Here is a 110501-nt window from a genome sequence, read left to right as displayed (position 1 = left end):
AAAAAAAAAAAAAAAAAAGAAAAGAAATCTCAGTATTCAGCACAGAGCAGGTAGGTATACTGGTATGAATCTTCTATAGATCAATCAATCAATTATCCATCTATCGGCAAAATTAGCTGATAGCTTGTTATACCGATGACTTCATACTCAACCTAGGTTCTTCACAGCTCCTAATCTAGTTTAATGCTCACAAAAATCTATCATTACCACCAAATAACAGATGAGGAAACTGAGGTCTAGCCCAAAGTCACGCAGCTGGTGAGTGTGGGCAACAAGCAAAGGTGAGTTTGTCCCCAGTGCTCAGTGACATTTGGGTGTGTGCCTGACACCCAGCACACACGCTGGCACCAGCCTGACCGCTGGCTGCAGTCAGGACTGTTTTCTTCTCCCTTTTATAAGGGAACTGAGACTCAGAGTTGCCAAAAATGAATAGCTGGTGAATGGTGGTCAGGATGCAGACCCAGGCTGGGTTGACTTCAGAATTCTCTCCACTTTCCTCAGGGAGGGAGAATAGGCAGCTGGCAACTGGCTTACATAATAACTCTGTCTGTGACCCGGATAAGTGGATGAGATGACCTGGTGGCTGACAAGTTACTCAACTTCTCTGTGTTTCTGTTTCCTATAAATTGGGGATAGTAACAGAACCCACGTTCACAAGGCTTAGGAGAGGATTCCAACAGGCAGACTCTGAAGCCTCAGCTCAGGGCCCTGTCCATCCCAGGCATTGTGTAGTAGCCATGCTCTTAGTGTCCAGCAAATGCTAGATGCTTCCAGAAATATTTGTGCAATAAATGACTAAGTTAAGGTGGACTGGAATAGAATTACAAATGTTTGAGACAACTTCAAAAAAGGGACGATTAAAACATTAGCTCAGCTGGAGTGAGTAGCTGGTATACCAGTTTGGCACAGAAATTCAAGACCAGAAAGGTACAAGTGACCTCACTTTTCTCTTACCAGGACCTGAGGAAGCTGCCAGTGGAACACAGAGGTAGAGCTGGGACTTGAACTCTGGTCTGTGGGATTCTGGGCCCTTGGTCTGACCCCTGGGCTGAGTACAGCCTAGAGAAAGGTAGAGTCAATGCCTCTTTGGCACCCTGGCACCCCCTGAGCACAGAGGGGGGTGGGGGGGTGGTCATGCATGTCCCTGAGCACAGCTAGCGCCTGTCCCTTGCTCCATGGGTGAGAGACCCTGGCCTGGGAAAGGGGAGGTCAGCTGGGGCCTGGAGCCTGCACTTCACAGGGAAGTGCTTGCTGTGTCAGGTGAAAGGAACCCTGTGGTTCTGCATAGCCGTCCAGTGGGTGGCCCTCAGGGACCCTTGATCCAACCTCACCTTTTACAGATGGGCAAACTGAGGCAGGCCCAGGGGCCTGGCTGGCCCAGGGCTGCACATTCTTGAGCATGCTGTCACGAACACCCTGTCAGGGAGTCAGGAGACATCGCCTTCCATCCTGAACAACCGCGTGGCCTTAGGCAAGTTCTTTAATAGCTCTAGGCCTCAGTTTCCCCACCTGAAAAGCGTGGCTACAAGTCCCGTCCTGTTGATAAGATGATGGATGACTGGAGGGGAGGTTTCCTATATTCTGATAGATGCCTAAGTGAGCTAGCCGGTGGTCTACGTGATTCTTGGTAGCTGAGATTCTTGGGGGCCCAGGGTTTTCCTTGGGCACTCCTATGCTCAGCATTGCTGTAAAATGGGTGATGGAGAGTGGCCTTGTTCACAGGGGCCCCAGCCTTTGCAGATCTGCTTTCACGACCAGGCAGCTGGCTCCAGGTCAGAAGCAGGGCACTGTTGGACCAGACACCCTGTAAGACCCAAGAAACGATGCCTCGGCATGCATTAGGTATTTGTCCTAATGTTCTCCCTCCCGTTGCCCCCCCGCCCCCTGACAGGCCCCGGTGTATGATGTTCCCCTCCCTGTGTTCTCATTGTTCAACTTGTACTTATGAGTGAGAACATGCGGTGTTTGGTTTTCTGTTCCTGCATTATTTAAATACATCAGTATAAATACAACAGCTCCAGTAAAGACTGAGAAAGCTGATCATTAAACCAGGCCTTAGAATAAAAATCAGGCCAGGTACAGTGGCTTACATCTGTAATCCCAGCACTTTGGGAGGCCGAGGTGAGTGGATCACCTGAAGTCAGGAGTTCAAGACCAGCCCGACCAATATGGTGAAACCCCTTCTCTACTAAAATTACAAATTTAGGGCCTGCCGGCATGCGCCTGTAGTCTCATCTACTCGGGAAGCTGAGGCGGAAAAATTGCTTGAACCCGGGAAGCAGAGGTTGCAGCGAGCTGAGATCGCGCCACTGTACTCCAGCCTGGGCAACAGAGCAAGACTCTGTCTCAAAAAGAAAAAAAAAAAAAAGAGAATAAAAATCAAATTCAGCAGCCACATTCAGCTCCCTTATGTTGTCATGTTGCCTCTTACAGGTTTCATTGGGAGTCACCCATTTAAAGAGGAGGCAGAAGGAAAGAGTTGTGCATTGGTGTATCCATTGGGTTTTGGGTAGCTTCTCATCCCTCTCCCGGCCTCAGTTTCCTCATCTGTGAAATGGGAAAGCAATCCTGTCGCTCTAAATGCTCCCTGGCGACAGCTACATAGACGGTTCCATGGACCTTTTCCTCCCCTCTCCTCACCCTCTGTAACAAAGCTTTCTCGACTTTGTAACAAAATACTGCAAGTGCTCATGCTGTTGGCCTGGGGGCCTGTAGTTGGCCCAGGGGACAGAGCAGCTTCCCAGCCCCCACTACCCTCCAGCCCTGTGTACATAGACAGTCATTCTCCTCTTCCTATCCCCAGGTGCCCTGACCACCCGCTCTCCAAGAGCTGCCTGCCAAGTCAAGTCCTTCTTTTGCTGGGCACACAGAGGTCATGCTATCTTTCTGAGGGCCTGCAGAGGACTTTTCATAGGGAATGAGCCTCTAGAGGGGTGAAATAAAGCACCTGGCTCACTCCAGGAGACAGGAGATCCCGGGACGCTGGATGTGTGGCTGCCTCTGTTGGGGAAAGGATGGGTACCCTCTGACACCTAGATGCTCAGCTGAGAAGCCTTGCCAAAGTCAGGGGCTCCCAGCTAAAGTGTGTGTAAAAATCCCCTGGTGGGTGGGGGTGGAGGTGGGGGTGGGATACCAGGGGCTTATTCAAAAGCAGGTTTCCTGGCTCCTAACATAGGAAAATGCCTTTGAGCAGACCTGGGTTCTATATTTTCCATGAGTCCCCTAAGGCTATGCTGACACAGGGGTTCCCTGACACTGTTTTTTGAGAAACACAGGTGCGGTGACTTATTCTCCAGGCCCAAGATGGGTTGTATAAATGCCTAGCATTTCAAAAGGAATGGAGGTGATGGAGGGTCCAGGAGCTTCCCTGTCCTCTGCCTCAGTGTGCTAAGGAGAGCTCCAGACACAGCGGCTGTCACCAAGCCTTCCCTGTCCCACCCTGCCCCCAACAGGTGCCAGGCAGGGTCCCAGGAGGGAGTACTCAGCCCACAGTGGACAGAGGACAGCTGAGCTTGGGATCAAATACTGACCTCCAGTCTCTGGGGCTGTGTGTGTCCAGGGGTCCAGGAGGAGTATCACATGGCTCCTTCAAGCTCTTGGTTCCAAGCTCCGGTGACCAGCCGAGGGGCTGCCACTTTGCTAAGTTCCCCGTTTGAAAACAGGAAACAGGCTGTGAGCAGGCTGTGACCTGCTCCTGATCGCCCCATCCCATTGGCTGGTGAAACATGGTATATTGAACTCAATTGGCAGCCTGTCAGCTGTACCTACTTCTCCTTCCGGGCAGCGCAGGGAAGGACAAGGTGTTGCGGGGCCAGCCTTGTGGGGTCTAGGTGAGCCTCACTCTCCCTGCAGCCTTGCAGCAGTCTGGCTGTCCTTCGAGCCCCCGTCGATCTCTGACATTCAGGCATTAGCTCCCAGAACCCTTTAACATTAATTATTCCACTCTATGAGCTAGGCAGGATGGGGGCGGGCGTGCCCCATGAACAGATGGGAAAACCGAGGCTTGGATCACAGAGCTGGTGGGACACAGAGCCAGTGACGGACATAGAAAAGCACTGGGGTGGAGTTACAGTTCCATCTGGTGCCTCTTCTCTGAGCAAAGCTGTATCCATCACCACCAACAAAAAGTATCAGGGAAGCGAAACTCCTCAGCACTGATGTGATTCACGGCCACCCATCTTTGTGGCTTTGAGGGCAAGAGACTGAAGTCAGACAGAAAATAGAACCTTACTGGCTGGCCTAGAAGTTTACTGAGTTTCTTCAGAGCCATGACTCCCTTCTTCCCCATTAGAGGTAGTCAGGGTCCTGATTCAGATGGGGATTACTTCTTTGTTTTTCCTTAGAAATTTACCACCTATGAGATCCCTGAACAATTGAGTTTCATTTTCCTTGTTTGTGAATCTTATATAAATTGAGCCATGTATACTGTGTGTATTCTCCAGTGCCTTGCTTCTTTCATGCAACATTTACGTGTGTAAGATTCACTGATGCATTTCTGTGTAGCTAGTTTTTTCATTTCCATTGTTGTGTTGCTACATTATTATTATTACTATTTATTTTCCTTAAATTCTGGGACACATGTGCAGCCTTGTTATATAGGTATATATGTGCCATAGTGTTTGCTGCACCTGTTAGCCCATCATCTAGGTTTTAAGCCCTGCATGCATTAGGTATTTGTCCTAATGCTGACCCTCCTCTTGCCCCCCGCCCCCGACAGGCCCTGGTGTATGATGTTCCCTTCCCTGTGTCCATGTGTTCTCATTGTTCAACTTGTACTTATGAGTGAGAACATGCGGTGTTTGGTTTTCTGTTGCTGCATTATTTAAATACATCACTATTTATCTTTTTTTTTGTTTGTTTGTCTTTTGATGCACACTTGGCTTGTTCCTAGGACGGCCATCATGATCAGTGCCACTGATGATATTCTTACAGATTTGTCCAATTCCATGTACTTATCCGAGGTGAAATTGCTGGGTCTTAGAGTATGGCTAGCTTCAGCTGTGCCAGATTATGCCAAATGCTTTCCGGAGTGGCTGTGCCATTTCATATTCCTACCGGGAGCATATGAGAGTTCCAGGTACTCCATCTTCTCACCTTCACTTGATATGGTCATTATTATTATGATTTTAGAGACGGGGTCTTGCTCTGTCACCCAGGCTGGAGTGCAGTGGTGCCATGGTAGCTCACTACAACCTGGAACTCCTGGGCTCAAATGATCCTCCCACCTCAGCCTCCTGAGTAGCTAAGACTACAGGTATGTCGCCATGGTTGGCTAATAAAAATTTTCTTTTTGTAGAGATTGACCATGATGGCCACTATATTGCCCAGGCTGGTCTTGAACCCCTGGCCTCAAACGATTCTCCTGTCTTGGGCTCCCAAAGTGCTGAGATTACCAGTGTGAGCCACCATGCCTGGCCTGGTCAGTGTTTTTTAGTGCGTCACTGCATTAATGTGCAGTGGTCTCTCATCATGGTTTTAAGTTGCATTTCCCTAAGGACTAACGATGTTTAGCATCTTTTCAGGGGCTTATTCGCCATCCTTATGCCTTCTCCAGTGAAGTGTCCTTTCAAAGCCATTGCTCATTATGGATTGGATTATTTTAATGGTTTGTAGGTGTTCTTTACATATTCCTTTGGGTTTTTGTGCTTCTCAATGTCCTTTTCCACCCTACAGTTTGCATTTTGTACTCTCTTAATGGAGTTTTGTGATGAATAAAAGTCGCCAACTTTAAAGAACCCTATCAGTCCTTTGATACGGTTGAACTTCGACTCTCCTAATTGCAACATGAAATTTAATAAAGTCCTCCTGGTACCAAAGCATTCTGCCCTGAGCCAGTGTCATCCTCGGCGGGCATGGAGGTTTCTCCTGTATTCACTGCTGCAACCTCATAGGCTTGTGAGGCTTAAGAGGAGTTCAGTTGAGCCAAGCACTTAGAACAATGCTGTGCTGTGCTGTGCAAGTGCTGGCAGTTATTTTTCTAAGAACTTTATTGCTTGTCTTTTTCATTGGGAGCTCTATAAGGTTCCTGTTTACCTATTGACCTTGCTTACTGACATGGCCCTGCAAGCCCACCTCTCTGCAGTGCCGTCACTGTCATTAAGGATCTCCACATCTGCAAAGGTCTGTCTCTGGGCAGAGCTCATGAGGAGCGCCATGAATGGTGTGCCTCTGGCCTGCTAGCTGGCGTGCTCCGTGAGAGCAGGGGCCGTAGTTCAGTCATCTCCATCTCCTCCTGTCCAGCAGAGGACCTGGTGGTGTGACTCCCTGCGTAGAGTGAGGCTGGAATGCCCTGTGCCCTCTCCTCCCTGGGTTGTGTCCCGTAACATTTCAGTTTTCTCGCCTATTCTCTGCCCAGGCCTGGAATCTGCAAGGCACCAGGGTGGACTCCAAGCCCTTCTCGGCAGCCCTGTGGGCCTCTCACTCTGCAGAAGATAACCACAGGGGGAACATGTGTGGTTGCTGCCGCTTCCTCTTTTGGGGAAAGGAGAAGTTTCTTGGAAACCCCCTGACAGAGAGGGCTCTGGCCTGCATAGGTAGGATCCAGCTGAACCAGAAGATGCCACACATGGTCACCTGTTGGATGTTGCTTTTTCTCTGCAGCCAGAATTCTCTGTGGTGGAGGCAGAGGGCATTCTCACACTGCAGAATGGCCGGCTTAAACAACAAACATCTCTTTCTCATGGTTTTGGAAACTGGGAAGGCCAAGATCAAGGTGTTAGCAGATTCAGTGTCAGTGGAGGGCTTGATTCCTGGTTTGCAGATGGCCATCTTCTTGTTGTGTCCTCACATGGTGCTCAGGGGTCTCTACCCTCATGGCCTCATGACCTCCTAAAGATCCCACCTCGTGATCACATTGTGTGTTAGGATTTCAATATATGAACTATACGAACTTGGAGGGCACACATTCAGTTCATCACAGGCAGGCAAGGTCCCATTGTCATGTGGGGGACACAGGAATGGGTATCCTCCATTGCAGTGCTGAAGCCAGATGGCAAGGAGAGTCACCAAGAGGCACCAGGAGTGAGAAAGGGGAAATGCTGGTAGTATCTCAGAGTCTGGTGCCTCTCCTGGAATTTGAAATCTGAGCAGGTCTCCCTCTCGCTTGGACCCACCCTTTAGTGGCCTCCCACCGCATTCAGAGTGAATCCGAGCTCTCTACTGAGGCTTCCATGACCTGCCGCTTGTCTCCCTTTTTGTCACTCGGTCCGCTCCCAGTGTCACTTGCCACACGCCAGCCGACCCAGACTGCGTTCTGTTGCTCAGATGAGCCCTTGTCTTTGCAGTTCCTTCAGCTGAAAATACCTTCCGCTTGGCTTTTCCATCTCTGGCTTTCTCATCGTTAGGCAGCAGCTCCATGGTCACTCCTCCTGCGGTCTTCTCCTGACCCCTCTCTCGGGATCTGTCCTTGTTTTGCTTATTTGTATACTTGTACATTTCCTGCCTCAAATGCCACGATGGCAGGGACTTTGTCTGTGTCATCATCTGTGCCCCCAGCACCTAGCACAGTGCCTGCTGCAGAGCGGGTGCTCAGTAAGTAATTGTGTGAATGAATGAATGACGGGACCATTCATCTCTGTTGAATGCAGAGAAGTGGACACCTGGGCTGTGGCTGCAGCTCAGCCCTGACTCACTGTGGGATTCTGGGCAGGCCACCACCCCTGTCTGATTTTCGGCTTTCCTAATTGCAACATGAAGTTAAATGACATCCTTTTAGCACCAAAGCATTCTACACTGAGCAAACCGTTGAGTACTAGAAGCTACCCCCACTACCGGTCTGGATGCCTGACATGCTTGGAACTGCAGCACTGATATACCTTCTTTGAGAAATTCAGCAAGAATGTATCAGTCCCAGGTGTGCCTCCCAGCGCTGGAATAGCAAACCATAACAGGCCAGGTGTTTTTCACAGGTGACACAAAATTTGGTCGTGTCAATCTTGTTTTTCTGCAGCTAGATGTGCCCATATAACCTTTTATTAAGTTTCAAAGGTTCTTAATATTGTAGGGTTTAAAAACTGGGGCTGCAGACAGAATGCACTATGGGGCACTGCTGTGGTTGTATTGAGACATAACAGGGTGGGGCTGGGCACAGGCCCACTTATTTCTACACTGCAGGCTCCGGGAGCTTCAATCACTATTACTGGACTTTCTGGTCTTCACAAACCTCAGGACTGTCAGAACTGCTGATTGTGTAAAGATTCATGGTTAAGATTTGGAGAAAATCCAACTTTTCTTATCAGGAGACCACACACAGCCTGTTCTTGCGACATCTGTTTGGGCAAAGGTGTTGAGGAGCAGTTTGGATGGGGTTAAGGGCCATCAGGGCCATTGAATATCATTTTAAGGTTTGTGCCTTGCACAGATGACCTAGAAAATGGCAGCAGTGGGCCGGGCATAGTGGCAGATCACAAGGTCAGGAAACTGAGACCATCCTGGCCAACATGGTAAAACCCCAGGTCTACCAAAAATATGAAAAATTAGCCGAGCATGGTGGCGCATGCCTGTAGTCCCACCTACTCAGGAGGCTGAGATAAAAGAATTGCTTGAACCTGGGAGGGAGAAGTTACAGTGAGCCAACCTGGGCGACAGGCAGCAGTGATGCTAAAATCCAGCCCTGGCTCTGCTGTTCCAAGCTGGACCTGTGTCCGTGTAGATAAAGCTGGCACTTGTGTCCACATATTGGAAAAGAAGAATCATATGGTCTGCTGAGTTAATTAATAATGAAGGAGTGAGAAACTGATTTTCAAAGACAATGCACTCAGCCAATGGAACATTTTATTTTGCTGAAGTGGGGTTTGTAAGCTTGGGGCTAGAATGGCAAGATTTGAGAATAGAGGTGTGATCCTAGAAGCAATATGGCAGAGGGAAGGAGAGAGAGGAGGCACAGCAAGGGGTCTCAGGAGGAGGCTTGGGCAGGGGAACTGGGTTGTGTTTTTCGGGTGTCTGATCTTCCCGTCCAATGTACTGATGAGCCTGGGCCTGAGGTGGGGAAGTGACAAAATTCTAGGTCTAGTCTTAAGGTAGGAATGGGGCAATCAGAGGCTGCCCAAGAAATGCAGGCACATTGAGTTCCCAGGTTGGTGGCTGCTCCATGGAGAGCTGTGTGCTCTGATGTGTCCTTCTCTCAAGCATTGTCCCTCTGTCAATAAGTCACCCACAGACTGGGCGCAGTGGCTCACACCTGTAATCCCAGCACTGTAGAAGGCTGAGGCAGGCAGATCACCTGAGGTCAGGGGTTTGAGACCAGCCTGGCCAACATGGTGAAACCCCATCTCTACTAAAAATAGAAAAAATAGCTGGGCGTGATGGCGCATGACTATAGTCCCAGCTACTTGGGAGGCTGAGACAGGAGAATTGCTTGAGCCCAGCAGGCAGAGATTGCAATGAGCCAAGATCTCGCTGCTGCACTCCAGCCTGGGTGACAGAGTGAGACTCTGTCTCAAAAAAAAAGTCACTCTGCAAACAGACTTGGGCCGAGCACTGGGCCAGAGGCTGAGGTCCAGCAACCAGAGGCTGAGGTCCAGCAACAGAAAATGGTTCCCTGAACCCTCAGAGACTCGTGGTCTGGTGAAACACAGGACAGACACATGGAACTGGGGCTGACAATGGAGGACCACCTTGGCTGATGGCCAACAGGAGGACACGCAGGCTGCTCTTTGCAGCTGAGAGGACTGGGAGACCCGTGGGGACTGCGGGGTCCGGAGAGCTTCCTTGTGGAAGGTTGGCATGGAAGGTCCCAAGAAAAGCGGATAGAGAAGGACATGGACTTCACTCACAGTCCCACCATTCCTTAGGTGGATCACCTTAGGAAATGTATAAACCTCTTGAAACCTCTGTTTCTTCATCTCAAAGATGGGGACGAGGAATAGAATCTACTCCATAGAGGTGTTGTGAGAATACAGGGCATGGCATATGGCAAGTGTTCAATGACATATTCACACTGTAGAGTGTTTACTGTTTACCAAGTCCTAGTGTATGTATCCTCATGACAAGATCTAAGCGGATTGTCATCCCCACTTAACTATGAGGGAGACCGTGATCAAGAGAAGTGAAATGACTGGCCAAGAGGATTCAGCTGCTAAGGGGCAGGGCTGGGATTCAAATCCAGTTTCACTGGGGCCAGAGTCCTTGCTGTTGCCACCTGTTGCCTCTGCCTGGGGCGCAGAGTGAGCAGAAGCTGAGGGTGGGAGTACTGAGGGCTAGTGGACGCTGGTGGAGCTGGGGATGCAGAGACTAGGGAAGGCAAAGGCCTTCCTGTCTTCATCCATTTGGGCCAGCTTGTGGAAGGGTTTGGATTATGGTGAGTGGCTGGGCTGCCTGGAGCAGAAGACCACCAGCGTGGAGACTGTAGCCCAGCATGAGGCAGGGTAACCACCACTGTCAGCAACAGCTGGTCCTGGGCTGAGCTCCCATCATCCCTCGCTCCTGGGGGCAGTGCTCCAGCACAGGCAGCTTCCCCACCTGGGAGAATTCTAAACGACAAAACCCAAGGGTTTCTCTCTTCCGAGGCCCCGGGGATCCTGGAGGCTTTTTCCCTCTGCCCCTTCTGAGCACTTACTGGCTGGTGCCCAGGTCAGAGCACTCAAGGACAGAAATGTCCCCAGGGCACCCCAATTACCGTCTTGGCAGAGGGCCTTACATGCAGGAGTTTTTAATTGATGTCCCTTAACTCATTAGAAAGTTTTAAAAAATCACTGGACAAGTAAATTATGCTTATTAGGAAATACAGGTTAGCACAGAAGAGTTTTAAAAGTCCACTTATAACCTTATCCTAACTTGTCTTTTAGATGTTTCAATGCATACATATTCATACGTAGCTACTACAGAGTTTCTGTATAAAGTGTGAGGTAGGAGTCCAAATTCATTTCTTTTGCATGTGGGTATCTAGTTTTCCCAGCACCATTTGTTTAAAAGATCATTTTCCCCCCTTGAATAATCTTGGCATCCTTGTTAAAAAAAATCTACTTTTTAAATTTAGCCTTATATTCTTTCTACACAAAGCACTTGGCAGCCCATCTGTTTTGCATTGAGTATAATTCACATACCATAAAATTCACCCTTTTAAGGTGTACAATTCACTGTTTTTCAGTCCATTCACAAGGTTGTGTAACCATCACCATGATCTAATTCCAGAATATTTTCATCATGCCAATAAAACAAACAAACCAAAAACAAATCTTACACCCACTAGTGGTCACTCCTCATTCCTCCTTCCTCAGCTCCTCGCAGCCACAAATCTACTTTCTTTCCTTATGAGTTTGCCTATTGTGGACATTGCATATAAATGAACTTGCATAATAAATGTCATTTTGCGGCTGGCTTCTTTCACTTAGCATAATGTTTTCAAGGTTCATCTATGTTGCAGCATTTATCAGTACTTTGTTTATTTCACAGCTGAATAATATTCCGTTGTACAGATACATCACATTTTCTGTATTTATTCATCAGCTGTGGGGCGCTTAGGTTGCTTCCACTCTTTCCACTTATGAATAATGCTGCTACGAATATTTGTGTACAAGTTGTTGTGTGCATATATGCTTCAATTCTGTTGACTATACCTAAGAGTAGAATTGCTGGATCATATGGTAACTCTATGTTTAACTTTATGAAGAACCAACAAACTATCCTCCACAGTGGCTTCACCATTTTACACTCTGATCATCAATGTAAGAGACTTCCAATTTCTCCACATTCTTTCCAATGTTTATTTTCTGTCCTTTGGACTCTCGGCACCTTTGTGAGTGTAAAGTGGTATCTCATGGTGGATTTGATTCACATTTCCCTAACAATTAATGAAGTTGAGTATCTTTTCATGTGCTTGCTGGCTACTTATATATGTTCTCTGAACGTTTTCAAATCCTTTGCTCATTTAAACAGTTGTGTTAGTCTTTTTATTATTGAGTTTCAGGAGTCCTTTATATATTCTGGATATGAGTTGAAACTATTTTTTCCCATTCTGTTGGTTGCCTTTTCACTTTCTTGATAGTGTCTTTCAAAGCACAAAAGCTTGGAATTTCAATGAAGTCCAATTTATCTGTTTTTTTCTTTGGTCGTTTGTGTTTTAGGTGTCAAATCTGAGGAGTCATTGCTTCATCCAAGGTCACAAAGATTTTCACCTTTGTTTTCTTCCAAGAATTTTATATTTTAAATCTTGCATTTGGGACTTTGATCTATTTTGGATTAATTTTTGTAAAAGGCATGAGGTAGGAGTCCAAATTCAGTTCTGTTGCATGTGGATATCTAGCTTTCCCTGTACCATTTGTTAAAAAGGCCATTTTTTCCCTTTGAATTATCTTGGCATCCTTGTTTTAAAAAATCTACTTTTAAAATTTAGCCTTATATTCTAGGCATCTTTCTGTCTAATAAACACACTTATAGGATCTTTAAAAAATAAATATATATTGAAATATGACAAGCATAAGGGAAAATGCAAATATCATGTGTTTAACTTGGTCAGTTTCACAATGTATTTGCATCAATGCAACCACTATTCAGAGCAAAAATAGTGAAAAAAAATAGCACCGCAGAAGTCACCTTCACCCCTTCCCTAGTCACTACCTCCAACTTTCTCCCCAGTGATAGCCCCTCTCTTGGCTCCTACCATTGTAATGCAGTTTTGCCTGCTTTTGAACTGTATAGCAATGACACCATTCAGTATGTATGCTTTTCTATTCAGCTTCTTTCACCCAACATCATGTCTGTGAGGCTGTAGTTCTCATGGACTGGAGTGGTTCATTGATTTTCCTTGGTTATTAGAATCACAGCATTATTTTTAGCATATTCATTTAATAAAGATTTATTGCATGTCAGATCCTGTTCTAGGCCTTGGGAGAAGGCAAGGAATAAGGCAAAAAGTCCCTGTTCCCTTGGAGCTCACGTTCTCCTGGGTGAGAGACTGACAACAAAGACAATAAATAAATAGAATACTTAGCGTGTAGTGTGCGGATAAGTGACATGGGGAAAAATACAAAATAAATCAGGAAAAGGGATTGGGGGTGTTGCAATTTTACACAGAATAGTTAGGGAAGCCCTTGCTGAGAAAGTCACATGGAAGCAAAGACCCAAAGGGGAGGAGGGAGGGAGCCGTGTAGATTTCTAAAGAGCATTCCAGGCACGGCAAAGGCAAAGGCCTGAGTATAGCTGCAGGCTTGGCATATTTGAGGAACAGCCAGGAGGCCAGTGTGGCTGGAGCAGAGTGAGTAACTGGAGAGTGTAAGGAGGAGGGCAGAGAGGGTGCCAGGGGCCAAACAGTCATCGTAAGGATCTTGGTTTTTACTTTGGGATGGGAATCATCAACACAGAAGTTTCAGCAGAGGAGTGATTTAATTTGACTAAAGAAAAAAAAAAAGCAGACTTTCTGGCTGCTGGATTGAAGAAAGGCTGTAGTTGGAGGCATACAGAATGGCCAAGGAGCTTCTGGCATCACCTAGGGGAGAGATGGTGGAGATTTGGACCCAGGTGGTAATGGTGCATGTGGAAAAAAATGGGATGCATTTTGGAAATATTTGAAGGCCAAGCTGAAAAATTTGCTCCCAGATTGGATAGTGGAATTGAGAGAAGATGGGTCAGGTTGAGTTTTCTAGGTTCAGATGTTCTGTCAGTTTTCTTAATTAATTTTCCGTTACTGGGCATTAGGGAGGTTCCCAGCTTCTTACCGTTATAGGTAAGATGGTGGAGCATATCCTTGTAGATGGATCTACTCCCTGTCCAGAATGATTTTTCCAGGGTAGATTCAGTCCTTCTAATGCAGCATTTTCCAACCTTGGCTGACTGTGTACCACCTGTACGGTTATTTACCTGAAAGCAGTATGGGGTAGTGGTTAGAGCATCAATTTGGTGTCAGAGGACTGGGGCAAATCCCATTTCTGGGGCAAATCCCCATCTCTGGGGCAAATCTCCATCTCTGGTACCAGAGAAAAGGGGCCATTTCAAAGTTGGGGAGGTCCCTGGCAGGAGTGAGGAGTCCTGAGGAGCCCTGGCTTCACATCTCAGAGGGGGCCAGCTCCCCTGCTGGCCACCACCAACGCTCTTCATCCCCAACCCTTGCCCTTGGGCCTGGCCAGGGACATCTCAGAGCTCGGCTGCAGGTCCTGCTGAGCCCCTGCACTGCATTGGGCCACCTGCAGGTTGTGCCGTGGGGAAGCCCAAGGCCTGGTCAGCTACCACAGCCTCCAGCGGCACCCGGTCCCCGTTTTGCCTTTGTCACCACCTGCTGGCCAGGACAGCTTGGGCTCCAGTTGGGTGGAGAGTGCCTTCCTCACTGGGGGCTCTGTGTTGCGCATGGGCTTCTTCCTGGAAATCAGCACCGCGAGTGGCGCCCCGGGCCTCAACTTCCCGGGCCTCGACTTCCCGGGCCTCCACTGCCCGCAGCAGCCCGTCTCGGTGGCATTGGTGGCTTGGGTCGCTCCACAGAGACCAGGCCCCTGACTGCAGTGCAGCGCTCTTCCGGGCACAGCTTCCAGGAGTAATAGGAGTCGTTTTACTATTCATGGTGGGCCCCTTGGACCACATGGTATCAGCCTGAGCCTGAAGAAGGTAGACTGGAAACTGCATGAAATCAATACAATAAAACTCATTTTTAAAAATCTCCACAGAAACTCTGCTAAGGCTAGAGGAACTTGAGCCCAGGAGTTTGAGTCCAGCCTAGGCAGTATAGTGGGACGCATGTCTTTTAAAAACACAACAAAACACAAACTTCAGACACACCAAAGCTTAGGGGAACTTCTTGGGTGGGCAGTACTCTGTGTGTGGTGCCACACAACCCTACATTTATGCTGAGAGGGCAACACGTCCCTGAGAACAGTGGAAGCTTTAGATCTGCAATCCTCCTGGACTACACCCTAGGCAGCTCTTCCTTTGGCTGGTTCTAATTAGTAGTGTGTTCTTGTAATGAAATATAGTCCTAAGTTTAATAGCTTTCAGTGAGTTCCAGGAACTTTTCTAGTGAATTACTGAATGTGAACACAGTTTTTGGAAACCCCCAAACTTGCAGCTGGTGTCAGAAATGAGGATGGTCTTGTGTGGACTCTTCGTTTGAACTTTGTCATTGGTCCTAACTCCTTACGATAGCATGAGAAGTCTTGGGCAAACTTGGCTGTGTGAAAGACTGTGCCCTTAACCTTACAGTTGGGCTAACTCTGGATAAAGGGTAAAAGTGTTTAAGCAGGGTGACAATTAGGCAATTTACATAACCTGTTCTGGAGGAATCATTTGGCTACACTGGGGAAAATATAATGCAGAAGGGTAAGACTGGCAAGACATGACAATGACAGTGGGAATGGAGACAGACATATTTAAGAGACATTTATAAGGTGCAATTAACAAGACTTGCCTGAATATGAAAGGTGAAAGGAGAAGTCGGATGGATCTGCCAGAAGGAATGTCAGGTTTTGGGTTAGTTTGTTTGAAGGGAGGTATGGAAGGTGGGAGGCCTGAATTCAGTTTTAGACAATTAAATCTGAGGAACCTTTGAGACACCTTGGTGAAGCAGTTCTAGCAGACAAAGCAAACGTAAAAAAGAGTTGGGAGGCTTGAGCATAACCACAGTAACTGAAGTCACGTGAGAGATTGACATTGACTAGGCACGAATAAGTCAGCCAGACAAGAGAAGAAGGTCCAGGCCAGAACACTAATATTAAAGGGGTAGGCAGAATATTAAAGCTCACAGGGAAGACTGGTAGCCTGAGAGGCAGGAGAAAAACCTGGAAAGTATGAGTAACACTGAATGATAGTTTTCCTCTTTTTTGCTTATGTGAATTTTCTCCTCTTCTTTATTTAATAAACTCTGTTCATCCCTCCCTCCCTTCATTTTTCCCTCCCTTTTTCCCTCGCTCCTTCTCTCCCTCCCTCCAGAGGGAATTCTGAAGAATTCTGTGTCCCCAAAAATAAGCACAATCCTCAAAGAGCAAAGAGACCAGACTTGGGTGGAGTCCGTTATCCATCCACATGGTTCACAGATGACGTATCTCCACGTTCAGCCCGTCAACAGAGCGTGAGGCAGATAGTGCCATCCACACAGGAGTCACCCTCAGGCCGACTGAAGTGTGATTTCCGATTCCATCTTTTGGATTACACTGTTGGTGGGAATGTAAATTAGTACAATCATTTCCCATTTGTATAAGGAGAAGAGCATGGAGGTGTTTCAAGAAATTATAAATAGATCTATCATATGATCCAGCAATCTCACTACTGGGTATATATCAAAAGGAAATAAAATAAGCATATCAAAAAGGTAACTGCACTCTCATGTTTATTAAGCAGTGTTCAAGGTAATCAAAACCATTATTTCTTCTAAGTTTTCTTAATTTACCTTTTTTATCATATACTACACCCTAAACATTTAAAGGATTAATGTCTTGTTTTCAATTTCTAAAATGTATGAGTCACTGATTCTTTGAATATTGCCTTCTTATTTAGATGGTCTGGTAAAACAATTAAATGCTTTTTATTTCTTCTCAATCTAGTCTTCATATATAAACATACTTTTCCTATTAATTTTGCCTTCTATAAATTAAAAGCCTACATTAATTGTGATCAGCATTTCATTTTACTAGTTCTCTTTCTGACTCAGTCTATTTTAATATGTAGTATGTATGTTGTACATTAAATTGTTTTACAACATTTTCAATTCTTTACTTTTCATTTGCCTCTTTTACAAAGATAGCTTGACAAGCTCATACTTTCTTTCCGCATTATTTTGGTTTCTTGTTTTTCTATTCTATTGACTTAAACATTTAAATATAACTTCAATATCTGAGATTGATGTGCCATATAATTTCTTCTGATGCTTCACCTCGGTAGTTCATCTCCTTGTGTGCAACATAATTTATAATTTAATGCTCACATATGGGAGACACCACACTCCGACACCTGCAGGCAGTTTCTCTTTGTTTATCTCATTTGCCTTGTCAAAAGAGAACTCACATGGATCTGACATCCCGTGATCAGATGCATCTTTGGCTGATTATTTCTCTGGATCAAACACTGGCCTCTTTGGTTGATTATTTCTCTGGATCATTACCTTTATATACTTCCAGTTCTGGCAAGTTTTAAAATTTCCTTTCAAATATATTAGGCATTCTGTGAATTCTTGTAACTTCTTAGTGATTTTACTTGTCTGCATTAAGTGTTTAAAATATATTATTTTTCTGAAAAGCAGAAAGATCAATAGTTGCATATATGAGTAAAATATTTTACATAGATTTTCTATGGTATATGTCACCACCTTATGAGGAATTCCAAGTTTTTTCATTTGAAACACCTCTCCCATCAATAGCCCATATTGTAATAATTTGTAGAATGTGATTACTTTTGCACCATTGTTAAATTAATTATATATTATGTACAATATGTCCTTTGTAGGGACATGGGTGAACTTGGAAACCATCATTCTCAGTAAACTGACACAAGAACAGAAAATCAAACACTGCCTGTTCTCACTCATAGGCGGGTGTTGAACAATGAAAACACATCGATACAGGGAGGGGAACATCACACACTGGGGTGTGTTGAGGGGGAGTAGGGGAGGGACTGCGGGGGGTAGGGAGTTGGGGAGGGAAAACATGGGGAGTAATGCCAGATGTAGGTGAGGGGGATGGAGGCAGCAAACCACATTGCCATGTATGTACCTATGTAACAATCCTGCATGTTCTTCACATGTACTCCAGAACCTAAAGTGCAATAATATATATTATATTATATATTATAATATATATAATATATTTTATTAATATATAATAATTTACTAATATATTATATATTATATATTACAATATATATTCATATATTATATATAATACATATATAATATATTATACATATATTTTATATATATATATACATATGAAATCTGTACCCTGGCTGTTACTCTTTCTCCATCCCTCCTTCCTCTAGCCCTGGCAATGGCTAATATACTTTCTGTGTTTATGTATTTACCTCTTCTGGACATGTCATAGAAATGGTATCATATAATATATAGTCTTTTGTGTCTTGTTTGCTCTGAGCATCATATTTTCAAAGCTCATTCATGTTGCAGCATGCAGCAGTGCTTCATTGCTTTTTATATTTGAATATTGCATTGTATGCATGGACCACTTTGTTTATTCATTCATCTTTTGATGAACATTTGGATTACTTTCCCTTTTCGGTTATTGTGAATACAGCTGTTATGGTAATTATCATACAGTAATTCCATTTAGCTTTTTGAGGAACTAGGCCTTCCAATTCCAAAATCACAATAATTTTGCAATAATTTAGTCTGATTCGTTGTTTTTGTTTATATATGACCATGACTTAGAAAAATGTTCACCAATTAAAAGAAGTATAGACAACAATTTCTGATACACGTTTCCCAGCTTCTATAATAGCTCAAATCTCAGTTTGAGTGGTGGTCCATTGACACTTCTCTGACTTCCTTCAGAAAAGTAATACATAAAGTCTTACTTCCAAAGCTAGGTAAAAAGTAACCAACTGAATTAAATCTGCCTTTCAGTGAAGTTTGGTTAGGTAACAAAGGCAATGACACTGAAGAAGTTAACTGAAATTTGGATAGATAGCACAGGAAATCTGAGTGGAACACCACTGTAGAACCCTATACACATAACGAGGCAGTAAAGTTTTCAGCAAAAATGCAACTACGCTTATTACCTAATAAGAATTCTCTCTCCCATGTGCATTTCACATACTAATGACTGTTTTGTGGTGGTGGGGTGGGTTTTCCCAGAGTTTTCTAATATCCTTTCTAGGGACATTTCCTGCCCCACACTGCAGGTTTTCAAGGATGCAAAGCTAGCTCACTCACTCTTCTCAAAGTGAGGTGCCAGGCCACCGAGCATGGGGTCGTTCAGCAGCTCTCAGGGCATGGGATCTGGCTTCTTCAAGTACCAGGAACAGTTGCCCTTGGGTCAACAACATCTGAGGCTGGCTTGCATGGTTTGCTCCACAAGCCTCCTCACTCCATTGTTTCCATTTTCATGGGGGTCCAAGGCTGGGATCTGGTGGCTGATACCTAGAAACAGTTCTTCAATATTAATAGCATTTTTTATCCTTGCCTCAACCAATGGTGGCACCTATGGATTCAGCATATTCCTCAGCAACCTTCAGGGGAAACTCCCTAATATCTGAGAGACGGCACTTGTTTCAGCAAGAACCATTAGGATGTTTTATGGATCGTATTCTTTCAGTTCTTCATTCCACTTCTTCAAGGTATGAAATGAATCCTGTTATCAGCTGCTGCCAATCCTCCATAGCACATGAACCAACGAATGAAACCGTTCCTGGCCGGCAGTGTCCCACACGAGGAAGTTGTGAAGGTCATTTCCACTGGGCGCCGCTTTGGTCATAAAAGATGCCTCAGGCCGGGCGCAGTGGTTCATGCTGTAATCCCAGCACTTTGGGAGGCAGAGGCGGGCCGATCACAAGGTCAAGAGATTGAGACCATCCTGGCCAACACGGCGAAACCCGGTCTCTACTAAAAAATACAAAAATCAGCTGGGAGTGGTGGCTCACAGCTGCAGTTCCAGCTACTCCGGAGGCTGAGGCAGGAGAATCACTTGAACCAGGGAGCTGCAGGTTGCAGTGAGCCAAGATTGCGCCATTGCACTCCAGCCTAGCAACAGAATGAGACTCTGTCTAAAAAAAAAAAAGCCTCAGTGGTAGGGCTGATGTTTTGGTAAAAGTGATCCTGAGTAAATCTACACACAATGCTTGATTTCCCAACGCCGGTGTCCCGGAGAACGCACACTTTATGCTCCCCTATAGCCGTCATGTGGTCAGGCCGGCAGGGGCTCAGCAATGTCCTTCAGGCCCCATCGGCATCTCCTGCCTGGGCCCCTCGCTGGTGCCACCCAACTTTTCATCTTAAAAGCCCTTTTCTACTGCAGTTATTTTCCCCAACTGCTGCATATTTATACCAGGGAAGAACTCTGATAGGGGCTGGTTGAAGCATAGGTGCATTCCTGGGCCAATCCCTCTGCCTCAGGTAATGAGGTGCAATGATTGGTTAGGTCTGCCTCAGTTGCTCATCCACCAAACGGAGAGGGGCTGGGCAATCACAAACAATGGCTATGATAATCCGCTACAGCCCGGATTGCCAGATCGTGGGAACTTTCCTCTTTCATAGTTCCACAGGGAGGACAGTTGGTTGGTATCAGGAGACTAAAAGGGGAGTAGGGTTTTCTGTGTTTCTCCTTGTTAATTTAGGACTAGGATTTCTTTGGGGGTTGAAAGTCAGCTTAGTTTCTAGGTAGAGATAGCTGATTCAGTGTATGCATCACCTGGCATGTCAGTGAAGCTTTGAGAGTAAAAAAAAAGTAAGAAGATTAAAAGAATATGTTAAAAAAAAAACTAGAAAAAATCAAGAGAAAGGAAATAAAAACATGTGAAATGAGGAAGTTGAAAAGCACATGGACATGTGGGAACTGACTTGGTTTTCCCTACCACTGGCCTAGGATTCAGTTTTCTCTGTCTGCTGGGAAATGCCTACTTTACACTGAAGAACCTCTAAATGGCACAGGAATTGGCACTTTCAGGCACTTCTGGAAGCAGTGGTAAAGGTAAGATTTGAAAAAGCAGAAAATCAGTTGGGTGTGGTGGCTCAGACCTGTGTAATTCCAACACTTTGGGAGGCCAAGGTGGGTGGATCACCTGAGGTCAGGAGTTCGAGACCAGTCTGGCCAAGATGATGAAACTCTGTCTCTACTAAAAATACAAAAAATTAGCCGGGTATGTGGCAGACGCCTATAATCCCAGCTATTCAGGAGGCTGAGGCAGAAGAATCCATTGAATCTGGGAGTCGGAGGTTGCGGTGAGCTGAGATAGCACCATTGCACTCAAGCCTGGGCAACAAAGAGGGAAAATCCATCAAAAAAAAAAAAAAAAAAAAAAGTCTCTGGCTTGGCAGACACCATGGATAGTGGGCCACAGGAGTGGCTTCTAGTTTTCTTCTGTCTCTCGCTTTTCTTTCTTTTTTCATTTTCTTTCTCTCTCTCTCTCTCTCTTTTTTTTTTTTTTTAGACAGGGTCTCCTTCCATCGCCCAGGCTGGAGTGCAGTGGTGTGACCCTCCGCCTCCCGGGTTGCCTCCTGAGTAGCAGGGACTGCAGGTGCCCTCCACCACATCTGGCTAATTTTTGTAGAGACGGGGTTTTCGCTGTGTTAGCCAGGCTGGTCTCGAACTCCTGAGCTCAGGTGATCCACCCGCCTCGGTCTCCCACGGTGCTGGGAGTACAGGCGTGAGCCACCGTGCCCGGCCGCTACTTTTCTTCTCATGCTCAGCTTCCAAGATGCCGACTGCCAGGGCTGTACTCGATGAGCAGAGGGTTATAGAAACCTTTTTTAGTCTCCCTTCGTGGTCGGTTTCCCCAAAGATACTGTACAAATACTGGATGTTCTTTAAAGGAACGCCCCATGATTGCCCTCCTGTAAAGCTCACAGTTGCTAAGCATCAGGGGATTGCGCCTCCAATCAGCGTGTTAGTGTCTTGCCCTTTTAAATAGAGCAGATGGCGCAGGATCCCCAGACGGCTGAGGAAAGCCTCTAATATGACTGAGATGAATGCAACCCCTGTCTCCTCCGACCGTCTTTCCTCCAGCAGCACCGACCCGGGGTCAGTCTCCGCTGAGGCGACCAGGCCTGGCTGCGGCGACAGTGGCTGAGTAGGGGTGGAACGGGCAGCTGGGCCCTATGCAGATGGCGGGACGCTGGGGCCAGCCGGCCCCGCTCTGAGCACAAGCCAGGGGCGCGGGCGCGGGAAGCCTTGCTGCGAGGGCCCGCTGGCCCTGCAGCGGGTGGCGAGCTGCCCACTCTGAGGTCCTCGGGTCTGAGCTCAGCAGCCCTGGCTCGCGCCCGAGCTGCAGCCGCGATTTGCACGGAGCTCCGCCAGCCAGAGAGTGTCTTCATGGGTGTTTCTCTGGGCGAGGCTTTCGGCATCCCAAGGTTCTCTAGCTGCTCTAGCCTCAGCCCTGTGTTCCCTCATGGGAACGCAGTCTTCACACATGACTGGCGCTAGAGTAGCTGGAACTTCAGGATGCCTTCCTGTCTCAGGGAATGTCCTGAAAACTCTGCCAACTCCCACTGACGTGGGATGGGAACGCAGACCTGGTGACAAGCTGTCATTGATGTTTCTGACACGTGGACCTTGCGCACGCACGCTGAGAACCGTTGGCCACCTGTCCGTTTTGCGCACGCGCAGTGACGGAGCTGTCAGAGGTGCGCATGCGCGGTCGGGCTTACCGGCTTTGCTTGGCGCGCTTTGGCTGCTTGGCTTCGCTTGTCACTGGCTCTGACTTTGGAAAGAGCGGAGTTTCCTGGTTGGAGGTGGTGGCTGACCAGAGTGGTTTGGTCTTATTGGGCCCCTGAGGCTGTGATAGGTGGAATGGTGCTGAGGTGGCTCTAATAACCTCCGCCATGAAAAGGATCTCTGGCTCCCGGGACCGGAAGGACCAGGGGCCTAGTGGCTTCTTCACCCGCTGGTGGAGGAGTGGCAGGGGTGATGTCGCCGAGTGCGATGACAGCCCCTTCGCCCAGCGTGGGTACGACATCCGAGGGAAACATCTCGGCAAGCTTCACAGAGCGGCTAGCCGGGGTGACGCCTTCAGGGTGCAGCTCATCCTTACGCGCGGGAACGTTGACTTGGATGAGAGAGACAAGAAGAAGAGGTGACAGGAGCTAGACTGGGGGCAGGGGCTGGGTTGAGGCGGGGTGTGGGAGAAGCGCCTCCTTCCCAGGGGAAGCGAGCCTTCCTGTCCCCAGGGCCCTTGCTTTTCTGCCTCAGCAGGCTCCAAGGCATCTGGCATAGGGAAACCTTGGAGAGGGAAATTAAGTCTATATAGCACTTTATCTTGAATGGACACATTTCAAAACATATATTACATATATTTATTTATTTTACTTTAGGTGTATGCTACATCCAGTGTTTCTCCCCATGTTATCCCTCCCCACCTCCCCCCTCCGTCCCTCCCCTAACCCCCCTAATTGCCCCCAGTGTGTGATGCTCTTCTCCCTGAGTCTATGTGTTCTCATTGTTCAACACCCACCTATGAGTGAGAACATGTGGTGTTTGGTTTTCTGTTCCTGTGTCAGTTTGCTGAGAATGATGGCTTCCAGATTCATCCAAGTGCCTACAAAGGACACAAACTCATCGTTTTTTTATGGCTGTGTAGTATTCCGCGGTGTATATGTACCACATTGTCTTTGTCCAGTCTATCATTGACCGGCATTTGGGTTGGTTCCAGGTCTTTACTATTGTACACAGGGCTGCAATGAACATACATGTGCATGTGTCTTTATAGTAGAACGATTTATAGTTCTTTGGGTATATACCCAGTAATGGGATTGCTGGGTCAAATGGAATTTCTATTTCTAGATCCTTGAGAAATTGCCACACTGTCTTCCACATGGTCGAACTAATTTACACTCCCACCAACTGTGTAGGAGTGTTCCTATTTCTCCACATCCCTTCCAGCATCTGCTGTCTCCAGATTTTTTAATGATCGCCATTCTAACTGGCATGCGATGGTATCTCAATGTGGTTTTGATTTGCATTTCTCTAATGACCAGTGATGATGAGCATTTTTTCATGTTTCTTGGCCTCGTATATGTCTTCTTTTGAAAAATGTCTGTTCATATCTTTTGCCTACTTTTGAATGGGTTTGTGTTTTTCTTGTAAATCTGTTTTAGTTCTTTGGAGATTCTGGATATAAGTCCTTTGTCAGATGGGTAGATTGCAAAAACTTTTTCCCATTCTTTTGTTTGCTGATTCACTCTAATGATTGCTTCGTTTGCTGTGCTTCTAGAAGCTGTGAAGTTTAATTGGATCCCATTTGTCTATTTTGGCTTTTGTTGCCAATGCTTTTGGTGTTTTAGCCATGAAGTCCTTGCCGATGCCTATGTCCTGAAAGGTTTTGCCTAGGTTTTCTTCTAGGGCTTTTATGATGTTAGGTCTTATGTTTAAGTCTTTAATCCATCCGGAGTTAATTTTAGTGTAAGGAGTCAGGAAGGGGTGCAGTTTCTGCTTTCTGCACATGACTAGCCAGTTTTCCCAACACCATTTGTTAAAGGTGGAGTCCTTTCCCCATTGCTTGTTTTTGTCATGTTTGTCAAAGATCACATGGTTGTAGATTTGTTGTGTTGCCTCCCAGGCCTCTGTTCTGTTGCATTGGTCTATGTCTGTTTTGGTCCCAGTACCATGCTGTTTTGATTAGTGTAGCCTTGTACTATAGTGTGAAGTCAGGTAGCATGATGCCTCCAGCTTTGTTCTTTTTGCTTAGAATTGACTTGGCTATGTGGGCTCTCTTTTGGTTCCATATGAAGATTAAAGTGTTTTTTCCAGTTCTGTGAAGAGGGTCATAGGTAGCTTGCTGGGGATAGCGTTAATCTATAGATTACTTTGGGCAGTATGGCCATTTTCACGATACTAATTCTTCCTAACCATGAGCATGGAATGTTTTTCCATCTGTTTCTGCCCTCTGTTTATTTCGTTGAGCAGTGGTTTGTAGTTCTCCTTGAAGAGGTCCTTTACATCCATTGTTAGTTGTATTCCTAGGTATTTTATTCCCTTTGTAGCAATTGTGAATGGGAGTTCGCTCTTGATTTGGCTCTCTGTTTATCTGATACTGGTATATAGGAATGCCTGTGATTTCTGCACACTGATTTTGTATCCTGAGACTTTACTGGAGTTGCTTATCAGTTTGAGAAGATTTTGGGCTAAGACGATGGGGTTGTATAGATATACAATCATGTCGTCTGCAAATAGAGACAGTTTGACTTCCTCCTTTCCTATTTGAATACGCTTTATTTGTTTTTCTTTCCTGATTGCTCTGGCTAGAACTTCCAGTTCTATATTGAATAGGAGTGGTGAGAGAGGGCATCCTTGTCTAGTGCCAGATTTCAAAGGGAATTCTTCCAGCTTTTGCCCATTCAGTATGATATTGGCTGTAGGTTTATCATAAATGGCTTTTTATCATTTTATGATACATTCCCTTGATACCTAGTTTATTGAGAGTTTTTAGTGCTGTTGAATTTTGTCAAAGGCCTTCTCTGCATCTATTGAGATAATCATGCGGTTTTTGTCTTTTGTTCCATTTATGTGATGGATTACGTTTATGGATTTGCGTATGTTGAACCAGCCTTGCATCCCCGGGATGGAGCCTACTCGATTGTGATGGATAAGCTTTTTGATGTGCTGTTGCAATTGGTTTGTCAGTATTTTATCGGCGATTTTTGCATTGATTTTCATCATGGATATTTTCCTGAAGTTTTCTTTTTTAGTTGAGTGTCTGCCTGGTTTTGGTATCAGTGTTGGTCTCATAAAATGAATTAGGGAGGATTCCCTCCTTTTATATTGTTTGATACAGTTTTAGAAGGGATTTACAGTTTTACAGCTCCTCTTTGTACATCTGGTAGAATTCGGCTGTGAACCCATGTGGACCTGGACATCTTTGGTTGGCAGGCTATTGATTGCTGCCTCTACTTCAGTCCTTGTTATTGGTCTGTTCAGGGTTTCAACTTCCTCCTGGTTTAGTCTTGGTAGAGTACAAGTGTCCAGGAATTTAACCATTTCTTCCTGGCGTACTGGTTTATGTGCATAGAGTTGTTTGTAGTAATCTCTGGTGGTAGTTTGTATTTCTGTGGGATCAGTGGTGACGTCCCCTTTACCTTTTTTTATTGCATCTATTTGAGTCTTCTCTCTTTTCTTTTTTATTAATCTGGCTAGTGGTCTGTCTATTTTGTTGATCTTTTCAAAAAAAAATCTCCTGGCTTTATTGATTTTTTTGAAGGGTTTTTTTTGTGTCTCTATTTCCTTCAGTTCGGCTCTGATCTTAGTTATTTCTTGTCTTCTGCTAGCTTTGGAGTTTTTTGATCTTCCTCCTCTAGGTCTTTCAATTTCGATGATAGGGTGTCAATTTTAGATCTTTCCTTGTTTCTCATGTGGGCATTTATTGCTATAAATTTTCCTCTTGACATTGCTTTAAAGGTGTCCCAGAGATTCTGGTAAGTTGTGTCTTCGTTCTGATTGGTTTTCAATGACATATTTATTTCTGCCTTCATTTAATTTTTTATCCAGTTGACACTCAGAAGCAAGTTGTTCAGTTTCCACGTGTTGGTGTGGGTTTCAATACGTTTCTTAATCCCGAGTTCTCATCTGATTGCGCCGTGGTCTGATAGACTGTTTGTTATGATTTCCATTCTTCTCCATTTGCTGAGGAGTGATTTGCTTCCAATGATGTGCTCAATTTTAGAGGAAGTGCAATGTGCTGAGAAAAATGTATATTCTGTGGATTCGGAGTGGAGCGTTCTGTATATGTCTATTAGGTCTGCTTGGTCCAGCTCTGCATTCAAAGTGTTGGATGATGTTGTTAATTTTGTGTCTCATTGATCTGTCTTATATTGACAATGGAGTGTCAAAGTTTCCAACTATTATTGTGTGGGAGTCTAAATCTTGTTTTAGGTCGTTCAGGAGTTGCTTTATGTATCGGGTTGCTCCTGTGTTGGGTGCTAATGTATTTAGGATAGTTAGCTTTTCTTGATGGTTTGATCCTTTTACCATTAAGTAGTGCCCTTCTTTGTCTCTTTTGACCTTTGTTGGTTTGACGTCCATTTTATCAGAGATGAAGATTGCAACTCCTGTTTTTTTTTTGCTCTCCATTTGCTTGGCAAATCTTTTTCCATCCCTTTATTTTTAGTCTATGTGTGTCTTCGTATGTGAGATGGGTTTCCTGAATACAGCACACCAATGGGTCTTCAATTGTTGTCCAGTTTGCCTGTCCTTGTTTTTTGATTAGGGCGTTTAGGCGGTTTACATTCAATGTTACTATTGTTATATGTCAATTTGATCCTGCCATTTTGTTACTGGCTTGTTTTCTTTTCCGTTAGTTGACTCATTTTCTTCATTGCATTTTTGCTCTTTGCCAACTGGTTTGCTTTTGCAGTGGCTGGTACTTGCTCCTTTCCATGCTTATTGTTTCTTTCAGGAGCTCTTGTAGGTCAGGTCTGGTAGTGTCAAAATCTCTCAGTAATTGCTTGTCCATAAAGGATTTTATTTCTCCATCATTTATGAAGCTTAGTTTGGCTAGATGAGAAATTCTGGGTTGAAAGTTCTTTTCTTTAAGGATGTTGAATATTGGCCCCCACTCTCTTCTGGCTGTGAGTCTGATTGGCTTCCCTTTGTGGGTAACCCGACTTTTCTCTCTGGCTGCCCTTAGCATTTTTTCCTTCATTTCAACCCTGGTGAATCTGACGATTATGTGCCTTGGAGTTGCTCTTCTTGAGAAATATCTTTGTGGAGTTCTCTGTATTTCTTGAATTTGAATGTTGGACTGCCTTGCTAGGCTTGTGAAGTTCTCCTGGATAATATCCTGGAGGGTGTTTTCCAGCTTGGACTCATTCTCCCCATCATATTCAGTTACACCGATCAAGTGTAGATTAGGTCTTTTCACATAATCCCATATTTCTTGGAAGCTTTGTTCATTTCTTTTCACTCTTTTTTTCTGTTGTCTTGCCTTCTCTTTTTATTTCATTGAATTGATCTTCAATCTCTGATATCCTTTCTTCTGCTTGATTGATTCGGCTATTAAAACTTGTGTTTGCTTCACATACTTCTCGTGCTGTGTTTTTCAACTCCATCAAGTTGTTTATGTTCTTCTGTAAGCTGGTTATTCTAGTTAGCATTTCGTCTAACCTTTTTTCAAGGTTTTTGATTTCTTTGCATTGAGTTAGAACGTGTTCCTTTAGCTCAGAAAAGTTTATTATCCACCTTCTGAAGCCTGTTTCTGTCAATTCACCTCGCTCTTTCTCAGTTATGTTGTGTTCCTGTGTTGAGGAGTTATGATCCCTTGAAGGAGAAGAGGTGTTCTGGTCTTTAATGATTTCATCTTTTTTGCACTGGTTTTCCCCCCATCTTTGTGGATTTACCTGGCTGTTGTTGTCAGGGAGCTGCTTGATGAGGTTGCTTATCTGCCTGTGGAGGCGCTACTGGGTTTCTGGGGACTTCTTCAGGTTACTAGGGAAGCTTCCTGTGTCTTTTTGTTTATACTGGGAGATTAGGCCCGCCTCTTCTGCTGACCTGTATGCGCTGCTGGTTGGTCAAGAATGCTGTCCTGTTGCTACACAGGCTTCCTGTGTTTTTTGTTAAAACCTGTAGCCCAGTCCCACCCCTCTAATAGTGGGTTGTGTCCTTCCTCCACTGGGCTAGATAGATCATTCAGGGTTCAGCTCAGACTGTGGCACTGGTTGTGCAACTGGCTAGAGTCAGAGCTTCAGCCCTCTGGAGTTTGTGGGGGAGGGTAGGGACCTGCCCAGCTGCACCCTGCCTTCTCCTCCTTTTCAGCTTCTTCTCTCTCCAGTCATGGGGTAGGGGCCCACTGCGCTGCTCTGTCTGTCCTCCCACTTACAGCTTCCTGTGTCTCCAGGTGGAGGTAGAGGGTGATAGCTCAGTTCACAGGCTCTCCTGGCTGGCTTTTGGGCTTATGCATCAGTTTAGGTCTGGGCACCGATCCAGGACACCGTCCTGGATTATTATTGAACTCCGTGCTTGTAATTCCCGGTGCTTGACCGGCAAAGATCCCCTGTTCTGTGTATTGCTGAGGCTTTGGGGGAAGTGCTGTATCTGGACCAGAGTGCCAGAGGCGGAGCCTCTGACTTGCCGGTCAGATGCACTTTCTGGGTGAAGCAGCACCCCTCCCTGCCTCACTCTGCCTTGCCTGGGCTTTGCTCACTGTAGAACCAGACCCATTGAAATGCCCCTGGTACCTCGGTTGGAGCTAGGAGATCTCAGGATTTCTGCATCTCTCTCACTGGGTGTTGTGCATCAGAGTTGTGTCTATTCGGCCATCTTGGAGAGTCCTATATATATATTTTTTGAGATGGAATTTTGCTCTTGTTACCCACGCTGGAGTGCAGTGGTGCAATCTTGGTTCACTGCCGCCTCTGCCTCCAGGGTTCAAGTGATTTTCCTGCCTCAGCCTCCTGAGTAGCTGGGATTACAGGCGCGTGCTACCATGCCTGGCTAATTTTTGTATTTTTACTAGAGATGGGGTTTCACCATGTTGGCCAGGCTTGTCAGGAATTCCTGACATCAGATGATCCACTCGCCTCAGCCTTTCAGAGTGCTAGGATTACAGGCGTAAGCCACCGTGCCTGGCCAACATAATGTTATATACGCTATGAACAGGTGCATAAGGAGAGCAATAATTCCCATGATATTTCAACTTCTGGGCTAAAAATTCTTCAGATTATATCTAATATTTATTTTTATATCAATGTACACCTATGTAAATACGTTCTTCCCTGAGGAATCTTAGAAGGAAACTTTGAAGTGGAAAATGGTTCCTGTTCTTGAGTAGGAAGATTCATTTTTCTCAAGATGTGAGCTCTTTGTCTATCAACTTTACATAAACCAAATAAAAATATCAAAGTTTTAACATTTTAAAATTAAACTTGTCTTTTACTATTGTGATGACATTAAAAATTCTTTTTGTAGTGAGGTGAGAATGACTTGCCTTTCTGTATACAAAATGTGCTATTAGTTTCCACAAATTGTTTTTTAATAGCTGAAAAGACAGATAAATGAATGAAACAGAATAGAAGATCTACAATTGCCCAAATAGTGTGCATAATCCCAGCTCACACCTGTAATTCCAGCATTTTGGGAGGCCAAGGCAGGTGGATCACTTGAGGTTGGGAGTCTGAGACCCTGACCAACACAGAGAAACCTGATTTCTACTAATAATACAAAAATTAGCTGGGCATGGTGGTGCATGCCTATAAACCCAGCTACTCAGGAGGCTGAGACAAAATCGCTTGAACCTGGAGATGGAGGTTGCGGTTAGCCGAGATTGTACCATTGCACTCCAGCCTGGACAAGAGTGAAACTCTGTCTCAAAAAGAAAAAAAGAATTGCCCAAATACATGTAAGCATTTAGAGCTTGATAATGGTGACATTTCAGATTAGTAGGAAGAGGTGAATTATTTGTAAATTATGTGGCTGCTGTTTGGATAAAACTTAACTAGAGTTTTATGTCACAAAAATAAATTCCTGATGAAATATAGATCAAACATTTTAAATATACAAAATAGGGAAAGTACCAAAAGAAGACACACATGCATATTTCTACAAATACATTTTTATGTTGACAAAACCTTCCTAAGAACTTCACAAGCAAGCATTCTAAAGGTTGATTTAGCAAAATAAAACTTAAAACACTCTATATAAGAAAGACAACTTACTTGCAAAATATTTACAACATATACATATAATACTCACATCAGATGAAATATGTATCTTCATGTTACAGATAATTCAAATCAACAAGAAAATAATTCTAAATTTGGGCAAAGTACTTTTTTTGCAGATCTGTAAGTGACCTATATACATAAGAAAAAAATACTTAATGTTTCTTATAGGAGAAGGAATTCATGTTAAAAGAGAAATAAAATACTGTTTCCTATCCACAAAGTTTGTGAGGATGAAGACAGTGGTACTTGTATAACTGCTTCAAGTTTAAGTTGCTAATGATTTTTCAAAAAGAGAATTTGGTGGTAAGCACCACATTTAAAAAACATATATGCCCTTTACTCATCAATTCCATTATGCTGAAATATCTGTAAATAAAGATACATCCAATTTGTTTTTCTCATTACTGCTTAAAACCTCAATGTATTAAGAAGAACACATATGGTGGATTTTAGAACTAAATTTCAGTGCATCCGTAGGATGGAATAGTAACCGTTGAAGGTGTGACTAGATACAGACTTATTTTGACTTACGAAGATGTACTTTACTATACCAAGTGAGAAAAAATTGTTTTGATTGTACATACACACATACTATACCCCTGTTTTAGCTGAAAATATGTACCAAATGTGATTACATTTATTTCTGGGCATTTGTACTATAAGTAACTTTTTTTTCTTATCTGTGATTTCTGCAATGAGCATGTATAAAAGTTATAGTAAAAGCTTGTTATTAATGAAATAATCTTTGGGAAAGTAGAATATATGAGATTTGCTCAGATAAAAATAATTTCTCACTTTCTTTTTGTAGTTTGGTCTCTTCAGGGAACTTTTAGCCTCTTCTGGAGAAGGGGAATCATTTTGTCTGTGCTTAAAAGTTTTATTATGAATACATTTTCATTATATAAATATGTTTTAATTATATATAGATTTACTACATATAGGCAAAAAATAGATGAAAATTTTAGTTCAGTTATGTTTTTATGAAAATAAAAATAGCAAATATAAGTGATTATTACTATTGTAAAAGTATTGCTTTATTTTCTGGGAGTTTTCTTTTAAAATGTTGAACTCCCCAACTGTATTTTTCCATTTTTTGTTTTTATAAAAAAGTTTTTTTTGAGGCAGGCTCTTACCCAGGCTGGAGTGCAGTGGCACAATTATGGCTCACTGCAGCCTCGACCTCCTGTGCTCAAGTGATCCTCTCCTCAGCCTCCTGAGGAGCTGGGGCTGCCGGTGTGCACCACTATGCCTGGTTAATTTTTGTACTTTTTGTAGAGACAGGGTTTCACCATGTTGTCCAGGCATAGTCTCAAACTCCTGCACCCAAGCAATCCTCCCACCTTGGCCTCCCAAAGAGCTGGAATTACAGACATGAGGCACCATGCACAGCCTCTATTCTTTCAGTTGATTTATTCATCAAACATAAGCTGAATACCTGTTATGTAGCACACATATATTACTATCTTTCAGGACCCTTTTGTCCTTAAAACTTCATATTTACCTGCCCAGTTTGAGCAAGCTGAGAGATTTAATATTGGAGTATTAGAACTTAGTCTCAATTGAAGCTTTTCCTCCCTCCTTTCAAACAAAAGCACTTGTGAAGATAGAAAATAGAAAAATAAAACTTTTCTTTTTGAGATGGAGTCTCTGTCCCCCAAACTGGAGTGCAATGGTGTGATCTTGGCTTGCTGCAACCTTTGCCTCCTGGTTTCAAGTGATTCTCTTGCCTCAGCTTCCAGAGTAGCTGGGATTACAGGTGTGTGCCACCATACCTGGCTAAATTTCGTATTTTTAGTGGAGATGGGATTTTGCCATGTTGGCCAGGCTGGTCTCAAACTCCTGACCTCGGGTAATCCACCCACCTCGGCCTCCCAAAGTGCTGGGATTATAGGCATGAGCCACCATGACTGGCTGCAAAATATAATTTTTAACTGCCCTTTTGAAAATTTATAACAGTTTTAATCGTGAATATTAATCATTGGAAGTGCCTAATTTACATTCATTCTATAAATCTAAATAGAAAATAAGCTATACTCTTTCATTTGAATTCTGAGTTTCTTTTGGCTTAAAGTGTTTTTTTGAAAATCAAAGTAAGAATGAGTTTGTTTTAAACATTTGTTGTCATCTTCATTTTCAGTCCTCTTGTTCTATAGTACTTTTGAGAACTAAAATTTATTTAAATGCAATTTATCTGACTAGAACTCCCCTAGATGTGGTCGTATACATCAATTCTACTTACCGCAAGGCATGGTGGATTGTGTGATACCCTATCATTTTGTATCTCAATAAGAGAATTATTTAAATGTGGCCAATTTTAGTTGTAATAAGTCAAGAATTATAAGTGGGATTCTAATGTTAGAGATGTGAAAATATGAGCAAATGAGCAACTTAGAATTATCAAAAGACAATGTTACCTCTCATGTTTAAACATACCTCAAAGTAGATATAATTGTATCATTTTACTTAACTAAAACCTTGTCTTTGTTAAGTATTAGCATTAGTAATAATTATAATATCTAACAAATATTAAGGTGTTATTTGCGCTAGGAACTGTTCTCAATACTTTGCATAGAGTCTCATGGAAGCATCAAAATAGTGTCCTGTGAGACAGTCAATATTTTTAACCCCCATTTTATTAATTAGGAAATTGAGGCAAGAAAGAGTAAGTAATAGGTAGGTAATGACAGAGTTTAAAGTAGGACTCCCATCCAATTTGAACTGAATCCAAAGGCGAAAGTATTTCTATTGAAATAGGCTGCTCTTTATGTAGTGAGTAATAATAGGGGGTAAAAAGTATGATTGCCTCACAAAAAATTAAATATTTGTTTGGAAGGTAGAGAAATCACATGCTACTCAATGTTTATAATTACATAGATGATTTTATGTGTTCAGATGATTTTATGTTTTCAGATAGTTTCCTAAAAATGTTGTCTCCCTTTCACAGGACTGCTCTGCATTTGGCCTGTGCCAATGGCCATGCAACAGTGGTAGCTTTTCTGGTGAACAGCGGATGTCAACTTAATGTCTTTGATGACAAAAACAGGACACCTCTGGTAAAGGTACGTAGTAGCCAATGATTTCAGCATGAGATGGATTTGGTACAAATACATAGAATAAAATACAATTCATCTTGTTTAAGCATAACTCATTGGTGAAAGTTGTGGAATGCTTATTTTGAGCTCCTAGAATTTACAATCTATTATTTGGTCTAATACTGACAGGCAGTACAATGCCAGAAAGAGGAATGTGCGACTACTTTGCTAAAACACAGCGCTGACCCAGATCTTCCAGATGTCTATGGCAATACTGCCCTACATTATGCTGTCTACAATGAGGATATCCCGATGACAAAAAAACTGCTTTTGCATCATGCCAATATTGGATTAGCAAACAAGGTATAGATTAACCAACTTTATTTTCAAAATATTTGAAATGCATTGGTTGCATTGACTGATGTATGACTCAGTTTTTCATGTTTGGAATCTCCGACATAACCTAAATAAAAATATTTGGAAATAATTATAAAACTTTAAATATTGATACTTTTAAAGATGCATTAGAGGGTACATCTTTTTTATGTATGGTAAACAATTTTGAAAACACCAAATTTGTAAAAGGTAATCCTTTTTAATTTTTTTCTCCCAGGTTTTTTTTTTTTCTAATTAGTATATAATAATCCTGGAAAGTAGAATTTGCACTGGAATTAGGCTTTATCTTAAAGTGCCAAGAAAACTAAAACATTTTAAATAAACAGAAATCTTGATGCTCGTGACAAGCTCCTACATAGAGTAATATATGTGAAAATGATTTGACTCTCAGTGGTGGGGCTTAAGAGGGAAAAATGGAAAGGGAAAGGAAAGCAATCAGAAATATGCAGGCCAATTTGGAAATTAGGTAATTGAGGGAAAAGACCAAGAAGATTTTTTGCTGTTTTTTGCTTTTGTTTGCTTCTTTGTTTCCGGTTTATGTGTCTAGACAAGATTCTTTTCAGCTTTGAGGATTATAGTTTTCAGTGTGGGAGACAGTTAATGAGTTGTACACTTGTCTAGAGATAAATTTTAGGAGGACTGTGAGGAAACCAGATTGGCTGTAAATATTGGTGATGAAGTGGGAAACCCTCAAGCAAGTAATTAACCGACTTATCCTATTCTGGCAGAAACAGCCACTTAGATAAATGTCTAAACGCTGTTCTCAAATCCAGACTGTCTTGAGGATATGGTGGGAGATTAGGAGTTTATATATAGCAAAGTAAAGTTGGATTTTGAGTTTACTAGTCCCTATTCTTCTTCTACCCAAACAAATTACGTAGAGTTTTCAGTAAATAACTGTCTCTTACCCTTTCCTCTTTTTGGCCAAATCCTCAAAGAAAAAGGTAATTTGTCATGTGGTGAGACATGACGGAAGTAATTGTCGATTGGACTAGTTCTCAGCTAGAATTGTGCATAACCGTAATCTAGGGAAATTTTTTAAAAATCTACAAAGCTAACCTCTCCTCTGATGATTTTGATATAGTAAATCTAATAAAGTCTAGACATGTATGTTTAAAAATATTTCCTTGGAGCCAGGCACGGTGAGATATGGCTGCAGTCCCAGCCACTCAGGGGGCTGAGGTAGGGGTATTGCTTGAGCCCAGGAGTTTAAATCCAACCTGGTCAACATAGTAAGACCCCGTCTCTGACTAAATAACAGCAAGTTCCTCAGAATTCTGATACATGCCTGGTTAAGAATCACTAAATAGATAAGTGTAATATATAAATTACCATCTCCCAAAACTCTTCTAGAGTTAAGAAATCTCTAGAAAAGTAGGCGTTTGATAGGTACTACTTTAGATTTTTCCTTTTCAATAATATTAGCCCATTTTTCTTTACCTTTGTGGTTGGGAAGCTAAAAGAAATATTACTGGCAATAGATAGCACATTTTCCTTCCTGCCATTAATTATTCACTGCCATTCAGAGAGTCTTTATAAATTTGCTCTGGGTAGTCTTTCTTTTTTTAAATTTTTTTGAGACAGGATCTTGCTCTGTCACCTAGGCTGGACTACAGTGGCACAATCACAGCTCAGTGCAGCCTCAACCTCCAGGAGCTCAAGTGATCCTCCTACCTTAGCCTCCTGAGTAACTGAGGCTACAAACATATACCATCATGCCAAGCCAATTTTTAATTTTTTTATAAATACAGGGTTTCACTATGTTACCCAGGCTGGCCTCAAACTCTGTGCTCAAAGAGTCCCGCATCAGCTTCCAAAAGCGCTGGGATTAAAGATATGAGCTACTGCACTCAGCCTGGGAAGTATTTCACTAAGTGGAGGCTGACCCCTTCAGGACTTCACATCTCTTTGTTAACATTCATGTGATTAGGTCAATAAATCTTTATTACCAGTGGAGTTTCCTCAATTAGAATTGTAGCAAATTCTAAACCTCTTTTTCATTGAAGCTGTATTATGGGCTATATCATTGTGTCTGTTCATAGAGTTTAGGCATAATCAGGATGACAGTTTTAAACCCTGAAAACCATGAAGTTACTAAGAGTACAGGCAGAATTTTTTTTAACAATTCAGTTTCATCATTCCTATGAACTAAATATTTGGTTGACAATCTCAGAAAACTACTTACTAATAGATTTTAAATGAATAAATGTTATAAAAATTATTGAAATGGGTACTGTGAATCTTAGAAGCAAATTTTATTACATGCTGGGGATGGCTTTTTGGTGAAACATCCAAAACCAAAGAAAGAAAATAGTTTACATGCAAATACCTGCTTTATGCACAACCATGTGGTAACATATCCACGGCAAGTTAAAAAATGTAAGGGCTACGGTCTAAATGTGGCCCATAGGTATGTTTCACTTGCCTTCATAAATTGTGTCAACATGTAAAATTTAGGAGACTAATACATAAATCTGGATTTTAGGCTTCTCTTAAGCATCAAATCTGGTGTCCCTTGAGCTCATATCACTGTTTGGTCTGTTGAGCAGAGGTTGCCCCTTTCTGTGAGGCCTGTGTTCTCTAGTTTGCCGTGGTGCCCATCTAGGCACCTCACTTAGGCCTCCCCCTTTGCCCTTGTAAGCATTTGACAACTCTCATCTTATAGTATATTTTGATAAAGATGTCAAGGCTTTCAAGACAGTTTCTATTTGTTTATAATATATAATCTATATTTTATATAAATCCCTTAGCATTGGGCTTGAATTCTAAAATTTAGAAGTTTTTAAAAAACTGATAAATTCTATATTCTTTTTATTTATGGTACATATTCTTTATATTTAATGTAAGATAACTCTTATTGTTTATATTTGCCATAAATAAGCACCTTCTCATTAGCATGCCAGTAAGTCCTTCTAGCTGGATATGTTATGCATATTGCAGACAACATTATATCTTTCTCCTCAGCATCATTCCTTAGAAATGCAAGTGATTTAGTGACTTCCATCATGATAGGGATAGATAGATCAGTAGGAGAACTTTTAATGATAAGTCATTGTATTTTTATTTCTGATTCCTATTTTTTCCTAAAATAAAATGTAAAAAAAAGTGCCGGGATTACAGGCATAAGCCACCGCCCCAGCCAAAACTGAATTTTAAAAGTAGATTTGAGGCTGGGCATAGTGACTCACGCTATAATCCCAGGACTTTGGGAGGCCGAGGTGAGTGATCACCTGAAGTCAGGAGTTCTAGACCAGCCTGACCGGCATGGTGAAATCCCGTCTCTACTAAAAATACAAAATTAGCCAGGCGTGGTGGCACATGCCAGTAGTGCCAGCTACTTGGGAGGGTGAGACAGGAGAATTACTTGAACCCCGGGAGGCGGAGATTACAGTGGGCCAAGATCCTATCATTGCATTCCAGCCTGGGTGGCAGAGCGAGACTCCATCTCCAAAAAATAAAAATAATAAAAAATAATAAAAAAAATAAAGGCCGGATGTAGTGGCTCACGCCTGTAATCTCAGCACTTTGGGATGCCAAGGTAGGCAGATTACCTGAAGTCAGGAGTTTGAAACCAAACTAGCCAACATGTTGAAACCCCGTCTTTACTAAAAATATAAAAATTAGCTGGGTGTGGTGGCAGGCACCTGTAATCCCAGCTACTTGGGAGGCTGAGGCAGGAGAATTGCTTGAACCTTGGAGGCAGAGGTTGCAGTGAACTGAGATCATGCCATTGCATTCCAGCCTGGGCGACAGAGCCAGACTCCATCTCAGAAAAAAAAAAATTAAAATAAGTAGATAACGCATTAGGGTCCTAGGATTAGAATGATAATTGAGAATAACATTTTATACAGATGTTTCTAACGGCTAAAATAAAAATCTATTACCTTTAAAAAGGAGAAAACTCATGGAGCATTTACTAATAAGCAGTGGAAGTTCATTTGAAGCTGATTTAATTCACAGACCATTTTCTTAGTTACTCATTTGCAGCAGGAATGCCTGACATTGGCATCTGGGATTCTGACACCATTGACAGAAGAGAAGCAAGTGAGTTTGTATATAACCTGGAGGAAACCTCCACCTTACTGGAAAGCTCTCACAGCTGTAGCCCTGAAATGCTGATTTCTCAAATGCCAATGTTTGCCACAAAACAGTGTTGTCAAAAAGGGATTAGGCAAAGTGTAAGAGATTTCTTGACTACCGGACATATAATGCACAGTTCTGTACCATTTCTCAAACATCCATGATCATGGAATCCTTCTGTTGGAGTACAGTCTTTAACATCTGGCAAAGTAAACATTCTTTGGAATGCAGTGTAAGAAACACTGCTCTAGAGGCAGTAATTTAGATCATTAGTGAAAACGCTTGAAGCATTTACTAATATTTCTTAAGATTTGGGAACATAGATATAGAAGGTAAAGCCCCTGCTCTCAAGAAGCTCTTGGTTTACATGAAAAATAGTAAAATCATTGCAATATACTGTGCTAAGTGCTGTGACAGAAGCAAAGATGATTGGCACTGGTATTGAAGTGAGTTTTGGAGATGACCAGATTTCAGTGATGAGGGGGATGAGGTTTTTCCACAGGAAGGAACAGCAAATGGGAAAGCACAGAAGAATAAAAAAGAAGGGACTACTTATTATTTAATTTCTATATTATATGTTTAAGTCTGTAGGATCTTGCATAAATATAAGGCTTCCAGTTCAGATGAGAGGTATATAATTTCGTGAGTTATCGGTTCTTCTTGCTGTTTTACAGGATGAAGTCACACCATTTTTACTAGCTATACATGAAGCAAAACAGGAAATGATAGAATTTTTAGTAAAGCAAGAAGAAAATTTAACTGCAGTTAAGTCTGAAAGGTACAGTAATTAGTTTTTTTTAAAAAGCTGGCTGATATTCTATAGTGATAACAGTCTCTAGTTAGAAATATTAGATTAATAAGATTAACATAATTATTGTGATACAGTAAAAAATATCAACACAAATCATTGGTTAAGTAGAAAAACTAGGCTGGGCAACATAGAGAACAGTATATAGTAGGATTCATCTTTTCTTATTATATTGACTGGTGTTTGTTATTTGTAATGTGATGTTTTTGGTCATATGATCTGACCAAAGGGTTTTGATATTGGTTTTATTCGTTTTATGAAATGTGGATTTTAACTTTTAGTATACTTTAAGACTTAATAAATATTGAACTTCTTAACCCTTTCATAGTAGTTTTTTTAACCTCTGTTTCTTATATGCTCTTCCTTTAAACATGCTGTATTAGACATAAATAGGCATTGAAAATCATTATTTTTTCTAGATGACTTTTTAAGTTGCTTCCTTTGAAAAACAGTAATGTTAAGTTGTTCCTACATGGCTGTTAATTGCTGTTACCAGTTACTTTGGGTTCATTGGTTTTCTTCTATTTCATTTCTAGTATATATTGATGTTATCATTATTATTATTATTTTATTGTAGGCAGAGTCTCGCTCTGTCACCCCAGGCTGGAGTGCAGTGGCACAATTTGGCCCACTACACCCTCTGCCTCCCGAGTTCAAATGATTCTCCTGCTTCAGCCTCCCAAACAGCTGGGACTACAGGCATGCACCACCATGCCCAGCTAATTTTTTGTATTTTTAGTAGAGACGGGGTTTCATCATGTTAAACAGGATGGTCTCGATCTCCTGACCTCGTGATCTGCCCTCCTTGGCCTCCCAAAGCGCTGGGATTACAGGCTTGAGCCACTGTTCCTAGCTCTGATGATTTTATTTGTAATTGCTATGGGAAGAGGGAGAAAATATAGCTTTAAATGAATAGCCTTTTCTTCTAAGGAAGACAAGCCATAGGTGGGTAATAAAGAGAAAAGAGCTAGGCTTTAGTTTCACACAAGACTGGGTTTAAGTCCTAGCTTTCTCTCTTGTTAGGTGTGTGAGCTGGGAACATTACTTATCACTAAATATGTTTTTCTATATGAAAAGGAGGATAATAATATATCCTTCAAGGGTGATTGTGTGGAAGAAAGATTATATATATATGTATGTATTTGTAGCATTTAATTCAGTGCCTAGCACATGTGTTTAGGCATCATCAACTGAAACTACTATGATTACTATTATTACCATTATTATCGTTTCCTGCCTGCAGACAGCTCTTACTTATCTGACCCCTAGCTGGTTTTGAATTACAACATATCTGTCTTTAAATCTTTGCTTACATTAGATAAGTGACCTCAGCATAGTTTCTTGCTCATCAAAGAACTTTAAGTTAGCAACTTCTATGACATAATACCCTACTGGGACAAGAGGCTTCCTTTTTGTCCCCCCTCCTTTTTTTAGCATTGGTGGTAATTTATGAAGATGAACACTTAGGCACCCAAGATGCTTATGTTTGTTAGTACATGTAAATGTTTAATTCTACATGAAAGGCAAGATATTAAATTGGCAAAGAATATCAAATTAGCTTTTTAAATACTTTTCTTAAAGTTCCTAAGAAAGAAGTTATCTCTCTGGTATTTTCGAACAGCCCTCGTTCTTGCTATACATTGCACATCAGCAAGTATAGTCAGCCTTCTTCAGCAAAATGCTGATGTGTTTTCTCAAGATCTGTCTGGATGGACTGCAGAAAATTATGTCATTTCTAGTCCTTTTACTAGGCAAGTTTTTACATTAGAAGGCTAGCTTACACTAAACTGCAGCTTAAAATAATTATAGCTATTGTATCCTATATATCAGGTGAGATTTTATAGTTTAATTCAGGTCATCTTGTGGTGACAGTCCACTTTATCAGCCAGAAATCAGGCAAAACGCTACTAGACTGGTTAGAAGTATCAATGGGTGCAGAATTCTTTATCTCAGGACTTTTGAGATCTTTGTCTTAGAGATCCAGTCATTGCCCCATTTACTCCAAGTATAGCCACATGCACAGGATAAAAATAGTGCCACATCTCTGGTTTTTCTAATTAGTTATTTGGGTCTTAAAATGTTCAGTTTAGCAGAAAATCTTGTACTGTGTTCTGAGGGCTGTCTTTCATACCTTCCTCCTTGAATTTTTCAAGAACCTAAGGCGTTTCCTAAGTACAATAAGAAAAAAAAAAAAAGATAATTCTTTACCAGTGAGAAGGAAGGGAAGAAAACAACATTGTAACCATTCTATTGTTTCCATTGATTCTTTTCCTGCATTATTGCCATGGAAAGTGGTTCTACAGTCTGTTAATGCTTGACTTTTCCATCAGGATTCACTTACTGCTTCAGAGTACTCAGGTTTCATGGTGATTCATACATAGACTTTATAGTTACAACTTTTTTTTAGTTAACAAATATGTATGCTCAGCCGTTATTCCCAAAGCATCCTGCTCTGACAGCTGGGCATTCTAGCTTTAGCCACACACGTGGTGAGAAAATTGACCAAACTTCTTCCACATTCAAAACCTTATGTGGAGCCCCCATCTTAGCCTAGACATAGCCCAGGACTTCATGGCAAGTTATCCTTGGAGGCCTTGTTAGTCTTTTCTCTATCAAATATTAGTTGAGATTGTTCTAAACTGTCAAAGAGGATCAAATTATGTTGCAGAAAGAGATCAGTGTTTTCTTACTCCATTGTACCCTGAGGCTCCTTTATATCCCGTTTAGCACATTTTCTTAGGAGTGGAAGGTTCTATATTATCCTTCCCCACAGCTTGGGTGCCAATTTGTGGGGTTTTTTTCTTTTCTTTTCTTTTTCTTTCTTTTTTTTTTTTTTTTTNTTGTTCCCAAAGCATCCTGCTCTGACAGCTGGGCATTCTAGCTTTAGCCACACACATGGTGAGAAAATTGACCAAACTTCCTCCACATTCAAAACCTTATGTGGAGCCCCCATCTTAGCCTAGACATAGCCCAGGACTTCATGGTAAGTTATCCTTTGAGGCCTTGTTTGTCTTTTCTCTATCAAACATTAGTTGAGATTGTTCTAACCTGTTAAAGAGGATCAAATTATGTTGCAGAAAGAGATCAGTGTTTTCTTACTCCATTGCCACCAGATCTGTACCCTGAGGCTCCTTTATATCCTATTCAGCACATTTTCTTAGGTAGTGGAAGGTTCGATATCCTTCCCCACGGCATGGGTGCCAATTTGTGGGGTTTTTCTCTTTGCTTTTCTTTTTCCAATTTGTAGTTTTATCCTCAAGTAATCTGTTTTCCACAATAGTGAAAATCTCCCAAGTTCTTTGCATTTCTACCTTCAGTTTTAAAAATATTTTCATATTCTACCTCACAGGAAGCCATTCAACAGAATTCTCTGAATCTCAAGTAGGTTTATTGGGTTTATCAGAGCTAAGTCTCATCCATGACTGATGAGTATTCACATATAATGTAGGGTTTTATGCTTACTTCAGCAGCTCACATACTAATACTGGAATAATACAGAAGAATTAACATGGCTCCTGCATAAGGATGACACACAAATTCATGAGGTGGTTCATATTTTGTGCAGCTCCCGGAAGGTCCTTTGACAATTTTCTGATTAGCTCCAAGGAAACAGGATGAGTCAAAGCAAAATGGTTGGCACACTTAATAGTGAAATTGTGATCTTCACTACCAAAATATTCACATAGAGTGATCTATGGAATGAGAATGGAGCTGAGTAAAGCATGGGGATGTTGTGTGCAAATATATTATTAGTATGTATCTCAGAAATGAGAAGATGTCACCCTGCATCTCCTTCATGGAACTTAAAAAAATAGTTTTATCTTTTGTGTCAAATGGAGGTAAACATGGAGATTAAGCATCATTCTACAAAGATCTACTGGCTCGGAGTTTGAGCCTGTAAAGTAGAATCATAGTTCAAGGCAGGTCTTGATATCCATTAGTTTTCTGCCCTTGCTGTTGAGCTCAGTAACAGTGGACAATTATGTTATCTAATTAATGAGATAATATGTTTGTAAATAAATGTAGTTACAAACTATGAAATATATGAGATGCCCTAAATTAAAAGCCACAAAGAGTAGAACACCTAATAGACAAAGTTAGGATTTAATAACATTTCCCCAAAAACACAATGTTTCAATATTAGAACATATAAAAAACACATTGGACTTTATTTGCAGTTCCAAGACAGTTTCACCAATAAAGTTCAAGAACAAATTATTTCATTGCTTCACTATTTTTCTGAGCATTCAAAACATGTTATCTCATTAAATTTTTATAACAACCTAGTGAAACAAGACAATAAAAGTCTCACTTTTTAGAAGAAGACATTGAACCTAACAAAAGCAACTTACCCAAGAACTAATAGCTTTTGACTATAGAGCTAGGACTTTTTCTGAGTTAGGATGCTTTCCCTTATGTCAGGCTAATGCAAGTTAATGTACTGAACTATATTCATGGGTACTTCATCTTACTTTTTTTCTTCTTTAATTAGAAACTTAAAAAGAAGTTTGTAGAGCTTACAAATGAGAAGTATATGGGATAATTAAAGTTCTAAAATTAACACCAATATTATTTGAAATACTCTAAGAATTTAATATATTTGGTAATTGTTTTTATATCAGTTTTAAAATAGTAATTTTACTTATTGCATTTTTAGACATAGCATTCACCAACTAATGTCTGAATACAAAGAAAATAATACAGCTGGAAATCCTCAAAATAGCAATCCAGGTAAGACTTCCAGGTAAATTACTCTTGGTGGTCTTACCATAGATTAACAAATAAGAGTAAGGAAGTTTTAATTACCAAAGAGCAGCTTAAAAACTTACTATGTAAATTGCATATTATACATATATGTATGTGTGTTTTAAGTTTCTTCTTAGTAGGTTAGATTTCAGAATTATTAAGAAAGTTATGTGTAGATAATTCATAATCTCAAACAGTATTATCTGAAAGGAATCATTTATTTAATTGTAGTCCCTAAAATCTACAATTAGATATTTTTTGTATAATTTTTGTATAAATAAGAAAAAAGATTTTTAAGTTAGTATGTGGTATGTTTTATTTATAGTCTCATTATAACAAATGGAATGTGTTAATGAAATTGGAGCGTCTATTTAATTTTTAAAATAAATGGTTTTTGTTTAGTAAATAAATATCAATTACAGTTGACCTTTGAACAACATAGGATTTAGGGGTACTGATCCCCTGTGCAGCTGAAAATATGTGTATAACTTTTGACTTCCCCCCAAATTAGCTACTAATAGGTGACTATTGACCAAAAACAGTCAGTTAAGACATTTGGTATGTTACATGTGTTACCATATTATATTCTTATAAGAAAATGAGGTAGAGAAAAATGGTTATTAACAAAATCATAGGGAATAAAAATATATTTACTATTTATTAAGTGGAAGTGGAAGTAGGTCATCATCATCCTCTCCAAGTTGAGTAGGCTGAGAAGAAGGAGGAAGAAGATTGGTCCTGCTGTCTCAGGTGGTAGAGGTAGAAGAAAATCTGCATATAATTACACCGCTGCAGGTCAAGTTCCTGTTATTCAAAGGTCGACTGTATTACATAGTGATTTATGTCACACCAAAAAAGTAACTTTTTAAAACTGGTAACTCAACAATACCTTTTTGGTAACATAAACAAATGTCACTAAGAACCGAAAAACTTATCCAGTGGGCACTAATACTAATAGAAGATTGTTTTTTAAAGATACCAAGTGTAGAAGTCAGAAAAAGAATTTCTTGTTGAAAAGCACAGGTCATGTTACATATCATTATACCAACAAGGTCTCACTTATTGACTTCGTTCTTCCTAACTTGAAATTGAATGAGATACATTTACTTCATTAAAACAAGATCCACTAGTTAATTGTCATGATAGCAGTAATTTTGTTAGAACAAAATTCTCTGTTACTAGTAGGCCAAAGGTTATTGTAATGAATACCCAATGGCCAAACTCTAGGCTCAACAAATTATAATAAAAGTGCTTCACAATAACAAAAATGCTACTATGCTACCTAGATGTGACACCTAATACATTGTACAGTCTGAACTGTATGAGGACACTTTTAATTTAGTACATATTAATCAAATAACTTTTATAAGTTAGATTTTGCAAGCCACAGGTGACAAACACATAGTCTTGGTCTTTTTGTTTTTTTTTTTTTGAGATGAAGTCTTACTCTGTCACCCAGGCTGGAGTGCAGTGGCACAATCTCGGCTCACCCCAACCTCCACCTCCCGGGTCCAGGTGATTCTCCTGCCTTAGCCTCCCAAGTAGCTGGGACCACAGGCATGTGCCGCCACCCCGGCTAATTTTTTTGTATTTTTAGTAGAGGCGGGGTTGCACAGTGTTAGCCAGGATGGTCTCGATCTCCTGACCTCATGATCTGCCCACCTTGGCCTCCCAAAGTTCTGGAATTACAGGTGTGAGCCACTGCGCCTGGCCAGTCTTGGTCTTTAAGGTGCTCATAATAGACTACAGCAGTCCTTATTTCATATCTGTGATTTTTTCAAGATTATTATCATTATTATTGTGTTTTTGAGATGGAGTCTCACTTTGTTACCTAGGCTGGAGAGCAGTGGTGTGATCTTGGCTCACTGCCACCTCCGCCTTCCGGATTCAAGCAATTCTCCCTGCGTCGGTCTCCCAAGTAGTTGGGATTACAGATGCTTGCTACCATGACCGGCCAATTTTTGTATTTCTAGTAGAGACAGGGTTTCACCATGTTGGCCAGGCTTGTCTTGAGCTCCTGAGCTCAGGTAATCCACCTGCCTCAGCCTCTTACGGTGCTGAGATTACAGGCATGAGCCCCTGTACCTGGCTGACAATTTTCAAAGAAAATGTTTTTATTCATTTATATACTTTGTCCATTTAACAAACTATCAAGTGTCTTTTAGAGAGTAAGCTTCTTTTTTTCCATGTTACAAAATAAAAACATTTAAAAATACAGTTGGACTATGTGTGGTGGCTCAGGCCTGTAATCCCAGCACTTTGGGAGCCCGAAGAAGGTGAATCACCTGAGGTCAGGGGTTCGAGACCAGCCTTGCCAACATGGCAAAACCCTGTCTCTACTAAAAATATAAAAATTAGTCAGGTATGGTGGTATATGCCTCTAATGCCAGCTACTTGGGAAGCTGAGGCAGGAGAATTGCATGAATACTGGAGATGGAGATTGCAGTGAGCTGAGATTACACCACTGCATTCCAGCCTGGGCAACAGAGAGAGACTCCATCTCAAAAAAAAATACAGTCAGGGCTGGGCATGGTATCTCATACCTATAATCCCAGCACTTTGGGAGGCTGAAGCAAAAGGATTGCTTGAGCCTAAGAGTTTGAGACCAGCCTGGGCAACATAGTGAGACCTCAACTCTACTAAAAATAAAAATAAATGAAAAAGTTAGCTGGGCATGGTAGCATGCAACTGTAGTCCCAGTGACTTGGAGGCTGCACTCCAGCCTGGGCAATGGAGTAAGACCATCTCAACAAACAAACAAAAAACAGTCAGGAGCTTGTTACGATCATTTTCATTTATGTTATTTGCTACTTCATTCAGTGCCTTCTACTGTGTGCTAGATGCCGTCTGGAAGCATCTAATGATCATTTATTATGTTAAATATGTGCCAGACACTTTAAGCATGTGGTGAGGAATGAAAGCTATTAAAAAGTGGGGTAGGATTTCAGGTAAGCATGCAGAAGGGGTAGACCTTTTCTTGATAAAGAGGCAGAAGGATGATGTGGGCAGAAGGAACATTTAACAAGTTTGTGTTTTTGGCAGAAGGAACATCAAACAAGATGGCATGTTTGGGAGAAGGAGCAGCAGGTGCAAAAGGTAAAAGGCTTGAGTGAACTTTGCAGGGTTTATGAGCGGCCCTGTTTTGCTGTTGCAGAAACTGAAATGAGAGTGGTTGGGAATGAGGGAAAAACTTAGGTAAGGCAAGCTCCTGATGGGCTTTTTAATACTATAAAACCGAGTAGATCTTACCTGCAGGCTATGGGAAATTTACCCGGTGGAGTGCTTTGGGCTGCAAATACCAAAGGACCTGACTAACAGTGACTAAAACAGTAGGAAGCAGAGTTGCTTTGGTGGCCGGTTCAGTGATAACACTGGGTCCCATTTGGTCTTCCTATTTCAGCTGTGCTGTTGGCAGTGTTTTGTTCATGTCTCCTTTCATGGCTGGCTAATTAGCAGTAGCTCCTAACATCATGTTCTCACAATACAATTTCTGAAGGCTGGAAGGGCTGCTTTTCTTTCCATGTTTCTTTGAAATAGAGAGAAAAGTCAGAAGCTTGCAGTGGGCTTTCTTTCACATTTTATTGGCTTGGTTACACCACATACTTATTCCTAAACCAGGCACTGGGAAAACATATGCAATTACTGTGATTAGATTAGAATAGTCATTTCTCTTGTTGAGGATGGGGAGCGATATTAGGATGATAAATACTCAAATAGACTTGTGGTTCTCCAGCTAGAAAAAAATAAATGATCATTAGGTAGGGAGACAGCAAATGTTTTCTGTAGGAATTCATTATAGAATTGTGAGAACAAAAGTCACAAGATTAGATTTGGGTATTAGGACATTCTGATTATGGTATTCATAAGCTTTTTACGTAAAGGACCAGGTGGGAAATATTTTAGGCCACGTGGTCTCTGCCATATCTACTCAACCCTGCCATTGTAGTGTAAAAGCAGTTACAAAACTTTATTTACAAAACCATTAGGCAGGCTGGGCTTGGCCTGTGGCCTGTAGTGGATGACTTCTCATATGGAGGCTAGATGGAAGGTACCACATAAAGAGACTGGAAGACAAAGGAAGCTTTTGCAGTAGCCAAAGCTATAACTTCCTTGTCGCCAACCCTTAGACTAGCATCAATCCATTATGAGGTTTTCACCCATCCACGGTGAAATAAGTGATGTCAGAAAGCTACTTAGTAATTTTAAAATGTTTGTTTTTCTCTTGATTTTTGCATTTTTCATTTGTTTTGCTTGTTTTTTAATTTAAGAAATAATATTAATAGTTGGTAGCCTATAAAAGCTAGTAGTTAAGAACCAGTGGAAAAATATGAAGCAGAGGCAGAAAAGAGATAGAGATAATATGAGTTAGTGATTATTGAATGTATAAATTTAGGGCACAGAGAGAAATCTGTGAGATTTCAGATGATTCATGGGTTTCCAGGTTGTGAACTAGCATTTAACCTGGACATGAGGAAGGAGTAGGAGATTTGCTGGTGAATGGAGAAGAACAACAGATCAGCAGGAAGGACTAACCTCTTTCTGTGCATGTTGAGTTGAATGAAATATTCATGTAGGGTATTTTCAGTAGGTAATTGAATTTTAGGCATTTCTAGCTGGAGGTAGAAGTGAGGTTGGAGATGCAGACTTGGAATAATGTAGGCAAAATCATACATCTAAATGAGCTTCTCCATGGCGGAAAAGACATGGAATAAACAGAAGGCAGTGACAAGAACTTGGGAATATCAACATTTCCCAGAGGAAAAGAAGTTAGTAAAGAAGCCTGAGCAGTGGCTAGAGAAAAGTAGGAGAGTTTATCAGAGGAAGGGATGCTGTAAAAATTTCAAAAATATGAGAATTTCAAGGAGGGAGAATATAAATTCTTACAAGTAAGAGTACTAAAAAGTAAGTTAAATTAATATTTTCAAAGCTCTTTGATGGTACCCTCTTCAAAAGAACACTTTTGGGGTTGTAAGGTCTACTATTTAGGTACATGGTACTTCTGGTGTTCAAGTATGAGAGGAAGAATACACCTATCAAAATCCTACCTAGTATTTTTATAACTGCGGCAGCTACCTACACAGAGTCAGGCCTAGACTGGTGAGTTCCTGTGCCAACATTTTCCAAGAATTGTCAGAACCTAAGGGTCCACATGAGGAAAAGTGTAGTCTCTCTTACTGGTTTTTGTGGAAATGCTTGTTTTGTACTCAAACCCTTGATAAGCAGTTCTGGATGTATTCCCAAACAAAAATCTGACAGCAAAAACTGGGATACTCATTTCCTTTCTCTGACATGGAATCAAAATGCAGCCATGGCTGGGTGCAGTGGCTCACGCCTGTAATCCCCAGCACTTAGGGAGGCCGAAGCAGGTGGATCACAAGGTCAAGAGATCGAGACCTTCCTGGCTAACATGGTGAAACCCCATTTCTACTAAAAGTTATCTTGGTGTGGTTTCACATGACTGTAGTCTCAGCTCCTCAGGAGGCTGAGGCAGGAGACTCACTTGAACCGGGTAGGTGGTGGTTGCAGTGAGCCCAGATTGCACCACTGTACTCCAGCCTGGGCAACAGAGTGAGAATCCATCTCAAAAAAAAAAAAAAAAAAAAAAAAAAATCCATGTTTTGACAAAATTTTAAGTTTTGATCAGAAATAGTTTACAGATCAGCAGTTTGGAGAAACTGATATCTTTAAAATATTTCTTGCAGACCACTAATATCACAGAAAAATATGACATGATATGCTGTACATAGTAGTTCTTCTTCTGTGAAGAAGGTCATTGGTAGCTTGATGGGGATAGTGTTGAATCCATAAATTACTTTGGGCAGTATGGCCATTTTCACTATATTGATTCTTCCTAACCATGAGCATGGAATGTTTCTCCATCTGTTTTTGTCCTCTCTTATTTCGTTGTAGTTCTCCTTGAAGAGGTCCTTCACATCCTTTGTTAGTTGTATCCCTAGGTATTTTATTCTCTTTGTAGCAATTGTGAATGGCAGTTTGTTCTTGATTTGGCTTTCTTTAAGTCAAATTGATGTATAGGAATGCTTGTGATTTTTGCACATTGATTTTGTAACCTGAGATTTTGCTGAAGTTGCTTATCAGTTTCAGGAGATTTTGGGCTGAGATGATAGGGTCTTATAAATATACAATCATGACGTCTGCAAATAGAGACAATTTGACTTCTTCCTTTCCTAATTGAATACCCTTTATTTCTTTTTCTTGCCTGATTGCTCTGGCTAGAACTTCTAATACTATGTTGAATAGGAATCCTTATCTAGTCACAGATTTCAAAGGGAATGCTTCCAGTTTTTGTCCATTCAGTATGATATTGGCTGTTGGTTTGTCATAAATAGCTTTTATTATTTTGAAATGCATTCCGTCAATACCTAGTTTATTGAGAGTTATTAGCATAAAGAGCTGTTGAATTTTGTCAAAGGCCATCTCTGCATCTATTAAAATAATCATGTGGTTTTTGTCTTTGGTTCTGTTTATGTGGTGAATTACGTCTATAGACTTGCATATGTTGAGCCAGCCTTGCATCCCCAGGATGAAGCCTGCTTGATTGTGATGGATAAGCTTTTTGATGCACTGTTGCAATCAGTTTGCCAGTGTTTTATTGAAGATTTTTGCATCTATGTTCATCATGAATATTGGCTTGAAGTTCTCTTTTCTTGTTGAGTCTCTGCCGGGTTTTGGTATCAGGATGATGTTGGTCTCATGAAATGATATGGGGAGGATTCCCTCTTTTTGGATTGTTTGGAATAGTTTCAGAAGGAGTGGTACCAGCTCCTCTTTGTATGTCTGGTAGAAATTGGCTGTGAACCTGTCTGGACCTGGGCTTTTTTTGGTTGGTAAGCTATTAATTTCTGCCTCAACTTAAGCCCTTCTTATTGGTCTATTTAGGGTTTTGACTTCTTCCTGATTTAGGCTTGGGAGGAGGCAAGTGTCCAAGAATTTATCCATTTCTTTTGTATTTAATGGTTTATGTGCATAGAGTTGTTTGTAGTAATCTCTAATGGTAGTTTGTATTTCTATGGAATCAGTGGTGATATCCCCCTATTGTTTTATATTGCATCTATTTGCTTCTTCTCTTTTTTCTTTTTTATTAGTCTAGCTAGTGGTCTATTTTGTTGATCTTTTCAAAAAACCAGCTCCTGGATTTATTGATTTTTTTGAAGGGTTTTTTGTATCTCTCTATGTCTTTCAGTTTTGCTCTAATCTTAGTTATTTCTTGTCTTCTATTAGCTTTTGAATTTTTTTGATCTTGCTCCTCTAGCTCTTTCAATTTTGACTATTGGCTGTCAATTTTAGACCTTTCCTCACTTCTCATGCAGGTATTTAGTGCTATAAATTTTCCTCTAGTCTCTGCCTTAAATGTGTTCCAGAGATTCTGGTACATTGTGTCTTTGTTCTCTTTTGTTTCAAAAAACATCTTTATTTCTGTCTTCATTTCATTGTTTATCCAGTCATCATTCATGAGCAGGTTGTTCAGCTTCCATGTAGTTGTGCAGTTTTGAGTGCGTTTCTTAATCCTGAGTTCTAATTTGATTGCACTGTGGTCTGAGAGACTGTTATGATTTCCATTCTTTTGCATTTGCTGAGGAGTGATTTACTTCTAATTATGTGGTCAATTTTAGAGTAAGTGCGATGTGGTGCTGAGAAGAATGTGTATGTTCTGTGGATTTGGGGTGGAGAGTTCTGTAGATGTCTATTAGGTCTGCTTGGTCCAGATCTGCATTCAAGTCCTGGATATCCTTGTTAACTTTCTGTCTCATTGATCTGTCTAACATTGACAGTGGAGTGTTAAAGTCTCCCACCATTATTGTGTGGTAGTCTAAGTCTCTTTGTAGGACGTTAAGAACTTGCTTTATGTATCTGGGTACTCCTGTATTGGGTGCATATATATTTAAGACAGCTCTTCTTGTTACATTGATCCTTTTACCATTATGTAATATCCTTCTTTGTCTCTTTTGATCTTTGTTGGTTTAAAGTCTACTTTGTCAGAGACTAGGATTACAACCCCTGCTTATTTTCGCTTTCCATTTGCTTGGTAAATCTTCTTCCATCCCTTTATTTTGAGTTTATGTAAGTCTTTGCACACTAAATGGGTCACCTGAATACAGCACACTGATGGGTCGTGACTTTTTATCCAGTTTGCCAGCCTGTGTCTTTTGATTGGGGTATTTAGCCCATTTACATTCAAGGTTAGTATTGTTATGTGTGAATTTGATCCTGTCAATTTGATACTAGCTGGTAGTTTTGCCTGTTAGTTGATACAGTTTCTTCATTGTGTCAATGGTCTTGACCATTTGCTACATTTTTGCAGTGGCTGGTACTGGTTAATCCTTTCCATGTTTACTGCTTCCTTCAGGAGTTCTTGTAAGGCAGGTCTGGTGGTGATGAAATCTCTCAGCAATTGCTTGTCTGTAAAGAATTTTATTTCTCCTTCACTTATGAAGCTTAGTTTGACTGGATATGAAATTCTGGGTTGAAAGTTCTTTTCTTTAAGGTTGTTGAATATAGGCCCCCACTCTCTTCTGGCTTGTAGTGTTTCTGCTGAGAGACCCACTGTGAGTTTGATCAGCTTCCCTTTGTGGTTAACCCGACCTTTCTCTCTGGCTACCCTTAGCATTTTTTCCTTCATTTCAACCCTGGTGAATCTGATGATTATGTGCTTTAGGGTTGCTCTTCTTGAGGAATATGTTTGTGGTGTTCTCTGTATTCCCTGGATTTGAGTGTTGGCCTGTCTTACTAGGTTGGGGAAGTTCTCCTGGAGAGTATCCTGAAGAGTGTCTTCCAGCTTGGATTCATTCTCCTCATCACATTCAAGTGTGCAGATCAAATGCAGATTATGACTTTTCACATAATCCCATATTTCTTGGAGTCTTTGTTCATTTCAGAGTGGCAAACTCTTAAAGAAGTGATCTCTCAGTGGTTCTTTCCCTGGGAGGTAAAATGGTAGGTAAATTTGAACCTTATTTGTGTCATACATAGGGCAGAGAAATTCACTAGAACTAAGTAAATTTAACTTGCCTCTTCCTTAAAAGAGGATTAGTGACAGTGATTACGTTTTAATATTTCTCTTGGCTGGGCGCGGTGGCTCAAGCCTGTAATCCCAGCACTTTGGGAGGCCGAGGCAGGTGGATCACGAGGTCAAGAGATCGAGACCATCCTGGTCAACATGGTGAAACCCTGTCTCTACTAAAAATACAAAAAATTAGCTGGGCATGGTGGTGCGTGCCTGTAATCCCAGCTACTCGGGAGGCTGAGGCAGGAGAATTGCCTGAACCCAGGAGGCGGAGGTTGCGGTGAGCCGAGATCGCGCCATTGCACTCCGGCCTGGGTAACAAGAGTGAAACTCCGTCCCAAAAAAAAAAAAAAAAAAAAAAAAAAAAAAAAAAAAAAAAAAAGTAAATAAAAATAAAAATATTTCTCTTGAACTCTTCTCCATTGGCTGGAATGTGATTTGCTGAATCTTTGACTTGCAGAAAGTGATCTGCAAGAATCTTTGTTTCTGGTCGATTTTCTGTTTTGCTGTAAAACATAGTATGGTGCCCATAGACCTAGCTTCCTTGTGATAAAGCATTTTATTCTAAACTAAATAATTTTAACTGAAGAGTTGGAGAAGTTATGTTGTATGATAACAAAATAAGTACAGTTGTCTCCCTTTATCCATGGGGAATATGTTCCAGGACCTGTGGTGAATACCTGAGTGTTTGCATACTATCCATCCCTATATATGCAATGTTTTTTCTATACATACATATGTGTGATAAAGTTTAATGTGAGATTTAGGCACAGTCTGAGCTTAACAACAATAACTAATAATAAAATAGGACAGTGATAACAATATACTGTCATAGGATAATACCAACTATCTCGGCCTGTGGCATGGTGGTAAAAGGATTTACCAAGGCAGCTATAGATCGAGAAAGGCAGATTCATTACAGAAGGCATGAAAATATGTTGCAAGAAGGCAATGGGCAGCCTGAAAGAAAAACACCTACTTCCAGGAAACAAAAACTTGCTGGAAATTTTATAGGATTGCCCTTAGGCTGACTGATAATGCCAAAATAGCAGGGAGCTAACTTGAATTCTAATGTCTGCTGTGGGGTTTGAGACATTGAAGTGTTTGATGGTAAGCAGGAAGTTTGTGACTTATATACATTATCTGTGCTGGAATGTTGTATGTCCTGGGCCATAAAGAAAAGGAGACCTATAACTTATTTGGTTCCTCTTTTTAAAAATAATTTCTGAATCATGAAGAAAGGAAGACATAGCTAATTTGCCTTATCTCTGCTTTCTTCTGGCCCTGCCAGCCTGACTCTTTTTTTTTTTTTTCTAATTAGAACTTCACGTATGCTATAATAAAAGTTTATGTGTGTGTGTGTGTGTGTGTGTGTATTCTTTCAAAATATCTTCTTGTACTCCACTTACGCTTCTTCTTATGAAGATGATACAAAGCCTCTGCAATGAGATGAAGTGAGGTGAATGATATAGGCATTGTGATGTAGTCTTAGGCTACTATTAACCTTCAGAAGGAGGATCATCTGCTTCTGGTAATCCTGGATTACTGAGCCTTGATGATGTTGTTGGTTGGATGTCAGGAGGAGATGAAGTCAGTGACTAATGTGCACATAGCATATACGGCATAGATACACTAGACAAAGGGATGATTCATGTCCCGGGTGGGATGGAGTGGGATGGCTGGAGAATCTATCATGCTACTCAAAACAACACACAATATAAAACTTATGAATTGCTTATTGCTGGAATTTTCCATTTAACATCTGGACCATGGGTGATGTATTAGTTTGTTCTCACACTGCTAATAAAGACATACCCAAGAATGGGTAACTTATAAAGGAAAAAGGTTTAATTGACTAACTGTTCCACTGTGGAAGGCTCAGGAAACTTGCAATCATGGTGAAAGGGGAAGCAAACACTTCCTTTTTCACATGGTAAGAGCAAGAAGAAGTACAGAGCAAAGGGTAGAAAAAGCCCGTTATGAAACCATCAGCTCTTGTGAGAACTCACTCACTCTCATGAGAACAGCATGATAATTGAATCATCCCCACCATGATTCAATTACTTCTCTCAGAGTCCCTCCCATGACACATGCAGATTATGGGAACTACAATTCAAGATAAGATTTGGGTGGGGACATAGCCAAACTATCAGGTGACCATGGGTGACTAAAACCACAGAAAGCAAAACCACAGATGTGATACTATGAAATATATATTTGATCTTTGAACCCTTTTCTTGGCAAACAACTCCTGAAATCCTTAGAATCTCCAAAGTGGTGTCTCTTTGTATGTGAATGATTCATTATGGCTGGCAGCCCCTAATGAGCTTCAGGATGCGGGCTTGTCACCAGAAAGACCAAGTCATGATGAGAGGGTTAGAACTTTCAGCCTCACCCTCCAACCCTTTAATCTCATGGGAAAAGGTGGGGGGACAAAGTTTAAGTCGATCACCAATGATGAATGATTTAATCAGTCATGGCTATGTAGTAAAATTTTTATAAAAACCCAAAAGGACTGCATTCCGAGAGCTTCCAGATAGCTGAGTATGTGGAGGTTCCTGGAGGATGGTGTACCCTTGGAGGGTCTGAAACTTTGCACTTCTCCTATGCCTCGCCCTATGTAATTATTTATCTGTATCCTTTTTTCCATTCTTAAAATAACCAAGAAATGTAAGTAAGTGGTTCCCTGAGTTCTGTGAACTACTCTAGCAAATTAATCAAACCTAAAGTGGGAATTGTGAGAACCTTGAAGATGGTTGGTCAGGAGTTCTGAAGGCCCAGGCTTGTGTCTGGTGTGGGGATGGGGGAGCCTTGGGGACTGAGCCTTCTACTGTGGGATCTGACACTATTTCCAGCTAGACAACATGGGAATGGAATTAGAGGTCACCCAGCTGATGTCTACTGCAGAAATGATTGCTTGCTTGTTGGTAGTGACCCTCAACATTTGGTCTTCTGTGTTGGTGGTGGTTGTGGTGTGAGCGCAGAGGAAAAATATGTTGAGTGTGTTTTTGCACACCTATCATGGATAAGGGAGCCTTACTGTATATTCTATTCTAAGTGCTACTAATTCATTAGTTCAGAAAGTATGCTGTTGAAGTTTGACTCTGTTTGCTAGCAATGCTAGTCAATCTGATAGGGTTTGGTTAGGATTATGATTATTGTACACAGCAATTCACTTGTAGGTTTCACATTTTGCCAAATCCCATTCTCTTTTGCATTTGACTGATACAAAGGAGGAGAAGTAAGAATTCTTAATGTAGTAATTGCCTACCAATAGTATAATTAATATTAATTCTCAAAGTATGGTCCTAAAGGAATACTTTGTGGAAAAAAAAAAGATCTAAAGCATGCATGAAAGTATACATGATTTCTTTTAATGAAGGCAGAGTCTCACTATGCTTCCCAGGCTGGTTGCAAACTCCTGAGCTCCTCAAGTGATTCTCTGGCCTCAGCCTCCTGAGTAGTTGGGATTACACACATACATAACTGGGCCCTCTTATCAAGACTTCAAATATTCTGTGTTTTTCCATTGTTGACTTAAAATGTATTCTTTTTTCTTTAATAGTGGATGAGATTCCTGAAAATCCTGTAAAAAGGTAGGACTTAAAGTTTTTAAAAGTATATGTTACCTAAGGCAATATAGAGAAAAGAAACTAACATCTGTTGAGTGTTGTATTCTGGGGTAGACACTATTTTACGTGCTTATCTCATCTTATCTCATATAGTTATCACAGCAATTTTGAAAGGTTCTCTGTTATTATAACCTACTTTTTCCTAGTTAGCCAACTGTGGTCAGAGAGGTTGATTAATTGTCCCATGTCCCCATAGTTAACAAGTAGCTGATTATGATTTGACAGGCAGCCTGCCTCACTCCCAAATCCCTTCTCTTGCCCCTCTGCATAGATTGGCAGAGACCTATATAGCACTAGAATCAAGGGATAGGTCCAGACCAGATCAATTCAGAAAGTCAAATTTAGTTAACTCTGATTTATAGTTTTTCTTAGAAGCCTTGTTAGTCTAAGAGTTTTTTCTAGTATATTTCAGTGGCAATTTCAGTGGTAATCAGTATCTTGTTTTTACCATCAAATATTTTAGGGCAGATCTCACTTAGCTATAGCCACAAGAGCATAGGTTTAACATAAACAAGACCAGCCACTTTCTAAAGAGGAAATATTTTTTTCTAAGTGAAGGATATTTGTGTTACATTTACTTATCATATTAGTTATATTTAGCATATAAATAGAGGCTATTTATAATTGATTTCTCTACTTATTGACTCCCTAGTTTAGTTTTCCCTTTAGGACACTATCCTGCCTAATTCCATGTGCTTTCTTAAGAGTATTTTTTCTTTTTCCATGACTTTTCCATAATTTTTTTCTTTAGTTGTTAACTTTCTTCTCTGTCTTCTGTAGTGTTGATTTTGTTCTATTATTTTTTCCATTTCTAGCGCTATTTCCCATTTTTATATAGATATAATCAAAAGCACACACAATTTCAGGATTTTAAGGAATCTTAGTGACTAATCACAATACTCTCTAGTACTTCAACCTGTGTTTAACATTCTGGTTATATGGTTGTTCAGATGGAGATCTGAAACTAAAAGAGATTAAGGTGACTTGTTTGTATACAGGAAGTGGCAGAAATGAGATTTGAACTCATTTCAAAGCCTGTTACTCTTCCTTCTTTACCGTCAGTTGGTGAGTGTTTTAATAATAGAAAGGGAAAGTGGGTCTAGTGAACACAGTGGATGAGCCTAGGAAGGGAATTAGCTGGGAGCCCAATGGAAGAGAAGAATTAAGTTAATAGGGGAAGGTCAAGTTTGAGGAGAAATAACACTGGGCTAGATAGGAATAAGGGTTTTAGAAAAGAGAACTGAATATTGGGGTTTATGCCAAGTTTCATAAAGATAAATTATAGTAATGAAGAAGACAGGATGTTGGGAGTTATCTAGACATGCATATTTACGTAGGTGGTTCAAAGGAGTCCTGAATAGGTTGCTGCTGTTTTGTTTGTTTAGAGTGACTGACCAACTTCAAAGTTTCTATTGAAAGATGTTAAAATAATTTGAGCTATTGGGAAGAGCCTCTATAGCAGATTGAATTGTAGTATTATCTACTTCCACCCCACCTTATAGAGGGGTGGCTCAGAGTCCCTCCAGTACCAGAGGACTGAAGGTTCCTGAACTATATAGATCTGTGCACCAGAACACGTATTCTCTAACCTCTGCCTCTTTTCCCAATTCACTGATTGTCCTTCCCATTTCCATGTAGGGTAGGGCTGGGGTAGGATTATCTGACAAATCAGTCATGTACCTTCAGTTTGGTAGTTGGTAACATGCCTATGCTGGGGGAAGATGACTGAAATTCCATTTAGCTTTCTTTCTAGCAGCAGTAAAATTGAGAGCTCTGACTCTTGGTCATTTGAGTCCACTCTTTTAGTAATGTGTGCTTTTATTGGCTGAAGATATACAGGTAGGAGACTGCCATAGAGCCTTGCAGAAGAGGGATCTGGAAGTGGGAGCCCATAGAAAGAAAGATATTTAGCTAGTACTTAGGGAAATAGAGATACAACTACGAAGACTCTGTTTTTCCAGAAGTTTCTCTCCTTTGGTATCTGACTGTCTATGGAGGTTTTTAAGAGCTTAGTACTTTATGTGGCCCTGAATATGACAGAGCCTATCTAGGGAAAATAATTAGATTTTATAATTAAGTTTTAATATTTCTGGGAAGAGTATTTTTAATAACAATATATACATTTGTCCTTTGAAATCCATACATTTAACTTTCAAGTATTTTAGAAGTTTGAGGGAAGATTCTGCACTGTTTTAGAAAAAAGGGAAGCAATGGGGGCCTGCTTAAGTGGTTTCCAAGCAGAAGAATCAGGACTGCCATTTTTAAGTGACACAGATTAGTCTTTGAACCAGAGATAGATCATGGAGAAGGGACAGTGGACCTTTTTACCTTATTTTAGGTTATCGGGTTTCTTCCAGTTCAGGTAACAAAGGTTATGTCAGCCATTACTTGGATTTTAAGTTCTGCCTCCAGGACATAGAATTTGTGAAGCCCAGTTCTTCTCAGGTTCTACCAATATATTGGCTGTCATGATTTGTTATGGAACTGTGGGTGAGTCTTCATGGATCGTTCCATAACTTGGGAGAGGAGGAAGTAGAAATAGGTAATTAAGATCTTTTCCATAACAGAGGCCAAATTATAATTATATTGAGACATTATTTAAATACAGATAGTTGACTTTTCACTAGATTTGCTTTTTTGTTTGTTTGTTTTGTTTTGGGAGGGCACCCAGGTATGAACCTGCAAATTGCTTAAAGAAATGAACACACTCATTTTTGTTGTATATTTTTATTCTAAAGGCTTTGCAACAAACCATCTATTGATCACTCACAATCTACGTCAGCTAATGAAGACTCTGATTTTGATACTGAGGTAAAGAGGTCTCTTGCAAAATTAATTTTCTCATTCTGGATCTAATTTTCTATAACATTTACTCTTAAAATTTAGTAGTAATCTACCTACAATCATTTTATGTTGGTTATGGAAAGTTCATCAGAGAAACATGGTTTTACAGAAACATGACTAAACATTTTTGAACATTTTTTACTTTGATAAATAACTAAGACTTGGTAAATATGTAGAGGGAGTGGGAGTGAAAAAAGAATGGGCTGGAAAATACATAGTGACAGGAAAATTGTATTAAGCAAAGCTTTCTCATAACAGAGCAAATTTTAAATTTGGTCAACATTGATTTGAATAAGCATTCTTATCGTGCATAACGTTTAAGTTATACTAAGATGGATTTTTAATATTTATGCTGGAATAAACCTTTAATGGATCTGATTACTTATTATAGTAATCATGGAATCTCCTTGATGCCTTTTTGTTCAAAAACTGTACAACAGATAGCATATACTTTTCTTTCTTAAACACATTATTTTAGTATTATATAAATAGTTTTTAGGGGTGAGTTTTTTCCTATTTCTATATTTGGTTATGTAACTAGGCTAAAATAATATTAGCAATCGTGAAAATTTAGCTGGGTATGGTGGTGCATGCCTGCAGTCCAAGCTACTCAGGAGGCCGAGGTGGCAGAATTGCTTGAGCCCAGGAGTCTGACCCCAGCCTGGGCAACTTAGCAGGAACCTGCCTCTGATTTTAAAAAGATCGTAAAAATGTAGAAATTTAAATTTTCTTTCTCAAAATCTGTATTCCAATGAGATTCCACTGTCATTTCTATGTCATTTCATTAAGAATATATTTAAAACTCTTCCCAATTGAAGAATAGTTGTTTGTCCAAATAACAAGTTCTAGAAGCAGAGACTCTTAATAACTATATAGTGTGATTTAATTTCAGAATTATTTATGTTGTAGTTCTTAAAAATATCCAAATAAAATCCTTACATCACATACTAAGATTTCAAATTTCAGAAGTTTTTGTATTTATTAAATAATCATTTTAAAACTCCTTTATTACTATGAGCTACTGGAGGTTAGGGAACTTTTTTTTTGTATCCTGGAGTACCACAAATGAACAGACAAATGCATTTCTATATAATGGGATGTTAGCAGTAATATAATATGCCTAACATATCTAATAATTAAATCCATTCATTTATAAGATATGGCCTAAATGTGTATTCCCTTTTATATTTAGGATGTATAAACTCAGATGTGTTATGCTGAGAAAATGTGTCATAAATAAGAAGAAAATAAATTAGAAATGTATCAATAATAGGAAAGAGGGTTAAAGTGTTAATATATTTTCTAGTGTCTTCCAGCTGTAAGCATAAATTAAGATTTTAGATTTAAAGTATTTAAACTTTTTAAAAGCCCAACCCATATTCTACTAAATATATCTTTTCAATCCATATATTACTGTTTAGAATTCTGATTAGTATTTTCTTTCCAAGTGGAATGTTGATGGAATATTTCTTTTTCCATTTTTCTTTCTCTGAAGTAATAATGTTCTAGCTTTTAGGAAGTGGTAGACGACTATGTTTAACAAGCTGAATGTCTTGTTTTACAGTATGAAATTCAATTCTGTGTCACAGAAATGTTTACCAAAAACTATTATAAATGCTAAGCAGTATTATTCAAAATACACCATGAACCAAAGTTTCTGTTATACATCTGTGTTTCTCCATGTACCTTACTGCGTGTGATGTTTTTCTTTCTCTTCCTTGGCTTTGGCTTTTTTTCTTGGCTTTCTTTCAAGATTATACTTGATTGACTGGTCAAGTTACATCTTTTTGTTTGTTTGTTTCTTTCTCCCTCCTCCCTAGTCTTTTAAAAATGATTTATCTCAACCTATGTTTTTCCTCATAGAACACATTCTCTACAGCGTCTCTTCTTTCAATCCATGTGTGCATGTATGTCTTCACTGAAGCATACTTAGTGTAGCTTTCTACTTAGTAACTATGTGAGGCTTTTATTCACCTATCATTGACCTACAAGATTTATTCTTTTTTTCTCTGTTTCTTGGAAAGAGGTGAATTTATACATCATTTGTCCTTAGCTTTATGAGAAACAGAATAGAAACACAGTAAAGAATTAGAAAGCAACCAACTACTGCAGCTTAAGAAATGTGAAGCTGAAGAGGGGGATGAAGGAAATTTATTTATTTATTTTAAAATTATTATTATACTTTACATTCTGGGGTATATGTGCAGAACATGCAGATTTGTTACATAGGTATACATGTGCCATGGTGGTTTGTTGCATCCATCACCCCGTCATCTACATTAGGTATTTCTCCCAATGCTATCCCTCCCCTAGGCCCCACCACCTCTCTCCTGTCCCTTCCCTAGCCCCCCACTCCCCAACAGACCCCAGTGTGTGATGTTTCCCTTCCCGTGTCCATGTGTTCTCACTGTTCAATACCCACTTATGAGTGAGAACATGCAGTGTTAGGTTTTCTGTTCTTGTGTCAGTTTGCTGAGAATGATGGTTTCTAGCTTCATCCATGTCCCTGCAAAGGACATGAACTCATCCTTTTTATGGTATTCCATGGGTATATATGCCACATTTTCTTTATCCAGTCTATCATTGATGGACATTTGGGTTGGTTCCAAGTATTTTCTATTGTGAACAGTGCTGCAATAAACATACGTGTCCATGTGTCTTTATAACAGAATGATTTATAAGCCTTTGGGTATATACCCAGTAATGGGATTGCTGGGTCAAATGGTAGTTCTAGTTCTAGATCTTTGAGGAATTGCTACACCGTCTTCTACCATGGGTGAATGTGAACTGATTTACACTCCCACTAACAGTGTAAAAGCATCCTATTTCTCCACATCCTCTCCAGCATCTGTTGTCTCCTGATTTTTTAATGATCACCATTCTAACTGGCATGAGAAGGGGAAGAATTTATTAAAGAGAGGCAAGATAAATGTAAAGATTGAGTAAAGTCGAGTCAGATTATTGTAAAAACACATCATAAACTAGAATTTATTGAGAGCAGGAACTCTTTACATTATAAAATATAATAGAAATTATTTTAAATGTAAATTAAGAAAAGAAAGTTAGATAAAAAAATTGCTGAGATTCAGTTATATATATATATATCAGCTATAATATATTATAGCTGATTTTTATGAAGAACTGAAAGAAAATTTAAGGGTGCTATACTTAACATTAATCTACTGTACATTTAAAAGAAAAAATTACTAAGGTGATTTGATTATATGAATGTATCAAATGATCACATTTACTTAAAAAAATATGTACATCTATTATGTATCAGTTTTTAAAAAAGAAATTTTTATCCTCACATCTTTGAATTTAGTAAAGTTATGTCTTATATTTTATCTAGTAGGACCTGTGTTTATAAAAATGCACAGTGAAATCTGTTTTAGGCCTTATCAGATTTATTATGAATTTTTTTTCTTTTTAAAGTCAAGCCTGTGAGTGCATATTATGAATTCTTAATTTTTGACTCTTGCTTCTTGTTTAACTTTTCTAACTTAGTGTTTGGCATATCCATGACTTAACTAATTTATCTTATTCTTTCATATAATCTTGATAGCTCTTTTAGATGTTTCTAAGAATAAAGAAAGAAAAGAAATAAATATATTACATTTAATCTTTTCATTAGTTAACATTTCTGGTTATATAAAAGGGGTTCTTAATTTTATCCATTCAATGAGAAAATAAATTTCAAGGTACAATTCTCTTAAAGAAATAAATTCAGGGAAGAAGATGGAGGAATAGAAAGCTCTACTGTTCCCTCCCCCACCCCCGCCACAAAGATACCAAGTCAACAACTATCTACGTAGAAAAAAAATACCTTCATTCATAAGAACCAAAAGTAAGGTGAACACTCACAGTACCTACTTTTAACTTCATATCACTGAAAGAGGCACTGAAGAGATTTTTTAAAGTCCTGAATGGCTGGCATCACCCCTCCCCCATTCCCAGCAGTCTGACATAGTGTGGAGAGTCTCTCTGGGTGCTGGGGGAGGGAGAACACAGCAAACGTGAGGCAGTGAACTCAGTGCTGTTCTGTTAGAGAAAAAAGGAAAATTAGACCAAATTCAGCTGATGTCCAATTGTGGAGGGAGCATTTAAACCAGCCCTAGGAGGAGGAAAATCACCAGGCCCAGAGGTCTGAACTTGAGTGCCTGAAACCTTGCAACTGATGGCTACAGTACTCTGTGTATCCAAGTACACTCAAAAGGCAGTCTAGGTCATAAGGACTGCAACTCATAGGTGAGTCCTAGTGCCGAATTAGGCCAAGAGATAACAAACTAAATGGGGAGGATATGCCACATTGAGACATCAGCTGGGGTAGCCAAAGGAGTGTTGGCATCAACCCTCCCCTAACCTCAGGCTGCACAGCTCACAGTTCCAAAAGGCCCCTTTCTTCTGCTTGAGGAAAGAATGGGGAGGACTTTTACATCTAAGATACCAGCTGAGCCACAGCAGCAAGATAGGGCACTGGTCAGAGTTGTGAGGCCCCCCATTCCAGGCCCTGGCACTCTGATGACATTTCTGGACATACCCTGGGCCAAAAGGGAACCTGCTGCCTTGAAGGAAAGAACTCAGTCCTGGACTGGCAGCACTCCTCACCTGCTAACTGAAGGGCTCTTAGGCCTTTAATAACCAACAGTGACATCCAGGTCAAAGGCCTTGGGTGAGCCTCTGTGACTTGCTGACCTCAGGTAAAATAGCACATAACCAGCTACGGTGGCAATGGGGCAAAATCTTAGCAGAAGGAAAAATAAAGGGGACTTTGTCTTGCACCTTAGGTATCAGCATGGCTATGGGGTTGGGGGGCAGGGGTAAAGCACCAAGTAGGCTCTTGAAGGTCCCTGATTCTAAGATTTGACTCTTGGATGGCATTTTTGGACATGCTTGGTCCAGAGGGGAGCCCACGCCCCTGAAGGCTGAGTCGCAGGCCAGGCAGCATTTATGACAAGCTGATTTGAGAGACTTTGGGCCTTAGGAGAACATAGACAGTAATCTGGTGGTACTTCTCATGGCCTGAGGTGGTGGTGGTTATGGGGTAAGGCTCCTCTCCCTTTGGAAAGGAAAAGGAAAATTGGGAAGGATGTCATCATGTAGTTTGAACGCCAGCTCACCTGTAGTACAGCAGAACACCAGGTAGACTTCTAAAGGTTTGACTCTGGTTGCTGACTCCTGGACAGCACTTCTGGACCCACCTGGGGTTTGAGAGACTTCACTGCCTTTAAATCGAGGACACAGGCCTGGGTGGCTTTGTCACCTGTTGATTGTAGGACTCCAGAGCCTTGAGTGAACATAGGCAGTAGCCATGGAGTGGTTACAGCAGGCCTTGGGTGAGACCAAGTACTGTGCTGGCTTCAGGTCTGACCCAGTGCAGTTATAGTGGCGGTGGCCACAGGGGTGCCTGTGTCACTGCACCCCCAGCTTTAGGTGGCTTAGAACAAAGAGAGAGAGTCTATATATTTGGGAAAAAGTAAGGGAAGAGAACAAGAGTCTATGCCTGGTAGTCCAGAGAATTCTTGAAGACCATCAAGGTGATACCTTTATGAGTATGCAAGAATCACAGCCTTACTGGGCTTGGGGTGCTCCCTAAAGCAGATAAAGCTTAGATTACAAGACCCAATTCCTTTCAAATATGTGGAAATCTTTCCCAAGAAGGATGGCTACAAATAGGCCCAGACAGTGAAGACTACAATAAACACCTAAGCCTTCAATGCCTGGACACTGAAGAGCATATACTAGAATCAGCTTCATTCAGGAAAATATGACCTCACCAAATGAACTAAATAAGGCACCAAGGACCATTCCAGAAGAAACAGAGATATGTGACCTTTCAGACAGGTAATTCAAAATAACTGTATTGAGGAAAATTCAAGATAACAGAGAGAAGGATTTCTGAATTCGATCATATAAATTCAGCAAAGAGACTGAAATAATTTAAAAGAATCAGACAAAAATTCTGGAGCTGAAAAAATACAATTGGATTTTTTATTTGTTTAAAATCAAAGATTTTATATTTGTTTAAACTCTTATTTGGACATATGTATATATTTGAGTAAAGAGGCATATAGGCAAGACAATGATGGCCTCTGGACAACTAAGACAAACCAACAGAAAGAGATGGTGCTGCAACACCAGATTTGCTCAGGACTTGGTGAATCCTAGTACGTGCAGTGAACAGTAAGATGTAAGCCAAACAAAAGGAATGAGAGATTGAGCCAGCAGAAACTCACTCTGGATTTCTCAGCCTTGAGACATGGGCTTCAAGATAGCGTGACTAGTAAGGAAGCACCTGTTCCTGCAGCACCTGCTGCTCTCTTGGCCACTCAGTGGTCACCACTCATGAGCCTCACACAGCAGCTGGCAGAGATGTGGCAATTTGACAGATCTGCCTGTAGCCCTAATAAACCACTAATGTTCATCTTTATTACAGGCAGTCTTATAAAAACTAAATTTCATCTTTTTCAACAAATAAAGGCTAGACATGGTGACTGATGCCTGTCGTCCCAGAACTTTTGGAGGCCAAGGGAGGTGGATCAACTGAGGTCAAAAGTTCGAGACCAACCTGGTCAACATGATGAAACCCTGTCTCTACTAAAAATGCAAAAATTAGCCAGGCATGGTGACACACACCTGTAGTCCCAGCTACTCGGGAGGCTGAGGTATAAGAATCGCTTGAACCTGGGAGGTGGAGGTTGCAGTGAGCCAAGGTTGCACCACTGCAATCCAGCTTGGGCAACAGAGTGAGACTCCATCTCAAAAAAAAAAAAAAAAGTTTTTTTCAAAGAGGTAGTAACAGAGAACTTCTTAAACCTAGAGAAAGATATTAGTATCCAAATATAAGAAGGTTATAGAACATCAAGCAGATTTAACCCAAAGAAGACTATCTCAAGGCATTTAAAAATCAAACTGCCAAAGGCCAAGGATAAAGGATTCTAAAAGCAGAAAGAGAAAAGAAACAACAGACAATGGAGCCGAAATGCATCTGGAATCTGATTTTTCAGTGGAAACCTCCTTACAAGCCATGAGAGAGTGACATGACATATTTAAAGTGCTGAAGTAAAGATCTCTTACCCTAAAATAGTATATCTGGCAACAATATTTTACTAACATGAAGGAGAAATAGAGAGGTTCCAGGCAAACAAAAAGCTAAGGGATTTTATCAACACCAGACCTGTCATACAAGAACTTCTAAAGGGAATTCTTTAGTTTGAAACAAAAGGATGTTAATGAGCAATAAGAAATCATCTAAAGGTATAAAACTCACTGTTAATAGTAAGTACACAGAAAAATATAGACTATTACAATACTATAATTGTGGTATATAAACTACTCATATCTTAAGTAGAAAGATAAAAAGTTGAACCAAAGGAAAATAATAACTATGACAGTTTTTTAAGACATAGTACTATAAGAAAGAAATAGAAACAAGAAAAAGTTAAAAGATGGGCAGTTGAAGTTAAAGTATAGAGTTTTTATTAGGTTTCTTTTTGCTTGTTTATGAAAATAGTGTTAAGTTGTTATCACCTTAAATCATGGGTTCTAAGATAGTATTTGTAAGCCTCGAAGCTCAAACCAAAAGAACAGTGGGTTCACAAAAAATAAAAAGCTGGAAACTAAATCATATAACCAGAGAAAATTACCTTCACTAGAGGAAGACAGGAAGGAGAGTAACAAGGAAGAGAAGACCACAAAATAAACAGAAAATAAATAACAAAATGGCAGGAGTTAAGTCCTTACTTATCAATAATAACACTGACTATAAATGGAGTAAACTTTCCAATCAAGATATAAACTGGCTGAATGAGTGAAAAAACAAGACCCATCGATCTGTTGCCTTTAATAAACACACTTAATTTACCTTTAAAGTCCACATAGACTGAAAATAAAGGTATGGAAGAAGATATTCCATGCCAATGGAAATCAAAAAAGAGCAGGAATCACTATGCTTACATCAGAAAAAATAGATTTCAATACAGAAACTGTAAGAAGAGACAAAGAGGCTCACTATATAATGATAAAAGGGTTAATTCAGCAAGAGGATATGACAAATATAAGTATATATACACTCAACATTGGAGAACCCCACTATATGAAAAAATATTATTAGAGCTAAAGGGATAGGCCTCAATATAATAATAGCTGGATACTTCAACAACCCACATTCAGCATCAGACAGATCTTCCAGACAGAAAAATCAATAATCATTCTTGAGGATAGATTATGTTAGGTCACAAAACAAGCCTAAAACATTAAAAAATTTAAATAATCTCAGACATCTTCTCTGACCACGTAGAATAAAACTAAACAAGAGGAGTTTGGGAAACTGTACAAGCACATGGAAATTCAGCAATATGCTCCTGAATGACTAGTGGGTCAATGAAGAAATTAAGAAGGAAATTAAAAAATTTCTTGAAATGAATGATAATGAAAACCCAGCATGCAAGAAACCTGTAGGATACAGCAAAAACAGTGCTCAGAGGGAACTGCTACAAGTGCCTACATCCAAAATGAGAAAAAACTTCAAATAAAAAACCTAATAATGCATCTTAAGAATTAGAAAACCAAGAGCAAATCAAACCCAAAGCTCATAGAAGAAAATAAATAATAAGGATCAGAGCAGAAATAAATGAAATTAAAATAAAAAACACAAAAGATCAATGAAACAAAAGTTGATTTTTTAAAAAAGTTAAAAAGATTGACAAACCCTTAGCCACACTGTGAAAAAAAGAAGACCCAAATAAATAAAACCAGAAATGAAAAGGAAGACATGAAAACTGATACTACAGAAATTCAAAAGATTGTTAGTGGCTACTGTGAGCAACTATATGCCAATAAATTAGAAAATCTAGAAGTGATAGACAAATTCCTAGATATGTACAACCTACCAAGACTGAATCAGAAAGAAATATAAAACCTTAACAGACCAATAACAGGTAATAAGATTGAAGCTGTAATAAAAAGTCTTTCAGTAAAGATAAGCCTGGGACTAGATGGCTTCACTGCTCAATTCTACCAGACATTTAAGGAAGAAATAATACCAATCCTGCTCAAACTATTCTGAAAAACAGAAGAAGACAGAAAATTTCCAAATTCATTCTATGGGAAAAGTATTACCCTAATACAAAAATCAAAAACACATCAAAAAACAAAACTACAGGCTAATATCTCTGATGAATATTTATGCAAAAATCCTCAATGGAATATTTGCAAACTTAATTCAATAATACATTGGAAAGATTATCACAACCAAGTGGGATTCATCCCTGGGATGCAAGGCAAGGATGGTTCAACATATGCAAATGAATCAATGTGATATATCAACAGAATGAAGGATAAAAATCATATGATAATTTTAATTGATGCCCAAAAAAAGCATTTGATAAAATTCAACATCCCTTCATGATAAAAATCCTCAACTGGATATGGAAGAAGCATACCTCAACCATAAAAGCCATATATGACAGACCCACAGCTAGTATCATACTGAATGGGGAACCCAAATTTGCATTTCCTTTAAGATGTGGGACACAACAAGGATGCCCTCTGTCACCACTGTTATTCCACATAGTACTGGAAGTTCTAGCCAGAGGAATCAGGCAAGACAAAGATATAAGGGACATTGAAATTGGAAAGGAGAAAGTCAAATTATCCTTGTTTGTAGATGATATGATCTTATATTTGACAAAACCTAAAGACTCCACAAGTCAACTATTGGAACTGATAAATTAATTCAGTAAAGTGGCAGGATACAAGGTTAACATACAAACATTGGTAGCATTTCTAGATGCCAACAGTGAACAATGTGAAAAAGAAATTTACAACAGCCACGTGTAAAGTTAAATACCTAGGAACTAACTTAACCCAAGAAGTGAAAGATCTCTACAATGAAATGTATAAAACATTGGTAAAGAAATGGAATAGAATACCAAAAAATGGAAAAATATTCTATGTTCATGAATTGGAAGAATCAACATTGTTAAAAGTTTCATACTACCCCAAAGAATCTACAGATTCAATGCAATCTCATAAAAATATAAATTACATTCTTTATAGAAATAGAAAAAATTATCCAAAAATTTATATGAAAACACAAAAGACCCAGAGTAGCCAAAGCTCTCCTATAAAAATAAGAAGTCTGGAGAAATCACATTACCTGACTTTAAATTATAATACAGAGCTATAGTAACCAAAGCAGCATGTTACTGGCATAAAAGCAGATACATTGACAAATGCAACAGAATGGAAAACCCAGAAATAAAGCCACATACCTACAGTGAACATATTTTTGAAAAAGGTGCCAAGAACATACACTGGAGGAAAAGACAGTCTCTTCAATACATGATGCTGGGAAAATTGAATATCTATATACAGAAGAATGAAACTAGACTCCTATGTCTTTTTTATTTTTTATTTTTTGAAACAGAGTCTGGATCTGTCACCCACGCTGAGTGCAGTGGTGTGATATTGGCTCACTGCAACCTCTGCCTTCCAGATTCAGATGATTTTCCTACCTCAGCCTCCCAAGTAGCTGGGATTACAGGCACCTACCACTATGCCTGGCTAATTTTTGTATTTTTAGTAGAGTAGGGGTTTCGCCATGTTGGCCAGGCTGGTCTCAGACTCCTGACCTCAGATAATCCACCTGCCTCAGGCTCCCAAAGTGTTGGAACTATGGGCATGAGCCTGCCGCACCTGGCCTAGATTCCTTTCACTCATCATATACCAAAGCCAAATAAAAATGGGTTAAAGACTTAAATTTAAGACCTCAAACTATGAAACTAGTACAAGAAAACATTGGGAAAATCTCTAGGACAATAGTTTAAGTAAAAATTTCTTGAACAATACCCCACAAGCACAGGCAACAAAAGCAAAAATGGACAAATGTGATCACATGAAATTAAACAACTTCTGCACAGCAAAGGATGCAGTCCAACAAAATGAAGAGACGATCCACAGGATGGGAGGAAATATTTGCAAACTACCCATCTGACAAGGGATTAATAACCAGAATACATAAGAAGTTGAAACAACTCTATGGAAAAAAAATCTAATAATCCAATAAAAAAATGGTCAAAAGATTTGAACAGATATTTCTCAAAAGAAGATATACAAATGGAAAATAGGCATATTAAAAGGTACTCAACATCATTGATCACAGAGAAATGCAAATCAAAACTACAATGAGATATTATCTTGCCTCAGCTCAAATGGCTTATATCCTAAAGATAGGCAACAAGAAGTGCTGGTGAGGATGTGAAGAAAAGGGAATCCTTGTACACTATGGATAGGAATGTAAATTAGTACAACCACTGTGGTTAGAACAGTTCAGACATGCCTCAAAAAACTAAAAATTGAGCTACAATCTGATCCAGTAATCCCACTGCTGTGTACATATCCAAAAGAAAGGGAATCAGTATATCAAAGAGATATCTGCACTTCTATATTTGTTGCAGCACCATTTATAATAGCTAAGATTTGAAGCAAACTAAGGTTCCATCAACAGATGAATGGATAAAGAAAATGTGGTACCGATAGATATACAATGGAGTACTATTTAGCCATAAAAAAGAATGAAATCTGGCCAGGCGCAGTGGCTCATGCCTGTAATACCAACACTTTGGGAGGCCCAGGTGGGAAGATCATGAGGTCAAGAGATGAAGACCAACCTGGCTAACATGGTGAAACCCTGTCTCCACTAAAAATACAAAAATTAGCCAGGAGTGTTGGTGTGCTACTTGGGAGGCTGAGGCTGGAGAATTGCTTGAACCTTGGAGGTGGAGGTTGCAGTGAGCCGAGATTGTGCCACGGCACTCCAGTCTGGCTACAGAGTGAGACTCTGTCTCAAAACAGAAAAAAAAAGAGATCCAATCATTTACAAAACAAACATTGCATGTTTTCATTTATTTCTGGGTTCTAAAAATCAAAACAATTGAACCTGTGGGCTTAGAGAGTAGAAGGATGTTTATCAGAGGCTGGGAAGGGTAATAGGGCTTGGCAGAAGTTGGGGATGGTTAATGGATACAAAAAATAGAAAGAATGAATAAGACCTACTATTGTTAGCACAATACAGTGAGTATAGTCAATAATAATTGTATATTTTTAAATAACTTAAAGAATTTAATTGGATTGCCTGCAACTCACAGAATAAATGCCTTGAAGAATGTAATTGGATTGCCTGCAACTCACAGCATAAATGCTTGAAAGGATGGTTACTCCATTCTCCATGATGTGCTTATTTCACATTGTATACTTGTATCAAAACATCTCATGTACCTTATAAATATGTACACTTATTACGCACCCACAAAAATAAACAAATAAAAATATTAAAATAAATGAAATAAATTTGGAAATTATTTCTGGAGGTATTCTCATTTCTAATAACATCAGTACATAATAGACATACATGCATACATCAAAATGCAACCCAAATTTATGATTTTCTAAAATAAACTACCTGTTATCATAGGATTACAAGAAAGTTAAGATTTCTAAGAAAGTATCAACAATTAGAAGATGATTTTCTAATTTTAAAAACATCTCTGGCAACAAAGACACGTTATGTTATTGTCAGGAAGCTTTATTAACTTTAATATTCATAGTTGTTAACCTTTACCCATAAATTATTGCATCTCTAAAACTTAGGAATTCTGCTGACTTGATTTTTGTGTGTGGAGAATGGGGTCTTACTATATTGCCCAGGGAGATCTCAAACACCTGGTCTCAAGCTATCCTTTCACCTCTGCCTCCATAAGTGTTAGGATTACAGGAGTGAGCCATGATGCCTGGCCTGACTTGATTTTTAGTCCTTTTTTTCTCTCCTCATGTGAATATGGGGTCCTACTTGAGCAGCATCTCGAGTTGCTGTTTTAGAATGACATCTTTTCATTCAATTTAAAATGCATATTACCATAATATTTCAGAAATAAATTGTTGTGTATATTAGTAAAAGTATATTTTATATCCTTGAAACAAATGTTGAAATCTGTAATTAAAATTTTGAATCTCAAGATTTTTTTCTCTTCTTGCTTTCATTTTAGAAATTTCAGAGAAGAGCATAGGTTTCCATTATTTAATTCTGTGAGTTTAGTATAATTTAAAAATATTCCTTCTCTTCACATTATATGCTTTTCCTGAGTAAGGTCATCCACTCTTACTTTCTGGGTGCCTCAAATTTGTTGTGTCCAACACTGAAGGCATTGTCCTTGACCCTTTCCTGACTTTTTGTAATCTACTCTAATATCTGGTTTCACCTTCCTAGGAAATAACACCTAGTAAGTAGCACTGAAACATTGAAGCAGGAAAAATTCTACATTTCAGGTCTTTCTCAAATCATCAATTCAGTCACTTGCAAATTCTTTATTTTCTACCTGCATAGCATTTTTTATATCTCATTACTGTAATTCACTCTCTGACTCATAATTTTGAAATGCTCTTGTCTAATGTCCTCCCATGCCATGTTCATCTTTATTTTTTTGTTGCTGCCAAGGTGACTTTTATAAAATGTATTTATAATGATATATAACTCATCTGCGTTTGAATGGTTCCCCATTACATGATGGGAAAAGGTCACACTCTAGTGTGGGCCATATCTTTTTGTGGTTTGGCCTGATTCTCCCATTTTATCTCTCCATTCCATTCCTTCCGTGTTCCACTTTTACCACATTATTTTGGTATCCCTCATTACCCTGTCATTTCATGCGTCATGTTTTTGTGCATGCTTCTCTGTCTAGAAATCTTTCCTACCCTCACTGTGTACTTGGTCTATGTTTCAAAATATGGGTCTATCTTTGCAGTATTTCTTGAGCTTCCCATGTAGCACTGACTGTTCTGTTCCTTGTGCTTGTACTGTACTTTATTCCTTTAGTTGTAGAACTCGTGGATTATAGTTTTCTGTTTTTATTACCTTTCATATATCTCTACCTCACTGAAATATAAGGTAGGATCTGATTTTGATTTATATTTTTAGCTTATCCCCAAATATTGATAATGATTTGATAGACACAGTAAATTTTTGTTGTCTGACTGACAGAGTGGGTGAGTGAGTAAATGCAATGTTTTCTGAAGTTGCTGTTTTTTTTTATTTTTAATAGGAGAACGCAACAAAGCCAGCAAATGGAAAAAGACAAAATGGTATGGGTATTATTGAGGGTGCCCCACAAAAGCACACAAATAATGAAAATTTAATTTCGATTAAAAAAATTAGAGGTGGTAAGTTAGTGAATATCTCTGAAAAGAATGTATATTAAATACTTTGAATAGAAAACCACCAAACTGTAGATCCAAACATAATATTCACTTCTTTTCAATCATTTCTTGTCTTTATACTACCAACTTTTTCTTAAAGCTACTTCAATTCTTCAATTCCCTGAAATTCTTTTTTCTTTCTTTCTTTTTTTTTTTTTTTTTTTTTTTTTTTTTTTTTTTTTTTTTTTTTTTTTTTTTTTCACTGAAATATTTATGGGTGAAGACAAACTTGTATATGTATATAAAATTCATATACAATTTAGTGATAAATTTTCTCATGTATGTATCTGTGTATAACATTTTATAGATATGCCATCCATAGTAAAATCAGGACAAAAGGAAGAGATACAATCACATTTGGACACCAAGGTATTATCTATGGCTATTGCTGTAGTTACTATTTTAGAAAATAAGTTTTCAGTGATGTTACAACATAAAAGAGAATGCTTTCACTTCACTTTTGCACCTCTGCAATATACTCATAAAGAATTATTTTTTGGACAGGCATGGTGGCTCATGCCTGTAATCCCAGCACTTTGGGAGGCTGAGGCAGGCAGACCACCTGAGGTCAGGTGTTCGAGACCAGCCTGGTCAACATGGCAAAACCCAGTCTCTAATGAAAAAAATACAAAAATTAGCTGGGTGTGGTGGTGGTCACCTGTAATCCCAGCTACTCAGGAGGCTGAGGCAGGAGAATCACTTGAACCCAGGAGATGGAGGTTTCAGTGAGCTGAGATGGCACCACTGCACTGCAACCTGGGTGACAAAGCAAGACTCTGTCTCAAAAAAAATTATTTTCTTACAGATACATAATCAGCCCATGATTAGTACAGTAATTATGTACAAAGTATATCACTGCTGCATAGTACAATTCTGTTAATTTGGAGAATTTGTCTAAAAAGTTGGTATCATATAGCACAAAAAATATAAGGCTTAGAAGTCATAAGGAATCAGTTTGAACTCTAAAGTTAAGTTTATCTAGAAACTAAAAAAACTGTTCCATGTCAATATATGGCTAAATGCATGATTCTGTGGTCTACCTGGATGTGTAAAAGTGCTAATGAGATTCAGAGAGAAAGAGTTTGGACTGTAGTTTTGTACAATTTGAAACCTGAAAAGATAATGCCTGGGACTTGAAAGTACTACCATATTTGGATTGTCTAGTATAGATCTGCAAAAAATTTCAAAAGAAGCAAAAGCATGGGGAGTTGTAAATAAGTGAAGCTATAAACACAATAGTTTGGGTTAGTGGTGTTTTATTAAGTAGAAATCATATTCAAAAAAAGAAAAAATTGAGTAACTTTATGATAAATGAAGACTATTCTAAGGTGACACTAGAAAGAGATGAAAGGGCCTGGCTTGCTAGAAGCAGTTGCTGTATCATGATACCAGTACCAAGTTGGTCAAAAGACATGTTGTTATCCTGGTGCTTTTACTTACTAGCTATGAATTTCTGGTAAAAATTATTTAACCTATTTGAAGGTCAAGTGATGACCTTCATAAAAAGGATATTAGTATGTGCCTCTTAGGCATGTGTAATGAACAAATGCACTAAAAATTTGGAAAGCATTTTGTAAACTTGAAAGTGGGTACACTAATGCATAATAAAGTGATCACAGGGAAATTGGTGGCTTAATAAGTATTGAGGATGCTTCATGTAAACCTGGAGGACAATAAAATGACAGTAGCATCAAGAAAAGATTGGGAAAGTCAGAATGGACATGCGAATTTCTAGTTTGGGGAACATGTAGTTTCAGCAGACTATTATTAGAGAAATCTTCTAGGAATCTAGTTGTTTGACACTTGAGACATTCCCATGGTATTTGAAGTGTTTCGACCTTGAATGAATTTCTGCTGTTGAACACTAATTCTGCTAGGCAGTTAGAGACTGAATTTAGATGATGGAGGCTTAGGTTATAGCAGCAAGAAGAGAAAAACAAGTAAATAACCTAGTCTTCTAAGTTGAATGTCCTTCCTATTAAGAAAACAGAGAAGGTAGTTTAGTGATTATTGAAGAGGTTTGTAGTTAGCTTGGGGATGGGAGTGGCAGTAGAGTTCTGTAGTCAGAGATGTTTCTGTTTGTGACATTGAAACTGTCAACTAAAGGATGAAAGGAGCCAGCCATGGGATAGTCTAGGAGGAGGCCATTCTGGGCAGAGAGGAAACAATGGATCTCATCTGTTCATTTTCTTGTTAACATCCTGGAATGACAAGAAAGTGGGGTGACCATCATCATCATCATCATTATTTTTATTAGTATAATATATAGAAGAGAAAATGTGAAATGAAGTTGGCTGGTACATTTTAGATGCTTCACAAGTGAATGTTCTTTTTCTGTTTTATATACTGAGGCTCAGTATACTTGAAGTTATTTCATTATTGGGAGAGAGTTGCTTTTTATAGCTAATATTTGCTTGCTTATATGCAGACATAATCTAAAAGTTTTCTCATTGCTTTGTAATTTTTTTCAACCATTTTTCTATCAGTAAAAATGGTATCAAAAATTTATTTTTTTTTTATTTTGTAAACAAAATTTATTTTGTTTATTTCTCCAAGCTCTTGTTTACCTAAATGAAGCAGCTTCTGTCATGTTCTGTTTAAATGCAACATCCCACACTCCACAGTTTCTTATTGTGATGTTTTAACATTTACATATTCTATAACCAGAAATCTTTAAAATATGTAATGCTTTAAGTGTAATAGCAAGTGTGTTATGTAGTATTTTAAGTGGTCTCTTACATTTTGTTGGGAATGTAGGGTAGAGTTAGGTATTTTGAAGTTAGTCTCTTGCTGCACTACGCACATAAGTTATGGTTTGGTCTGTGAATCTATTTCTTGTAGCCTTTTAGTCTGGGTGTGTAGAGGCAATAGCTGTGTGAAGATAAAAGATAAGTTTGATTTAGAGAGCCTATGTAAGTTTATCTTTTAAATAATTTAGGTTCCCAACACACGCTTTTCTTATTTTGAAGTTATCTTAATGATAGTTTCTCTAAAAGAAAGTGTTTGGGAAATCTTTATGTAACCACTACTTCTTTTTCATCTTCTTGAAACTCATTGTTGTTATTGATTTTTACAGAAGATCTCCAAGAATCACACAGCTAATGGTGGCAGTCATGTATCTGGGGCTACAGACTGTAAGACAAAATATAATATAGTAAATGGGCAAGAAAAAGGTAAAAACTGTATATCACAGAATAAGTCAAGTGACAGAATGTCTCTTTGAAAACAGGAGCACTAGCATAGTCTAATAACCAGAGAAAACTTCTTAAAATGACTTTTTTTTTTTGAGATGGAGTTTCACTCTTGTTGCCCAGGCTGGAGTGCAATGGTGTGATCTCCGCTCACCACAACCTCTGCCTCCCAGGTGCAAGCTATCCTCCTTCCCCAGCCTCCCAAGTTGCTGAGATTACAGGGGTGCACCACCATGCCCAGCTAATTTTTTTGTATGTTTAGTATAGATCGGGTTTCACCATGTTGGCAGGCTGGTTTTGAACTGCTGACTTCATGTGATCCACCTGCCTTGGTCTCCCAAAGGCGTGAACCACTGTGTTCAGCCCTTTAAAATGACTTCTGAGGTCAGGCCTCAGATTATGCCTATAATTCCAGCACTTTGGGAGCATGAGGCGGGTGGATCACCTGAGGTCGGGAGTTCAAGACCAGCCTGATAAACATGGAGAAATTTCATCTCTACTAAAAATACAAAATTAGCCAGGCATGGTGGCACATGTCTGTAATCCCACTTACTCGGGAGGCTGAGGCAGGAAAATTGCTTGAACCTGGGAGGCAGAGGTTGCAGTGAGCCGCGATTGCGCCATTGCACTCCAGCCTGGGCAACAAGAGTGAGACTCCCTCTCAAAATAAAATAAAATAAAATAAAAATACACAGTGATAAATGTTCTCATGAATGTGCCTGTGAATATCATTTTTTAGGTAGAACACCTGTATTAGGAGCTGGAGAAGAGGAAGGTACAGAATCATGTCTGAATTCTGAGGTATTATCTATTGTCATTGTTGTGGTTGTTTTTAGAATATGAGCATTCAGTGATACTAAAAGAGGATGCTTTATATTACCTTCTCATTTCAGCGTGTGCTCATAAGGAATTACTTTTTTTTTCATGCCATAAAGTACAGTAATTATGTGCAGTTTCCCCTCCATAGTACTAATCGGCTTAGCATCACAAGGCATCAGTTTGGGTTCTGTAGTTAAGTTCATCTACAAACTAAAGAATTCTTCCACATCAACTTATAGCCAAATGTATGATTCTGTATTTGACCTGGATGTGTAAAAGTCCTAGTAAGATTCAGAAAGAAAGTGTTTGGACTGTAGTTATATACAACTTGAAACTTGAAAAGATAATGTCTGGAACTTGAATGTACTACTGCATTTGGATTGTCCAGTATAGATCTGCAAGGAGCACTGTAGGAGAAAGACAGTCCTGGGGAGTAGGGGGTATGTGGGAATATAAGTATGGTGGTGTTTTCATAAATAGAAATCATGTTTGAAAATTGAACACATTTGAGTACCTTTATGGCAAATGATGACATATTCCAAGGGGGCAACTATGGAAACAGATGAAAGTGCCTGGCCTCTTAGAAGCAGTTGCTCTACAGTGATATAATGTGTAGAAAAGAAAATGTGAAATTAAGTACCTGGCACATTGTAGATGTATCATATATAATGTTCTTATTCTTTTGTTAAGGCTTGTTTTGCTTTGTTGAAGTTATTTTTTAATAGGGAGAGAGTTGCTTACTATATCTGGTATTTGCTTGCTTTTATTTAAAGATAACCTAAAGACAAGTTTTTAAATGATTTTATTATTTTATTCAACCATTCTTTGTATCAATAAGAATTTTTGAAAAATGATGTAGATTTTTTGAAGCTCTTGTTTACGTAAATAAAGCAGCTTCTACCATGTCCTGTTTATATTCAACATGACATACTCCACAGTTTATTATGCTAAGCTTTTTAACACCAAAAAATCATATAACTAGAAATATTTAAAATATTTAATGATATAATAATATAGCAAGTATAGTACATAATTATTTAAATGCCCTTTCATTTTCCATGTGGAATCTAAAATTGAGTTGGATATTTTTAAGTTAGCTTCTTTCTGTGATATGCACATAAAGGTACTGTATAGTCTGTGAATATATTTCTGTGGCCTTCCAATCTCAGTGTACAGAGGCCATAGCCATATGAAGATGAAACATAAGCTTGATCTAGAGAGCCTAGGTAAAGTTCTCTGTAGAAATGTTTTCCTTGTCAGTATATAATTTTTAAATTTTTAAGTCATTTGAAGGAAGAAATTCAGATTTTTAAAAGAAAGTGATTGGGACATATTTGCGTAACTCATTATCATTTCATTTTTAATTTAAATACATTGCTATGATTTGTTTTAACAGAGCATCTCTAAGTGTCTTTCACTGATGTCTTTTGCTCATTTATGTGAGTCCGAAGATTCTGAGTCAAAATATTTATTATATGACCAAGTGGCAGGTAAAAACTATATTTCATAAAAAATGTCATTTGTTAGAATGTTATTTGGAGTCATAAGTAGTAATTTATTCTTATCACCAAATAAATCTCTTATTAATTGCATAATAAAGAAAAAGTGACATGGAATGATAATAAGTCTTATCATGTGTCAGGAACAGATTAAATTGAGAATGTCAATAAAGGGGCTGAATTATTGGTTGCAATTCAAGAAATTCTGAAATCTGAGAAATGTCAGGAAAGAAGTAAGAGCAAATGAGTAAAAGAAGGAATGATGGCTTGGCATTGTGGCTCACAATTTCAATCTCATCACTTTTAGAGACTGAATTGGGAGTATCAGTGAGTCCTGGAGTTTCAGACCAGCGTGGATAACACAGTGAAACCCCATATGAACAAATAATGCAAAAATTAGCCAGATACAGTTGTGTGTGTACCTGTATTTAGCTATTCAGGTGGCTAAGGTGGGAGAATTGGCTGAGTCTGGGAGCTGGCAGCTTCAGTGAGCTGTGATCATGCCACTGCATGCCAGCCTGAGCCACAGTAAGACCTTGTCTTGAATAAAAGTCCAATAGAACAAAGTGGGAATGAAGAATAAGGAAAGCAGTGTGTACAGGTAGTAAATGAAGGGAAACAAAGCAAGCATATATAATAGAGAGTAGTAAAATAAGATCATTGTAGAGGAAAAGGAAGAGTGAGGTATTTTAAAAATAGGCAGAATGTAAAATCAACTTCCAATACCAAAACTTGTCAGAGAAGTGGAGCAAAGACTTCTCACTCTTCCTGTCTTCTTCAGTGCTTGGAAGGAATTAAAAATGAAGGAGGCACTTGACAATGTCAAGGCATGCTTCATGTACATAGATGAATACATGTATTTGGTGAGCCATACACATCTATAATTTAGGAGAAATACCTAATGTAAATGATGGGGTGAAGGATGCAGCCAACCACCATGACACACGTATACCTATGTAACAAACCTGCATGTTATGCACATGTACCCCAGAACTTAAAGTATAATAAATAAAAGGATTTTTATAATGTAAGCTTTAACTCAGATATTTTAACTTTTATGTTTTGATATCCTAAAGTTCCCAGTTTGGAATCCCTATATTAGAGATTCACAGGGAGAAATTGTGAGACTCTAAGATTTTTTCTGTGTTTAAAATGCTTATGGGAATTCTGTTTTACCTAGAGAAAAGCTAACATGTCACTTTTAAGTTTAATTATTAGATCACAGTGTGGTTACACTGATCTTAAGCCAATCAAATGTTCTAATTAGCAAACTGTGTGTTTGTGTGTGTGTGTGGGTGTGTGCGTTATCTTTGATTATTAAAAATGAAGAAAGTAATTAATCATTTCTTAATGCGCATTTGGTAGACAGTCTTTAAATACACCAGTTCTGAAACTTGTTGGCCTTTGGGTCCTTTTATACAATTAAAAATTATTTCACAGATGTAACCAACATGATATATGGGGTGTTTATTATTTATATTTACTGTTAAAACATTTTACCACATATAGGTATAGTCATAAATAATATTTAGAATTTGTTTCATGTCCTGAACTTGGATATAAATGGTTATATATTAGACATGCCATTCTGCAAATTTCTTTCATTTGGTCAGCATTATATTTCTGAGATCAATCCATATTGACATAAATAGCTCTGGTTTAATTTATTTTAAGTTATCCATCATATGACTGGACCTGATTTAATTAAACCCTGTTTATGCTGAAAAAAAAAGATTGCAGATTCCATAGAGCTTTTGTTTAAGTGGGTTATATCTATTGATACTATTTTAGAAATTAAAACTAAAAATTTAAAAATATAAGCATGCATAGTCATACATTTTAATAGCCATTAGAACTATAACCCATTGACCATTAGAACTATGAGGTTATGTCTTATGACAGCTCTGAAAAACTTCACTTTACATTTCTAAGAGAATGAGAATGATAATGGAAAATAACATTTTGTGTTATTTGACCTTTTGGGTCTTCTGACTGGATCTTGAACTCCAGAGATTCTCAGATCACAATTTGAAGCATGATTTTAAACCATACATATGGGCTCTTGATGATGAAATGGTCTTTAAGTTGTCACTTCTATTTTTTTTCTTTCCCTTGTCTTAAAAAAAAGTTTGATAATTTTATTTGTAAATAGGAAATTTTATTTAAAATAGGAAAATATTTTTGTTATATATTCATTTTCTGTCTGATAACACGGTGCACTTGGGATCTACTGTGGTTCTAGACTTACTCTATTTTTACATGGGAAGAATTAGGTCCCTTAAGCCTACCATTTTGAACTCTCGACCTCAGGTGATCCGCCCGCCTTGGCCTCCAAAGTGCTTGGATTACAGGCGTGAGCCACCATGCCCGGCCTAAGCCTACCATTTTAATATAAATTTACGATATTTGTCCCAGGCCTATTAAAAAGTGAATTCTGAAGATATAGGTGCATGGAGGAAAGACTATCACATTGTAATTAGTTTCTTATTTAAAGTGTATTCATTAGAAGTTTTTGTAAAACCCATATCTTTAGAACACATATAACACAATACTCTCATATATATTTAAATTTAAAATGGCTATATGTAAATTTGTTAATAAAAATTCATATAAAGAATCAATTATTAAGAATTTTTAAAACCTGATTTGAAGAATCTTAAGTATTAATAAACCAAGTTCTCACAGAAGGCAAAATATGTAATGGAGATTGCTGAGTGTATCAAGGTAAGTAATAGTAAAAATACAAATGTAGAGAAAAGTGAGAGATTATAGCTATTGAGACTTACCTAAATGACTTGTAAGCATAGGATGTGTAAAGTATAATAAGCCCTGACTGAATAGTGTGTTTTTCAGAAAGAAGAAGACATGCTTCTGTGAAGAAGGAACATATACAAGTTAGTTAAACTTGTGGTATTTACATCCTAATAAATGAAAACTTTATCTTCATATTTTTCAGACTGGCATTCTACTAGTTTGAACTTCAAAGAAAAGACTTGTCAAAGATCTGAACATTTGAAAGATGATGATAAATGTCCATCTGAATCACCGTCAATGACCGAAAAGAAGTTGGCATCCACAGAACTGAGACAGACAAACTTAATAGATGAAAAAAAGTTGAATACTGGAGTTGTAGTTATGTTTGAGAATGACACGGTCCACAACCTGTGTGAATCAAAGTTATCAGAAGGCAAAGGGATCAAAGAAGGTAATAAACACAGAGAATTCAATCCCAGAGTACCTCTGCTTGGCTTCATAATACCTGAGTTGTAACTTAAAATAATGATTTTGGGTACTTTGTGTTTACTCCCCTTCTGCAACCTAGAACCAAACAGAACACCTTCTAGAAGGCCATTTGTATTCTTTCTTTAACCAAAGCAACAAATAAACAACAAAGAGAATTGGGAGAAAGAGTGATTTTGTTTTAGGGTAGTATTTAACATAAACTTGAGAGTGAGTACCAGGAATATATTTAGAATTTAGGGACTGGATGGAAAACTAGGTTGAGATCTTGCTTTGTTGTTGTTGTTTTTTCTTCTGGTATATAATTTATTTAATAAACATTTATTACCACTATATACTTCCCAAATGAGGTGGACAGTAAATCAAATAAACATAAAGTACCTACCATGTGCTAGGCTTTGGCTACATATACAAAAACAAAAACAGACATGGTCCCTGCCCTCATGGAGTTCACAGTCTAGCTGAAGCAGACAAACAGTCACAAATACAATGGCAAAGCACCAGGGAAGCATTATGGAAGAAGGGATTGGTTCTGCCTGGAGTATGCAGGGCAGGCTTCCCAGAGGTGGAGACAATGGAGCTGGGTCTTGGATGAGTAGGAGTTAGCCAGATGTAGGGAAAGCGGGTAAGCACATTCCAAGCAGAGCAAACAGCATATGAGCAAGCAGAGTCTTGAAAGCGCATGCCATGGTGCAGAACGATGAGTGGTCCAGCGCAGCTAGAGCAGAAAAGTGCACACAAACTTATTTTGATTGAGAGGATCGTTTCGCAGTCTCTGTTTGTTCTTCTGTAATTTACTAGGCCTCATCTTTCCAGTTCTGAAGTCAAAACTAATGACATCAACAGTATTTCCCAGGTACCTTGCCAACTGAGGCTTGCTTCTGAACTTCTTACCACTTGGACTGAATTAGTAGACATAGCTCTTGCCAGTACTGAGCCCAGATTTTCGGATCACTTCCTCCTTCTTCCATCCGGCGAGAGGGCCGTGCAGTCCATCCTCTTACCGCTCTTGGTGGCCCGGGGTCCCCTGGGCCCCGCCCCCATGCTCCCCGACGGGAAAGGGACCGGCTCTCGCCGGGGGACGCCGCCGCCACCAATGCAGCCGCAGCAGCAGCCGCCAAGGCCGCTGCTGCCACTCGGGGGACGGCCGCGGCCCCGTCCCGGGCCACGGCCCAGGCCCCGGCCCCAGCCATGGCCACAGACGCCGCCGCCCCAGCCTGCCTGCTTCCACCGCCCCCGGCCACGGCCGCCGCGCCGAGCGCCTTCCCTGCGCACGCTGCTCACCGGGGACTGGGCAAGCGCGCTGCCCTGGCCCCCCTGCTTCATGGCAGAGTCGCTGCCGCCTGCCGCGCTCTCCCCCTCCTCCTGCTCCGGGCAGCAGCAGCCTCCCCCCGGGTGCGCGCGCATCCAGCCGATCTTGCTTTGTTTTTATAGCTATCAATTTACAACTTTAAAAAGCATCTTTCAAAACCAAATATTTAGTGATTTCTTATAATTCATATGACTTTATATATTATAGAATTGGCTTTCTAAGTATTAATGAGAATCATTGAGAATTTGCTACATAGTATCTCCTCCATGGTGTCCACATGAGCCATCACTTTGTGTTAATGTATTCACTAGGAATATTAATTTTAGCATTTAGAGTGATCTATCTCAAGTTCAAATGGAACCAGAGACCACTCTTAAGAACATTAATATCCAAGCATCTTAAAATGCCACATAAAGTTTTTATAATCTGACTTCTTCCCAGCTCTCCATCTTCAGCCCTTTTCCCTGGATGCCCTTTCTCTGGCATTACCGAACTGTGAATCACGCCCTGCTGGTCCATTACTCTACTGTAGGCAAATACATATACTAATTCAGGCTTCTCTCCCTCTCTTGCTGCTATTTGGCATGCTCTCACTCTTTTTTGTCCTCTACCCCTTTTAATCTGGCTAGCTTCACTCTTGGTCAACTCAGGCATGATCTCTAGAAAAGCCATTTCTATATACTTCATTTTTATTCTTTAAGCCCTAATGCCTGACACTTAGCAGAACTCAATAAATAATTGCTGAGTAAAATACATAAAGGCTGTTTATACAAAGATGATTTGCAAGTTGTCCCTTACTGTGTAGCCATAAAGGGAACAGTCATGTAAAGCAATAATGTAAAGTTCAGGTGGTAAAGATGCAATAGAAAAATCAATAAAATACTAAGGCAGCCCCAAGGTATTAATTAAAAAAAATCACCAGAATCAAGGAAGACTTCACATGGCCACCTGTTTTAAAAGAAAAAAAAATAAATTTGTAAAGAAAAGCATTTCAGATATTAGTAACAGGGTACATACACATCGATAGTTTAAACAGTCATTTTGGAAATCATCAATAAGGTACAATATGAAGTAGAGACTAGTATACCACATTACTATGTAGGGATGTTTCTACTAATTTTTAAGTATATTTTTAATTTTTGGGTACAGAGTAGGTATATAAAAAAGTGAGAGATGATAGCTGTGAGATACATATTGAGATGATAGCTATTGAGTACATGAGATATTTTGATACAGGTATACAGTGTATCATAATTACTTCAGGGTAAATAGGATATTCATCACTTCAAGGATTTATCCTCTGTGTTAAAAACAATCTAATTATACTGTTTTAGTTATTTTTAAATATAGAATTAAATTATTATTGACTATAGCCACACTGTTGAGCTGTCAAATGCTAGATATTATTTATTCTCTCTCTTTTTTGGCACCATCTTCACATTCTCCCCTAACACGCCCCACCACCTTTCCCAGCCTCTGGTAATCATTATTATACTCTATCTCCATTAGTTCAGTTGTTTTAATTTTTAGTTCTCAAAAATAAATGAGACTATGCAAAGTTGATTCTTCTGTTCCTTGCTTATTTCAGCCAGCATAATGACCACCAGTTCCATCCATGCTGTTGCAAATGACAGGATGTGATTTTTTTTTTTAATGGCCAATTAGTACTCTATTGTGTAAATACACCACAACTTCTTTATCTATTTGTCTGTTGTGAAAGACTTAGGTTGCTTCCAAATCTTGGCTGTTCTGAATGGTGCTGCCATAAACATGGGTGTGCAGATATCTCTTTGATATGCTGATTTCCTTTCTTTTGAGTATATACCCAGCAGTAAGATGGCTGGATCATATGGTTTCCGGGGAACCTTCAAACTATTGCTCATAATGGTTGTACTAATTTTACATTCCCACCAACAGCATACGAGGTTTCCCCTTTTCTCCACATCGTCATCAGCATTTGTTATTGCCTGTCCTTTGGATGTAAGCCATGTTAACTGGGTTGAAATGATATCTCATTGTACTTTGAATTTGCATTTTTCTGATGATCAGTGATGTTGAGTACCTTTTCATATGCATGTTTGCCATTTGTATGTCTTCTTTTGAGAAATGTCTATTCAAATCTTTTGCCCATTTTAAAATTGATTGATTTTTTCCCTCATAGAGTTGTTTGAGCTCTTTGTGTATTCTGGTTATTAATCCCTTGTCAGATTGGTAGTTTGCAAATATTTTCTCCCATTCTGTGGGTGTTCTGTTCCCTTTGTTGATTGTATCCTTTGCTGTACAGAAACTTTTTAACTTGATGTAATCCCGTTTGTCTATTTTTGCTTTTGTTGCCTGTGGTTGTAGGGTATTACTCAAAAAATGATTGCCCACAGTGATGCCCTGGAGAGTCTCTCCAATGTTTTCTTCTAGGAGTTTCATAGTTTGAAGACTTAGATTTAAGTCTTTAATCCATTTTGATCTGCTTTTTGTATATGGTGAGAGATAGGGGTGTAATTTCATTCTTCTGCATGTGGATATCCAGTTTTTCCAGCACCATTTATTGAAGAGACTGTCTTTTTCCCCAGTGTGTGTTCTTCCCCAGTGTATGAAATCAAGCATGAGTTCACTGTAGGCATGTGGAATTATTTCTGGCTTCTCTATCCTGTTGTGTTGGTCTATATGTCTGTTTTTATGGCAGTACCATGCTGTTTTGGTTATTATAGCTGTAGTATAATTTGAAGTCAGGTAATGAGTGTGATTTTTCCAGTTTCTTTCTTTTTGTTCAAGATAGCTTTGGCAATCCGGGGTCATTTGTGGTTCCATATAAACTTAGGATAGTTCTTTTTCTATTTCTATGAGGAATGTCATTGGTATTTTGATAGGGATTGCATTGAATCTGTAGATTTCTTCGGGTAGTATGAACATTTATAAAATACTGATTCTTCCAGTTTATGAAAATAAAATATCTTCCCATTATTTGGTGTCCTGTTCACTTTCTTTCACCAAAGACTTACAGTTTTCAGTGTAGAGATCTTGTACATTCTTGATTAATTCTTAGGTATTTAATTTTATTTGTAGTTCTTGCAAATGAGATAGATTACTTTCTTGATTTTATTTTCAGCTTGTTAACTTTTGGCATCTAAAAATGCTACTGATTTTTGTATGTTGATTTTGTATCCTGCAACTTTATTGAATTTATCAGTTCTAATAGTTTTTTAATGACGTCTTTGGGTTTTCCAAATATGAGATTATATCATTATATCATTTGACTTCTTCCTTTCTTATTTGGATGCTCTTCGTTTCTATCTCTTGTTTAGTGGCTCTAGCTAGAACTTCCAGTGCTATGTTGAATAACATTGGTGACAGTGGGCATTCTTGTTGTGTCCAGATCTTGGGGGAAAGGTTTTCAGGTTTTCCCCATTATGATACTAGCTATGGGTCTGTTGCACATGACTTTTATTGTGTTGAGGTATGTTCTTTTTATACCCTGTTCTTTGAGGGTTTTTATTATGAGGGGATGATGAATTTTTACCAAATGCTTTTTTCTGCATTAGTTGAAGTGATCATATGATTGTTATTCTTCATTCTATTGATATGCTATATCACATTGATTGATTTGCATATATTGAATCATCTTTTCATTTCTGAGATACATTTTACATGGTTATGAAGAATAATTTAAAAACGTGTCATTGAATTTGTTTTGCTAGTATTCGTTGAGGATTTTTTGCATCAATGTTTATCAGAGATATTGGTCTGTAGTTTTCTTTTTTTGGTGTGTCTTTGTCTTATTTTGGCATCAGGGTAATACTGGCATTGTGTAGTGAGTTTGGAATTATTCCCTTCTCTTCTGTCTTTCAGAATAGTTCAAGTAGCATTAGTATTACGTCTTCTTTAAATGTTTGGTAAAATTTAGCAGTGATGCCATCAGGTCGTAGGCTTTGCTGGGGGACTTTGCTCGGCCCCTAGACTTTGCTGGCTTTAGTCTCATTACTTGTTCTTAGTCTGTTCAGGTTTTAGATTTCTTCATGGTTCAATCTTGGTGGGTCGTGTGTGGCTAGGAATTTATTCATTTATTATAGGTTTTCCAATTTATTGGTATATAGTTTTTCACAGTAACCTCTAATGATCTTTGAATTTCTGCAGTATCGGTTGTAATGACTGCTTTTTCTTTTCTTTTTTTTAAATTTTACTTTAAGTTCTGGGATACATGTGCAGAAGGTGCAAGTTTGTTAATGTGTGCCATGGTGACTTGCTGCACCTATCAACCTGTCATCTAGGTATTAAGCCCTGCATGCATTTGCTATTTGTCCTGTTGCTCTCCCTTTCCTTTCCCCATTGAGTGGCCCCAGTGTGTGTTGTTCCCCTCCCTGTGTCCATGTGTTCTCATTGTTCAACTCCCACTTATGAATGAGAACATGCAATGTTTGGTTTTCTGTGTCTGTGTTAGTTTGCTGAGGATGATGGCTTCCAGCTTCACCACGTCCCTGCAAAGGACACGATCTCATTTTTTTTTTTTTTCTGAATGTGTGTTAAATATTTCATGGTGTGTATATACACCACATTTTCTTTATCCAGGCTATTATTGATGGGCATTTGGGTAGGTTTTATGTCTTTGCTATTGTGAATAATGCTGCAATAAACATACATGTGCATGTATCTTTATAATAGAATAATTTATATTCCTTTGAATATATACCCAGTAATGGGACTGATGGGCCAAGTGGTATTTCTGGTTCTAGATCCTTGAAGAATCACAACACTGTCTTCCACAATGGTTGAACTAATTTACATTACCACCAATAGTGTAAAAGCATTTCTATTTCTCCACAGCCTTGTCAGCATCTGTTGTTTCTTGACTTTTTAATAATCGCCATTCTGACTGATGTGAGATGGTATCTCATTTTGGTTTTGATTTGCATTTTCTCTAATGATCAGTGATGTTGAGCTTTTTCTCATATGTTTGTTGGCTGCATAAATATCTTCTTTTGAGAAGTGTGTGCTCATGTTCTTTGCCCACTTTTTGATGGGGTTGTTTTTTTCCTGTAAATTTGTTTAAGTTCCTTGTAAATTCTGGATATTAGACCTTTGTCAGATGAGTAGATTGCAAACATTTTCTCCCATTCCGTAGGTTGCCTGTTCACTCTGATGATAGTTTATTTTGCTGTACAGAAGCTCTTTAGCTTAATTAGATCCCATTTGTCAATTTTGGCTTTTGTTGCAATTGCTTTTGGTGATTTCGTCATAAAATTTTTGCCTATGCCTATTTTCCTAAATGGTATTGCCTAGATTTTCTTGGAGGGTTTTTATAATTTTGAGTTTTACGTTTAAGTCTTTAATCCATCTTCAGTTGATTTTTATATAAGATGTAAGGAAAGGGATCCAGTTTCAATTGTCTGCATATGGCTAGCTAGTTTTCTCAGCACCTTTTGTTAAATAGGAAATACTTTCTTCATTGCTTGTTTTTAAGTGATTGCTTTTTCATCTCTGATTTTATTATTTTTGTCCTCTCTCTTTTTTCTTAGTCTGACTAAAGATCTGTCAATTTTATGTAACTTTTCAAAAAACCAAGTTTTTGTTATGTTGATTTTTTGTATTGTTTTGTTTATTTCAATTTCATTTATTTCTGTTTTGATCTTTGTTATTTCTTTTCTTCTGCTATTTTTGGGTTTGGTTTGCTCTTGCTTTTCTAATTTTTTAAGTTGCAATGTTAGGTTCTTTATAAAGTTTTGTCTCCTTTTGATGCAAGCACTCATAGCTATAAACATCTCTGTTACTACTGCTTTCACGGTATCATATAGGTTTTGGTGCTTGTTCCATTATTAAGAAAAATTTTCCATTTGTTTTCATATAATACATATATTTTATTAATACATATATTTTACTGCATTTTAGGTTTTGAGGTACATGTGAAGAACATGCAAGATTGTTGCATAGGTATATACATGGCAATGTGGTATTTGCTGCCTTCCTCCCCATCACCTGTATCTGGCATTTCTCTCCATGTTATCCCTCCCCAACTCCATACCCCCACTGTCCCTCCCCTAGTTCCCCCCCAACAGACCCCAGTGTGTGATGCTCCCCTCCCCGTGTTCTCATTGTGCAACACCCGCCTATGAGTGAGAATATATGGTGTTTGATTTTCTGTTCTTGTGTCAGTTTGCTGAGAATGATAGTTTCCAGGTTCATCCATGTCCCTACAAAGGACACAAACTCATCGTTTTTTTATGGCTGCATAGTATTCCATGGTGTACATGTGCCACATTTTCCCTGTCCAGTCTATCATCAACGGGCATTTGGGTTGGTTCCAAGTCTTTGCTATTGTAAACACTGTTGCAATGAACATTCGGGTGCATGTGTCCTTATAATAGAACGCTTTATAATCCTTTGGATATATACCCAGTAATGGGATTGCTGGGTCAAATGGAATTTCTATTTCTAGGTCCTTGAGGAATCGCCACACTGTTTTCCACAATGGTCGAACTAATGTACACTCTCACCAACGGTGTAAAAGTGTTCCTATTTCTTCTCTAAGATGGTTATTCTAGTTAGCATTTCATCTAACCTTTTTTCAAGGTTTTTGGTTTCTTTGCACTGAGTTAGAACATGTTCCTTTAGCTCAGAAAAGTTTGTTATTATCCACCTTCTGAAGCCTGTTTCTGTCAATTCATCGCACTCTTTCTCAGTCATGTTGTGATCCTGTGTTGTTGAGGAGTTGTGATCCCTTGAAGGAGAAGTGTTCTGGTCTTTGATGGTTTCATCTTTTTTGCACGGTTTTTTTCCCATCTTCATGGATTTACCTGGCTGTGGTGTCATAGAGCTGCTTGATGAGGTCACTTGTCTGCCTGTCAGGGCACTACTGGGTTTCTAGGGACTCCTTCAGATTACGAGGGAAGCTTCTTCTGTCTTTTTTGTTTATACTGGGAGATTAGGCCCGCCTCTTCTGCTGACCTGTATGCGCTGTTGGTTGGTGAAAAACGCTGTCCCATTGTTATGTAGGCTTCCTGTGTTTTTTGTTAAAACATGTAGCCCAGTCCCACCCCGCTAATGGTGGGTTGTGCCCTTCCTCTACTGGCCTGGATCATTCGGCGTTCAGCTCAGACTGTGGCACTGGCTGCACAGCCCGCTAGAGTCAGAGCTTCAGCCCTCTGGAGTTTGTGGGGGAGGGTAGGGACCCTCCCAGCCGCACTGGGCCATCTCTCCCTTTCAGCTTACTCTCTCTCAGGTCATGGGGTAGGGCCCCGCCACACTGCTCCATCTGTCCTCCTGCTTACAGCTCCCTCTCTCTTCCGGTTGGGAGAGGGGCGATCACTTGGTCTACAGGCTCCCCCGGTAGACTTTTGGGCTTATGCATCAGTTTAGGTCTGGGCACCAATCTGGGACACCGTCCTGGATTATTACTGAACTCCACGCTTGTAATTCCTGGTGCTTGACTGGCAAAGATCTCCTGTTCAGTGTATTGCTGAGGCTTTGGGGGAAGTGCTGTATCTGGACCGGAGTGCCAGAGGGAGAGCCTCCAACTTGCGGGTGAGATGCACTTTCTGGGTGAAGCACACCCCTCCCCGCCTTGCTCTGCCTTGCCTGGGTTTTGCTCACTGTAGGACCAGACCCACTGAAATGCCCCTGGTACCTCGGTTGGAGCTAGGAGATCTCTGGGTTTCTGTGTCTCTCTCACTGGGTGTTGTGTGCCAGAGTTGTGTCTATTCGGCCATCTTGGAGAGTCTTTGGGTCTTATTGTTTTTTAATTCATTCATCCAATTTATGTCTTTCGATTGGAGAGTTTAGTTATTTATATTCAATGTTTGTATTGATAAGTGAGGACTTAAACCTCTTATTTTGTAATTTATTTTCTGAATATTCTGTGGTCTTCTTTTCCTTCCTGTCTTTCTTTAAGTAAAGGTGGTTTTCCCTGTTGGTATGTTTTAATTTCCTGCTTTAGTGTGTGTGTGTGTGTGTGTGTGTGTGTGTGTGTGTGTGTGTGTGTTTCCATTTCATGTTTTTAGATTTGAGGTTACTATGAGGATTTCAAATCTACTTAAGATATGGTAGTTTACACACCACAATTATAGTGTTGTAATATTCTATGTTTGCCTGTGTACTTACTATTATTAGTGAGTTTTATAAGATTCATTGATTTCAGGTGGTTTCTTATTGCTCATTAACATTCTTTTGTTTCATATTGAAGAACTCTCTTTAGCCTACCTTGTGGGACAGGTGTGGTATTGATTAAATTTCTTAGCCTTTGTTTGTCTGGGAAAGCCTATTTCTGCTTCATATGTAAAAGAAATTTGTGCTGGGAATACTATTCTAGGTTAAAAGTGTTTAAATATGTCCTGCCACTCTCTCCTGGCCTATAAGGTTTCCACCAGAAAGTCTACTTCCAGATGTATTGCAGTTCCATTGTATGTTATTTGTTTCTCTTTGCTTGCTGCAGGGATGAATGACCTTTTCTTTATTTTTGATCTTTGTAAGTTTAATTATTAAGTTCCTTGAAGTAGCTTTCTTTGGGTCAAATCTGCTTGGTTTTCTATAACCTTCTTGCACTTGAATATTGATATCTTTCTTGAGGTTTGGGAGATTCTCTGTTATTTCTTTGAATAAACTTTCTGCCCCCGTCTATCTCACTTCCTCCTCCCTAAGGCCATTAACTCTTGGGTTTGCTTTATCAGGTTATTTTCTATATCTTGTAGGCATGCTTCATTCTTTTCTATACATTTTTCTTTTGTATCCTCTGCCTGTGTTTTCTCAAATAGCCTCTCTTCAAGCTCACTGACTATTTCTTCTGCTTGATCAGTTCTGCTATTAAGGGACTCTTATGCATCTTTCAGTAGGTCAATCACATTTTTCAACTTCAGAATTTCTTGATTCTTTTTAATTATTTCAATTCCTTTGCTAAATTTATCTGATAGGGTTCTGGAATTTTTTTTTCTCTGTGTTATCCTGAATATTTTTGAGTTTCCTCAACACAGCTGTTTTGAATTATCTGTCTGAAAGGTCATATATTTCTGTCTCTCTAGAATTGGCCCCTGGTGCCTTATTTAGTTCACTTGGTGAGGTCATATTTTCCTGGATGATCTTTATGTTTGTGGATTATTGTCTGTGTCTGGGCATCGAAGAGTATTTTTTGTAATCTTCACAGTGTGGACTTGTTTGTACTCATCCTTCCCAGGGAAGGCTTTCCAGGTACTCAAAGAGATTTGGGTATACTGTCTATGCTTTTAGTCACTGCACCCATATCTGCACTAGGGGGCAGGGACTCTAAGCCCATTAATTCTGTCATGTTTGCAGCCTCATAGAGACATGCTTTTGTTGGTTGTTCAGTAAGAGCTGGAAGAATTCTCTAAATTACCAAACATAAACTCTTGTTCTCTTCCCTTACTGTCTCCAAAATGAATGGAGTCTGTCTCTGTGCTACCTGGGGCTGAGGGAGAATTTAAATAAGCACCTCTGTGTCCACCACCACTGGGATTTCACTGCATCAGACTTGAAGCCAGCACACCACTGGACCTTGCCCAGGGCTTCTGTAACTATGACCTGACTAATGCTTTTGTTTGCTAAAGCCTGTGGGGCTTAGGGCTATACAATCAGCTGGTGGTGAAGTCAGCCAGTCTTATGTTCTTCCACTGGGGAAGTTAGAGTTTCTTCAGGCCCCAAGTGGGGCCACATATACTGTCCAGAAGCCAGGGCCTGAACCTGAGAAATCTACCTGGTACTGCAGCTAAACTGGCACTAAAACCACAAGACAAAGGCCTTTCCAATCTTCCCTCTCATTTCCCCAGGCAGAAGAATCTCTTCCCATGTCCACCACCACCACAGACCTAGGAGGAATCCTGCCAGGGTGCCACCAATGTTCACTTAAGGCCCAGGGGCTCACGTTTTAAACATTTGTTTTGTTTGTAATGGTTTTGTTTATTTACATTTGGTGGATAGATTTGTGAGTGAATGTTTGGCATGTGTGTTCTTCTTCAACCTGCTGACATCTAGTATCTCACCAGGTGGTTTCCTGAAGTTTTAAGAATTAGGAGTATTTATTAAAGAAGCAAATATCCTGCTAAAGATTAAGCTTCCTTTAAATTCACAATTTATAAAATAAAATGAAATATTAGTTTTAATCTATTTTTATAAAGATTATAGTTTAACTGTTCTAAGTAGTTAATTTTAACTGAATGTATAATTTTTTTCAGCAGAACAAGTCTTAGCAATGATATCAGAGGAAGAGCAAGAAAGCCTTGAAGAAAGTGAAAACAACCAGCTACAAGTATGCAACAATTTCATTTAAATTTCTGGTTGACTACTATGTTCTTTGCTTTAATAACGTAGGATAGTCCAAATGAAATTGCCTTTTAGATTAGCCTTTGAGAATCAATAGATCCTAACTTACTATTTACTATTAATATTTGTATTTACTATTTAAATATATTTTAACTAGTTTTAAAACTTAAAATATTTTAAAAATCTGTAGTAACTTATAACTCATTTTTACCCTTGGAATAGAGAGAAAAAATTTTCAGAATTTTGTTTACTCGTTCATCTTTATAACATGTTTGTGTAATGAAGAAAATAGCATGAATTATTGAATCATGTTATTGAACAATAGAAGTTATGAACAATTTAAGAGTGATGGCCACTGAGCTGGATTTGTGTTACAGGAGTCATGATGGCCAGTGGTTCAAAATTTGCAGCTTTATATTGCCAGTCACTAATGCCAAGGTTAAAGATTTATCCTGTCTTATGGTCTCTCATTGACTTCAGGTCATATTTAGGAAGAGAACTGGGTCATATAATCAACATAACTGTTTATTATGAGAATCATACTCTGCAGATTGCGACCTTTGGTGTTTGGATATGAACAATAACTTTCTAACATATTTCAATGCAGGAAATCAGTAAATAGTACATAATTTTTCATCTACCATCATTGGTGGATATTAGAATATATTAGAAGTGGACATAAGCAGATAAACTAGATACATAAGAGTGTCAGCCGGGCACAGTGGCTCACACCTGCAATCCCAGCACTTTGGGAGGCCGAAGCAGGCAAATCACAAAGTCAGGAGATCAAGACCATCCTGGCTAACACAGTGAAACCCCGTCTCTATTAAAATTGCAAAAAAAATGAGCCGAGTGTGGTGGCACATGCTTGTAGTCCCAGCTACTTTGGAGGCTGAGGCAGGAGAATTGCTTGACTCCAAGAGGTGGAGGTTGCTGTGAGCCAAGATTGCTCCACTGCACTCCAGCCTAGGTGACAGAGAGAGACTCTGTCTCAAAAAAAAAAGGAGAAAAAAAGAGTGTTATAATATATAACTTGAATTAAAATTTGATGATTTGCTTTACTTTCTGATTGGTATTGATTTTGGCTTCCAACAAAGTCTGCCTACAGTCCAGTTAGTAATCTTTAGAAAAAATACTCAAATACACTGTGCATGCTGACTAGTTAGGGTATGCTGAGGTAAAATCTTTTCAAGTGAGAACACTTTGTAGCATTACTAATCATCTGATAATTCATTTTTTGGTAGATTTAACACAACATGAATTTAGTCTAAACAACAGTGCCAAAGTTAAGTTTGCTGGTTTATTTTTTTCTTGCAATTGTAGCTAAGGCAAATTATTTTTCACTTCTTCCTGTGATTTGGGAGTAGCTAAACCTACATTAAGAAGTTTAACAGGTAAATATTAATTAGTTTAAACATTTTTTGTTATATTTTATTGGGAATAAAGTTGTTTTGAAAAATGCTCTGTGCTGGGCATAGTGACTCATGCCTGTAATCCCAGTACTTTGGGAGGCTGAGGTGGGAGAATTGCTTCAGCCTAGGAGTTCAAGACCAGCTTGGGCAACATGGTGATGCCCTGTCTCTACAAAATGTTAAAAAAATTTAACCAAGCATGATGGCATGTGCCTGTGTTTTCAGCTACATGTGAGGCTGAGATGGGAAGATCACTTGAGCCTAAGAGATTGAGGCTGCAGTGAGCCATGCTTGCACCACCGCACTCCAACCTGACAACAGAATGAGACCTTGTCTCAAAAAATAAAAATAAAAACATGTACCCTGACAAAGATAACTTCTGAGAAACAAAACAAACAAATTAATTTTCCCTTTTGCATCTGCCAAAAATATCTCAAGAACAAGAAATAAATAAGGATTAGATAGAGAAGATATGTCTGTATATTAAGGACTTTTTTTTTTTAACTGTTTCATATATCACTTGGTATATGAACAAAGAACATTCAAAATATGGTCTCTGAACTGGCTATACATTTTTTCCTTACCTTTCAGTAGAAATAATAAACTAACCTCTCCATTAATATAAAAATAAGATTAAATCTTATTTTAAATCTGAGGAAATGTATATTAAATGAGGCAAATTAGAGTGGGAAAATAAAACTTCTCACAAATAAGTTAAATCAGAGGTTTGATGGAATCTGTGAAATTATGAAATTGCTGCTTTTACTTAGGAAGAGCCAGTCCATGATAGCTCAAAAGGAGGAACAAACATAAAGGAAATTCCTTCTAATTTGACAGATAATAGCTTGTGAGGAAAAAGATGTATATGGAGTGCCTGTTATCTCAGGCCTTTTGTTGAACACATAGAACCAGTCTCAAAAATGTGTTTCTATCTTATCCATATTCAGGGTTTTTGGTACATGTTTGCCAGGCAGCTTCTAAGCTTTATTTAAATGAAAATAAATTAGACTGTGAAAATAACAAACCAGACAGTGAACATGTTTTTGACATAGATGAGGAGAATTTTTATGATACTCTAAGAAAGTAAGTTGTTACAATAAAAATAAAAGAAGGTCAAGAGCTTGATATGCAAATGACAAAAAATATGACCAAGACCAAGGTACCATAAGGCACCAAATTAGACATCAGGCATATGCCTCTGTCTAGTGAGCCAAAAGGTCAAAACCCTTGCTACTAACAAAACATGTTCTAGTTGTTGGAAGTGATTTAATCTTATTTTTGTATTAATGGAGAGGTTAGTTTATTATTTCTACTGATAGGTAAGGAGAAAATGTATAGCCAGTTCAGAGACCATGTTTTGAATGTTCTTTGTTTTACTTTTGACAAGAGTAACAGTCTGCTCCAAGTAGTGTCTAATTTCAGTGCAAAGAGCTTTGAACACAATGGTATGCCACAACATATGCTTAGTGATAATTTATTAATATGTATTTTATTCCTAGTGAAATAGTTCATATATTTCTCCATTTCACATTTATTACTCTTTCAAACATTATAAAGAAGATATAGAAGTTACTGCAATGGCAAATGATTTTATAACTTTCTAAGAAAAGCTCTATAATTTTATCTTATTTACTATTGGTGTTTTGAAATAAAGAAAAAAAAGCTTCTCTTTGTATTTATTTACACTAAAGAAATAAATGTGATTTGGTGGGGGAGCATTAGAAGTAGAGTCAGAAAACCTGGGGAAAATCCTGCAGCTTGCTTAGTTTTTGATCACTTCTTTGCAGAATTGTGATAATTGAGTTCAGTGATGTATATAGAAGTGCTTAGTAAGATGCTTATATTTAGCATTTATGCATGAATGCCATTCTTAGGACTGACTATAAAAAAGATACAAAAATAGAATATCTGTAGAATATACTCAGGAAAAAGAAACTTAAAGGACTTTGGGAAATTTCATCTGTCCAAATATATGCAGAGCTAAGGCTCTTAGTATATGGTGGAATATAGGTTAGATATCAAAGTATAAACCCTATATTTAATGTAGTAAATTTTTAAAGTCTTTTATGTCTTTGGGTTTGTTGTTGTTCTGAGAAAGGTTTTTCCAATTTTGGGAACCTTACGAATCCTCTAGTACTTTCTCTTTTACTTGTATAGATTCATTGTCTTCAAATAAATCTTTGATCTTTGGAGAATTTATGCTGTATGAGGTTTGAAGTTTTAATTCAGCTTTTTTCCCAGTTAGATATTTATTTGTGGCAATGCTTTCATTGTATAATGAAATTTATACAATGTACATGATATTTTTTAATTTCCGAGAAAATAATGAGATGACATTGTATCGAATACTAGCTATAAGTTTTCTTTGTTTATTTAGATTTCTCATTGGCATAAGAAAGAAAAAGATCTGTTGCATGAAAATTGCATGTTGCAGGAAGAAATTGCCGGACTAAGACTGGAAATAGACACAAAGGAAAATAGGAACCAGCAAAAGGAAAATAAATATCTTGAGGACATTGAAATTATGAAAGCAAAGAATGATTTCCTTCAAAATGCTTTGACACTGAAAGAGGAAACATTAACAACAACGATATGTCAGTACAGTGTACAGCTTGAAGTTTTGACAGCTGAGAATAAAATGCTCACTTCTAAATTGGAGGATAAAAATCAAAACCAGGAGAGATTGGAAACAGAAATTGAATCATATCGTTGTAGACTGGCCGCTGCTATACAGGATTGTGATCAACATAAGGCATCAAAAAGAGATGCAGAACTCGGTTTCAAGACAGCAAGACAAGAGTGGTTTCATTTGAAGGAAAAAATGAATTTTGATATGAGTAACCTAAATGATGAGAACAAGATGCTTTCTGAAAAACTTTCTAATGCTGAAAATAAAATCAGAAGCCTCAAAATGAAGTACCACCACATAAAAGATGCTCTAAGAGAGAAGACATTGGTTTTAGAAGGTATCCAAAACAAAGAAGGCAAAGTGAATAAACACATTCAAAAGCAAGACTCTCTAGAGGAGAGATTATCTCAAATACAAAATGAAAATTTGTTACTTCGACAGCAACTGGATGAGGCTGACAAGAAAGCTGACAATCAAGAACAGACAATAATTAATATCCAAGAGCAATTTATTGCTATTGTCAAAATTCAAGCTGAGAGTAAAAAGCAAAGTCTTCTACTAGAGCAGAAAAACAATGAATTAGTCAATAAATGCAATTACTTAAAAGAAAGATTGTGCAAATATGAAAAAGAGAAAGCAGAAAGAAATGTAAGTATTGTGAAAGAAAATATTTTTCAAGCTTCTTGAAAGAAAATGTAAAGTAATATTTGGTTTTGGCTAAATAATGAGTCTCATTGAATATAAAGATATTGTAAACATATTTGCTATCTCAGCCTGGAAGCATGCTGGCAAAAAAGGTTAGACTAGAAAGATGCTTTACTTTTAGTAAAGAAATTGTGTCACCTATGAAACATTAAGAGGTTAAGTTACAGATTATTAATAGATATAGACTAATATAAATAATGTAGTCTTACGCTACTTAAATAATACTTATTTTATTTTATTTTATTTTTTGAGACAGAGTCTTACTCTGTTGCCCAGGCAGGAGTGCTGTGGCATGATCTTGGCTCACTGCAACCTCCGCCTCCTGGGTTCAAGCAGTTCTCCTGCCTCAGCCTCCCGAGTAGCTGTGATTGCAGGCATGTTCCACCATGCCTGGCTAATTTTTGTATTTTTAGTAGAGATAGGGTTTTGCCATGTTGGCCAGGCTGGTCTCCAACTTCTGAGCTCAGCTGATCCCCCCACCTTGGCCTCCCAAAGTGCTGAAATTACAGGTGTAAGCCTCCGAAGCTGGCCTGAAATATTTTTAATGCCTTTATGTGGCCACATTTTAAAACCATGATGAAATAGATAAATGGAAGTACTCATACCTGAAATGAATATTTTGAAATTAACATTCAGTTTGGTGTGTGATTTCGACAGTTAGGTCCAGATTTCCCTGGTGAGCTGAAGTGTACTGCTGTATCTCATAAGGCTTTCCCTCAGGAGCTTCTTATATATTGAAGTTGGTGTAGCTTTATTTTTATTCATGTTAATTGGACCTAAATCTAAAACTATCACAATCTCAAATTATTGTCATGACCTCCCAACTCTTTGAAAGGATTCACTTTTAATTCAATATAATTTGGGACAGATGTGAATGTCAGTAAAACCATATTTGATTTAATCTTACCACTGGCATTTGTAATTTATTTTGAATGTTTTCACAAGTAATTTTTGCATAATTTTTATTTCAAAGCTCTATGACTGTTTTGATTTGGATATAACTTTGTTGAGTACAAAGATAATTGTAGCAACCTGTGATTTCTTTGTTTGTCATGGGGTGCCCATGTTCAAACTAATGAGGGGTGACAGGATTCACATATAGTGGGAATGGAGTGAGTAGGGGAGAGTGTAGGAGCTGAGATCAGGGAGGTGGAGGCAAGGTTATCAAGGGCCTCAAAGGCCATTGGAATTTTAGTTTTATTTTGAGATAGGAATCTATTGGAAATATTTGAACAGGCAATTGAATAAAAGAGGAATTGTGAAGTTGATTTGAACTTCTAATAAATAAGAGAGAAAACATTTCAGAGTATAGAATTTACCACCACTAGTCTCACTCACTCACCCATTGCTTTTTGAGACTACAGTAGATGATTAAGCATTGCAAGCTTAGGAGATGAATGAATAGTGGGCTGTATCTGTTGTTTAAGTAACAGAATACTGATTTGGCAGGAAACATCTTTTTTGTCCTTACCTGAATTCAGTAATGAACATTCCTGTTCGTTACGCATGAGGAAAAGAAGGTGAATTAATGTATGTGGTAATATTTTTCAAAGTATTTGTATTAAAGTTAAATCTTATGACCATCATTTAATAATAAAGTGACATAAAGTTAATAACAAAAATATCTTTACAGGAAACTGTGAGACAACTTCAAAAACTGGCTGGTGTTGAAAAAAAAAAACCTATGTCAGAGTCTTCACTAGAGGCTTCACTGTGTTATCATGTTAATTTAGATGAAACACAGGACTCAAAGAGGAAATCAGGTCAAATCAGAAGTCAAGTATGTATAAAATGTAGCATGTCAACATTTAATCTATAGATGGTTAAATAATATGAAGTGGTTTAGGATACTAATTTCAGTGAGCAGCTTTCTTTTGTATTTTCATTATAATTAATTTTATTGTCTTTATAATTTATTTGTTTCTTAACCTCTTGACTTTTATTCTGTCACTTTTTCCTCTTAAGTATGTACATGTTTTTCTTATAATATTTACCTTTAGGAAAAGTTGGGAATTAAACATCATTTCTCACAAAAGTTGAGAGACTTTTTTTCTGGAGAAACTGTATTTTTAAGTGATTTTTCTCTATTATCATGGTGAGACAAGCCAAGTTAAATCAGAGGACAATATTTATTTCAGAAAATTATCTTATTTCTTATCTTCACTTCTGTGAATGGGTACAGAATCTCTGTATATTTCTTTCATGCATTTCAGGATAACTCGTACAGGAAAGACTATTACAGTGGTCTTCAAAATGCAAGTGTTTTAGATTAGTTTGCAAAATACTTAAAATGTTAGGCATTTCCTTCCTATTTTATTTCTTTTAAATATATTGTAAAGCAGAAATATTCAGATCATGTGTAGTATATAATCCAAAGTAGAGAAGTAAGAAATTTATCAAGATCCTGCCATTTGATTTTTAAAACAACTTTAAGATATAATTCACCTAGTATATAGTTCACCCATGTGAAGTTTCTTAGCATATTCTTAGTATATTCACAGAGTTCTGTAACCATCGCCACCATCAATTTTAGAACATTTTATGACCCTGAAAAGAAACTGCATCCCCAAGCCATCATCTGCCAGTTTCCCCCTTTTTACTCAGCTCTAGGGAACCACCAGTCTCCTTTGTTTGTATAGATTTGTCTACTCTGGAATTACACAATATGCTGTCTTTTGTGACTATTTGTTTCAGTTGGCATAACATTTTTAAGGGTTTTCTGTGTGGTAGCAGGTATCAGTACTTAATTTCTTCTTATTGCTGAGTAACATTTCGTTGTATAAATATACCAATCATTTTATTTATTCATTCATGAATCGATAGACCATTGGGTTGTTTCCAGTTTGGACTGTTATTAACAAAGCTGTTGTGAACTTTGGTATGAAAGTGCTTGTGTTTGCATATGTTTTCATTTCTGTTGGGGTTATACTTATGAGTGGAAATGTTGGGCCATGTGTTAACTCTTTGAGAAGCTGCCAGTCTGTTTTCCAAACTGGCTGCACCATTTTACATTCTTATCAGCATTGTGAGGTGGTTCTAATTTCCCCACATCCTTGCCAAAATTTTCCATATTTTTGATTGAGAAAAGATTTTATTCTAGTAGTGCAATGTGGTACTTTACTGTGGTTTTAATTTGCATTTTTTGATGACTAATGATTTTAAGCATCTTTTTATGTGCTTATGAACCATTTGTATATCTTCTTTGGAGAAATATCTATTCAAATCCTTTGCCCATTTTTAAATTGTCTTTTTATTTCTAAATTTTAAGAGTTATTTTTATATCCTAGGTGTAAATCCCTTATCAGATACATGATTTTCAAATATTTACTTCTATTAAATGGCCTTCATCTTTACTTTCCTGATGGTGTCCGCTCAAGTTCCAAATTTTGATCAAGTCCAGTTAATCTATTTTTCCTTTTGGTGTTATGTCTAAGAAACCACTGGCAAATGCAGTCACAAAGATTTATGCCTATGTCTTCATCTAAGAATTTTATAGTTTTAGCTCTTACATTTAGCTGTTTTATTTTGAATAAATGTTTAGATATGGCATTTGGTGAGATAATACCATGTGTTGAAAATGTTATTCTTTTCTCATTTGTTTTTTAACTATTGTTGAAAATCAATTGAACACAAATGTACAGATTTAATTTTGAATTCTCAATTTTAATATGTTGATCTCTGTCTATCCTTGTTAACTAACATGTCTTGTTCAATTTGTATGATATAGAACAGCATTTTGTTACAATATTAAGTTGAGATGGTCTTACCTTCTTAATACAAACAGGCTCAAAGTAAGGTAAAGGGGAAATTGTGCTTAATTTCTTAACATTCAAAGGACATATTTGTTTCGCTACTGAGAAGATTAAATATAGTTTCATAATACTCTCTTTATTTCCTCATTGAGGAAATGAACATAAACATTGAATACTAAATTGATTAATAAATACTCAAAGCTGCTTATCTCTTAGAATTTCAATGAATTGAAATCAGGTCAAATACCTGATTTTGGTTGGAAAATCAAATATTTCTAGTTTCTTTTTCCTTTTTTTGAATTATACTTTAAGTTCTGGGGTACATGTGCAGAACATGCAGGTTTGTTACATAGGTATACATGTGCCATGGTGGTTTGCTGCACCCATCAACCTGTTATCTACATTAGGTATTTCTCCTAATGCTATTCCTCCCATAGTCCCCCACCTCCTGAAAGGCCCTGGTAGGTGATGTTCCCCTCACTGTGTCCTTGTGTTCTCATTGTTCAACTCCCACTTTTGAGTGAGAGCATGCAGTGTTTGGTTTTCTGTTCTTGTGTTAGTTTGCTGAGAATGATGGTTTCCAGTTTCATCTGTGTCCCTGCAAAGGACGTGAACTCACCCTTTTTTATAGCTGCATAGGATGCCATGGTGTATATGTGCCACATATTTTTTTATACAGTGTATCATTGATGGACATTTGGGTTGGTTCCAAGTATTTGCTATTGTGAACAGTGCTGCAATAAACATATGTGTGTGTGTCTTTATAGTAGAATGATTTATAATCCTTTTGGTATATACCCAGTAATGGGATTGCTGGGTCAAATGGTATTTCTAGTTCTAGATCCTTGAGGAATCACCACACTGTCTTCCACAATGGTTGAACTCATTTGCACTCCCACCAGTAGTGTAAAATTGTTCGTTTCTCCACATTCTCTCCAGCATCTGTTGTTTCCTGACTTTTTAGTAATTGCCATTCTAACTGGCGTGAGATGGTACCTCATTGTGATTTTGATTTGCATTTCTCTAATGACCAATGGTGATGAGTTTTTTTTCCCACATGTTTGTTGGCTGCATGAATGTCTTCCTTTGAGAAATGTCTGTTCATATCCTTTGCCCAATTTTTTTTTAAATTTAAGTTCTCTGTAGATTCTGAATATTAGCCCTTTGTCAGATGGAAAGATTGCAAAAATTTTCTTCCATTCTGTAGGTTGCCTGTTCACTCTGATGACAGTTTCTTTTGTTGCGCAGAAGTTCTTTTGTTTAATTAGGACACATTTGTTAATTTTGGCTTTCGTTGCCATTGCTCTTGGTGTTTTAGTCATGGAGTCTTTGCTCATGCCTATGTACTGAATGGTATTGCCTAGGTTTTCTTCTGGGGTTTTTATGGTTTTAGGTCTTACGTTTAAGTCTTTAATCCATCTGGAGTTAATTTTTGTATCAGGTGTAAGGAAGGGATCCAGTGTCAGTGTTCCGTATACTGCTAGCCAGTTTTCCCAACACCATTTATTAAACAGGGATTTTTTTCCACATTGCTTTTTTTTTGTCAGGTTTGTCAAAGATCAGATGGTTGTAGATGGGTGGCATTATTTTTGAGGCCTCTGTTTTGTTTCATTGGTATATATTTATCTGTTTTGGTACCAGTACTGTCCTGTTTTGGTCTGTATGGTTTGAATTCAGGTAGTGTGATGCCTCAAGCTTTGTTCTTTTTGCTTAGGATTGTCTTGGCTATGCAGGCCCTTTTTGGTTGCATATGAAATTTAAAGTAGTTTTCTCCAATCCTGTGAAGAAAGTCAATGGTAGCTTGATGCTGATAGCATTGAATCTATAAATTACTTTGAGAAGTATGGCCATTTTCTTTCTTTTTTTTTTTCATTGTACTTTAGGTTCTGGGGTACATGTGCAGATCATGCAGGATTGTTGCATAGGTACACACATGGCAATGTGGTTTGCTGCCTCCATCACCCCGTCACCTACATCTGGCATTTCACCCCATGTTGTCCCACCCCTACCTCCCCACCCTCCTGCTGTCCCTACCTTGGCCCCCCCTCCAATGGACCCCAGTGTGTGATGTTCCCCTCCCTGTGTCCATGTGTTCTCATTGTTCAACACCCACCTATGAGTGAGAACATGCAGTGTTGGATTTTCTGTTTTTGTGTCAGTTTGCTGAGAATTATGGTTTCTAGATTCATCCATGTCCCTACAAAGGGCACAAACTCATTTTTTATGGCTGCATAGAATTCCATGGTGTATGTGTGCCACATTTTCCTTATCCAGTCTATCGTTGATGGGCATTTGGGTTGGTTCCAGGTCTTTGCTATTGTAAATAGTGCCGCTATGGACATACATGTTCATGTGTCTTTATAATAGAATGATTTATAATCCTTTGAATATATATCCAGTAATGGGATTGCTGGGTCAAATAGAATTTCTATATCTAGGTCCTTGAGGAATCACCACGCTGTCTTCCACAATGGTTGAACTCGTTTACACTGCCACCAACAGTGTAAAAGTGTTCCTATTTCTCCACATCCTCTCCAGCACCTGTTGTCTCCAGATTTTTTAATGATCGCCAGTACGACCATTTTCATGATATTGATTCTTCGTATCCATGAGCATGGAATGTTTTTCCATTTGTTTGTGTCCTCTTTTATTTCCTTGAGCAGTGATTTGTAGTTCTTTTTGAAGAGGTCCTCCACATCCCTTGTAAGTTATATTCCTAGGTATTTTATTGTCTTTGTAGCAATTGTGAATGGACATTCACTCATGGTTTGGCTCTGTTTGTCTATTATTGATGTATAGGAATGCTTGTGATTTTTGTACATTGATTTTGTATCTTGAGACTTTGCTGAAGTTGCTTACAGCTTAAGGAGATTTTGGGCTGAGATTATGGGGTTTTCTAGATATACAGTCATGTTATTTGTAAACAGAGACAATTTGACTTTCTTTTTTCCTAATTGAATACCCTTTATTTCTTTCTTTTGCCTGATTGCCCTGGCCAGGACTTCCAATACTATGTTGAATAGGAATGGTGAGAGAAGGCATTTTTGTCTCGTGCCAGTTTTCAAAGGGAATGCTTCCAGTTTTTACCCATTCAGTATGATATTGGCTATGGGTTTGTCATAAATAGCTCTTATTATTTTGAGATACCTTCCATCAATACGTAATTTATTGACAGTTTGTAGCATGAAGGGCTGTTGAATTTTGTTGAAGTCCTTTCCTGCATCTATTGAGATAATCATGTTTTCTTTTGTCATTGGTTTTGTTTATGTGATGAATTATGTCGTATGTTGAACCAGCCTAGCATCCCAGGGATGATGCCAACTTGATTCTAGTTTTTTCATCTTATTGTGAACTCACAAGATTTGAGACAGGTCTCAGTTAATTTAAAAAGTTTATTTTGCCAAGGTTTGAGGACACACCATGACACAGTCTCAGGAAGTCCTAATGACATGTTCCCAAGGTGGTCAGGGCACAGCTTAGTTTTATACATTTTAGGAAGACATGAGACATCAATCAATGTATGTAAGAAGTACACTGGTTTTGTCTGGAAAGATGGGAAAACCTGAAGCAAAGGCAGGAAGACTTGAAGTGGTGAGGAAGCTTCCAGGTCACAGATAAGTTATCTGCAAAGGGTTACATTCTTTTGAGTTTCTGATTAGCCTTTCCAAAGGCGGCAAGTCAGATATGCATCTATCTCAGTAAGCAGAGAGGTGACTTTGAATAGAATGGGAGGCAGTTTACCCTAAGCAATTTCCAGCTTGTGTTTTCCTTAGTGATTTTGGGGGCCTGAGATTTTTTTCCTTACACAACTTCAAATTATATATTTCCTTTCCTCCTCACCATCTTTATTCTATAATTTGAACAAATTCTAAAAATGCTCATTTGCTTAGTTATCAGAATGTGTAATTGAAGAAAACTTTAGAAAAACCTTTTCCTCAATAGTTAATATGCCTTTCTCCTAAGGGTCTGCTGCTTCTCATTAGCATTGTTTGTTGTTAATAAATTAAACTTAGCATTTATTAATTCCTACTTTAAAGGACATTAATTTCTACTGTTTACTGTTTCTTGCTGTCTCTTTGTTTAAATCAAATTTTCTGTTTATTTTTCCCTAACAAATTACCCAAAGTTGAGTCGCTGAAAACATTTATTTAGTTCAGCAATCTGTGGCTTGGGAAAAGCTTGGCCAGTACAGCTTTTTTTTGTTCTCCTGAGCTTCACTTGGGACGAATCAGAGGTTGGAGGACTGGAATCATCTGAAGATTTGTTCCCTAACAGTTTGGTTGTTGATGATGGCACTGACTGAAACTTTACTTGGGGCAGGCAGCCCAAATACCTACACTGGAACTTCTAGGTTCTCTTTGTGGCCTGAGCTTTCTCACAACATGGGGGCTAAGTTTGAAGGACAAGCAGTATGAGGTAGAGGGCCTTTTCTAACTTAATGTTGGAAGGCACATGATATCACTTTTGCCACATTTCATCATTAGAGACAAGTCACTAGGGTTGGTCCACAGTCTACTTCTTTATAGGATAATTTTTTCTTCTATTTTTATTATTTATCTATTTATCTATATTAGAGATGGGGTCTCACTATGTTACCCAGGCTGGCCTTCAACTCCTGGGTTCAAGGGATCCTCCCACTTCAGCCTTCCAAGTTGCTGTGACTACAGGCAGGTTACTCCATGCCTGGCTTTCTTTTATATTCTGTGGTCATGTATATTTGTACATATTTATAGGATATACAACAATATTTTGATACATATAAACAATGTATAATCATAAAATCAGACTAATTATTATATCCAGCACCTCAACCATTTACCATTCTTTTTTTGTGAAAATTCAGAATCCTTGATTCTTGCTTTTAAAAATATGCAATAAATCATAGTTAATCATATTCACCCTACAATGCCACAGAACAATAAGGTTCATTCTATCAAGTGATAATTTGTATCCATTAACCAACCTCACCCTATCCCCCACTTACCTCATTTCCCAGCCTCTAATATCCACAATTATATTCTCTACTTCCATGAGTTCAATTTTTAAAAATTTTAGCTCCCACATGAGTGAGAGCGTATACAGTATTTGTTCTTCTGTGCCTGACTTATTTTACTTAACATAATGTCCTCCCAGGTAATCTATGTTGCTGACAATGTTATAATTTTATTCTGTTTTATGGCTGAATGGTATTCCATTGTGTACAGATACTGCATTTTCTTTATGCATTCATTTGTTGATAACCATTTAGGTAAATTCCATATCTTAATAATTATAAATAGTGATATAATCAAAATGGCAGTGCTGGTATTTCTTTGATATGTTTGTTTTCTTTCTTTTTGAGAAATAGTAGTGGGATTGCTGGATTATATGATAGTTCTATTTTTAGTTTTTAAGGAAACTTCACACTGTTTTCCTTAATGGCTATACTAATTTACATTGCCTTCATCAGTGCATAAGAGTTTCCTTTTTTCCTGCAACCTCACCAGCATTTTTACTTTCTGTCCTTTTGATAGTAGCCATTCTAACCATAGTGAGATATCTCATTGCAGATTTATTTAATTTTCCTGATGATTACTGATGTTTTTTTCATATATTTGTTGGCCATTTTGCCCAGATTTTAATTAGATTATTAACTTTGTTTTTGCTATTGAGTTGTCTGAGTTCCTTGAATACTGTGATTATTAGACACTTTTCAGATGGATAGATTGCAAATATTTTCTTCCATTCTTCATGTTGTCTCTTCACTCTGTTGGTTGTTTACTTTGCTATGAAGAAACTTTAATTTTAGTATAGTCTCATTTGTCTATTTTTGACTGTACTTTTGATGTTTTAGTCACCACATCTTTGCCTAGACAATGTACTGAAACATTTCCCCTATGTTCTCCTCTGGTAGTTTTATAATTTTGGGTCTTATGTTTGTCTTTAATCCATTTAGAGTAGATTGCTGTATATGATAAAATATAGAGATCTAGTTTCATTCTTCTGATATCCAGTGTCTCCACCCTTACTTGTGTAGGAAATTGGTTAGAATTGTGGGAGAAATTTTAGAAAACACAAACCTTCTTGGAAGGCCAGAAGGTTTTGCAAAAGCCTGAGAAGAAGGTTATGGCTGAAAGCAGCATAATCCTCTTACCTTAAGCTAATAGCATAGAGCAGATAACAAAGAAATGTACAGGAGTTTATCTAAATAACATATTTACTCATGTGGTCCCAAGACTGATCTTTGATCTTCCCTGGGTGCATGACTGCTCTCTACTGGCGGAGGTGGTGGTGGGGGGAGGGTGTTGGCAATGTTAAGTACCTTCTAATGGTGTTTACTTGAGACCTTTGTCATTTAATCTGTACTAAATAAATGTGAACATGGCCAGCTTAGTGGGGGCACTGCTGACTTTGATAGCGGGCCCCTGGCCACACTGACTAGCAAGGCTGTGTCAGCGTACATTTTTTATCCATTGCTTGGTCGAGTCTGCCAGTTGGACTTGACAATTTGTTGATGAGAATGTTCTTTCCCCAGTGGATGTTCTTGACACTTTTATCAAAAATCAGATAGCTGTAAATATGTGAATTAATTCCTGGGTTCTCTATTCTTTCTGTTGGTCTGTGAATAGTTTGCAAATCAAAAAATTTTTTATATCCAAATCATGAGTTTTGGTATAAAATATGTGAATTAATTTCTGGGTTCTCTATTCTTTCGGTTGGTGTGTGAGTAGATTGCAAATAAAAATTTGTTTTTATACCAAAACTGTGTTTTGGTTACTGTATCCTTGCAATATAATTTGAAGTTAGGTAGAGTGATGCCTACATTTTTTTTTTTTTTTTTTTTTCCTCAGGATTGGTTTGGCTAATGTGACCCTTTTTTGGTTTCATATCAGTTTTAGAGTCATTTTTCCTAACACTGTGAAAAAACGATGTTGGTAGCTTGATAGGAATAGTATTGAATCTGTAGATTTCCTTGGGCAGTATAACCATTTTGATGATACTCATTCTTCCAATCCATGAGCATTGATTTTTTTCATTTGTTTGTTTAATTTCTAATTTCTTTCAGCAGTGTTTCTATTTCTTCTTGTAAAAATCTTTTATTTATTTGGTCAGATGCATTTCCAGGCATTTTATTTTTTGTGACTATTTGTAAATGGGATTGTGTTCTTGATTTGGCTTTCACCCTAAACATTATTGCCATATAGAAATTCTGCTGATATTTGTATATTTATTTGTAGCTAGAAACTTTACTGAAATTGTTATCAGGTCTAGGAGCCTTTTGATAGTCTTTAGGGTTGTCTAGGTGTGCAATCATATCATATTATTCATTGTCTAGGTGTGCAATCATATCAATCGTATAAAAGAGATAGTTTGACTTCTTCAGTTCTATTTGGATGCCTTTAATTTTTTTCTCCTGCCTGATTTCCCTGGCTAGGATTTCTAGTACTATGTTGAATAGGAATGGAGGGAGTGAGCATCTTTGTTCTGTTCCAGTTCTGAAGGAAAATTGTTCCAAGTTTAACCCATTGAGTATGATGTTGGCTGTGGGTTTGTCATAGGTGGCTCTCCTTTTGAGATATGTTCCTTTGATGCCTAATTTGTTGAAGGTTTTGGTCATGAAGGAATATTGGAATCTACTGAAAGCTTTTCTTGAATCGGTTAAGATAATCATATGGTTTTAAAAAATTTTGTTTATGTGGTGAATCACGTTTGTTACTTTGTATATGTTGAACCAACTTTGCATTCCAGGAATAAATCCTGTTAGATTGTAGAAAAGTGAATTTTGATATGTTGCAGGATTTGGTTTGTTAATGTTTTGTTGAGAGTTTTTGTGTCTATGTTCATCAGAGATATTGGCCCGCATTTTTTTTATTCATTGCACCTTTTCAGCTTTTAATATCAAGATGATGCTGTATTCATAGAATGAGTTAGGGAGGAGTCCCTCAAACTCCATACTTTGGAATAGTTTCAGTAGGATTGGTAACAGATCTTCTTTGTATGTCTGGTAGAATTTGGCTCTGAATCCATTGGGTCCAAGGCTTTTTCTTTGCTTACTAGGTTTCTAAATTACTGATTCAATTTCAGAACTTGTTATTGTCTATTCAGGATTTTAATTTCTTCTTGGTTGAATCTTGGGAGGTTTTGTATTTCTAGGAATTTATCCATTTTCTCTTGATTTCCTAGTTTCTGATGACGTTTTATATTTCTGTGGGATCCATTGTAATGACATCTTTGTCATTTATGATTGTGCTTATTTTTTCTTTTCTCTATTTTTTCTTTGCTAATGTAGCTATCTATCTATCGATCTTGTTTATTCTTCAAAGAACAAACTTCTGGTTTTGTTGATTATTTGTAAGGATGATCATGTTTCAGGTTTATTCAGTTTTGCTCTGATTTTAGTTATTTATTTTTCGCTTACATTCTTACTGTGTATTTTGTATGTTGCTGGCCCCAACCCTGGAGTCGATCACTTCTCTAAAAGCCCTGAATCCTTTTACTGGAGAATGTTATTTAGAAACCAAGATCTGGGTGACAGGTCTTCTGGGTGTCAGATCCTCTCAGCAAAAACGTATCTATGTATATGTACTAATCTATGTATATGTACACATATCTATATTTCTTTTTTTTTTTTTTTTTTCTTTTTTTTTTTTTTTGAGCCGGAGTTTC

The 110501-nt window shown here is 38.7% G+C and overlaps 2 protein-coding genes, 1 non-coding gene and 2 pseudogenes across 4 annotated transcripts in view; 2 read left to right on the top strand and 3 right to left on the bottom strand.

Moving 5' to 3' along the window:
• SNX20 (sorting nexin 20) overlaps positions 1–3704 on the bottom strand; it is a 15311-nt gene extending 11607 nt beyond the window's left edge. For both annotated transcript variants that reach the window (XM_037739123.1, XM_017530139.2), the window contains exon 1: positions 3531–3704. The gene's annotated coding sequence lies outside the window, so the exon portion shown is untranslated. The remainder of the gene's footprint in view (positions 1–3530) is intronic.
• Positions 3705–18899: 15195 nt separating this feature from the next.
• Positions 18900–19762, bottom strand: LOC108305423 (annotated as a pseudogene).
• A 2626-nt stretch (positions 19763–22388) lies between these two features.
• LOC108305414 (putative ankyrin repeat domain-containing protein 26-like protein) lies at positions 22389–75891 on the top strand. Its single transcript, XM_037739144.1, has 10 exons — positions 22389–22650; positions 33171–33285; positions 33448–33621; positions 38409–38512; positions 43206–43273; positions 46331–46384; positions 55879–55909; positions 58684–58756; positions 72889–73006; positions 75884–75891. Exons 1-10 carry the CDS (start codon positions 22400–22402, stop codon positions 75889–75891), a joined length of 996 nt encoding a protein of 331 aa, XP_037595072.1. The 5' UTR covers positions 22389–22399.
• On the top strand, positions 41997–42102 carry LOC119471519. Its single transcript, XR_005200592.1, has one exon. It is a non-coding gene; the product is annotated as a U6 spliceosomal RNA (small nuclear RNA).
• Positions 75892–81327: 5436 nt separating the features above from the next.
• LOC108305472 lies at positions 81328–83198 on the bottom strand (annotated as a pseudogene).
• Between the last annotated feature and the right edge of the window lie 27303 nt (positions 83199–110501).

Source organism: Cebus imitator, unplaced genomic scaffold (assembly GCF_001604975.1).
Source record: "Cebus imitator isolate Cc_AM_T3 unplaced genomic scaffold, Cebus_imitator-1.0 Scaffold63, whole genome shotgun sequence".
Classification (NCBI taxonomy): domain Eukaryota; kingdom Metazoa; phylum Chordata; class Mammalia; order Primates; family Cebidae; genus Cebus; species Cebus imitator.
Note: the sequence above shows the minus strand (reverse complement) of the source record. Positions and strands in the feature narration are given on the sequence as shown.

Bases quoted from the DNA above. Each gene is read 5' to 3' on its own strand.
- LOC108305414 (XM_037739144.1), top strand. From the start codon at position 22,400: ATGAAAAGGATCTCTGGCTCCCGGGACCGGAAGGACCAGGGGCCTAGT. The intron at 43,274-46,330 runs GTAAGACTTCCA...TGTTTTTGGCAG, and splicing joins TCCTCAAAATAGCAATCCAG to AAGGAACATCAAACAAGATG. The intron at 46,385-55,878 runs GTAAAAGGCTTG...TTTCTTTAATAG, and splicing joins AGGAGCAGCAGGTGCAAAAG to TGGATGAGATTCCTGAAAAT.